Consider the following 144,179-nt stretch of genomic DNA (forward strand, 5'->3'; position numbering starts at 1 on the left):
GCAGCCACGCCTCGATCCCTGAGTCAACAGATGGGGACGTTTGCAAGACAATAACCATCTGCACGAACAGTTCGACGACGTTTGCAGCAGCATGGACTATCAGCTCGGAGACCGTGGCTGCGGTTACCCTCGACGCTGCATCACAGACAGGAGGGCCTGCGATGGTGTACTCAACGACGAACCTGGGTGCACGAATGACAAAACGTCATTTTTTCGGATGAATCCAGGTTCTGTTTACAGCATCATGATGGTCTCATCCTTGTTTGGAGACGTCGCGGTGAACGCACATTGGAAGCGTGTATTCGTCATCTCCATACTGGCGTATCACCCGGCGTGATGATATGGGGTGCCATTGGTTACACGTCTCGGTCACCTATTGTTCGCACTGACGGCACTTTGAACATTGGACGTTACATTTCAGATGTGTTACGACCCGTGGCTCCACCCTTCATTCGATCCCTGTGAAACCCTACATTTCAGGAGGACAATGCACGACCGCATGTTGCAGATCCTGTAGGGGCCTTTCTGGATACAGAAAATGTTCGACTGCTGCCCTGGCCAGTACATTCTCCAGATCTCGCACCAGTTCAAAACGTCTCGTCAATGGTAGCCGAGCAACTGGCTCGTCACAATACTCCAGTCACTACTTTTGTTTTGAACTGTGGCATCGTGTTGAAGCTGCATGGGCAGCTGTATCTGTACACGCCATCCAAGCTCAGTTTGACTCAATGCCCAGGCGTATCAAGGCCGTTATTACGGCCCGAGGTAGTTGTTCTGGGTACTGATTTCTTAGGATCTATGCACCCGAATTGCGTGAAAATGTAATCACATGTGAGTTCTAATATAATATATTTGTCCAATGAATACCCGTTTATCATCTGCATTTCTTCTTGGTGCAGGAATTTTAATGACCAGTAGTGTATTTTTCGTGCTCGGTATAATTCAGTTAACTTTCACATTTAGAGACAACATATTAAAATGAAACAACAAGTTTACTGTTGCCAGAGATTGTTTTTTTACACTGCTCAACAAAAGTATGGAATTGTATCCTCAAATGTAATCTACGATACTAGAGGTCTCATTTAGTTAGGTACTTCATGCATTACCCTATTGGAGCCCATATACTAGACGGTGTTCACTACTGATATGCTTTGTGGCAGTTTACCAGTCTTGTAACATACCGCTGCCGCTTGCAGCATACCGCAAGCAGTCCAGTATCAACAGCAGCTTCATTCACACACTACCCCATTAGAGCCAATATACTGGACGGTGACGTAAGAGGTCTTACACTGCTGTTGAGCAGGGGCAGCTAAACAGGACTCGTATTTGACATGGCAGTTCTTGGTCGTCGATTCGGTTAGTGGGCTCTACTGATGACATTCTCACTTCTAATGCTCCAGGAGAAATAAAAACAACCGCGTTTTTAAAACCGGACTAAAAAGTATAAAATAATTCCTTCTAGTCTCGTACATATTCCTAACCACATAGAGAAAGTTCTGAAAATTTCTGCTTGTGAATTTTTAATAGCTACGACAATAGTTGTAAGATTTATAGCGAAAGATGTGGAGCGCACGCAATGGATAAATGATGCATGAATGGTTCAACTGCTATCATCTGTTGCACGTGCCCAATTTTTTCGTTATTCTCTCTCTCTCTCACTCTCTGATCCCATCCTACGCAAAGGTGTAGTGGTATCACGTGTTAAGCTCCTTGACGGCTTGCCTCCATAAAGCTCTCTCTTGGGTATGGCGACATGCTTACTGCAAGCCCATCCACATCAGGCACTAAATCTAATCTACCTACCGCAATGGTGCTCGTCCTTTAGGTCTTCAACCGTCGAATTTTCCCTACATCATAGTTATTTCCGTTGCCCCTTACTTTTTTCATTATGAGTTTTCCTAATATTGTCACACCTATTAAAAAATTTTCAAGTACGAGTCTTCAGGGCTATCCTTTATGCCGTTATTATTCTGTATGGGAGGAGGAGAAATTGTGTTTTGGTTTTTAGTCGAGTTTAGAAACGTGTTATATTAAAAATTATTTCTATTTCAATATTTATTTTCCACTTTTTAGTCTTGTGTAAGTGAAATTTCTCAAGGATTTTGAACATTTTGATGAGGTTTTATTTTTTATTTAAATAATTATTTCTGTATGTACTAGCTTTTTACGCCCAGCTCCACCTGTGTACGTGTATGTCATACATACTGTCCACATATGCTCCTCCATCTCTCTCTGTCAGTCTCCTCTTCCCCTCTCTGCGAGCTGTGCCCACCCACTCACATACTGCCTAGGAAGCACTCCTATACTACCCACACAGCATTCTGGTCCTGCAGGACAGCCAGGATGTCAGGCGTTACCAACATTTTTCGCCTTCACCCCGACCTTGCCAGACATGCCAAGAGAAAAGCGAGGTAATATTGCATGTTCATCCAGTTCCAAACTGGCTCTTTTGGAAGTTTGAAATCAATTGTGAAGTTGTAACCAACGGACAGATAAACAAGTAAGTGACCTAATAAAAACGTGTTGAAATATAATGGGCTGATTAACCATTACTCCGCACCTGAAAATATCTGAGTTAAGTGACAAAGAGGAAACGGTCCGTATACGAGTGTACACTGTAGCTCAACTTGCCTGCAATGACCCAGTCGAGGTAGTCGCAGCGCATGAGGTCATCGTGGCTGATCTCCCCACTCGCCGCAGACCTGCACTCGTCGAGCTCCTTGTGCAGGCGCGCCTGGACGTCAGGGTGGAGGGCCAGCAGGTACGTCGTGAAGCACAGCAGGTTTGTGGTCGAGTCGAAGCCGGCCAGCAGGAAGAACATCACCTGTGCTGCCATCTCGGTGTCGGTGAGTGCTGTTTGTGGACAGAGGCGTGGGACGTAATTTTTCTTGCAAGCTCAGAGGTTCAGAAAATGGTTCAAATGGCTCTGAGCACTATGGGACTTAACTTCTGAGGTCATCAGTCCCCTAGAACTTAGAACTACTGAAACCTAACTAACTTAAGGACATCACACACATCCATGCCCGAGGCAGGATTCGAATCTGCGACCGTCACGTCAAAGGTTCATATAGTTGTAAACAATGCTATTCAGAGCACTTGTAATGGCTAATAAACAGCAGTACAAACGACAATACTCACGTAACTAAAATTCGAAGGCGAAAACGTAAACAGAATCTCGAAAAGTAGCGATCAAGGCAATGTGTTAGTAGTAAAATTGACTGAACAACCCATGCCGCTTACTGTATAAAACCTCTCTTTTTCCTAGCGTTTAACCCGTCGTATTGACCCGCTGTCTTTTCCATTCCACAGATTAATATTATGCCTTTTTTTATTGCCAATGTAGTAAGTTAACCTAAGGAAAGGAACTCATGTGTGCCACCTGTCTGTAAATTTTGTGAAGTTTTTCTGTGCTTGAAGCTTTGGTCCTGTACAGCTTTGATGCATGTGATGGTGGCGATTTCAACTGTTTTTTAAACGGCACCTATCTTAAGGGGGCTTAATGTGATGAAAAGTTGATTAAGGTACAAGCTCTCATGTAAAAAGTTCTTAATGCTGTTTTTATTTTCATTTTAATTTAAAACAGTAATTACTTTAAAAGCGTGCCTCGTAATTTCCACGAAGTGTCATTGAAGCCTGAATCGCATGTAATGCCTACACCAGTGATTCGACTTACATCACACTCAAGTAGAATCACCAGGTTATCGAATCACGTTACTCCTTTGTTTACCGTCAGATACACACATTTCGGTCGTGGAAGAGCACAGGAAGGTAGTTCTTACTCCACACTGATTCTTTACAGACAGTACGTGATATCTGTACCACGTGTTGTTGAAATCTGCCCAGTAGTTTAGGAGCAGATGTGGATCATACATACACGCAGACATTTTGATTAAATAAATGCTACACGGTGCCCCAAGCTATGCTAAGGGTGCCTGCAGAAACACTATGAAAATTCGTCTACTGGTTTTGGAAAAGCGTGTTCAAACAGACACAACAGTTTTAAAGATTTATTATTAGTATATATTTGAGACATTTTATGTATTGAAAAGTTGAAGTAAAATCTCATAAGTTGCATAACTGACGCCATGAATGGAGAATACCGTCAGGATCACTATATCTTTTATTAATGATGACCGGTTTCGATCTGACCAACAGACCATCTTCAGATCTAAGATGCGAAAAATATTAACAAAGGCCTGCCTGATAATAGTGCCGGGAAACAGTGGCACCTAGGATGCGCTACATATCACAGCAGGTTGATTGACGAGCGATGCTTTGTAACAACAGTGTGTGTATGCATGTCTCACGCCGCAGGATGTGCAGACCAGCTTCCATATATTGCCAGCTGAGTTGATAAACAAGTCCATGACATCGGAACGAGGAATGACAACAGGTTTTGTATGCTCAGGCACATCAGGCCTTGTACATCTAATGTATCATTTTTTTACCATGTGTCTGTGTATAAAAACTGTGAAGCGAGAGTGGGAAGCAAAGGCATTACTCAGAGCAGTAGCGGAAAATGGTTAAATATTATCTCTGAGAGAGCATGATCTCTGTAAGTACTGATTAAGACTAAGATTGTTACAGCTTCTTGTGTTTTGGGCTGAGCGATGATGAAAAACAAATGATTGGATGGGCTATTGATTAAATAAAGGATATGTCCATCACCACTGCGTTAGTACTAAAGTATTATTCTCATCAAAGAAAAATGAATGGGTTTTCGTCGAAGAACATTTATTAGGCGAGAGACTCATCTAAAAACATTATTTCTATTCATTATTAATACCTGTATGAAACTGAACTAGGAAATATACGAGACGACGGAATTAGTTTGTATGTGATGAGAATATTACATTAAATTTCACATACACACTTACAGCTAAACATTTACAATAAAATACGAAACATTTTATACATTTTCTGGAGAACACCATGGACCATATTAATGTAAACGTTACAGGAAAATTCTTATTTTCCTTATGTTTCTTGTCAAGTTCATTTCTTTCGGTAGTGTAAATTTCCAACTCATCAAGCACACCAAAATTCCGCCCATTCTTTGATCTAAGCAATATCTCCACTGTCTTATCGGTAGCAGTGAATTGACAATTATGTAATCATAAATACAAGAAATAGATGTCCAGATGGTGGTTTTCATTCGCTATCACGTCAGTTAGACATAGATGCCCCGATTAAAATCATCTCCGCAGATGAATAGAGTACATCCAAAGAACGTTTGTATTTAATGACTTCATGAGGCTGTGTTCAAACGTTAACGACGAATTAAATGATGTTGCAGTATTACCCGCCAAAGGATAGAAATATACAACAGTATACAATGTTCCATCCGCTCTGCAAGATCACTTGAAGCACAGGACCTTACAAAGAAATGCACAGTGTTAAAATGTAAAAAACAGTGCTATTTCAGAGTGTAACTGCCCGAGAATGCCGCCGGCAGCTGATTACACGTGAGAAAAATGATTCCTTATCTTACAAAGCTGCTTCTAGATACGGTCTCTATAAACACTGGAATGCAAAACTTAAGGACGAAAGTAACAAGTGCATGATGTGTCACTGCCAAGCAACATAGCTCAATGAAAGTTGGGCCATATACAGGAAGAGCTTCTACAGTGTAGTACAGAAGGTAACTGAAAGAAGTCTACAATGAGACGAACAGAAATGACACAGTTATTCAAAGATAATTACACGAAAGCCATTATGATTCATGATCATTCCTTGGACATTACAAAACGCAGGACATGGTTTCTAATAGGGTGCGAGATCATCACAGAGGGCAATGCAAGCTCTGCAACTTGCTCTCGTGTTGGACTTTAGTTTAGTAAGGGTTTCTTGTGGTATGACGTTTCATTCCTCCTATAGCGCTGTTGAAAACTGTTCGATGGTTGTTGGTGCAGGTAGAAGTTATGCAATACGTCTCGCCAACGCATTCATCACGTACCCGATGGTGCTAAGTTGGGAGAGAGGGCAGGCCGGTCCATTGGACAGATATCCTCTCGTTCCAAGAGCTGCTCCACCTGCACAGTTAGATGCTGCCATGCGCTGTCATCCATGAGAAACGCAGTCAGGGCCGAATGTACCCCTGAAAAGTCGGATATGGGGAGGAGTATAGTGTGAGCGGTGCGTGAACCATGCTCAAAGATTTGGAAGTCAGTATGACAACACAACATTACGCCTCTCCACACCATAGCACCTAGTCCACAAAACGATCACGTTCGGCCGTGTTTCTGGGTGGATTACTCGTTCCCACCTCTCAACAGAAGAGGGTGCATCCAGCATTGCCAAACATGATCGTTTTGGTGCTCCAGGTTTTATAGTGTGATGAGACATAACGTTGCATGGGCGTGTTACCTCCAAATCTTTGAACACCGCTCATTCACCGCCAAAGTTATTGCGACGATGACTTCTTCTCCATCTGCGTCTTTCAGCGGTGCGTTGGCCCTGACTTCATTTTTAAGGATAACAACGGGCGACCGGATCGAACTGCGCTTGTGAGAGAGCTGTTTTAGCGAGAGGATATTCGGTGAGTAGACTGGCGTGCCGGATTCCCTGACGGTAAGTTCCATGGGGCACGTGTGCGAGGCATTGGGGAGATGAATGTACTGCAGAACGTCCACATGCGCCAAAGACGATCCAGCTGTTGTCAAACGCGGCGGTGAAGGGATGGAATGCACCAGCACAACAACTCCTTATCAAGTTTGTGGCCAGCGTGGGAGCATGGTGCAGAATGTGCACGGCCGTTCGTGGAAATTACACATCCTGTTGAGAATCATGTCGCCCCTTCATGACACGATCATGAATCCCGGTAACTTCGGTGTAATAACTGTCTTTGAATAGAAGTGTCATTTCTGTTCGTCTCATCGCGTATCTCTTCAGTTACCTTCTGTCTTAAAAGGTATATGAGAAAAGTAATGAGACTGATTATTTATCTAACAAAGTTTTTATTCTTTTTTTCAAAGAATAGTATTATCTCCTTCAAAGTAGTTCTCTCCGGCAGCTACACACCGGCGCAGTCCTTGTTCCTTGTCTTGGTAGCGACGCTGAAAGGATTCAACTGGTCGGTCACATTCTCTCGAATGTTTTCAAGAGTCCCAAAATTACGTCCTTTTGAAAATTTTTCTGGACAAGGAAAAAATCACAACGATTCAGACTGGGTGACTAGGGGTGCTATGGAACAACTAGAATGCCTTTCGAGGCCAAAAGTTCCGTGATGGAACTAGCCGTGCGACATGGGTAGTCGTCTTGATACAGCACCCAGTTGTCTGCAAAGTCCGGTCTCATTCGTTCACCCTTTTCTTGAGCCTTTGAAGGGTGAACACTTAGTTGACAGTTTGTCTTGGAGGAACACATTCTTTACGCACGATACCACTACAGCCAAAAAAGCAAATCAGCATTGTTTTTATCTCTGATTTGCACATTCGAGCTTTATTCGGCTGCGGAGACGTTTCAGTGTGCCACTCGTCTCTTTGCCTCGATGTCTCTGAATCGTGTTCAAAAATCCAGGATCACACGACTGTATCATTCGTGGTCGTCGGCAGTCCTCTCAAGATGATCAATGCTCAGATTTCTTCTATTGTACTTCTACTCAAGAGTGATGTTTTCCGGCACCATTTTGGCACAAAGCTTTCGCATGTGGAATCTTCGGTCAAAAACTGATGTGTGGCAAGAGTGTTTAACAGGTCACCCATCGTTCTTACTGTTAAACATCGATCTAACCTCACAAGAGCACGCACATATTCTACGTCTTTGATACTGAACGTATCCCTGAGTGAGGTTCATTTTCACCGTGTTCTTGGGCATCCAAAAATGATTTGTGCCAGCGGAAAACCAGTTCTCTTGATAAGGAATGTTCCCCAAAGGCCTATTAAAACTTTTCAAAGGTCACACTCTTTGATGCCTCAAGTCTAACACAAAACTTCACTGTATAACGCCGCTCTAAATTCCGCCGTTTTATTTTCGTAACACACAACAAAAATACAACTTCACTAATGGTGCTCTCAAAAATCACGTGGTGGGTGTACAGAACTGAACTCGGGCTGAGTATCTGAAACGGGTGAACACACAAGTCTACATAAGTATCACAGCACTGCCAGATCGCTGACGTTGTTGTCAGTCTCACTACTTTCCTCGCACGTCTTGTACACCGCTGCAGATTTTTTTTTTTTTTTTAAATACATTGTCCAAATTTCATGAGCTATGTTGACAGTAAGAAATCACGCGAAAGTTACATTCGTCCTTAACTTTTGTACACCGGTGTATTTAGGGTCACGTAGTGTACATAGTCATAACACCAAAAATGCACAATGCATGGCACCTGCTACCGATACATAATTTTTTTTAATTGTATGTAAATATTTGTAATTTAAATGCTTTGTTTCAATAAGTAAGGACATTGCTTCACTGTATGTGTACATTTAGGTAGAAGTCTGTTGACGATTCATTATGTTTTACTGTGAAACTTATAAGCTCTGGGGAAAAGCCAAAGGAATTGTTATTTCCATCGACTAGCAACGATAACAGCAGTGTTTGTGCGTTGTAAAATCTTTGGGTAGGGGTTTGTTGCGCAGAGCGCGCGGAGAGAGCGGGAGACGGTTTCCAGCGCTTGTAGTGTGCGGAAGTGTTCGTGTTAACGCTCTCACAGTGGAGAGTACCATTTCGGCGGCATCATGTACGCGCGCCGGCCAGATATCTAGTAGCAGTGGACGGGCGGAAGAGGCTGTATTAATTAGGATTGCCTGTTCGTGTCATTAGCCGTGGCTCCAAAATATGCTGCCTTCTTCAACAACAGCAGCAATTCCAGCAACACAGTTTCGTCGTCGGCTCCGAATTTCGTCGCATGCACAGCACTGAGGTAAGACCGTTCATTGGTAGAAAGTATTAACGGCTAACCCAGCAGCGCAACTGAATGTGATTTGATTGATAAGATTTATTTAAATAATAATCGCCGGCCGGAGTGGTTAAAGGCGCTACAGTCTGGAACCGCACGACCGCTACGGTCGCAGGTTCGAATCCTGCCTCGGGCATGGATGTGTGTGATGTCCTTAGGTTAGTTAGGTTTAAGTAGTTCTAAGTTCTAGGGGACTTATGACCACAGCAGTTGAGTCCCTTAGTGCTCAGAGCCATTTGAACCATTTTTAAATAATAATCAGTTAAACTCAGGGCGATTGTGTCCTCATTGCCCGCAGACATTGATACTAAGCAGGGTCCTTGTTCCTTTTTTTCCCCATAATGTGTTGAGTGTCATAAGAAACAAATTAAATAGTTACAGCGAATGTATTAATGAATAATTTCACTCTTAAGAATTTTAGCCTCAGTCTACTATCAATTACCTATTGTAGAACAGAGATTTCAGTATATGACCAAAGTAAAGCAATTTCATTTTTCAAGTTTGAGAATCAATCACTGTAAAAAATCGACATCTAAACAAATGCACAAATCTAGAGTGCGGAAGTTTTATTTATTTTAGATATAGCTTGGAGGATATGACCGTTTCCTGTAGTATGATTTCTATTATTTGCTTCTGTTCAAGTCAGTAAAAAAGGCTCAGTTGTTGAGACAATAATTTGAAATCCAATTTGCAAAATAGGTAACTTGAAAGTAAAAAGTGTTTTCTTTTTTTCTAAATTTCTTTGATGACGTTACGTTGAGGTCACTGAAAGTCACTGTTCACGTAACGAAGTTCAATACTAACATACAGTTTAATTGCATATTTTCAAATCATTACTGGATTGTTATTTTTAAAATTTAATGACAAACATAACGTAAGAGTGACTTCTCAGTTTTCTTTATTATTACATATTCACTTAAAATTCGTGTCGAAAAAACGTCACAACCTTCAGTTTGTGGGGCGGCTGGTTGAATGAATGTAGTTATAATATTTTGTGTTTGTTATGTAATGTAGATGCAGAAAAGATGCATTTCCCGGCCGATGCACCATTTGTGGGGCGGCGGGTTGAATTAATTGCTGTTACATATGTGTAGAATGTAATGTAACTGCAGGAAAGATGCATTTCCCGGCCGATATGTGGGGCGGCGGGTGGCAATTAATTGTTGTTAAATGTTCCTATTATTTATGCTGTCTTTTGCCGTTCTCAACACTGGCTCTCTAACTACAATATTGGCAACCAGAAAGTGATTAGCAAAACGTGAAGCCTGTAATTAGAATTCCTAGTGCCCACTTCATCTGAGAAATACACTTATAGCTACAGCTTATAGCTCTGAGGAATTAGGAGATTGTCTGGGATTCATAATGAAAAAACGATCCTGTAGAAACGTTCAGTATATTCTGAAAGTCACAGATCAAAAAAAAGAATCCACACAATCCAACTACCAGAGTAGTTCAGAGTCTAATGCGCTGATGCAACTATAACTGTACAAATTAAATCTTTAAGTGAATGCTCGCCATAATTTGATGATAATGTTCATCAAACGCCACACTAAATAATGGTAGAATGTTTGCCCCACGACGGCACATGAAAATACGACATACGCAAACTGAAGATGGATCATTAAAGTCATCCCAGAATTAACCCTTCACTCGAAAATGATTTCAAGGTTACGCGTATCCCGAGTAACTTAATACGGCATCCGAGGCTCTTTATAGCAATGATACCGACGCGACGCAACTCCTGGCACAGGTGGTGTGCTATTCAGCGTCTGGAGAGAACGGGGGCCTTTTTTCCTCGCGCAGCGTTCTTATATATAAAGCCGCGGTGCGGACGGCCTAGGGAACGCCTGATCAAATCGGCTCTCCCAACTAGCCGCTGGCTAGTAATGCACCACTTTAAGTTATTGAATAAATCATCGCTTCTTTTGCTGATGGCCGATGAAGCTCTCAATTTAAATGTGCATTCAGCACACAGGTAAGTAATCGTAATAAAAGTCTGACGTGGCTAAGTCAAATATTTTGGGCGAGAGAATTAATTTAATTACACTACACGCAGTAGACGAGCTCTGAACTTGCCCTTTGGAGATACGCTATCGCTATAGTTTTATAGTTATTCAATTGAAACTTCTCACATCTTTATGATTATAGCGGATCTCCATTCTACATAAATTTAAACATCCTAGCCTTATTTAATCGCCTACCTAATCTATCTTGCTTCCTTAATTTTTAAGACAAAAACCAGAAAATCATGAATTTCCACTAAAATTTTAATTTGTGAGATCCAAAGTACTGTTTCTATTAAATTATTATGAAAAAGGAATCTATATATAAATTTTTAAGTCTCTAGCTCTTTTCTGTTGCGCCAATGATTTTTACAGAAAAACGCCCAAATTTCGAAAATGGTTAAAGTTATCGAACTGATATTCAACACATATTGATTTAGTATTACTCCTGACATGGTACAACCGTTTCAGGTTATTTACTTGATTTTTAAAGTATTGCGCAACACTTATAACGTCAGAGCTAGTTACAGCGGACTAGGCTGGCACACAATGGAAAGACTGTTGAGAATTTTATAAGGCGTGAGTAGGCTGCTTCCCTACAAGTTGCAACGTCAATGTTTAATAATACTTTTCTTTCCCATCATCTTGTACAGGATTTTGGATGTAAATAGCCCTAGTGGGCTGGCGACGGTTAATTATTTCCTTTTCGTTCATTAGTGCAACTTTTGGATTCATGATCAGTGGTACCCCTTCTTTGGGCAGTGTTGTTAGTGAGCGAATGCACAAAATAACTTTCATTTTTTCAAATTATAACCTTAGCGGGTTAACTACTTTTAAGTTTTAGTATATTTTTCCATCAGACGGGTCTGTTGTACACTTTCCTCCTACTTATCGGTATTATTTCTTCGGTACAGATAGTCTTATCTATTTAGTAAAAATCCATTAGGCATATACGCGACCCATGGTCACATTTTATATCGCAAACAGGATAGGCCGATTAGCAAGAGGGAGGTTAGATGTCCACTTTAGTGACGTGCGACAGTGCAGCCACCTGCTGTTGCGGCAGAGTGCTCACCTGTTCCGTCCTCGTGGCGGGCCTCTATCAGCAGCTGCAGCACGTCCAGACGGCTGGAGCTGGAGGACCGCCGCCGCGCCTCCACCGCGTCCCGCACCAGGCGCAGCAGGAAGTCACGGCTGGACGCACGGACGAAGGGGATCCCCAGCGCCTGCAGCACACCACACGGCATCCCGCCTTACAACTGTGGAAAAGTCAGTGTGGCGATACGGGCAGGGGAACACGTGTACATATTTACATGACTGCGTGGCACCTGATCTCACGGTCATGCCTAAAAGAACAGACACCAAGCATTTGTACGAGGTGCATTCAAGTTCTAAGGCCTCCGATTTTTTTTCACCAGACTGGAAAGAGATAGAAACATGCGCATTGTTTTAAAATGAGGCCGCGTTCGTTGTCAATACGTCCCAGAGATGGCAGCACCGTATGGCAGATGGAATTTTACCGCCAGTGGCGAGAATGAGAACTGTTTTAAATACTTAAAATGGCGACGTTTTCCTTACTCGAACAGCGTGCAATCATTCGTTTTCTGAATTTGCGTGGTGTGAAACCAATTGAAATTCATCGACAGTTGAAGGAGACATGTGGTGATGGAGTTATGGATGTGTCGAAAGTGCGTTCGTGGGTGCGACAGTTTAGTGAAGGCAGAACATCGTGTAACAACAAACCGAAACAACATCGGGCTCGCACAAGCCAGTCTGACGACATGATCGAGAAAGTGGAGAGAATTGTTTTTGGGGATCGCCGAATGACTGTTGAACAGATCGCCTCCAGAGTTGGCATTTCTGTGGGTTCTGTGCACACAATCCTGCATGACGACCTGAAAATGCGAAAAGTGTCATCCAGGTGGGTGCCACGAATGCTGACGGACGACCACACGGCTGCCCGTGTGGCATGTTGCCAAGCAATGTTGACGCACAATGACAGCATAAATGAGACTTTCTTTTCGTCGGTTGTGACAATGGATGAGACGTGGATGCCATTTTGCAATCCAGAAACAAAGCGCCAGTCTGCTCAATGGAAGCACACACATTCACCGCCACCAAAAAAATTTCGGGTAACCGCCAGTGCTGAAAAAATGATGGTGTCCATGTTCTGGGACAGCGAGGGCGTAATCCTTACCCATTGCGTTCCAAAGGGCAGTAGGGTAACAGGTGCATCCTACGAAAATGTTTTGAAGAACAAATTCCTTCCCGCACTGCAACAAAAACGTCCGGGAAGGGCTGCGCGTATGCTGTTTCACCAAGACAACGCACCCGCACATCGAGCTAACGTTACGTAACAGTTTCTTCGTGATAAAAACTTTGAAGTGATTCCTCATGCTCCCTACTCACCTGACCTGGCCACTAGTGACTTTTGGCTTTTTCCAACAGTGAAAGACACTCTCCGTGGCCGCACATTCACCAGCTGCTATTGCCTCAGCGATTTTCCAGTGCTCAAAACACACTCCTAAAGAAGCCTTCGCCGCTGCCATGGAATCATGACGTCAGCGTTGTGAAAAATGTGTACGTCTGCAGGGCGATTACGTCGAGAAGTAACGCCAGTTTCATCGATTTCGGGTGAGTAGTTAACTAGAAAAAAAATCGGAGGCCTTAGAACTTGAATGCACCTCGTATAATTCATTCGTCTCGGTGGGTAATGAATCTGCAACCTTCAATGCGTATGCTCATGTTCGTTTGACATCCTGGGGGGCTCTAAAAATCGGCCAGCGACGAGGACATGGACGGGGACTGCGTATAGGTGGAGCTAGGTGGGAATGTGAGTCAGCTAGGGACCGTGCCGAGACTGTCCACACATTTGCGACAAACACTGTGTCCGGGTAGCGCAGTGGTTAAGGCCAAAATATAAATAAATCAAAGTAATAAACTGATGAAAAATATTTATAAGCTAATAAATATGTAAATGATAGTTATAGTGTGTAAGAAAAAAAATTTAAGTTCTTTGCATATCGATGGTGACAGTGAAGTATCTGCACCAAGCTCTTTGTTGGCGGAAGAGCCCGCGCATTGATACACAGGCAGTGCGGCGGGCAGCGCACAGCATTGTCGACAGAACACTCTAGAGTCAGCCTTTGTGCAGTGAAGTTGTGCGTAGAGACAGAGCGGTGTGCCTGTTCGCCACCAGCTATACATTACTTGAAGAATACTATATTTAAATAATTGGTAATTATTCATGAATTATTAAAAATCGATGTCATGAAGACATCAAAGGTATTTACGTGCTAACTGCATATTGAATTTAATTGATGAAAGAAGAAAATATAAAAATGCAGTAAATGAAGCAGGCTAAAAGGAATACAAACGTCTACAAAAATGAGATCGACAGGAAGTGCAAAATGGCTAAGCAGGGATAGCTAGAGGACAAATGTAAGGATGTAACGGCTCATCTCGCTAGGGGTAAGATAGATACTGCCTAAAGCAAAATTAAAGAGACCTTTGGAGAAAAGAGAACCCATGAATATCAAGAGCTCAGATGGAAACGCAGTTCTAAGCAAAGAAGGGAAGGCACAAAGGTGTAAGGAGTATACAGAGGGTCTATACAAGGGCGATGTACTTGAGAACAATATTATGGAAATGCAACAGGATGTAGATGGAGATGAAATGGGAGATATGATACTGCGTGAAGAGTTTGACAGAGCACTGAAAGACCTGAGTCGAAACAAGGCCCCGGGAGTGGACAACATTCCATTAGAACTACTAACAGCCTTGGGAGAGCCAGTCCTGACAAAACTCTACCATCTGGTGAGCAAGATGTATGAGACAGGTGAAATACCCTCAGACTTCAAGAAGAATATAATAATTCCAATCCCAAAGAAAGCAGGTGTTGACAGATGTGAAAATTACCGAACTATCAGTTTGGATTCCGTAGAAATGTTGGAACACGTGAGGCGATACTGACCCTACGACTTATCTTACAAAATAGATTAAGGAAAGGCAAACCTACTTTTCTAGCATTTGTAAACTTAGAGAAAGCTTTTGACAATGTTGACTGGAATACTCTCATTCAAATTCTCAATGGGGCTGGGTTAAAATACAGGGAGCGAAAGGCTGCTTACAATTTGTACAGAATCCAGATGGCAGTTATAAGAGTAGAGAGGTATGAAAGTGAAGCAGTGGTTGGGAAGGGAGTGAGACAGGGTTATGTTATTCAATCTGTATATTGAGCAAGCAGTAAAGGAAAAAAAGAAAAAGTCGGAGTAGGTATTAAAATCCATGGAATGGACACTGTCTTGAAAGGAGGATAGAAGATGAACATCAACAAAAGTAAAACCAGGATAATGGAATGTAGTCGAATTAAGTCAGGTGATGCTAAGGAAATTAGATTAGGAAATGAGACAAAGTAGTAAAGGAGTTTTTCTATTTGGGGAGCAAAATAACTGATGTTGGTCGAAGTAGGGAGGGTATAAAATGTAGACTGGCAATGGCAAGGAAAGCGTTTCTGAAGAAGAGAAATTTGTTAACATCGAGTGTAGATTTAAGTGTCAGGAAGTCGTTTCTGAAAGTATTTGTATGGAGAGTAGCCATGTATGGAAGTGAAACATGGACGATAAATAGTTTGGACAAGAAGGGAATAGAAGCTTTCGAAATGTGGTGCTACAAAAGAATGCTGAAGATTAGATGGGTAGATCACATAACTAATGAGGAGAGAAGAGGAGTTTGGGGCACAACTAGAATAGAAGAAGGGATCGTTTGGTAGGACATGTTCTGAGGCATCAAGGGCTCACCAATTTAGTATTGGAGGGCAGCGTGGAGAGTAAAAATCGTAGGCGGAGACCAAGAGATGAATACACTAAGCAGATTCAGAAGGATGTAGGTTGCATTAGGTACTGGGAGATGCAGAAGCTTGCACAAGATAGAGCAGCATGGAGAGCTGCATCAAACCAGTCTCAGGACTGAAGACCACAACAACAACAATTGCATATTGTAAGTTCGTTGTTACATTTCCATTCTGTTTTATGTAGACGATCACCAAACCAAAGTTTTATAATTTGAATCATTATAAAGAGTTAAAAATTTTATTCAATCATTTTCAGAATACATGTGTTTATCTCAGTCAATATCATATTATTTTTCATTGAACCCAGTAAGCACAAGATTTAACTTTTGTTGAGTTTTCTCAATTGTTTGTATTTAATAATGACTTTGAATTTTGCACCAGTAACTTAAATCAAAAAAGCAATGGAATAATAAGTACAGTTTTAGCTCACATATTTGCAATCCTAGCAAATTAATGCCATACCAAATAATTATCAACAATAGATCAGAGTGAATAGATTCAGACATGCAGTCAGATGACATTATCCAGAGGCGACCCAGTAAAATAAAAGGTAAGGAAAATATATATGTGTGTTTTCAAGTTCACTGCAAACACAACCAGTACTGAGGGCCACCACGTAAGCTTGTATGTTCACGTCGAAATAATCTTCTTTTAATCATTCACATTGATATTGCTACCAACAAAGGCACAAGGCGTACAACATTCTGCACGCTGAAGACTATCAGATCAGACACGTTGTCAAAAGCAAGTCCAGGCAGGAAAGCTGCAAAGCACGAAAAGTTCAATTCTCTTTCTTTCTTTCATTAGACGGAAAGTAATTTAAATTATTTTATTCTAGACGGGAAGGTTATCATCTAAACGCATTAAGTTCAATCATTATTTCTTTTATTTATTCGACGGGAAGGTTCACTGGGTTCGAGTTCCGGTCTGGCACACACTTTCATTTGGTGCCACCGATTCCGCACAAATTCCCGATGCAGCTGATAGCATTAGTTCCTTCCCTTCTATTCTCCCCTCTCCCCGTTCAATATACATAATGCATACTTCTGACATTAGGAGCATACCACAAACGGGATTCGTTTACTCGTCGGGTGGTCTGATACATTACCAGGCTTGTCATGGCCTGTATGGTAAGTATGTGGGTAAAATAAAAAGACCGTCAAAGGAAGAGTGTAACCGTGTAACGTTGTAAGTGCCAAATCTCATCTTTTCCAGGAGGATCGAAAAAAAGTATCTCTTTTTGTACATACCTTACTTGTATCTTAAAAAACTGGAAAGGTATTCTAGCACAACAGAATTATGCTGTTCACCTCGTCACTGAGAAAATAATGAGACCAATTAGAAAATAAATAATTTATTTAGAACGTTGTGGACATCATAGGAAGGAACTGATTGCTGCTGAAAGCGAATAAGAAAGTGTTAGCTTCAAGTGTCGCTAATACTGAGACACTACATTTTATTTGTGATAATACAAATCGAACCTTGAAAATTATGACAATATCAAAATTTTCTTATTGGTAATTACGATGGTTTGAAGTGTGCTTTGTGCGAATATATACGTATTTTAGTGCAAATCCTTATTTAAGGGTTCTAGATAGCAGTTTGAATGGCAGCTTGCAGACTGAGACACGCCCACTGTTTCCTCTGTAAATTCTCTTGCTATGATCTTTAAAGTCATAAGTCCAGGAACATTTTTGCCGTCGCTTTGAGCTTTCACCTATTGGATACATTCTTTGTTGCCTTGCACTCCGTTGTTACCTGTGGTAATAACGTAACAAGCGTGTTTTTTATTATGAGGAAAGAAACGCCGAGATCGACCGGCGGAATGCTGTTCAGGCGACTCAGAGTCGTGTTGCGTGACCATTGATTGACATCTAGCAGCTTGACCTCTGCATCTTCACGTGGTCACGGCGCTGCGTGCTACATTCGAAGCTTAATATACCGGGTGATCAAAAAGTCAGTATAAATATGAAAACTTAATAAACCACGGAATAATGTAGATAGATAGGTAAAAATTGACACACATGCTTGGAATGACATGGGGTTTTATTAGAACCAAAATGCAGGATGGCGCTCCACCCCATATTGCTAGACCCGTGAAAGATCTCTTGCGCGCGTCGTTTGGTGACGATTGTGTGCTCAGCCGCCACTTTCGTCATGCTTGGCCTCCCAGGTCCCCAGACCTCAGTCCGTGCGATTACTGGCTTTGGGGTTACCTGAAGTCGCAAGTGTATCGTGATCGACTGTCATCTCTAGGTATGCTGAAAGACAACATCCGACGCCAATGCCTCACCATAACGCCGGACATGCTTTACACTGCTGTTAACAACATTATTCCTCGACTACAGCTATTGTTGAGGAATGATGGTGCACATATTGAGCATTTCCTGAAAAGAACATCATCTTTGCTTTGTCTTACTTTGTTATGCTCGCGGGACTGCTACGGTCGCAGGTTCGAATCCTGCCTCGGGCATGGGTGTGTGTGATGTCCTTAGGTTAGTTAGGTTTAAGTAGTTCTAAGTTCTAGGGGACTTATGACCTAAGATGTTGAGTCCCATAGTGCTCAGAGCCATTTGAACCATTTTTTTTTTGTTATGCTAATTATTGCTATTCTGATCAGATGAAGCGCCATCTGTCGGACATTTTTTGAACTTTTGTAATTTTTTTTTTGTTCTAATAAAACCCAATGTCGTTCCAAGCATGTGTGTCAATTTGTACCTCTCTATCTACATCATTCGGTGATTTATTCAGTTTTCAAATTTATACTGACTTTTTGGGCACCCGGTATATTTCTTCCTCTCTTCGTACCTACTCAGTCTCCGGTGGCGATCGACCAACCATTATTTTACTAGTCAGAGCGGCCTCTCGCTTGCCACCAAAGCGCATGCGGAGTCTGTTGCCTGCGGTGGTCAGACTGCAGAGACGACTTCCACATTACATCTGGAAGTTGCGCTCAGACGGCAGAAGCACAGCGGAACACTTATACATTGAAACAGGGGACCACCAGAAAGACCACCTGACATGGAATGGAAGCTGAGGACATAACAGAGTGACAACAGACTGCGATGAAAGCAGGGATGGAGGAGCAGGAACACGCTCACCCACCTTCAGAACGAAAAGTGTGGGAATTCAAGCAGTAGGAAACCTGCAGCAAACCTTCAAAGAAATGGACCGGAATTGCAGCACGAAGCCTGATTTGGAAGCAGAGCATCTCCACAAGAAGGCTAAACAGAAATACAGGGGAACAAAAGAAATATAGAACGTGGGACAATAATGAGTACGTACCAGTAATGTAGTAAAAATTTAAAAACACTGTAAGTGGAATACAAACTCAATTTCCCGTAACTTTTGTCTTTCTAACTCAATTTCTCTGAAACTATTTATCCCATAGCTATGAAATTCAAATACTCAATTGTATTACTAGATGTGCATGAAGTCACATATTTTTCACTTTATAGCTCCATTATAAAGTTCCCCAGGACTTTTCTTATTTTAAGAATTTGAAACTAAAAAATGCCATTATTAACGTATCTTTGAAAATCACAATTTTAAAAAGATGTTGTTCTTGTGGTCTTCAGTCCTGACACATGTTTTACGCAGCTCTCCAAGCTACTCTATCCTGTGCAAGCTGTTTCATCTCTCAGTACGTACTGCAGCCTACATCCTTCTGAATCTGCTTAGTGTATTCAGCTCTTGGTCTCCCTCTGCGATTTTTACCCTCCACGCTGCCCTCCAGTACTAAATTGGCGATCCCTTGATGCCTCACAACATGTTCTACCAACCGAGCCCTTCTTCTAGTCAAGTTGTGCCACAAACTCCTCCCAAATTCTATTTAATACCTCCCCACTAGGTATGTGATATTCACATCTAATCTTCAGCATTCTTCTGTAGCACTACATTTCGAAAGCTTCTATTCTATTCTTGTCCAAACTATTTATCGTCCACGTTTCACTTCCATACATGGCTACACTCCATACAAATACTTTCAGAAACGACTTCCTGACATTTAAATATATACTCGATGTTAACAAATTTCTCTTTTTCACAAAAGCTTCCATTGCCATTGCCAGTCTACATTTTATATCCTCTCTACTTCGACCATCGTCAGTCACTTTGCTCCCCAAATAGTAAAACTCCTTTACTACCTTAAGTGCCTCATTTTCTTATCTAACTCCCTCAGCATCACCCGACTTAACTCGACCACATTCCATTATACTCGTTTTGCTTTTGTTGATGTTCATTTTATATCCTCCTTTCAAGACACTGTCCATTCCGTTCAACTGCTTTTCCAAGTCCTTTGCTGTCTCTGACAGAATTGCAATGTCATCGGCGAACCTCAAAGTTTTTACTTCTTCTCCATTGATTTTAATACCTACTCCGAATTTTTGTTTTGTTTCCTTTACCGTTTGCTCAATATACTGATTGAATAACATTGGGGAGAGGCTACAACCCTGTCTCACTCCCTTCCCAACCACTGCTTCCCTTTCATGTCCCTCGACTTTTGTAACTGCCTTCTGGTTTCAGTAAAAATTGTAAAATGCTCTTCGCTCACTGTATTTTACTCCTGCCACATTCAGAATTTGAAAGAGAGTATTCCAGTCAACATTGTCAAAAGCTTTCTCTAAGTCTAAAAATGCTAGAAACGTAGGTTTTCCTATTCTTAACCTAGCTTCTAAGATAAGTCGTTGGGTCAGCATTGCCTCACGTGTTCCAATATTTCTACGGAATCCAAACTCATCTTCCCCAATGTCGGCTTCTACCAGTTTTTCCATACGTCTGTAAGCAATCCGCATTCTTCTTTAAGTCTGAAGGTATTTTGCCACTCATACATTTTGCTCACCAGATGGTAGAGTTTTGTCAGGACAGGCTCTCCCAAGGCTGACTGTAGTTCTAATGGAATGTTGTCTCGACTTAGGTCTTTCAGTGCTCTGTCAAACTTTTCAGGCAGTATCATATCTCCCATTTAATCTACATCCTCTTCCATTTCCATAATATTGTCCTCAAGTACATCGCCCTTGTATAGACCCTCTATATACTCCTTCTGTGGTGTCACCGCCAGACACCACACTTGCTAGGTGGTAGCTTTAAATCGGCCGCGGTCCATTAGTACATGTCGGACCCGCGTGTCGCCACTGTGTGATCGCAGACCGAGCGCCACCACAAGGCAGGTCTCGAGAGACGGACTAGCACTCGCCCCAGTTGTACGGACGACGTAGCTAGCGACTATACTGACGAAGCTTCGCTCCTTTGCCGAGCCGATAGTTAGAATAGCCTTCAGCTAAGTCAATGGCTACGACCTAGCAAGGCGACATTAATAACATTGCTTGTATCTAAAGACTCTCACTTGTATCGCCACAATCTCCAGATGTACCAAAAGGATGGATTAAAGTTAAGTATTCCAGAAGCTACGTACTTTTCTTTATAGCATTCATTACGTATCCTGTTTCAGACCTCACGCCATCCTGCTTTCACTTAGCGCGTGCCTTTCGGCTTCCTCTCATTGTGTCTAGGCTGTCTTGTCTAGACACAACAACTTCCACCCTTCTGCTTTCCCTTCTTTGCTTAGAACTGGGTTTCCATCTGAGCTCTTGATATTGATACAAGTGGTTCTCTTTTCTCCAAATGTCACTTTGATTTTCTTGTAGGCAGTATCTATCTTACCCCTAGTGAGATAAGCCTTTACATCCTTACATTTGTCCTCTAGCCATCCCTGCTTAGCAATTTTGCACTTCCTGTCGATCTCATTTTTGAGACGTTTGTATTCCTTTTTGCGTGTTTCGTTTACTGCATTTTTAGCAGGCGAAAAGTAATACAAACGTCTCAAAAATGAGATCGACAGGAAGTGCAAAACGGTTAAGCAGGCATGGCTAGAGGACAAATGTAGAGGCTTATCTCACTAGGGGTAACATAGATACTGCCTACAGGAAAATTAAGAGACCTTTGGAGAAAAGAGAACCACAAAATATTATTTATGGGACTCAACATCTGGGGTCATCAGTCCCCTAGACTTACAAGGGAACCTCCCCATCGCACCCCCCTCAGATTTGGTCATAAGTTGGCATAGTGGATAGGCCTTGAAAAACTGAGCACAGATCAATCGAGAAAACAGGAAGAAGTTGTGTTGAACTATGAAAAAAATAAGCTAAATATACAAATGAGTAGTCCATGTGTAAGATGGGTAACATCATAGCATACCCTGAGCTCAGGAGCGCCGTGGTCCCGTGGTTAGCGTGAGTAGCTGCGGAACGAGAGGTCCTGTGTTCAAGTCTTCCTCCAGTGAAAAGTTTATTTTTTATTTTCAGTTTTTGTGACAAACTCATATGTTTTCATCGCTTTTTTTGGAGCGATCATCACATCCACAAGAAAACCTATATCGGGCAAGGTAGAAGAATCTTTTTACCCATTCGCCAAGTGTACAAGTTAGGTGGGTCGACAACATATTCCTGTCATGTGACGCACATGCCGTCACAAGTGTCGTATAGAATATATCAGACATGTTTTTCTGTGGAGGAATCGGTTGACCTATGACCTAGCGATCAAATGTTTTCGATTCCCATTGGAGAGGCACGTCCTTTAGTCTACTAATAGAACGGTTTTGAGGTGTGGTCGCAAAACTAAACTTGTTACAGTGAACAGAGACTTCAATGAACGAACGGACAGATCATAACTTTGCGAAGATAAAGAAAGTAAACTTTTCACTCGAGGGAAGACTTGAACCAACGACCTCTAGCTCCGCAGCTGCTCACGCTAACCACGGGACCACGGCGCTCCTGAGTTCACACTATCCTTGATGTTGCCTATCCTGCATGTATACTACTCAGTCTGTATATTTTGCTTGTTTTTTTTCATAGTTCCACACAATTTCTTCCTGTTTTCTCGATTGATCTGTGTTCAGTTTTTCAAGGCCTATCCACTGTGCCAACTTATGACCAAATCTGAGGGGGGTGCGATGGGGAGGTTCCCTCGTTAGAAATGCTTAAACCTAACCAACCTAAGGACATCACACACATCCAAAACCGAGGCAGGATTCGAGCCTGCGACCTTAGCAGCAGTGCGGTTCCGGACTGAAGCGCCTAGAACCGCTCGGCTGTCAGCTTCTTAGGGGATGGTATAACTGCAAGGGGAAAAGAAGAACTTGTGTGTTCTGGTGTTGGTACATCCTGAGAAAAGATACATTGAAAACGGCAAATTTAACAGGCCGGAGGTAAAAGGTGTTCTGGCGTAACCACAAGTGCCGGAACTAAGGCGAACAGAAAACCTCAGATCGGCCCCGTCACCACAGACATTTGTGCTACGGTATCAGATTGTTGTGATCCGTATCAAGTGCTTACTTGAACTTTGTGTATAGCAAGAACTTTACTGTTTTCGCGTCGCCTCTCGCTAGCGACGTTAGCTGTAATCAAAGTTAAATATTGTCAATTGCTTTATAGAACTAATAATGTTATTTGTTTGAATTGTTGTATAGCATTCCCAGAACGCTGCATCCCTTGGGCACCCTATTGGCGACGAGTGGGCAACACCCCACAAAAGAGGGATTTTTAATGCTTTTGAGATGGATGAGTATGTGACACTTTGATCAGAGGGCTTTTGGAGATCATATCCATCTGTATTGTCAACAATGGTACGGTTTGGAGTTACATGCAGTGGGTTCATACCTAATCTAGCTCAACAATCATGAGTAAATCTCGTGGAAAAACGACGTTCACGCATGACACTTGTTAGACCTCCAGGCACGAAGACTACGCTTTATCTAATAATGAATGTCTGGAACATTTTCCGATGATGTGGCACTTGGAACAAGTCTAGGGACATGCAGCAGAGTACCGGGAACAAAAAAAGCGCCGAAAAGGTGCTTCATGAAAAAATGACAGCTAGAGCGTTTGACATTTCCACTTTTCAAATAGTCGCTTGTGGCAGTGCGAGCCCTCCAGAGAACACGTTCTCGGACTGGCTCTACGAAAATCCAGCAGGTCACGGTCGCCATGTAATAAGGATACTGGATTATAAAGCAGCACTCTTGAATGAGTAGACCTAGCACATCTTGGATGATATTGCAGTTACTGCACACAGGAAGGCCAGGGAGAACTTCACGAGACACTGAGCCAAACACCGGCAGTTGCTGGTAGATTAAAACTGTGTACCGAACTGAGGAACGAATCTGAAACTGTGCCTTACAAGGGCAAGTGCTGTCCCGAATAAGCTATCCAAACACTACTCATGACCCGCAATCGCAGCCTCACTTCTGCCAGTATCTCCTCTCGAAAGTTCACAGAAGTTGTCCTGCATACCTTCTGAAAAGTGGCTATGTCACTTCTTAGTAATATCCTTTCTTCCAGGACAGTTAGTTACCAAGGATATCTTCCGTGAAGTCTCAAAAGTAGACGAAAGTGACGTGTGACGGTGGGCTTTGAACCGTGCTCAGATAGTTCAATCGGTAGGCCTCGTAGACGGTGGTCCCAGATTCGAGGTCCAGTCCGGCACACAGTTTTAATCTTCCAGGAAGTTTCAAAGCAACGTACATTCAACTGAAGCCTGAAAATTAGTTATGGCAACATCATACTACCTTCCCGGTTAATCAAAATTCCGCGCAGATGGACAGTAGACGACTAAGCTCAGCGACCAGCGAAGGTGACAGCAGTTTTTAACGCAATTCTTCCACATCCACATCTAGTGAAGGCCTGTTGAGGAGGCAGCCATGAGAGCACACGAGTGCCCACGCTCTCTCGCCGCCTGAGTAGTGAGCGCTCGCGGTTAAATTTGGGCCTCAGGAGTCCCCATGCAGCACAGGGGAAGTGCAAATTGTGCGCTGTCTTCCGAGAAGTGAAAATATCTTAAGTCTGGCGTAATTTCAAACGCCAGCGTATATACTTAATGGCACAGTGCTTAAAGTGGAGAGTTGTTGTTGTTGATGAGGTCTTCAGTAAAAAGACTGGTTTGATGCAGCTCTCGATGCTAATCTATTTTGAAGCAGTTCTCCATCCTACTCTATCCTGTGCAAGTCTCTTCATCTGTGGGTGAATACTGGAACCCATATCTCTCTGTACCTGCTTACTGTATTCATCTCTTGATCTCCCTCTAAGATGTTTACTCCTCATCCTTCCCTCCAATACTACATTGGTGAATCCTTGATGTCTCAGAATATGTATACCAATCAGTCCCCTCTTCTAGACAGATTGTGCCACAAATTCCTCTCCTTCCCAGCTCTGTTTAGTACCTCCTCATTACTTACGTGATCTACCCATCAATTATTCAGCATTCTTCTGTAGCACCAAATTTCAAAAGCTTCTATTCTCTTCTTTTCTAAACGCTTTACTGTCCGTGTTTCATTTCCATATATGGCTACACTCCATATAAATACCTTCATAAAAGGTTTCCTAACACTTAAATCTATACTCGATGTTAACAAATTACTCTTCTTCAGAAACGATTTTCTTGCCATTGCCAGTCTTCATTTTATATCCTCTCTATATCGAACATCATATGTTATTTTGCTGCCCAAAGAGCAAAACGCATCTACTATTTTAAGTGTCTCGTTTACTAACCTAGTTCCCTCAGCATCACCTGATTTAATTCGACTTCATTCCATTATACTCGTTTTGATTTTGTTGATGTTCGTCTTATGTCCTCCTTTCAAAGCACTGTCCATTCCGTTCTGCTGCTCTTCCAAGTCCTTTGTAGTCTCTGACAGATTTACAATGGCATCAGCAAATCTCAAAGTTTTTATTTCTTCTCCCTGAACTTTAATTTCTGTTCCAAAAGTCTCTTTTGTTTCCTTTACTATTTGGTCAATATACAGATTGAATAACATTGGGGGTAGGCTACAACCATGTCTCACTCCCTTCTCAAACACTGCTTCCCTTTCGTGCCCCTCGACTCTAGTAACTGCCATCTGGTTTCTGTACAAATTGTAAATAGCCTTTCTCTCCCTGTATTTTACCTCTGCCACCTTTAGAATTTGAAAGAGAGTATTCCATTCAACATTGTAAAAAGCTTTCTCTAAGTCTACAAATCCTATAAACGTAGGTTTGCCTTTCCGTTATCTATCCTCTGTGGAAGTTGTGGGGTCTGTATGGCCTTGTGTGCTCCTACATTTCTCCAGAATCCAAACTGATCTTCCATGAGTTTGGATTCTACCAGTTTTTCCATTCTTCTGTATAGAATTCGTGTTATTATTTTGCAGCCGTGATTTATTAAACAGATAGTTCGGTAATTTTCACACCTGTCGGCACCTTCTTTCTTTGATACTGGAATTATTATATTGTTCTTTAAGTCTGAGGCTCTCTCTTATTTTTCATACATCTTGCAAACAAGAGGAAGAATTTGGTCATGGCTGGCTCTTCTAATGGAATGTTGTCTACTCCTGTGGCCTTGTTTCGACTTAATTCTTTGAGTGCTCTGTCAAATTCTTCACGCAGTATCATATCTCCCACACCATTTTCATCTACGTCCTTTTCTATTTCCATAATATTGCACTCAAGTTCATCTCCCTTGTATAGACCCTCTATATACTCCTTCCATTTTTCTGCTTTCCCTTCTCTGCTGGTGGCGCAGTGACTAGACACTGGACTCGCATTCGGGAGGACGACGGTTCAATCCCGCGTCCGGCCATCCTGATTTAGGTTTTCCGTGATTTCCCTAAATCGCTCCAGGCAAATGCCGGGATGGTTCCTTTCAAAGGGCACGGCCGACTTCCTTCCCCGTCCTTCCCTAATCCGATGAGACCGATGACCTCGCTGTCTGGTCTCCTTCCCCAAACTAACCAACCAACCAACCAACCAACCTTCTCTGCTTAGGACTGGTATTCCATCTGAGCTCTTGATATTCATACAGGTGGTTCTCTTTCTCCAAAGGTCTCTAATTTTTCTGTAGGCGGCATCTATGTTACCGCTAGTGATATGTTCTTGTGCATTCTGACATTTGTCCTCTAGCCATTCCTGCTTAGCCATTTTCCACTTCCTGTTGATCTCATTTTTTAGACGCTTGTATTCCCTTTCGCCTACTTCATTTAGTGCATTTTTATATTGTATCCTTTCATCAATTACATTCAATATCTCTTGTGGTATCCAAGGATTTCTAGTAGCTCTCGCCTTTTTACCTACTTGGTCCTGTGCAGACTTCACTATGTCATCTCTCAAAACTACCCATTCTTCTTCTTCTGTATTCCTTCCCCCGGTTCTTCTCAATCGTTCCCTATGGCTACCCCTGAAACTCTATACAACCTCTGGTACTTTTAGTTCATCCAGGTCCCATCTCCTTAAATTCCATTCTTTTTGCAGTTTCTTCAGTTTTAATCTACCGTGCATAACCAGTAAATTGCGGTCAGAGCCCACATCTGACCTTGGAAATATCTTACAATTTAAAACCTGGATCCGAAATCGGTGTCTAACCTTTATACAACCAATCTCAAACCTCCCGGTGTCTCGAGATCTCTTCCACGTATACAACATTCTTTCATGATTCTTAAACCAAGTGTCAGCTATGATTGAATTATGCTATGTGTAAAATTCTACCATGAGGGTTCCCCTTTTACTCCTTTCCGCCAATCCACATTCAGCTACTACTTTTCCTCCTGTTCCTTTCCCTAGCATCGAATTCCTCTTCGCCATGACTATTAAATTTTCGTCTCCCTTAACTATCTGAATAATTCCTGTTACCTCATTATACATTTCTTCAATCTTTGTCAAATCGACGAAAAGTACTAGTATGGCCGGATTAGGAACATCAAAGCGAAGGTCAGGGACACCCGTATCTGTTTATAACACGACAGTGGAGGATGCCTAGCTACAGTTAGAACTTAGAGACCCGCAGTGTAACGGGCAGTTGCGTCGCAAGTTTCATAATGAAATAAGTATTGTAGACTCGTATAAAAAATTTCTTTAACATAAACTTCCACGACTTCACAAGTTTGCATCTACGATAACATAGATGTTTGGACGTGCGTAAGAGGTGTGTGAGAAAAGTAGTGAAACTGACAACTCTGCGAGCGATCTGCAACGCTACATTGTTCTACTTGAGGAGACAGGCATGTTCACCACTTCCACAAGCTCACTCCGAATTTCAGCTCCATAGAGCCATCATGTCATTTTGGAGAGCGCCATCAATGAAGCTGAGTTTTTGTTGTATGCTACGAAAATGGAACAGTGGAATTTGTGTATACGCAAATATGAACATCGGAAAGTTGAAACAGGCCTACGGGGAACATGCTTATCAAGAACACAAGCTCTTTGCTGGCGCAAATCATTTTTCGAAAGCCGACAACATGTTGAAAATGAACCTCACTCAGGGACATCTTGAAAAACCAACGAAACGTGAGGTCTGACTGAAGTTTAATAATGAGAATGATGGGTGGCCTGTTAACGTACATCAAGTCTTGACCATAGCTTTGCAAATGCATTAGGTCTGTGCTGAAATGGTGCCGAAAAATCTCACAACTGAGCAGGACAATCGAAGAAATGAGTGCGTTCATCTTTTTGAGAGGGCTGTCAGAGACAGTAAAGGGCTTGGAAGAGCAGTTGAACGGAATGGACAGTGTCTTGAAAGGAGGATATAAGATGAACATCAACAAAAGCAAAACGAGGATAATGGAATGTAGTCGAATTAAGTCGGGTGATGCTGAGGGAATTAGATTAGGAAATGAAACACTTAAAGTAGTAAAGGAGTTTTGCTATTTGGGGAGCAAAATAACTGATGATGGTTGAAGTAGAGAGGATATAAAATGTAGACTGGCAATGGCAAGGAAATCGTTTCTGAAGAAGAGAAATTTGTTAACATCGAGTATAGGTTTAAGTGTCAGGAAGTCGTTTCTGAAAGTATTTGTATGGAGTGTAGCCATGTATGGAAGTGAAACATGGACGATAAATAGTTTGGACAAGAAGAGAATAGAGGCTTTCGAAATGTGGTGCTACAGAAGGATGCTGAAGATTAGATGGGTAGATCACATAACTAATGAGGAGGTATTGAACAGAACAGGAGAGAAGAGGAGTTTGTGGCACAATTTGACAAGAAGAAGGGACCGGTTGGTAGGACATGTTCTGAGGCATCAAGGGATCACAAATTTAGCATTGGAGGGCAGCGTGGAGGGTAAAAATCGTAGAGGGAGACCAAGAGAGGAATACACTAAGCAGATTCAGAAGGATGTAGGCTGCAGTAAGTACTGGGAGATGAAGAAGCTTGCACAAGATAGAGTAGCATGGAGAGCTGCATCAAACCAGTCTCAGGGCTGAAGACCACAACAACAAACAACAAACATCACAGATGGGTGATGAATCCTGGCTTTTTGAATACAATCCTGAGACAAAGCAGTAAAGTGAGTAGTAGCACACTAAGAAGTCTCCTCAACTAAAATCAACTCGAATGAACAAATCAAAGATCAAAACAATGCTTATTTGTTTTTTGGACAGTAGGGTTACCGTGCATAAATAATTGGTTCCTCCAGGACAAACTGTCAACTAAATGTTTTACAAACATGTTCTTGAAAGACTGTAGAAAACGGTGATCAAGTGAGACCGGACATTGCAGATAAGTGGATACTGCATCATGATAATGCCGCATTTCACACGGCCACTCCCAACACAGAATGTTTGACCTTAAAAGGCACACCTGTTGCTCAAAGCCCCCCCCCCCCCCCCCAATTCACCTGATGTGTGTCGTTGGGAATTTGTTTGTTCTCCCTGAATCAAAAAACATCTTAAAATGCTATCGTTCTGTGATTCTGAAGAACATTCAAAAGAATGTGACCAACATGTTGAAGGTCATACCAGTCGAAGCCTTCCAGCGCAGCTACAATGATTGAGAACAACGACTGCGCTCGTGTATAGTTCCCGAATGCAACTACTTTGTATCGGACAATATTGTCGTTCGCAAAAAAATATTTTTGCAAGCAATGTTTTTCCGCAGTCAAGAGACTGAAGCACACCCACAGAAACTCTCTGACAGACTTCAGTTTAAAAGCTTATCTCCGAATTAACATTGCTCAGAAAGTGGTATTGGAGAGAGATGCTTCAGTCGAAAGCAAAATACGAGGGTAAGTCAATTATTATCCGCAGAGTCGTTATAAAATTTTCTTGTAATCAAATAGGAAGCGTACAAGAACATAATATTTCGACGTAGTCTCCTCGCGTTGCAACGCACTTGGTCCATCGTTGTACAAGCTTCCTGATGCCATCACAAAAGAAGGTTCTCGGTTGAACTGCGAGCCAGGAATGCATCGCTTCTTTCACTGCTTCGTCCGAAGCAAATCGGCGGCCCCTTAATGCCTGTTTGATTGGACCAAACAAGTGATAGTCAGAAAGGGCAAGATCGGGACTATACGTAGGATGATTCAGTACTTCAAATTTGAGTTTCTGGATCGTTTCAGCAGTGTGAGCAGCAGTTTGCGGACGGGCATTGTCGTGCAACAGCACGACACCTTTTGACAGCAATCCTCAGCGTTTGCTTTGAACTCCAGGCTTCAGCCTAGCAGTGAGCAGCTCGCTGTGACGTAGCCTGTTTATTGTTGTGCCCCTTTCCCCGTAATATTCCAGTACTGGACCTTGTGCGCCTCAAAAAACAGTAAGCATCAGTTTTCCTGCGAACGGTTGGGTCTTGAACTTTTTCTTGCCCGGCGAATTTGGATGTTTCCATTCCATACTCCGCCGTTTACTCTCCAGCTCGCAATGATGGATCCATGTTTCGTCACCAGTAATGATCCTGTCTAAGAGCCAAATGTTTTTTGCAGAAGTCCAAGCGCGTTTGTTTATGCAACTGTGTGAGGTGTTTTGGGACCCATCTGGCACAAACTTTATGAAACCCAAGTCTGTTGTGGATGATTTCGTAGGCAGAACTGTGATTAATTTGCAGATGATGTGCCACTTCGTCATTAATTAATCGCCTGTCTAAGAGAATCATTTCACGTGAACGCTCAATGGTTTGTTCATTTGTGGCGGTAAACGGTCGTCCGCCCTCCTTCATCGTGCGTAACACTTGTGCGACCATTTCGAAATGTTTCAATCCATTCGTAGACACTCCATTGTGGCAAAACACTGTTCCCGTGCTGTACCGAAAGTCTTCGATGAATTTCGGCCCCTGATACGCCTTCCGACCACAAAAAACGGATCACTGAACGTTGCTCTTCTTTGGCGCAAACAGACAGCGGAGCAGCCATGATTAACAGAGGGCAGCGATAACGAAACTAACCTAGCAGCTTGAAAATTGCAAAGATATAACAACAAATAAACAAAGCATGCGTCATCAACGTAAAACGCCAGTACTACCAAGAGAAATAAAAACATAACTAAATTGCAGATAATAATTGAATTACCCTTGTATTTATCGACATGCAGAGTTTCTATGTGTAAGGTGTGAATACAGTAATTACGAAATATACGCTGATGTCAATACGAACTTCGTCCGAAAACGACATTCGTCATAAGGCTGTGTCAGTCGTAACAAATACCACCCTTTTCACTCAGCTGCGCCATGTTCTTCGCCTCAACAGTTAAAAGAAATGTATGTTTCATTTCATTGTCATTTTTCGTCTACGCAATAGTTTTAGAAAATAAATTTTCCACTAAAAACATTAATGAGCCACCTTTAAGCGGTAAATCTCCGTAGAATTCTCAGCGGCCGTAGAATAGACTCGTTGACAACAGTTTCTCATGCCGAGCTGTCTCTTTCCAATTCCCCCTCCCCTCCCTTCCACTCCCCTTCTCTTTCCATTACTCGCTGTCAGTCGGCCTTTGCTTAAAACTGTGACATGAGTGCGAGGCAGCTGAAAGCACACAAATGACTACTAAAGCATGTACAGAGATAAATGGGGAAAGTAGTTGTCGTACTCCTTTCTTCTGTGTTGACTGCATCACAAAGCTGATACTGAAATCTCCACTCAGTATTACATCGGTATTTTTCCTGTCAGTAGAAGATAACAAAGCCTTAAAGTTTGCTCGGAAGGATCCTGAAGTTGCAAGTGGAGAACCTCTAAATCACGATCACTAAAAATTCGATTCTAGTAAATTCGAACATTGCTGAAAAGCATTCTGTCATTTGTTCACCGATGGACTTTGAAACATCAGAATAACAAGGCAGATAAATGTGAGATCTAGGTGATGCGATGAGCTTGACAGCTCATGCATCCAAGCTGCGGCACACTATAAAAACTGTGGCTCTGTTGGCTAAAGATTAGACAGCCTTACGAAATACACAGACAGCACAGAGGAAGTTCTGTCGTTTGCTTCATATCAGAAGCAAGAAATATGAAAACTGAAGATATCATTGCATTTATTGACCTAGACAAAGCTTTCGACAGTATAGAATGGTGCAAGACGTTCGAAATCCTCGGGAAAATAGGTATACGCTACAGGGAAAGACGGCTAGTATAGAGTATAACAAGAAATGAGAGGGAATAAGAATGGGAGACCAAAGGAGAAACGTTCTGATTAAAAGGAGCGGAAACAAAGATGTAGCCGTTTCTTCCACTGTTCAACCTGCACAACGAATAAACAGTGAACGGAATAAAAGAAAAGTTCAGATGTAGTATTGAAGTTCGATATTAACCCATTACTGGCCAAAACTCTATCGGATCATTTTTTGCAAACTTTTATACGTAAATACGTTACATTGAGTGATTAATTGAATAAAAAGTTTTTTTGAAAATTTTCAGTTTATTAGAACAAAAACTACAGATCGTCCCATTTTTGGGACATTGGCCAAATGCGCTATCCAAATTCACAACCTTATTCTCCATGCAGCCGTTTCTTCCACTGTTCAACCTGCACAACGAATAAACAGTGAACGGAATAAAAGAAAAGTTCAGATGTAGTATTGAAGTTCGATATTAACCCATTACTGGCCAAAACTCTATCGGATCATTTTTTGCAAACTTTTATACGTAAATACGTTACATTGAGTGATTAATTGAATAAAAAGTTGTTTTGAAAATTTTCAGTTTATTAGAACAAAAACTACAGATCGTCCCATTTTTGGGACATTGGCCAAATGCGCTATCCAAATTCACAATGCATAATATTGTAAGAAACAACACAAACAATAAATAAAGAATGTTTTAATATTATTGAATGTCTATTCAGTATGAAATGAAGCAAAATACTTGTCGTGTACACCAACATTGCACCTATCACAAATTTTTGTTGTTTTTTCTTGCAGTAAGCACATCGCTTCTGTGTTTTACTCTCTTCTGTGTTTTACTTGACACAATGAAATGATTTCCTGGATCTAGTCGTACATCTGTGCTCACCCGTCCTCCCATCAATTTGCTTCCTTGTGGTTCTCTGCGTTATGGTACTGATCCTGTTTTCTTTGATAGATAAAACATCACTATTCTCTGTCGGACATCCAAAAGTGAGAGCTTCTCTCTAAAGTACCGGCTACATCTTGCACAACGGACTCATTGTTCAATAAATTTTTGTCAATGTCTTCTTCATCTGTTATTACATCTGCATTGGGTGGAATAATCGCCAATTCTACGTCATCATCTTCATCGTCACTCTCTTGATGGTTCGCTAGTTCTGCTAGAATTTCTTCAAGTGTAAGTCCACGCGGCATGTTTTTATCCTGTTGGAATCTTAAAATTCGAATAGAACATGAAAGAAAGCAGATATAAAGAACGTAAAAAGCAATTCGTCTCTGTATAATACGTGTATACAAGAATAGGGGACATCAACAATAAATGATAGTGTAACATGGCATTGTCCCATTATTGGGACGCATAAAATATATCGATATTGCACTTACTTGAAAAAATCTGAAATACACTTAATCTTACATGGACATCCAAATGTTCATAACAAACACGCCCAGACAACTAAATCACAGCTCATTGTCGTCCATACTGTGCTGCCAAGTGCGAGAACAAAAAATCGACAAGTTTATAATTTTCCTGACGTGAAGTACGTAGAAAAAAGTTATTTATTTTACATTTACAGGCATTATAGAAGTTAGTTGAACTTACAGGTGCAACAATAAAGGCTAAAAGCTCCATTGCTTACATAGAAATAAGTAAAATATACGCGTCCCAAAAAAGGACAATGGCCAATAATGGGTTAAAGGATATCTGTGTTATGATTCGCTAATGACATTGCTACATTGTGTGAAAGTGAGGAAACATTACAGCATCTGTTGAAAGAACAACATACAGAACACAGAATATGGGTTGACAGCAAACCAGAGAAAGACGAAAGTACTGAGGACAGTCAGACATGAGAAGAACGACAATCGTCAATTGTGGATCCATATCATGGATAAGACACGTGCAACTGTCTGAGACATCGTCAATTTTGTATCTTTTCCTTCATTTATAGAAACCAAAATACTGTAGACCTTACTAAAGTTGATTGCTACAGTACTCTTTTTACTCAGAGACGCTATAGAAAATTCATAGTCACCAAGGAAGAATACCTAGTGACGGCAGCTATGCGTTATACAATACAACAACTCACTTTGACGTATGAATGTGAATTAGAGTGCAGTGATAATCCATTGCGGTTATCTGTTAATAACAATGAGCAAATTCGACGTTCAGACGCAAGGTGTAGGAACAGTTACTTATCCTCTGCGCAACACAATTTCACGATCATAATCATTACAAGCTGATATAAAACAGTTCGGGACAATTACCTTCATGAGCGACGGAAACAGCACGTGTCCGATGATAACAAGAGCTCTTATCCCGGAGAAGTCTGTGATGTCCTTCCCTCGGCGGTAGAATTCGTTGTTGCGGTCTGCAAATGAGTTGCAGTCGTGTCCGAAGGCAGTGGAAGCTATGACGTCACTGCTGTATCTGTTCATCAGGTCTTCTATCTCCATGGGCACAGGACCATCGGTAAGCTTGCCTGGAAAAACCGAGCGATTAAGGCAAGGAAAATTTTTGGGAAGGTTAGTTACATTTTAATACTTAGTTTAGTTCAACGAGAAACTTCCATTTGTTTGTTAAGTGCTGTTGAAACAGCCTTTATGCATCTGTTTATATTTTTATTAGCTATTCACAAACCCAACCGCATAACATATTAATGAGCTTCATTCCCAGATAAATAAGTTCTAGGCTTTTCAAAATGTTTACTACCTATATTAAATAGGACAGAACGCGATTTTATTAACACATTTGATAAGGCACGATACCTGGAAGATAATAATCAGAATTACGCATCGTATTCAACCAAAAATCTCTCTCTCTCTCTTTTGTGGAATTCCTGCAGCTTTCGCCACATCCCACATATCTGTTGTTATCGGTTTCTGTGATCCCATTCTTTCTCCTCTACTTCTTGTATTTCTCTTTTTCTCATGGCCTCCTTTATGTCATCTAGCAGGCAACCTTCGATCTTCCTCTTCTCCTTCGTCCGTGACGGTGGTACATCAAGATCTTCTTTCGCCATCTGTCATTCACAATGTATGTCCATAACAGGCAAGCTATTCTACCTAGTAATTGTATTTCTTACGTGGTCTAGCCGAGATATTCTACGCGATCTACTGAACTAATCCATTTCTACAACTCTGTTTGCTCTTCATTTTTTTTTTTTTCCAGTAAGCTCCCGGCAGTCGCATCCATAGGTCATTACAGGCTCTACAGTATCTCTATAGAGCGTCTGATTTACTTTACAAATCGTCTTACAAGACCATAACAGCGGGTTTGGCTTCTCATTTGCTGCTTTCCCGTGGGCTATTCGTTGTTGTATTTCCCAACTACACTCCTGGAAATGGAAAAAAGAACACACTGACACCGGTGTGTCAGACCCACCATACTTGCTCCGGACACTGCGAGAGGGCTGTACAAGCAATGATCACACGCACGGCACAGCGGACACACCAGGAACCGCGGTGTTGGCCGTCGAATGGCGCTAGCTGCGCAGCATTTGTGCGCCGCCGCCGTCAGTGTCAGCCAGTTTGCCGTGGCATACGGAGCTCCATCGCAGTCTTTAACACTGGTAGCATGCCGCGACAGCGTGGACGTGAACCGTATGTGCAGTTGACGGACTTTGAGCGAGGGCGTATAGTGGGCATGCGGGAGGCCGGGTGGACGTACCGCCGAATTGCTCAACACGTGGGGCGTGAGGTCTCCACAGTACATCGATGTTGTCACCAGTGGTCGGCGGAAGGTGCACGTGCCCGTCGACCTGGGACCGGACCGCAGCGACGCACGGATGCACGCCAAGACCGTAGGATCCTACGCAGTGCCGTAGGGGACCGCACCGCCACTTCCCAGCAAATTAGGACACTGTTGCTCCTGGGGTATCGGCGAGGACCATTCGCAACCGTCTCCATGAAGCTGGGCTACGGTCCCGCACACCGTTAGGCCGTCTTCCGCTCACGCCCCAACATCGTGCAGCCCGCCTCCAGTGGTGTCGCGACAGGCGTGAATGGAGGGACGAATGAATACGTGTCGTCTTCAGCGATGAGAGTCGCTTCTGCTTTGGTGCCAATGATGGTCGTATGCGTGTTTGGCGCCGTGCAGGTGAGCGCCACAATCAGGACTGCATACGACCGAGGCACACAGGGCCAACACCCGGCATCATGGTGTGGGGAGCGATCTTGTACACTGGCCGTACACCACTGGTGATCGTCGAGGGGACACTGAATAGTGCACGGTACATCCAAACCGTCATCGAACCCATCGTTCTACCATTCCTAGACCGGCAAGGGAACTTGCTGTTCCAACAGGACAATGCACGTCCGCATGTATCCCGTGCCACCCAACGTGCTCTAGAAGGTGTAAGTCAACTACCCTGGCCAGCAAGATCTCCGGATCTGTCCCCCATTGAGCATGTTTGGGACTGGATGAAGCGTCGTCTCACGCGGTCTGCACGTCCAGCACGAACGCTGGTCCAACTGAGGCGCCAGGTGGAAATGGCATGGCAAGCCGTTCCACAGGACTACATCCAGCATCTCTACGATCGTCTCCATGGGAGAATAGGAGCCTGCATTGCTGCGAAAGGTGGATATACACTGTACTAGTGCCGACATTGTGCATGCTCTGTTGCCTGTGTCCATGTGCCTGTGGTTCTGTCAGTGTGATCATGTGATGTATCTGACCCCAGGAATGTGTCAATAAAGTTTCCCCTTCCTGGGACAATGAATTCACGGTGTTCTTATTTCAATTTCCAGGAGTGTATTTGTTCCGTCTTCCGATAGGATGCTACACAAATATTACAATGTTTTAATTGCCTTGATGTGTTGACCACCTACTTTTATATTTCCTACATTTTACCCAGTGCATATTCCTTCTTTTGAAAATTTACTTTCAGTCCCCACTTATAATATTCTCCTAATAATCTTCTTATCATAAAACAGATATGATCTTCACTGGCCACAAGTACCTGATCATCTGCGAAAAACAAGATGTACAGACATTAAGCCTTTGTTATCTGAATGCCCATTCCTGCACGTTTCCTACTCCACAGGTCTAAGGCTTTCTGGCTGTATATTTTAAACAATGTGTGAGATAAGCAGTACTCTTGTTTTAATTCTGTTGTGATTCTGGGAGGCTGTGACAAAATTTTATTTGTCACTGTTATGAACTATTCTGCAAACTTATATAGGATGCATATACTTCTAACATGTCTTCTCAAGTACACATTCCCCCCCCCTCCCCCCCTCCCCCTCCCCCCCGAGAATAGGAAACTATGTTCAGTTTCCAGGGAAAGGAGTTGCAAATACAGTATCTTTGATAATAACCAGTACGCTTAGTTGGTGTTCAGCGTATCATATCAATTACTAACGAAATTTTCTTTATCTCCCAACAATCTATTTAGGTAAGTGAAATAGTTATTCAATGGAGCTCAAATGAAAGTTTGAATTGTTGTGAAACAAATACTCAGGGTCAAATTATGTCGAATAGATTTGTAACATTCGTGAAACAAATTAGATTACTTCAGAATGAATCCAGAGTGTTTAACTTCTGATCTGAAGTGGTTTGCAATGTGAGCCATATTTATTTGTGTTGTGGATTGGCAAGAGGGCCATCCCACTAATGTAAGAGGAAGCCGAAAGGCACGCATTTTAGCTCACGCAGGCTGGCGTGAGATCTGGAACAGGACAAGGAAGTCAGATTAGAAAAAAAGGATGTAGCTGGTGGAACACTTAACTTTAATCCATTAATGCTGACCGAGCGAGGTGGCGCAGTGGTTAGACACTGGACTCGCATTCGGGAGGACGACGGTTCAATCCCGCGTCCGGCCATCCTGATTTAGGTGTTCCGTGATTTCCCTAAATCACTCCAGGCAAATGCCGGGATGGTTCCTCTGAAAGGGCACGGCCGACTTCCTTCCCCATCCTTCCCTAATCCGATGAGATCGATGACCACGCTGTCTGGTCTCCTTCCCCAAAACAACCAACCAACCAACCATTAATGTTGAACGTAGCTCTTGTCTGTACATTCTTTACAATATCAATAGCAACTGATAATGGCGCCTTGCTAGGTCGTAGCAAATGACGTAGCTGAAGGCTATGCTAACTATCGTCTCGGCAAATGAGAACGTGTTTTGTCAGTGAACCATTGCTAGCAAAGTCGGCTGTACGACTGGGGCGAGTGCTAGGAAGTCTCTCTAGACCTGCCGTGTGGCGGCGCTCGGTCTGCAATCACTGACAGTGGCGACACGCGGGTCCGACGTATACTAACGGACCGCGGCCGATTTAAAGGCTACCACCTAGCAAGTGTGGTGTCTGGCGGTGACACCACAATTTGTAGGTAGGTATCTTGCATTTTGTGGCCGTGATGGTCTGGTGGTTAGGTCTCGGTTTCAATCCCGGATAGTGTCGGAGATTTTTCCTCGTTTCAGTCCCTCCAAGACGGCTTTAGGTTCACCCAGCCTGCTGTCAAAAGAGTACCGAATATTTTCTGTGGACAAAAGGCGGACAGGGTGATGGACCCCCCACGCTCGCCCTCCTACCGCTGGGTCGAAGAACGGCTGTTTCTCTCGTCAGTCAGGCCAACTGCCCGGCCACGGACTTGCGCCACAATCTTCTACCCTTTATCACATGTATTGCACATATCTTTCTTCTTATCATCTGGTCAAACTAGTAAAATCCTACTTGGATCAGACTGTAGTCAGCCACTTCATAGAGATTGAGACATACTTCTAAACGCCAGGCGTAGATAATAAACGAAGTTGTCTGCATAATAGGCGGACCTGATATTCTGTTGGCAGAGAATATTGTCCAACTAGCTCGAGCGCTTCGCACATGTAATGTTATTTTACTGTATGTAGTAGCAACAAACTTAAAGTGCGCACAAGAAGTAAGTACCAATGAAATGAAATGAAGAGAGTTTGGAAGCGAATAAATGGACCTACTTAAGCGACTTGCACTTGGAATCGATGATATGAAGGTTAAAATGTCTGGGAGGAGCATCACGCATGGTGATCCGTTGTGGGAATTTCTCTTTTCCAAGAAAACAAATCGTATGTGTACATAGTTTTGCAATCATTTGTGAATTGACTGGGGTCCAAAAGACCAGCTGTTGAGAAATACAGGTATACATTCAGATACAAAGGTGTACAGGAGTGAGGGGGGGGGGGGGTCATAGCGTGAAGGTGGGGGGGGGGGGATAGCAGCAACATGAGGAAAAAAGTTTTATAGTAAAAAGGCATGGATCAGCGACGGTATCGTGCAGACGTGACACGTAGATTAACAACAATGAGCGTATCGGTAATCAACATAGTGTTTACAAATACGGACAAGGACAAAAGTGGTGTAGTTGTACAAGATCTTTGACTCTCGGACCATTTCTGCCAATTAATGAAATAAAATCAAGTATGAAAAAAATTTCTTTAATTACCGGATTACAGTAGACTTTTATCAGAAATAAAATTACAAGATTTTTCAGGAGAACTAGTATACCAAATTTGGGATAAAATACGAGGGTTGGAACTTTAATAGAGGCAACTATTTGTTTACAGCTCGTACAAAATAGATACGTGTTTTACTGACCTTCAAAGTAGTCACCAGCATTGTGTGAAAAAAAAGATTATATATATTCACTATTAACTTGCTTAAGTTGTGCATATTTACCTCCTGAAGAAGACGTTTTTATTAACGTTTAAACCATGGTAAAGCGTGTGTGTGTGTGTGTGTGTGTGTGTGTGTGTATGTATGTGTGTGTGTGTGTGTGTGTTCTTGGGACCTATGGGCGCCCAACAGCGAGGTTATCAGCGCCCCAACACACGTTAAAGGAACGAATGTGGATACAATTACTAAATTGTTATCACATACGCTAAGACAACGGGGAAAGAATAAAAGATGCTATACAGTCATTGTAGTTATAGGAGAGCATCTTGAATGTTCTGGACGACTTTATCGCATGGGTACAAGCGTTTTAGCGAGTGAAGGGCACTCAGAGAATCGGAACGGACAATAAATTCAGCACTAGAAGAACGTCTCATCTGCTCCAGTGCCTGCAAGAGCGCATATAACTCTGCGTCGAAGATTGTACAGTCTTGAGGCAGTAGGATCTTGAGGACACGATCCCAGAAAACAACAGAGCAACTAGCAGAGCCTCCCTGATTAGACCCATCTGTAAAGACAGCTACATATTTGTGGTGCTCGTATAAAATGTCAGAAAATAGCTCATTAAACACAGAAGCAGGAGTGCAATCTCTCCTGTATAGCACTAAGTCTGAACTGACTGGGCCTCTGCAACATTCAGGGTGGCAGGCGGTCAAAACAGTGGATTTGAAGCTGGAACTACTCCATTCCAAGTGACTCCAGCTGACAACGGTGTTTATAGGACCAGCTCCATCCTCAGTCTTTCTGCTGCGACTGGTGAACATCACTTACAGCTCGACGGTAACTCCTCATGGTAAGTCAAACACTGAATTCACCCGCACCGCACATCATACCGTTGCTTGAACATTTAACTATTTTTCGACATAATCACCATTTCTGTCGATGGATTTTTGTAGACGCTGTGACAGTTTTTGTATGCCCATGTCATACTAGCTCGCCGCCATGCTGTTCAGAAAGTTCTGAACCTCTTCTTTCACCTCGTCGTCGGAGCTGAATTGCTGGGACCACAATTAATGCTGACAGGTACTGTGAGACCCTGAAAAAACTCAAATGGGCATTTCAGAACCAGAGAAGAGGAGCCTCTACAAGCTGGAGCAAGTTCCCTTCATACTAGTCGCCTGGGGTGCCAACGGTGTTAACAACCAGCGAGGGGGAACAACACAATAGATACGAGGGTAATCCCAAAAGTAAGGCCTCCTATTTTTTTAATAAGTACATACACTAAACCATGTGAGTACATTTACCAGTCAGCAATGCACATCAAAAATAACACCGAAACTTAGTGCACTAACAGCGCTGTCTATGATCACAGAACAGAATCTAGACTGATCAAGAAAGAATAAACAAAAAAACTCAAAAAAGCATTTTATAACAAGGAATAAAACTGTACAATAAACTGTCCAAGACAACTGAGATTAGTAAACCAAACTTAATTAAAAAGCACTACGTCTTCAGGCCACGAGTGGCCTACCGAATCCATCCGACCGCCGTGTCATCCCCAGTGGAGGATGCGGATAGGAGGGGCGTGGGGTCAGCACACCGCTCTACCGGTCGTTACGATGGTATTCTTGACCGAAGCCGCTACTTTTCGGTCGAGTAGCTCCTCAATTAACATCAAGAGGCTGAGTGCATCCCGAAAAATGTCAACAGCGCATGGCGGCCTGGATGGTCACCCATCCAAGTGCCGACCACGCACGACAGCGCTTAACTTCGGTGGTCTCACGGGAACCTATGTATCCACTGCGCCAAGGCCGTTGCCCTTATTTAAAAACGCTGGTAAGAAGTTCCTGTTCAGCAATAAATTCTATACAGTGAAGGATTAATTGGGTAATACAGACTATAGGTTTAGTGAAGAATTTAATTCAAGAAGATGATAATAATAATAATAATAGTACATCGTCTCACATAAAACTTTCATGCTATGTTTTTTCTTTCTTTTCGGGAAATCTTTATTTCAAAAGCTGCAATGTATAACATCTTAACCTTTTTCTGGGCTCAACATCTCATTTATTATAGAAGTATGTTGACCTAATTTTTCAGGCTAGCAAATGATATGGATATTAAACATCGTCGCTACGATCCTGATGCCACCCGATAGTGTGTCTAGTGTTACATTATGAAACAGTGTATGTGGGGAGTGGGAGTGAAAAATGAACGAATAGTGCAGTGCTAGCCTTTTACGTTAGTAAATAACTTATTTTCAAAGCAATATCGTACATCGTACATGTGTGTGTGTGTGTGTGTGTGTGTGTGTGTGTGTGTGTGTGTGCGCTATCATGGATGATGAAGCAATTCCCGGTGAATAGCCAGTGCTACCTACAACTCAGTCACGGAAGCTATCTACAGTGATGGTGGACACTTGTAACAAAATGCGCTTTCTCTGCGCTATTCCTCCCCTAGCGCACTTAATAAAGGCAAGGCCTCCAGTCCAGATTGTATACCAGTCAGGTTCCTCTCAGAGTATGCTGATAAAATAGCTCCATATTTAGCAATTATATACAACCGCTCGCTCACAGAAAGATCCGTACTCAAATACCGGAAAAGTGCTCAAGTCACACCACTACCCAAAAAGGGAAGTAGGAGTAATTCGCTGAATTACAGACCTATATCAGTAACGTTGATTTGCACTAGGGATTTGGAACATATCCTGTATTCGAACAGTACGAAGTACCTCGAAGAAAACGATTTATTGACATACAGTCAGCACGGATTCAGAAAACATCGTTCTTGTGAAACACTGCTAGCTCTTTATACTCATGAAGTAATAAATGCTATCGACGGGGGATGTCAAATTCCATATTTTTAGATTTCCAGAAGGGTTTCGACACCGTTCCTCACAAGCGTCTTCTAACCAAACTGCGTGCCTACGGAGAATCGCATCAGTTGTGCGACTGGGTCCGTGATTTCCTGTCAGAAAGGTGACAGTTTGTAGTGATAGACGGGAAGTTATCGAGTAAAACAGAAGTACTATCCGGCGTTCCCAAGGAAGTGTTATAGGCCCTCTATTGTTTCTGATCTATATTAACGACATAGGAGACAATCTGAGTAGCCGTCTTAGATTGTTTGCAGATGATGCTGTCATTTACTGTCTTTGTAAGTCATCAGATGATCAAAACGACTTGCAAAATGATTTAGGTAAGATATCTGTATGGTGTGAAAAATGGCAATTGACCCTGAATAAAGAAAATTGTGACGTTATTCACATGAGTACTCAAAGAAATCAGCTGAATTTTGATTACATGATAAGTGACACAAATGTGAGGGCTGTAAATTCAACTAAGTACTTAGGGATTACAATTACAAATAACCTAAATTGGAACGATCACATAGATAATATTGTGGGTAGAGCAAACCAAAGACTGCGATTCATTGGCAGAACACTTAGAAGGTGCAACAGGTCTACCAAAGAGACTGCTTACGCTACGCTTGTCCACCATACTCTGGAGTATTGTTGTGCGGTGTGGGATCCGCGTCAAGTGGGACTGAGGGAAGACATCGAAAAATTACAAAGAAGGGCAGATCGTCTTGTATTATCGCGAAGTAGGGGAGATAGTGTCACAGACATGATAACTGAATTGGAGTGGCAATCATTAAAACAAAGGCGTTTTTCGTTGCGACGGGATCTTCTCATGAAACTTCAATCACCAGTTTTCTCAAAAATTGTTCAAATGGCTCTGAGCACCATGGGACTTAACATCTGAGGTCATCAGTCCCCTAGAACTTAGAACTACTTAAACCTAACTAACCTAAAGACATCACACACATCCATGCCCGAGGCAGGATTCAAACCTGCGACCGTAGCGGTCGCGCGGTTCCAGACTGAAGCGCCTAGAACCGCTCGGCCACCCCGGCGGGCCCAGTTTTCTCCTCCGATTGCAAAACCATTCTGTTGGCACCCACCTACATCGGGAGAAATGAACATCACGATAAAATAAGAGAAATCAGGGCTCGCAAAGAAAAATTTAAGTGCTCGTTTTTACCACGTGCCGTTCGAGAGTAGAACGATAGAGAGACAGCATGAAGGTGGTTCACTGAAATTGAACCCTCTGCCAGACACTTTATTGTGGATAGCAGAGTAATCACGTGGATGTAGATTTGCTTCACACAAACCATGCGGCCCCATTTGAAATCCACCTAGTTAAAATGTGTACATGTACTTACTGTTCATAAATCACTTGACCGCTGGACTCCTTGCTGCTGAAGCGGCGGACATTGCAATACTTGAGGCTGTTAACACTTTGTGTCTGAGCGCTCTAATAACAACAACAATCATAATTCTTTGTACGTCACCGTAGTGTTGTGCTGCCAATTAGTTGGTATATCTTTCAGAGTCACTAATGAAGCAATTTATGGTCTATTGCATTAACTATCTACAACTTGCAGAAGACATTTTCATAAGATATCTATCGTTTGTTACACATGTTTTAGTTTTACTTTCATATACGTAAGTTCAAAGTACGTGAATAATCGGTGGTCTATGTCAAGCGCCTGTGACCACCACCGCATGTTGTCATGCGTTAATGGCAGTAATGGAGGAAAAAAGTTGTTATTGATAACTTATATAAACAGTATTAAAGTCTTACAAAATTGTGATTGTTGTAATAATGTATGAAAAGTAATTGAGTTTCATGATTAAAACACAATCAGACCCTTTTTTGTTTTTACCGCTTACAAAATCTCATTTTACCCCTCAGGGGCTAATTAACCCTATGCTGGGAACCGCTGTGCTACAGGCTAAGGCGGAAAGAGAGACGTGAGGGGCTAAAGACATTGCCGCGCGGGCCAGAGGCTGTGGCACGAAGACAGGTGCGATGTTTCTGGCATGATGTGCTGCACCGTACCGAGAAGGTGGCGAGATGGGTCTCCGCCAAGGGTGCAGGCATAGGGGGTCGCAAAAACTGACCTAGAAGAAGATCAAGATAGGAAGACGGCTTAACAATCAACGGGGGGAGATAAGCGAGTTCTTCTACTACCTCTCGTGCTCTAGTCTTCTCCTTACGCACAAAAAACTTTCCCTCTGGTCGACTGTAAATTCATACAGTTGTTTCAGAGTCATTTCGTCGACGTAGCAGCATGAAGAAACAACTACAACTGTCGTTAACATGTTTTATGTGGCAACAGTGGCCGCTGTCCACACAGATATCATCTACAAAGCTTGCTCTTTTTCAACAATGGAACTGGTGCTACGCTGCTACAATGGCAAGTCAAAACATTCTGACTACCTGTTTAATAGCTAGATCGTTCGTCTCTGGAACGAAATACGTCACTGATTCTACGTATCAGGGATCCGACAGTATGTTGGTAGGTTTTTGGAAGTATGTGGCATTAGATGTTTACGCACAGGTCATGTAATTCGCGTAAATAACGGGCCGCTAATTAGCGTACGCGGTGATGGCGCCCGATGGCGACCCTGAAGGGTTCCACAGGTTTTACATCAGGCAAATTTGGTCGCTGAGGTATCAACGTGAGCTCACTATAATGCTCCTCAAAGCACTGTAGCACGGTTCTGGCTGAGAGACGCGTGAGGGATGACATCGCTGTCGGGGAAGACATCAAGCATGAACGGCTGCTAGTGGTTCGCAGCTGTCATCGTGTCCTCGATTACTACCGCAGGTCGCATGTAAGCACAGGAGAATGTCTCCGGCAGCTCTCTGCACCCACCAGTCTGGGCCCGTGGCGCGCTGCACGTTTCGTGTCGCCGTTCACCTCGATGACGGCGCTTGTGGAGGCGATCATAGACTTAGTGTAGTAAAAATGTGATTCACCCGAAGAGCCAATATGTTTCCATTGACCGACGGTCGAATCCCGACGGTCCTCAGCCCATCGCAATCGTAATTGACGATGTCGCTGGGTTAACATGTGAATACGTAAGTCTGCTCTGCAGTGGAGGTCCATCTCCAACAACGTACGATGAACGGTGTGCTCTGAAACACTTGTGCGTGCACCAGTATCATGCCCTTTCGGTAGAGCTGCCACAGATCACCATCTGTCCTACATTACCGAGCAGACAAGCCTCCGAACCCCCCGTTCCGTGAAGAGTCGTGGGCGTCCAACCATTTACCGCCTAGTGGTAGTTTCACTGTCCTACCTCTTTATGTGGATGCTCACGGCAGTAGCACGTGAACATTCGACCAGTTTCACCGTTTTCGAGATGCTCGTTCACAGGCTCTGCGTAATAATGATCTGTGCTTTGTCAAAGTCACTTATCTCAGTGGAATCCCCCATTTGCAGCCCGTATTTTCGCTAGGGTGATCCCCCGTCCGTGTGTACTCCGCTGACATACTTTTGTTACCTTGTTACGTGCCCGCAACGCCACCATGTGGCATCCAACGTCGCGGTGGGCAGTGGTCATAATGTTTTGGCTGATCATTGTATATAGTACATTCTCAAAGGTCAACGAGCGAGAGCTGAAGCAAATATGCTGTTTGGCCGAAGGCATCCGATTTTTGCCGATTTCTGCCGAATGAGGACTGTAGGAAGAGGTGATGGTGAATGAAGCAAACAAAAAAGGTGGAGGGGACAAGTAATTTGATTGCCTCTCCAAAAAGTACTTTAGCTGCTCAAGTTTCGGATGGTACTGTCTGCTGCATAAAAAAAAGAATTCAACAATCAGCCTTTTGAGACAGATCAATAAAATTCCAGAAGTTGCATCGTGCTTATAGACAGCTATACTCTGTTCACCTACGTTGAAGCCACGTAGAAGCGCACGTATGCTCCGCCATTGGTCATCGATGGCATTGTTGAAGCGTCTGGGGTAAGTCCAGTAGAAGTGGGCCTTACTTACACTACTGGTCATTAAAATTGCTGCACCAAAAAGAAATGCAGATAATAAACGGCTATTCATTGGACAAATATATTATACTAGAACTGACATGTGATTACATTTTCACGCAATTTCGGCGCATAGATCCTGAAAAATCAGTACCCAGAACAACCACCTCTGGTCGTAATAACGGCCTTGAAACGCCTGGGCATTGAGTCAAACAGAGCTTGGATGGAGTGTACAGGTACAGCTGCCCATGCAGCTTCAACACGATACCACAGTTCATCAAGAGTAGTGAGTCGTGTCATGTGACGAGCCAGTTGCTCGGCCACTATTGACCAGCCGTTTTCAGTTGGTGAGAGATCTGGAGAATGTGCTGGCCAGGGCAGTGGTTGTACATCTTCTGTTTCCACAAAGGCCCGTACAGGACCTGCACATGCGGTCCTGCGTTATTCTTCTGAAATGTAGCGTTTCGCAGTGATCGAATGAAGGGTAGGAGCCGGGTCGTAACACATCTGAAATGTAACGTCCACTGTTCAAAGAGCCGTCAATGAGAACAAGAGGTGGCCGTGACGTGTCACCATTGGCACCCCATACCACCACGCCGGGTGAAACGCCAGTATGGCGATGACGAATACACGCTTCCAATGTGCGTTCACCGCGATGTCGCCAAACACGGATGCGACCATCATGATGCTGTAAACAGAACCTGGATTCGTCCGAAAAAATGACGTTTTGCCATTCGTGCACCCAGGTTCGTCGTTGTGTAAACCATCGCCGTCGCTCCTGTCTGTCATGCAGCGTCAAGGGTAACTGCAGCCATGATCTCCAAGCTGATAACCCATGCTGCTGCAAACGTCGTCCAACTGTTCGTGCAGATGGTCGTTGTCTTGCAAACGTCCTCACCTGTTGACTCAGGGATCGAGACGTGGCTGCACAATGCGTTACAGCCAAGCGTATAAGATGCCTGTCATCTCGACTGCTAGTGATACGAGGCCGTTGGGATCTAGCACGGCGTTCTGTATACCCTCCTGAACCCACCGATTCCATATTGTGCTAACAGTCATTGGATCTCGACTAACGCGAGCAGCAATTTCGCGATACGATAAACTGCACTCGCGATACGCTACAATCCGACCTTTATCAAAGTCGGAAACGTGATGGTACGCATTTCTCCTCCTTACACGAGGCATCACAACAACGTTTCACCAGGCACGCCGGTCAACTGCTGTTTGTGTACGAGAAACTTTCCTCATGTCAGTACGTTGTAGGTGTCGCCACCGGCGCCAACCTTGTGTGAATGCTCTGAAAAGCTAATCATTTGCATATCACAGCATCTTCTTGCTGTCGGTTAAATTTCGCGTCTGTAGCATGTCATCTTCGTGGTGTAGCAATTTTAGTGGCCAGTAGTGTACGTGTTAAGTATTTTGTTGTGATTCTAGCAAGAACTCTAAAACAGGTCAAGTCATTGAAAATATTATGATTCTTTGCTTACAATTGTGCTAAACATCCAACCCGTGTAGTTCTTGTATAAAATCCTGCTGGACAGTCGGTATCGCTGTGTTTCATTTTTATTAATCCTACTTACAAAACTGAAATTTGTTAATTACGTGTATAGTAGGTAGTTTTTGGGCGGGGGAAGGTTGGCGGGGAGAAGGGGAGGCGTTAGATTTGGCAGTTCTGCCAGAGGTGCAGGGTGACCTCGGGACGGTTCTGATGAGGTGGCTGGATGGGGTTAGGTGTCGCGGGAGAACAGTTGGTGTACGCCATCGTTTGACTGCTCTATGGGAAATTTGTCGCTGGAATCACTCACTGCTACCAGGAATCTATGAATAAGAGCATGAGCTAATTTAACAGGATATTTCAACATGAAAAAAATCTGTGGCGAAACCATTTGCCAGATTCAGAATAATGAAAAATTTCTAAGGAACCGTAATTTTCCCAAAAAATAACTTGCAAAGCCATTTCCTGATTAATTTGTGAGCATTGTTAAGATATTTGGTAAGGAGCTATGTTAAAACCATGAGGGTTGGAAAAAACCCATCGTGGTTCAACAACAAATTTAGGAAACTACTGCGAAAGCAAAGAGAGCTTCACTGCAAGTGTAAACGCAGCCAAAACCGCTCAGACAAACAGAAGCTAAACGATGTCAAAGCTAGCGTAAGGAGGGCTATGCGTGAAGCGTTCAGTGAATTCTAAAGTAAAATTCTATGTACCGCCTTGACAGAAAATCCTAGTAAGTTCTGGTCTTACGTTAAATCAGTAAGTGGCTCGAAACAGCATATCCAGACACTACGGGATGATGATGGCACTGAAACAGAGGATGACTCGCGTAAAGCTGAAATACTAAACACCTTTTTCCAAAGCTGTTTCACAGAGGAAGACCGCACTGTAGTTCCTTCTCTAAATCCTCGCACAAACGAAAAAATGGCTGACATCGACATAAGTGTCCAAGGAATAGAAAAGCAACTGAAATCACTCAACAGAGGGAAGTCCACTGGACCTGACGGGATCCCAATTCGATTCTACACAGAGTACGCGAAAGAACGTGCCCCCCTTCTAACAGCCGTGTACCGCAAGTCTCTAGAGGAACGGAAGGTTCCAAATGATTGGTAAAGAGCACAGGTAGTCCCAGTCTTCAAGAAGGGTCGTCGAGCAGATGGGCAAAACTATAGACCTATATCTCTGACGTCGATCTGTTGTAGAATTTTAGAACATGTTTTTTGCTCGCGTATCAATTCATTTCTGGAAACCCAGAATCTACTGTGTAGGAATCAACATTAATTCCGGAAACAGCGATTGTGTGAGACGCAACTCACTTTATTTGTTCATGAGACCCAGAAAATATTAGATACAGGCTCCCAGGTAGATGCTATTTTTCTTGACTTCCGGAAGGCGTTCGATACAGTTCCGCACTGTCGCCTGATAAACAAAGTAAGAGCCTACGGAATATCGGACCAGCTGTGTGGCTGGATTGAAGAGTTTTTAGCAAACAGAACACAGCATGTTGTTCTCAATGGAGAGACGTCTACAGACGTTGAAGTAACCTCTCGCCTGCCACAGGGGAGTGTTATGGGACCATTGCTTTTCACAATATATATAAATGACCTAGTAGATAGTTCCATACGGCTTTTCGCGGATGATGCTGTAGTTTACAGAGAAGTTGCAGCATTAGAAAATTGCAGCGAAATGCAGGAAGATCTGCAGCGGATAGGCACTTGGTGCAGGGAGTGGCAACTGACCCTTAACATATACAAATGTAACGTATTGCGAATATATAGAAAGAAGGATCCCTTATTATATGATTATATCATAGCAGAACAAACACTGGTAGCAGTTACTTCTGTAAAATATCTGGGAGTATGCGTATGGAACGATTTGAAGTGGAATGATCATATAAAATTGATTGTTGGTAAGGCGGGTACCAGGTTGAGATTCATTGGGAGAGTCCTTAGAAAATGTAGTCCACCAACAAAGGAGGTGGCTTACAAAACACTCGTTCGACCTATACTTGAGTATTGTTCATCAGTGTGGGATCCGTACCAGGTCGGGTTGACGGAGGAGATAGAGAAGATCCAAAGAAGAGCGGCGCGTTTCGTCACAGGGTTATTTGGTAACCGTGATAGCGTTACGGAGATGTTTAGTGAACTCAAGTGGCAGACTCTGCAAGAGAGGCACTCTGCATCGCGGTGTAGCTTGCTATCCAGGTTTCGAGAGGGTGCGTTTCTGGATGAGGTATAGAATGTGTTGCTTCCCCCTACTTAATACCTCCCGAGGAGATCACGAATGTAAAATTAGAGAGATTCGAGCGCGCACGGAGGCTTTCCGGCAGTCGTTCTTCCCGCGAACCGTACGCGACTGGAACAGGAAAGGGACGTAATGACAGTGGCGCGTAAAGTGCCCTCCCCCACACACCGTTGGGTGACTTGCGGAATATAATTGTAGATGTAGATGTTAACGCACAAAAACTCTGAACCGCCACCACCGAAATTGTTGTGTCTAGACAAGACAGCCTAGATACAATGAGAGGAAGCCGAAACGCACGCGCTTAAACTCACGCAGGCTGGCGTGAGGTCTGAAACAGGACACGTAATGAATGCTATAAAGAAAAGTACGTAGCTTCTGGAATACTTAACTTTAATCCATAATTGTATAACATCGCTCTTGATGATACATGCGTCATATACTAAATATCAATTGAATACGGCGCCTTGCTGGGTCGTAGCAAATGACGTAGCTGAAGGCTATGCTAATTATCGTCTCGGCAATTGAGATCGTTATTGCCAGTGAACCATTCCTATGAACGTCGGCTGTACAACTGGGGCGAGTGCCAGGACGTCTCTCTAGACCTGCCGTGTTGTGGCGCTCGGTCTGCAATTACTGACAGTGGCGACACGGGGGTCCGACGTATACTAATGTACCGCGGCCGATTTAAAGGCTACCACCTAGCAAATGTGGTGTCTGGCGGTGACACCACAGAAATATGATTGAGCTGATGAATACGAAACTTAATAAATGGCTAGAAAAGTTTTCATTTTTTTAACAGGTTGTTGGAAGTACTTTTATGGAATTACAATTGTTGCTCTGTCTTACTTGTTTTGATGATGCTGTCTATGTGGTCCACCATGTTGCGAGAAACTTGCGCCATGAGTCCCATCATGTCTTTTATTCGACCAGATGTGAACGCTGGGCTTAGAGTTGCTCTCATGCGGCGCCAACTTTCACCTGAAAAGTAAAAACAAAAAGTTGTTTTTATCTACAATTCGTGCCCTGTCTCAACCAAGTTACTGAGTACGGAAGGCAAAGGTGTATCATGCCATAGACGTTCATGTTCCATGTTTTAATCGGTCATTCGTATTAAGTATAGGCACTTTGTGGGACCTTCACGAACATACTCCTCATTTCTGCTGCGTGGAAAATATTGGTGGAGGATGGATGGGTGGCAGGGGAAGAATGGGCGGCCAGGAGGGGAGGGGGGGGGGGGGGGAGTGGAACGCTGAGGACGGATACTGCAGACACAAAACAGGTACATGGCAGCGTGTCATTACCACGTGATGCTCGGAAATAAGCACAAATAACATTACTCGGCAATAATTGGGAACATCACAGTTTTCCCAATGATGTTCCCCCGGTAATTCATTATACAGACGTTAGACAAAAATATGGAAACACCTCGAGGAATGCATGTTTAAAAGGTGCGCTGTTGTATTTACCACGAATGGCACTTGTGTAACGCCCCCAGCACGTTACAGGTATCACTCGTAGTGTAGTTGCGAGTAGGTTATGTTGGATATAAGCGAATTCGAACGTGCAAAATATTGTTGGTGCACGTAAGGTGAATGCTTCCGTAATCAAGGGAGACGATGTGTTTGGTGTTTCAGGAGGCGCAGTATCGAAGATTTATACCGTATAAAGAGAAAGAGGAAAAGCATCATCCACTAAGTCACAACAGCGTGTGTAGCGTGGTCGTGATAGGCGGTCATGAAGAGGATTTTGAATAAAAATAAGAGGACGACTTCTGCAAAGTCACTGCAGAACTGAATGTCAGAAGAGTGAAGCATGGCGGGGGTTCGGTCGTGATTAGGGCAGCCACATCGTGGTATTCCAAGTGTCCCATGTTTACGCTGCGAGGTCGGATTCCTGCGAACGATTATGCAGCCATTTCGGCTGACCAGATCCATCCCTTGGTACGCTGTTTGTTCCTCAATGGTGATGCTGTGTTCCAAGGCGATAGACCTCCTGTTAACGCGGTTTGCATCGTCCAGCACTAGTTTTGTGCGTATGAGCCACCACAATCACCAGCCCTCAATATTATTAAACCTTTGTGGTCTACAGTGGAGAGAATGGTATGTGATCGCTTCCCACCTCAACGATGATTAGTGAAAGGCATACAGAATATGTATTTATCCATTCCGAGATGACTGGAAGCTGTTCTGTTTTGAATGCCAACGGTTTTCCTACACCGTATAAGCCATGGTAATGTGTTATGTTTGTGGTGTTTCCGTACTTTTGCGGTCCCCCTGTACTTACGGGTGATACCATTTTAAATCGAGATATGAGAAGAAAGGTTAAGGTTGTCGTCCAATTTTAAGCTTCGATATTAGCGGACTTAGAAGAACAGGCATCTCGCAAACGGTGGGCGTAACGAGTATCTCTGAAAATTATGGCCCTAACTGGGGAGAAGTTGCACAACGTTCTACCTTTAAAAGCAGGTCCACTGACATCCACAAAGACTGTTTGCTTTAACCAATACTAGAGGGTGAAGGGTGGAGAGGCCAGAAAAATACCAGCATGTAATAATACCATATAAATGAATGACACGTGGAAGTAAGTTGAAGTAATTTGGAATGTGCACGGCCGCCAACTCCCAGATGTTCCAGCTTATCCGTGTCAACGAAACTAACCTTCCTTTCCCGCCATGAACTGATGTCTTCCGTCAACCTCTTCATCTCAGAGTAGCCCTTGTACCATACGCCTTCAATTACTTGCTGGATTTATAAATTTTTTTATCCTCTGCAGCTTCCTCTAGTAGCAATGGAACTATTCCCTTGTGCCTTTACCCATTTCCTATCATCCTGTCCTCCTTCTTGTTAGTTTTTCCCATATGTCCGTTTCTCCGCCGATTCTATGGAGAACACCTTCATTCCTTACATTATCAGTTCATTTTACTTTCAAAAAATGATTCAGATGGCTCTGAGCACTATGGGACTTAACATCTCAGGTCATCAGTCCCCTAGAACTTAGAACTACTTAAACCTAACTAACCTAAGGACATCACACACACCCACGCCCGAGGCAGGATTCGAACCTGCGACCGTAGCGGTCGCGCGGTTCCAGACTCAAGCGCCTAGAGCCGCTCGGCCACCAGCGGCCGGCTTTACTTTCAAGTTCTTCTGTAGTATTGTAAGTAGGCTGTTTATGTTTTCTTATTGGCAACGTTACGTAGCGCTCTGTATGAAAATCACTGGCTGTGCTGTGTGCAGTCTGTGGCTTGTTTGCATTGTTGTCTGCCAGTGTAGTGTTGGGCAGCGGCAGCTGGATGTGAACAGCGCGTAGCGTTGCGCAGTTGGAGGTGAGCCGCCAGCAGTGGTGGATGTGGGGAGAGAAATGGCGGAGTTTTGATATTTGTAAGACTGGATGTCATGATCTGTTATGTATATTATGATTTTTCAACACTATTAAGGTAAATACATTGTTTGTTCTCTACGAAAATCTTTCATTTGCTAACTATGCCTATCAGTAGTTAGTGCCTTCCGTAGTTTGAATCTTTTATTTTGCTGGCAGTAGTGGCTCTCGCTGTATTGCAGTAGTTCGAGTAACGAAGATCTTTGGTGAAGTAAGTGATTTGTGAGAGGTATAGGTTAATGTTAGTCAGGGCCATTCTTTTGTAGGGATTTTTGAAAGTCAGATTGCGTTGCGCTAAAAATATTGTGTGTCAGGATAAGCACAGTCTTGCATAATTTTTTCAAAAGGGGACGTTTCAGTATCACATCTTAGACACTTCGATTTCGTCTTTACCGGTTTTCCCTTAGTCGTTGATATACTACCATACAAAGCACAACGTGCATTCTCAAAAGTTCCTTCCTCGAATTAACGAGTCTGATTGATACTTGTAGACTTCTTTTGGCCAGCATTGCCTTCTTCGCTTGTGCTAGTCAACCGAAATCAGATTCTGGATTGTAAGACGTACCCAGGAGCAGATATAGACGCATATCGGAGTTTACTGGTGATCAGGAGTTGGCTGAAGTTTAGTTTAAGAGATTAGTTAGGAAGAATCAATAAGTGAGGAGGTGGGATAAAGAAGTACTAAGAAATGACGAGATACGCTTGCAGTTCTCTAAGGCTATAGATACAGCAATAAGGAATAGCACAGTAGGCAGTACCGTTGAAGAGGAATGGACATCTCCAAAAAGGGCAGTTACAGAAGTTTGAAAGGAAAACACAGGTACAAGGAAGGAGGAGGAAACCGTGGGTAACAGAAGAAATACTTTAGTTGATCGATGAAAGAAAGAAAGATGAACTAAAATGTTTAGGGAAATTCAGGAACACAGAATTACAAGTCGCTCAGGAATGAAACAAATAGAAAGTGCAGGAAAGGTAAGACGAAATGGCTGCACGAAAAATGTGAAGAAATCGAAAATGAAATGACTGTCGGAAGGACTGGCTCAGCACACAGGAAAGTCAAAACAACCTTTGGTGAAGTTAAAAGTAAGGATGGTAACATAAAGAGCGCAACGGGAATTTCGCTGTTAAATGCAGAAGAGAGAAAGAATAGGGGGAAGGAGTACATTGAAGGTCTCTATGAGCGGGGAGATTTGTCCGATGTGATAGAAGAAGAAACAGGAATCGATTTAGAAGAGATAGGGGATCCAGTCTTAGAATCAGAATCTAAGACAGCTTTGGAGGACTTACGATCACATAAGGCAGAAGCGGTAGAGAACATTCCATCAGAATTTCCAAAGTCATTGGGGAAGTGGTAACAAAACGGCTATTCACGTTGGTGTGTAGAATATATGAGTCTGGTGACATACCATGTGACCTTCAGAAAAATATTGTTCACGATACTCCCAAGACTGCAATGGCTGACAAGAGCGAGAATTATCGCATAATCTGCTTAGCAGTTCATGCATCCAAGTTGCTGACAAGAAGAATGGAAAAGAAAATTGAGGATGTGTTAGATGACGAGACCAGTTCGGTTTTAGGAAAGGTAAAGGCACCAGAGACTCAATTCTGATGTTTCGGTTGATAACAGAAGTAAAATTAAAAAAAATTGAGATACGTTCGTAGGATATGTCGACCTGGAAAAAGCGTTCGACAATGTAAAATGGTATAAGATGCTCGAAATTCTGAGAAAAATAGGGGTAAGCTATAGGGAGAGACGGGTAATATAGAATATGTACAAGAGCCAAGAGGGATTAAAAAGAATGGCCGACCAAGAACGAAGTGCTCGGATTAAAAAAGGTGTAAGACAGGGAGGTAGTGTTTCGCCCCTACTGTTCAACCTGTACATCGAAAAACAATGATGGAAATAAAAGAAAGTTTCAGGAGTGGAATGAAAATTCAAGGTGAAAGAATATCAATGATACGATTCGCTGACGACATTGCTACCCTGAGTGAAAGTGAAGAAGAATTATATGATCTGCTGAATGGAATGAACAGTTTAATGAGTAGAGGATATGGACTGAGAGTAAAGAAAGACGAAAGTAATGAGAAGTAGCAGAAATGGGAACAGAGAGAAAATTAACATCAGGATTGATGGTGACGAAGTAGATGAAGTTAAGGAATACTGCTTCCTAGGTAGCAAAATAACCAATGACGGATGGAGCAAGGAGGATATTAAGACCAGACTAGCATTGGCAAATAGGACATTTCTGGGCAAGAGAAATCTGCTACTATCCTACATACACCTTAATTTGAAGAAGAAATTTCTGTGAATGTACGTTTGGAGTACAGCATTGCATGGTAGTGAAACATGGACTGTGGGAAAATCGAAACAGAAGAGAATCGAAGCATTTGAGATGTGGTGCTACAGACGAATGCTGACAATAAGGTCGACTGATAAGGTAAGGAATGAGCAGGTTTTGCGCAGAATCGGAGGGGAAGGAATATGTGGAAAAGATTGACAAGGAGAGGGGACAGGATGATAGAACATCTGTTAAGCTATTAGGGAAGTTTCATATCAGCGCACACTCCGCTACAGAGTGAAAATCTCATTCTGGAAACATCCCCCAGGCTGTGGCTAAGCCATGTCTCCGCAGTATCCTTTCTTTCAGGAGTGATAGTTCTGCAAGGTTCGCAGAAGAGCTTCTGTAAAGTTTGGAAGGTAGGAGACGAGATACTGGCAGAAGTAAAGCTGTGAGTACCGGGCCTGAGTCGTGCTTCGGTAGCTCAGATGGTAGAGCACTTGCCCGCGAAAGGCAAGGGTCCCGAGTTCGAGTCTCGGTCGGGCGCACAGTTTTAATCTGCCAGGAAGTTTCATATCAGCGCACACTCCGCTGCAGAGTGAAAATCTCATTCTGGAAACATCCCCTAGGCTGTGGCTAAGCCATGTTTCCGCAGTATCCTTTCTTTCAGGAGTGCTAGTTCTGCAAGGTTCGCAGAAGAGCTTCGCAGAAGGTAGGAGACGAGATACTGGCAGAAGTAAAGCTGTGAGTACCGGGCGTGAGTCGTGCTTCGGTAGCTCAGATGGTAGAGGACTTGTCCGCGAAAGGCAAAGGTCCCGAGTTCGAGTCTCGGTCGGGCACACAGTTTTAATCTGCCAGGAAGTTTCATCCAGCAAATAGTTGAGGACGTAGGTTGCAAGTGCTACTATGAGGTGAAGAGGTTAGCACAGGAGGAATTCTCGGCGTGCCGTATCAAACCAGTCAGAAGACTGATGACTCAAAAAAAAGTTAAGCTCTTATGTCGTGCTTGCTTCACCTAGTTTGTTGTTTTGCTTCGAAGGAAATAGAATTCCTTGACTTCGTGGTTGGCAATTTTGATTTTAAGTTCATCGCCAATCGCATTTCTGCTGATTCTCACTATTTTCGTCTTTATTCTATTTACTCTCAGTCCATAGTGTGGTGTTACCGCCAGACACCACACTTGCTAGGTGGTAGATTAAATCGGCCGCGGTCCATTTAGTACATGTCGGACCCGCGTGTCGCCACTGTGGAATCGCAGACCTAGCGCCACCACAAGGCAGGTCTCGTGATACGAACAAGCACTCGCCCCAGTTGTACGGACGACCTAGCTAGCGACTAGATGTACGAAGCCTTTCTCTCTCATTAGCCGAGAGACAGAATAGCCTTCAGCTAAGTTAATGGCTACGAACTAGCAAGGCGCCATTAGCCTTACAGTGATTGTAATTAAAGTCTCCTGTGTATAGTCAAGAGCGATGTACCACAATGATTGATTAAAGATAAGTATTAATCCAGCTACGTACTTTTCTTCATAGCATTAATTACGTAGCCTGTTCCAGACTTGACGCCCGTCGGTGTGTGTGCACGCGTGCCTTTCCTTCGGCTACCTCCAGTGGCGTAACAGTCTTGTTACGTCACTACAGATTGGCGACGAGTCTACAAAGGATCTTGTTTTACTTTGCCCTAATTTATTTGTGTCATGGCTTCGCCACATTCTCCAGATTTACTGTCCGAATTTTATCGCTTGCAGAATCAGCAGACGCAGGCGTTATTGGATGCTCTTGGACAACTCGTCCAGGGTCAACGTGCCATTCAAACCGATGCGGCCGCCGCCGCTTCACCGGTACCGCAGCCACAACTCGCAGTTGCACCGCCTTTTAGGCACTACGACCCGGCGCACGAGTCGTGGACCGAGTGGTCCCGACAGTTCGCCTTCCATCTCGCCGCCTACAGAATTCAAGGTAATGAGCGGCAGCCGTTTTTGCTTTCTTGTGTCGGTGTGTCCACATACCGTGTGATAGTGAAATTGTTTCCCCGACGCGACGTAGCAACTCTGTCCTACGAGGAAATTTTGTCTGCTTTAGATGCCTATTTCAAAGAAACAGTTAATGTGGTTGCAAAACGGTATACGTTTTTTCGTACAAAACGTACGGCCGGTCAAACTAATAGGGAGTGGGTAGCAACATTGCAAGGCCTTACTAGGGAGTGTTCTTTTGACTGTGACTGTGGTCTTTCTTATTCAGATACAATGGTACGTGATGCAATTGCACAGAACGTTTCTGATGTTCGCATACAGGAGCAAATATTGGAACTAGTTAATCCCTCCCTTCAACAAGTGATCGACATATTAGATAGACAAGACACACTTGACTGTGCTCAGGAATCTTTTGAAACTTCGCCAGCAGTGTGTAACATTAACCGGCCCGCCGGGCGAGCTGCGCGGCCCGGTCAACTGCCCTCGCGCAAACAAACGCAGCTGCCGCCGCGCTCTAAGCCACGTGTGCCGCGCCAGCCCACCAATGCAGTGAAATCGTGCCCGCGGTGTGCTACTAGACATTCGCGTGAACATTGCCCGTCACGCCAAGCTATTTGCTTTTTCTGCAATAGGAAAGGACATGTTCAAAGTGTTTGCCAGAAAAAGCTCCGATCAGACAATCACAATCATTCCAGGCCCTTTGCTTCGCGCCGGAATCGAACCAAGGACACTCAGGATCGTGGACCTTCGCCCATGGACATTCATGTAGTTAATTCCGATTCGTCCAGTGCCACTTTCTCTAACAGTGACTGTGTTCGTCCCACAAAAACTGTGCGTCGACGTCGCCGGAAATCACGTCAATTAGCAAGTGATTCTGTACAAGTGTCTGTTCAAATTGCACAAAGCAGTCGCTCTTGTCGTCAGCAGGACAAACTTTTTGTGGACTTAGACTTTGAAGGCAAAGTGATACCATTCCAGCTCAATACCGGAGCTGCAGTTTCATTGCTCAATCACGACACGTACAAACAACTGGGCGCACCTCCGTTGCGTGCCGCAAATGTTCAGTTAAAAAGTTATTCCGGACAGACAATTCCTGTGTTAGGACAGTGCACTCTTCTTGCAACATACAAGGGACAAACAAAACTTGTGTCATTTTACGTTCTTCGTTCTTCTACTGCAGTGAACTTGTTTGGTTTAGATTTATTTCAGTTGTTTAACATGTCTATTGTAAATCAAATCCTATCAGTCAATCAGACTGTGCCTTCAGACAGTTTCTCGCTTATGTGACGAATTTGCAGACATTTTTGCACCGGGCTTAGGTTGCGCTAAAAACTATGAAGCACATTTGGGACTGAAGGTCAACGCGCAACCGAAATTTTTCAGAGCGCGCAATGTTCCCCACGCATTGCGTGATGAGGTCGCAAGAACGTTACACGATCTCGAATCACAGGGTGTAATTGAACGTGTGCAAGCTTCTCTCTGGGCCTCACCCTTAGTAATTTTGCCAAAACCTTCCGGCAAATTGAGACTTTGCGTGGACTTCAAGGCCACAGTGAATCCACAACTAGTGACTGCTACTTTTCCTTTGCCCCGCCCGGAAGATCTTTTTGCTAAACTGTGCCCGGGAAAATATTTTTCGAAGTTGGATCTAGCCGATGCGTTGTCCCGTTTGCCGGTTGCTGAGGATAAAGCATTCGATTCTTCCGAACTTGCTTGCCTGTTCATTGATTCGGAAACCGATGAAGTGGTCGAATCGTTTCCGATTGATTTTCGTCGTGTAGCTACAGCCACCGCTGCTGACCGTGTCCTTGCTACTCTTTTGCGTTTTGTTGCTACGCAATGGCCTTTGTCAAAGTCTCGGATCGAGGATCCGTTGGTTCGCCGATTTTTTGCTCACAAGGAGAGACTTTTTGTTCGACGTGGTGTTTTGTTGTTGCGTTCTGATAATGATCAGTCCAGAGTCGTGGTCCCACGTTCGTTACAGTCCTGTCTTACGGCTTCTTCACCAAGGACATTGGGGTATAGTGCGAACGAAACAACTTGCTCGTCAGCACTGTACTTGGTTCGGAATCGATGCTGCGATTATGAATATGTGTTCTTCTTGCATGGCGTGTGCCGAACAACACTCTGCACCGCCGCGGAAAGTCTTTGCATGGCCAAAAGCCACTTCCCCTTGGCAACGCTTGCACATTGATTTTGCTGGTCCATTCTGGAATGCTCGATGGTTGGTTCTGGTCGACGCCTTCAGTAATTTTCCTTTTGTTGTCCGGATGTCTTCCACGACGTCCTCCGCCACCATCCAAGCGTTGTCTGCTATCTTTTGTATTGAAGGTCTTCCGCAGACTATTGTTTCCGACAATGGCCCACAATTCATGTCCGCAGAATTTCAGTCATTCTGCCAGGCCAATGGTATTCAACATCTGACATCCGCGCCGTTTTCGCCTCAGTCAAACGGTGCCGCTGAACGATTGGTCCGGACTTTCAAGTCACAGATGTTGAAATTGAAAGAGTCGCATTCTCGGGAGGACGCATTGTTGCTCTTTTTGTCTTCGTATCGCTCTCAGCCCCGAGATGGTCGCTCGCCGGCTGAGTTGCTCCATGGTCGTCCTCATCGCACCTTGATGTCTTTGCTGCATCCGCCGCATCAGGTTCCTTTGCAGCGGCAGACTCCTGCTTTTGCTCCGGGCGACGTTGTATTTTATCGCAACTATCGAGGTTCACGGCGTTGGCTCGCAGGGCGCATTCTTCGCTGCCTCGGCCGCGCGATGTATTTGGTTTTGGGGGCCTCTGGTGAGGTGCGTCGGCATCTCAATCAGCTGCGCCTCTGTCGTCGCACGGGTTCTGCCGCTCCCCGTCTGCTTTCAGCGACGGTGCCGTCCGGCCAGCGCCCTGGGGACCCATCTACTGGCTCGCCTCATCCCCAGGTGTTACCGACGATGCCTTCCATTTTGCCCCATGGCAACGCGCCGCCGCAGCAGCCGCCGCCGCCGCCGCCGCCGCCGCCGCCTGTTCTCCCGCCGGCGCCGCCCGCATTCGACGCTTCGCTGCAGCCGCCAAGCGCCTCCCAGGGTCACGCGCCGCCGATCGTTTCCCGTGACCAGCTGTCCTCCGCCATGGAACTCCCGCCCGCTCCGGACCACATGACGTCATCGCGCGTCGGCTACCCCGACGCAATGGAGGTCGACCCTTCGGCCCCTCCTGTTTCTTTACGGGCGCATACACCGCATGTTGACGTGCACCCTGGACTAGGTTTTCAGGCGTTTCCTAGCTCCCCTCGGACCGAATGGCCGGGTGCGGGTGGCACAGCCTCGCCTGTTGTTAGGCTCCCCACCTCATCGCATACGTCAACATGGGGTCCTCCCCACGGCGGGCGGAAGCCTTATCTCACGACCGTTCGCCGATTTGCGGGGGAGGAATGTGGTGTCACCGCCAGACACCACACTTGCTAGGTGGTAGATTAAATCGGCCGCGGTCCATTTAGTACATGTCGGACCCGCGTGTCGCCACTGTGTAATCGCAGACCTAGCGCCACCACAAGGCAGGTCTCGTGATACGAACAAGCACTCGCCCCAGTTGTACGGACGACCTAGCTAGCGACTAGATGTACGAAGCCTTTCTCTCTCATTAGCCGAGAGACAGAATAGCCTTCAGCTAAGTTAATGGCTACGAACTAGCGAGGCGCCATTAGCCTTACAGTGATTGTAATTAAAGTCTCCTGTGTATAGTCAAGAGCGATGTACCACAATGATTGATTAAAGATAAGTATTAATCCAGCTACGTACTTTTCTTCATAGCATTAATTACGTAGCCTGTTCCAGTACTTCACGCACGTCTGCGTTAGTCTAGCGTGCATTTTCAGCCATCTCGATCTACAAGGTGTTGGCCCAGCTGCCGACACATCACATAGTCATTAGACAGTTCGTTCCATTGAACAGGTCCCTAATTCCTCTTCACTTTCAGCGAGGACAGCAAAGTCATATGCGGACTTTAACATTCATATATTTTCACCTTCAGCTTTAACTGCATTCTTGAACTTTTCGATGTTGAGACTGAACGGTACAGGCGAAAGACTACATCCCGTTTTAATTCCATTCTTGTTCTTGTCTCTTTCTTTTGGCATACACTGTGTTGTCTGTCTTTTCTTACGGTTCCCTTTTCTTCTCAGCACTTCTAATGTCTAATTGTCGGACGATTTTCTAGGTCGACAGGACCTATGAACGCTTTTTGATTTTCTTAAGTCTCGTTTCCATTACCAAGCGGAACGCCAGAACTGCCTGTCTGATGTCTTTACCTGTCCTAAAAGAAAACTGTCACTTGAGAGATCTTCGGTTTTCGTTTCCAGTGTTTTGTATATTATTGTTTGTAAACGTGGATGCATGAGCTGTTAAGCTAACTGTGCGATAGTTGTCACAATTACCTGTCCGTGCTCTATTCGGGCCCTATTCTTTCCAAAATTCTGGTGGTACGTATGCAATCTCATATATTCTACACAACAACCTAAATAATCATTTGGTCTATTGATTTTAGAAATTTCGAAAGGATCTGATTGCTCTTTTAAAGTCTGATCTGTGAATTAGTAGTCTGGAACTTGGGTCCTCCACATGGCAGTCATCTACGCTGACCGCTCAGCTATGGAGGCGTATACTAGCATAATACGCAAAGTTTACAATGCCACATAAAGAATACTCTTCCACAGACCAGTTGACTTGCGTTTTTGCAGAACCATCTGTGAGTGCCTTCGCTTTTAACCTTATTCTTTTTATGTCATAGTTTTCGTTAGTAATAACAACGTTACGGTTTTGAGTTCAGGTGAGCAAGGTGGCAGCACCTCGGAGGAACATGAGGCTGCCGGCGAGTAGCGGGTCGCCGCTGACGGCGTGGTGGTCGCAGAAGTCGGCGAACGCCCGCACGGTGACGTGTCGTACCAGCTCGGTGTCCCTGAGCAGCAGCACGGCGGTGCAGGGCCCGGCGAACACGCCGGCGCACGGCAGTCCTCGTGTGTTCTCGTACAGGCGGCGCAGCAGCTCGTGCGCCGAGGCGGCGCCCGTCACCAGCGGCCAGAGGTGCCCCAGCGGGAAGTCGCCCCCGGCCGCCGCCAGCACGCCCCAGCGGCGCAGCGCCAGCCGCCGCCGCACCAGGCACCACAGGTAGCCCACCAGCGCCGCCGACACCACCACCAGCCCGACCACCATCTCCAGGGCGCTCACCTGCAACGTACAGCAGGTAAAAACACTCCGCGTTACCAGGAACTGAAATAAGAACTTGTAAGGGATCCGTGATCCCACAAACATAGATGCTAGTAGCCGACATTCAGGTCGATAGCAGACAGGAGTCGATTGTCGAGCGCTGCAGGAGGCAGTGAGACGAGTGTCGAGTGCGAAGTGGTACTGGAGAGACGGGCAAGAATGGTGGACGAGTGAGTAGTAAACGGTAAATTCATCGGTGTATGACAGATGAGCGCGTCCCCCTAATCGTCGTGGGGTGGACCCTCATAGATACCGATTCGCGAGTGATACGAAACCAAAAGTGACAAGTGCCGAATTACGTGTTTCGCGTCAACCGCGTCGGCCAGCAACAACCATGGATTGCAGTGAGGATTGTTGTGAATGTTAACCATCATCATTGCGTGTGACGAAGTACCTAAAATCAACGACTAATAAAAGACATAACCGTAATTAAATGTGTAAGGCGAAGGTAGCAACTGCCTCAGAATTTGTGTGTTAGTAGAAAATATACGGTTTGTACATCGCAACCTTTGTGGTCCTTAATAATAGACTAACTTTCGATCGTTCCACTATTCAATCTCAGAACAGCCTCACTCGGTTGAAACACCCCCGAAACCAGCAGAAAAACCGATAGCCTTTCTTCCATTAAGCACACGGTCATATAATCATAACAATTAACTGTTTGGCGGCTTCGATAAATTACTCAAAATCCAGTAAAGCAATTTAAACGGGGGTGTTCCAAACGTTACAACCACGTTCGGCTGGCGTTCGGGTCACGTGAGTTCTATCGCTCGTTCTGTGGTGCGATCTCTGTCTCAACCGCCAAATTTGATAGCTTTCTTACGGATTCGATTGCAGATAAATACAATTAGGTGACAAAAACCATGGGATGCCGATATCAAATAGCCTATAAGAATTACAGCGGAAACTTACGTAAGAATGCATTAGTTCCAGTCGAGTTCGCGAGGCCGATGAGCGAGGACGATGCGCGCTCGGCCGGGGCAGCCGCCTCGGACGCGCCGGAGTCGGCCGCTGGTCGGTCGGTTGGGCCTGGCCCGCCGGACGCCCCAGCGGCTGCTCCACACAGGACGGATCCCAGGTTGACGACCCAGGCTACGGCACCGGTTCATGACAGGATAGAACGACGATCGACAGGCGCTATTCGACCGCAGAAGACTACACACCACACGACGAAACCGTATTCGGACGTCGGTCATACGTCACACCACGACGGACGCAGCAATGAAGACGACCGTCAGCACTACGTCAGATATACAATCGCACCAAAAAGTATTGGCACACGTGCGTATTTATCGTTGCTGGTTACAAACGCCGCACTTTCCGGTACACAGTACATGTACGTGCTACCTCACATACCAGACATTACAATTCTGCCCATAGTGCCTACCATTAACAAAGAAATGCAGTGTTATGGGCAAACACGTATCTCCTCTGCACACAAAAAGTATTGGCACAGAGCATGGCATCTCGGTATATTGCTGGGTTTTCAGGTACCGGAACGCCATCTGCTGACACATTAGACACTGCGTGTTGTTGACGGCCCGGTCGCCAGTATGTTGCTGTAGTGCGCGATAGTGGTCAGCATGGGGCCGAAGAAGAAGGAACATTCAGTGGCGTTGCGTGAGAGAGTGGTATTGCTCCATTCACAAGGGAGAAGCTATCGACAAATCGGAGCAGAGGTGTCTGTGAGCTACACCACGGTAAGAGCCATCATTCAGAAATATAAAGAGACTGGAACAACAGTGAATAAGTGTCGTCCTGGACGTCCAAAAGTGCTTACAACCCGAGAGCGTCGCCATATCATCGCACTTGCTCGGAAGGAACCTGCTACAAGTGCAGCAACTATTGCTGAGATTGTTCAGACAACGTCCGACAAGACGGTTAGTGTTCAGACTATACGAAATGTGTTGAATGAGGCTGACATGCATGGACGTTCTCCCAGGAAGAAGCCATACATTTCGGAAATTAACCGGCAGAAACGCCTGCAGTTTGCCAAGGACTACATCAGCAAGCCGATGGAGTTTTGGAACACTGTGATATTTAGCGACGAATCGAAGTTCAATGTGTTCGGATTTGATGCAAGAAAGAAAATTTGGCGCAAGCCGAATACGCACCTCGACATCAAACACATGCATCCCACAGTCAAACACGGTGGGGGCGGTATCATGGTCTGGGGCTGTATGGCGGCTTCCGGCGTTGGAAATCTAGCTGTAATTCACGGCACAATGGATCATATGAGATACATTGACGTGTTGCGAGGTAATTTACACGCTAGTGCACAGAAATTGGGCCTTACTGGGGTGTTTCAGTTCCAGCAAGACAACGACCCAAAACATACCGCCATGAAAACCCGGGAGTGGTTACTGTACAATGCCCCCAGAAGGGTTCTAACACCACCTCAGAGCCCTGATTTGAACCCCATTGAGAACCTGTGGGCTCATCTTGACACACAAGTCAGAAAAAGGCGTCCGTCCGGTAAAAACGACTTGGAGAAAGTGCTCCTGGAGGAATGGTCGAAAATTACCCCTGATATCACCCGGAATTTAATACAAAGCATTCCTAGGCGTTTACGTGCTGTTATAGATGCTAAAGGGATGCACACTAGCTATTAGATGGTGAACATCAATGAAGAAAACGAACACACTGTCCGATTCATATGCGTGTGCCAATACTTTTTTGGGTGCAGAAGAGCGATGTTTTTTTTCATGACACTGTATGTTACTTTAAGGACAGGTGATTTTGACATATTTGTAAACTATGTAATGTAAGGTGTCACATGTATGGGTTCTGTTCTGAAATATATGTTTCGTTTAACCTACAACCACTAAAATGTAACTGTGCCAATACTTTTTGGTGCGATTGTATCTCGGGAGGAGGACAAAGAAACGCTAAAGGACATACAACGTCTGATCCGCTATCCACGGGAAACGCAAGAGCAGGATAACGACACCTGCCTGGCATCGCCAGCTATGGACTAAGACGTCGAATCACAGCACTCCCACCAAACGGTCGACGACGCGGAGATCGCAGTGGCCTTTCCAGGAGAAAACGACGACTCCCCACACTCAGAGGGGGACTTTACGCTCGTACACAACAAACGGCGCGGAAGCAACGCAACAGCCAAGGACTTAGCCAACCCGGCTAAGAGACGAACAGAGACCATCCCCACAACGAACTGACTCGCCCCACTGACACATCAAGCTGCGCCTCCAGCACACACCAACAAGCCACAGCGACAAACTTCTAGTGCCGCAGAAGCCGTAGACAGAGACAAGAATGTGCTTCGCAAAGTGCCCCAAGTCACTATTTATTACACGAAGGATTACGTTCACCTCAATGAAACGCTCAACGGTCTTCTAGATGGGAACCTTAAAGCTACATACCAAAAGAACCGCACCAAATACCAGTTTGAGTCCTTTGAAGACCAAAGACGTGCAGTAACATTCGCAGGACAGACGTAGAATTTGTCTCCGAAACACATCTCCGCCAGTCAACCGACCTTCATTCGAGGAACATGCACATCTACCGGACGGACAGACGGGACCAACTGGGTGAAAGGACCGCAGTTCTCGTCAAAAAATGCATTCGTCAGCACCAAGAACATTTACCTCAACTCCAGACTTTACAGGCCATGGCAGTAACAGTCCACACGACGCTTGGAAACATCACCTGTGTTGCAGCATACCTTAGCTGGGACGGAATTGACGTCCGTGCTGGTCCCACACAGATTCTTTCGGGTACACACCTGGGGATCCTGCTGGCCACAGGAGAACCTCATCACCACACACACAGCTTATCGACACATGTACCATGTGTGGGCGATCTTGTCCTGTTAAACATCAGAACCACGATTCTACATGTTAGAGGTAACACAATGACGCAGGATGTCCTTGGTGTACCGTTGCGCCGCCAGAGCTCCATCAGTTACTACTAGATGTGAACCGATCTGGCTTACCTCACCAGGAGTAACACTGCTGTCTCTCTCCAAAACACCGGAAGAATGGGACCGCTCCTCGTATCGCCGTCACACTCGTCAAGGATAGTCATCTGGGATAGTCATTCATCGCGGCGCCATTCGTCATCAGACCACACTTTCTGGTCACGACACCAGTCCAGATGGAGCCGTTTGTGTTGTACTGTTAACGACGGGCTACGCATTCGGGTGTAGATCTCTATTCCAGCTGGCGCTAGTCTCCGACCACTGGTGGCGGATGACAAAGAATATTACAGGGAAATTGGAAATTTCTGGTAAGGTCTTGATGGGACCAAACTACTGAGGTCGTCGGTCCCTAACCTTACACACTTCTTAATCTAACTTAAACTAACTTACGCTAAAGACAACGCACACACCCACGCCCGAGGAAGGACTCGTACCTCCGACGGGGGTAGCCGCGCGAACCCTGACAAAACACCTTAGACCGCCCTGCTACCCAGCGCGGCAATATTACAGGGATTCACTGCTTGTTCTCGGGCAGCAGGCGCAGATGTGAAAGCTCTACGAAGTATTGACTTCAGGAAGGCATTTGACAACGTCCCGTACTGCATTCAGTGGAGAAAAAAAAATCTGCTTATCCAGCATCGGATCAGCTATGCGACTGAATTCAAGATTTTCTTGTAGATAGAACTCAACACACCACTCTTAACGAAACAAATTCGACTGATGTGAAGGTAATTTCTGGAATACCACAAGGAAGTGTGATAGGACGGTTACTGTTTGCTATACAGGGTGGTCCATTGATAGTGATCGGGCCAAATATCTCACGAAATAAGCATCAAACGAAAAGACTACAAAGAACGAAACTCGTATAGCTTGAAAGGGGAGACCAGATGGTGCTATGGTTGGCCCCCTAGATGGCACTGCCATAGGTCAAACGAACCTTTAAATAGGAACCCCCATTTTTTGTTACGTATTCGTGTAGTACGTAAAGCAATATGAATGTTTTAGTTGGACCACTTTTTTCGTTTTGTGATAGATGGCGCTGTAATGGTCACAAAAGCATAGACCTAAGTACATGGTGTCACGTAACATTCCGCCAATGCGGACGGTATTTGCTTCGTGATACATTACCCGTGTTAAAATGGACCGTTTACTAATTGCGGAAAAGGTCGATATCGTGTTGATGTATGGCTATGGTGATCAAAATCCCCAACGGGCGTGTGCTATGTATGCTGCTCGGTATCCCGGACGAAATCATCCAAGTGTCCGGACCGTTCGCCAGATAGTTACGTTATTTAAGGAAACAGGAAGTGTTCAGCCACATGCGAAACGTCAACCACGACCTCCAACAAATGATGATGCCCAAGTAGGTGTTTTAGCTGCTGTCGCGGCTAATTCGCACATCAGTAGCAGACAAATTGCGCGAGAATCGGGAATCTCAAAAACGCCGGTGTTGAGAATGCTACATCAACATCGGTTGCACTCGTACCATATTTCTATGCACCAGGAATTGGATGGCGACGACTTTGAACGTCGTGTACAGTTCTGCCACTGGGCACTAGAAAAATTACGGGACGATGACAGATTTTTTGCACGCGCTCTGTTTAGCGACGAAGCGTTACTCACCAACAGCGGTAACGTAAACCTGCATAATATGCACTATTGGACAACGGAAAATCCACAATGGCTGCGACAAATGCAACATCAGCAATCTTGGCGAGTTAATGTATGGTGCGGTATTATGGAAGGAAGGATAATTGGCCCCCATTTCATCGATGGCAATCTAAATGGTGCAATGTATGCTGATTTCCTACGTAATGTTCTACCGGTGTTACTACAAGATGTTTCACTGCATGACAGAATGGCGATGTACTTCCAACATGACGGATGTCCAGCACATAGCACGCGTGCGGTTGAAGCGGTATTGAATTGCACATTTTATGACAGATGGATTGGTCCTCGAAGCACCGTAGCATGGCTCGCACGTTCACCGGATCTGACGTCCCCGGATTTCTTTCTGTGGGAAAAGTTGAAGGATATTTGCTATCGTGATCGACCGACAACGCCTGACAACATGCGTCCGCGCATTGTCAATGCATGTGCGAACATTACGAAAGGCGAACTACTCGCTGTTCAGAGGAATGTCGTTACAGGTATTGCCAAATGCATTGATGTTGACGGACATCATTTTGAGCATTTATTGCATTAATGTGGTATTTACAAGTAATCACACTGTAACAGCATGCGTTCTTAGAAATAATAAGTGCACAAAGGTACTTGTATCACATTGGGACAACCGGAATAAAATGTTCAAACGTACTTACGTTACGTATTTTAATTTAGAAAACCTACCTGTTACCAACTGCTCGTTTAAAATTGTGAGCCATATGTCTGTGACTATTACAGCGCCATCTATCACAAAGCGAAAAATGTGGCCCAATTAAAACATTCATATTTCTTTACGTGCTACATGAATATGGAATAAAAATGGGGGTACCTATTTTTTTTAAAAAAAAACGCAGTTGATATCGGTTTGACCTGTGGCAGCGCCATCTAGCGGGCCAACCATAGCGCCATCTGGTTTCCCCCTTCAAGCTAGACAAGTTTCGTTCTTTGTAGTTTTTTCGTCTGGCGCTTATTTCGTGAGATATTTGGCCCGGTCACGATCAATGGACCACCCTGTAGAAATGATGTAGTGGAAAGCGTCGGATGCTCTTTAAGGCTGTTCGCAGATGATGCGGTTGTCTACAACAAAGCAGCAAAGACAGAAGACAGCAACTATTTACAGAATGACCTTCAGAGAACTGATGAATGGTGGAGGCTCTGGCAGTTGAGCCTGAATGTAAATAAATGTAACACTTTGTACATAAATAGGGAAAGAAGTCTTGGTCAGCTGCACTATTGATGAAAAACCACTGGGAGCAGTATCTACCGTAAAATATCCTGAGTTACTTTAAGTGGAATGAGCACATAAAACAAATAGTGGGAAAAGCAGATGCCATACTCAGATTCATAGCAAGAATCTTAAAAAGATGTGGCTCATCCACGAAGGAGGTGGCTTATAAGGCGCTCGTTCGATAGATTCTTGAGCATCGTTCATGTATCTGGGATCCCTACCTGGTAGAACTGATAGAAGACGTGGAGAAGATCCAACGAAGAGCGGCGCGTTTCGTCACGGGGTCGTTTAGCCGGGGGGAGAGCGTTACGGAGATGCTCAACAAACTTCATTGGCAGACGTTACAAGAAAGGCGTTGAGCATCACGGAGAGATTTACTATGGAAATTTGGTGAGAGCACTTTCCGGGGAAACTCGGACAACATATTGCATCACCCCCCCCCCCTCCCTCCACCCCCCCCCCCCCACATACGTCTCGCGTAATGGCCAGGAGGAGAAAATTCGAGAAATTAGTGCCAATACTGAGACTTTCCGACAGTCATTCTTTTCACGCGCTATTTACGAGTGGATTAGAGCTGGAGGGCTAAGTTAGTGGTACAAAAAGTACCCTCCGCTGCACACCGTTACGTGGCTTGCGGAGTTTAATGTAAATGATTGAAACACTATGACTGTCAACCGTGGTCGACCAGAACCATGACTACGAATATTCCAGTCTACACGTTCCCCTGCAGTCCAACATCGGGCCACAGTCACGTCCGAGTGCTCCACAAACCTAGATACCACACGATTTGACTACCCGGCTACATGGAGACGCTAAATAGACCCCTTTCCGACTGTCAGGTGCTGATAACATTTTCTCATAAGGGTACATGGTCTCTCCATGCCCAAAGTTGTCACTCAACGCCTGACGCTCTTCACGTCCTTTACAGACCCTACCCGACTTGATAACAATACAAGCACGGGCTACACTAATGCACTGTGGTGGACATTCTGCCTATCGCAGAGAGTTGCAACCCTAATCACCCACACACACACCGATGGTGTGTACGTGTACGAGGTTACATTGACATCCGACTATTGTTATCTGCTCCAAACAGAGGACGTGCTTTGTTGGTGCCGCAAAATTTTCGCAATTCTGACAGAGATAAAATGACGCAGCAGTGTTCATATTCGGCACGCCGTTGTAGAAGCTGTCATAGAATCAAGTAAGTAAAAATCCATGTAATTCGCAAGCCTTTACGTACAAAATGCGACTCCCCAATTTTCTTTTGTGTGAGATTTTGTGTGCAATATTTGTGTGCCAGTTCTAAATTCTAAACTGTAATACTTTACTGCTCGCCTCGCTGTTGCATCAACTTTCACTGTGTCAATACTTGTTTCTATACTGATATACTGCGAAATTTCGAATATTTGCGAGTGTCACCATAAATTCATTGTACACTCGTGCTCATAAATTAAGGATAATCCTGATACATGGTGAATCATCGCTCTGGTGGGCGGTTTGCGGGTTTAAATCACCTCGGAGTATGACCATGCTGTACATTTGACCTGTAAGTGTGCAGACGTTTTCTGACGTGCCAATCACCTCGGAGTATGACCATGCTGTACATTTGACCTGTAAGTGTGCAGACGTTTTCTGACGTGCCAATGGTGACTGTGTGTTGAAAATGGCTCAAAGAACACATATTGATGACGTTGTGAGCGGTAGAATACTAGGGCGACTGGAGGCTCGTCAAACACAGCAGGTCGTAGCGTGGGCCCTCAGTGTGCCACAAAGTGTGATCTCAAGATTATGGCAACGATTCCAGCAGACAGGAAACGTGTCCAGGCGCTACAGTACTGGACGTCCACAGTGTACAACACCACAAGAACACCGATGTATCACCATCAGTGCCCGCAGAAGGCCACGGAGTACTGCAGGTAGCCTTGCTCGGGACCTTAACGCAGCCACTGCAACAGTTGTCTCTACACACAGTACAGACGACTGAACAGACATGGTTTATTCACCCGGAGACCTGCAAGGTGCATTCCACTGCCCCTGGTCACAGGAGAGCCCGTAAAGCCTGGTGTCAAGAATACAGTACATGGTCATTGGAACAGTGGTCCCAGGTTATGTTCACGGTCCAGGTATGGTCTGAACAGTGATTCTCGCCGGGTTTTCATTTGGCGTGAACCAGGAACCGGATACCGACTGCTTAATGTCCTTAAAAGGGACCCGTATGGAGGTCGTGTTTTGATGGTGTGGGGTGGGATTATGGTTGGTGTACCTACAACCCTGCATGTCTTTGACAGAGGAACTGTAACAGATCAGGTGTATCGGAACGTCATTTTGCACCAGTATGTCCGCCTTTTGAGGGGTGTAGTGGGTCCCACCTTCCTCCTGATGGATGATAACGCACGGCCCCACCGAGCTGCCATCGTGGAGGAGTACCTTGAAACAGAAGATGTCAGGCGAATGGAGTGGCCTACCTGTTCTCCACACCTAAACCCCATCGACACATCTGGGATGCTCTCGGTCGACGTATCGCTGTACGTCTTCAAACCCCTAGGACAGCCACTGGTGCAAGAACGGGAGGCCTATACCCCAGCAGCTGCTCGACCACCCGATCCAGAGTATGCCAACCCGTTGTGCGGCCTGTGTACGTGTACACGGTGATCATATCCCATATTGACATCGGGGTACATGCGCAGGAAACAGTGGCGTTTTGTAGCACATGTGTTTCAGCACGATTTTCTCAACTTATGAGCCATAACGTGGACCTACAGATCAGTGTCGTGTGTGTTTCCTATGTGCCTTCGCTACTATCGCCAGTTTTGTGTAGTGCCACGTAGTGTGGCACCATATTCTGCAGTTATCCTTGATTTATGAGCGTAAGTGTAGTATCGTCAGTTGTCGGCCTGACCTTAAATTGTGCTCGCTTTGAAATTTTTGACAACAGTAGGCCCATCCACACTCAAAAATAATCGTTCCCTAATGCCTTTATACAATTAAATGAGAAACAGATTTGTTTTTGAGAATTTTCGTACGTTCACGAAAACATGTTTTCGAAAATTTTCGTAAGTTATGTATGTTGTGCGTAACTTATTTCGTAACAAATCAACATTACTATCAAAGAATAATGCATTCAGAATTTCTATATATATATAATATATATATATATATATATATATATATATATATATATATATATATATAGGGTGTTACAAAAAGGTACGGCCAAACTTTCAGGAAAGATTCCTCACACACAAAGAAAGAAAATATGTTATGTAGACACGTGTCCGGAAACGCTTACTTTCCATGTTAGAGCTCATTTTATTACTTCTATTCAAATCACATTAATCATGGAATGGAAACACACAGCAACAGAACGTACCAGCGTGACTTCAAACACTTTGTTACAGGAAATGTTCAAAATGTCCTCTGTTAGTGAGGATACATGCATCCACCCTCCGTCGCATGGAATCCCTGATGCGCTGATGCAGCCCTGGAGAATGGCGTATTGTATCACAGCCGTCCACAATACGAGCACGAAGAGTCTCTACATTTGGTACCGGCGTTGCGTAGACAAGAGCTTTCAAAGGCCCCCATAAATGAAAGTTAAGAGGGTTGAGGTCAGGAGAGCGTGGAGGCCATGGAATTGGTCCGCCTCTACCAATCCATCGGTCACCGAATCTGTTGTTGAGAAGCGTACGAACACTTCGACTGAAATGTGCAGCAGCTCCATCGTGCATGATCCACATGTTGTGTCGTACTTGTAAAGGCACATGTTCTAGCAGCACAGGCAGAGTATCCCGTATGAAATCATGATAACGTGCTCCATTGAGCGTAGGTGGAAGAACAAACTAAAATGAGCTCTGACATGGAAATTAAGCGTTTGCGGACACATGTCCACATAACATCTTTTCTTTATTTGTGTGTGAGGAATGTTTCCTGAAAGTTTGGCCGTACCTTTTTGTAACACCCTGTATCTATATATATATATATATATCAATGCGAATAAAGGTGCACGTTTTTAGAATTTTCGAAAGTTACGTGCTGGAGCATTGTCCTGCAAAATGATGGTGAGGTCCTGGAGAAAGTGTCATCACTTCACTCTTTAAGCTGGTCGTAGGTTGTCTTCAAAAAATGGACAGCATAAAGACAGAAGTTGTGGGGCGACGGATAAAAGTTTGTAAAAATATATTTTACTGTATAAATGATTGCATGTTGAATCAGTTTCTAGCTTTTAGAATGTTGTTAATGCTGTCTTTTGCCGTTCTCAACACTGGCTCTCTATTTACTTTCGTGGCACCCAGAAAGTGATTTAATAAAACTTGGAGCCAGTAAATAGATATCCTAGTGCCCACTTTACCTGAGAATGTTATTATAGCTGCAGCTTATAGCTCTGAGGAATTAGGAGATTGTCCGGGATTTCTAATCAAAAACGGTTTTCCAAAATAGTTGAGTATATTCTGAAATTCACTGATAAAAACCACAAGTATCCCTACAACCTAACTAACAGAGCAGTTCAGAGTCTAATGCGCTGATGCAACTATAAATGTCCGAATTAAATGTTAAAAAGAATGCTCGCCAAAATTTGATGAAAATATTTCATCAAACGCCACGCTAAATATTTGGTAGAATGACTGTCCCGCGACGGCACGTGAAAATACGACAATACGCAAACTGAAGCTAGATAATGAAAATCATCCCAGAATTAACACTTCACATGAAATGTTTTCATGGTTCCGCGTATCTCTAGTAACTTAATACGGCACCCGAGACTGTTTGTAGCAGATACACTGATGCGACGCGACTACCGACACAGATGGCATGTCATTCAGCGTCTGGAGAGAACTGGGGCCTTCCTTCCTCGCGCAGTGTTCTTATATATAAAGCCGCGGTGCGGACGGATGAGGGAACGCCCGATCAAATCCGCTCTCCCGACTAGCCGCTGGGCTAGTAACGCACCACTTCAAGTTACATAATAATTTATAGCTTCTTTGGCTGATGGCCGAAGAATCTCTTAATTTAAACGTGCATTCAGCATGCAGGTAAGTATTGATAATAAAATTTTGACGTGGCTAAGTTAAATACTTTGAGCGAGAGAATTAATTAAATTATACTGCACGCAGCAGATACGCTCTGAACTGTCCCTTTTGAGATCCGCTATCGCTATAATTTAATAGGTATTAAAAAGAAACTTTACACATCTTCATAATCATAGCGGACCTCCAACCTATTTAAATCTAAACATCCTAGCCTTATTTACTAACCTACTTAATCTATCTTGCTTCCTTCAGTTTTGAGACGAAAACCAGAAAATCATGAATTTCCACTAAAGTCTTAATTTGTGAAATCCAAAGTACTGTTATTATTAAATCATTATGAAAGATCAATCTAAATATAAATTTTGAAGTCTCTAGCTCTTTTCTGTTGCGCCAATGATTTTTCCAGAAAAACGTCCAAATTTCGAAAATGGCTGAAGTTATCGAACTGATATTTAACACACATTAATTTAGTATTATTTCTGACATGGTAGAAAAGTTTTAGTTCATTTGCTTGATTTTTAAGGTATTGCACAACATTTATGACGTCAGAGCTAGTTACAGCAGACTGGCTGGCACATAATGGAAACTGATGTGAATTTACTACAGCGTGAGTAGGCTGCTTCCCTACATCACCCTCTACTTAAATTTTTTTTTATGAATGTTAATGAATGAAAAAAAAATTTAATTACAAAAAGGGAAGCAAGAGTACAGTTTAACTTCCTATGAAACATCAAAATTGAAATATAAACCTGTATAAACATTAAAGAAAACTGATTACCTACATTAATTATTTAAATTGTAGGCATGTTCACTGCCTTTTAAACAATGTCATTACTCAAAATTTTAAGCAAAGTCATGAAATATTTTGGCATACATATTGCCTTAGACAAACAAACACATAAAAATTGAAAAATTATGAAAATCTTAGATCCATTAAATACATTTTTACATACACAAATTCAAAGAAAATAACATGATACATAAACAGATGAATATCTCTCAGCAGTCTTTTCTAAACCTGAAAGAAAAGTTCACAAATAATTTTTACACACGTGGTTGTAGCTGCTTTGGCTGGCGTCCTACACTTCCATTCACAAGGGTAGAGGAGGGGAAGTTGCTATGGTGTGCGTCCTACAGGTTCACTCTAAATTACATGGGGGAAAGGGGAGGGGTCACTGTGAGTTGTGTCCAAGTCACTCCACGCTTTCACGCAGCTACCAGGCTGCCATTATCTGGTTTGTCCTGTAGAACAAACAAAAAGAGTGCCTCAGACTCTGTTCACTTATTATCTAAGGGTGGGTCACAATGAAATGGGTATGTATACATTTTATCCTTCAATATTTTGCTGGAACAAAGTTAACAGAACCTTTTTAATTTTACTCTCACGGTTACTTAACTGTCATAAAATCGGTAAACAAATGGCTCAAAACGCCGTTAGTCACGTACTGTAGAAAATTTATGCTCCTAAGGCATACAATCATAAATCATATTTAATCTGAATTTCTTATTTCTGGGCCGGAACACTGAACCAATGCTCGGTACATTCCTGACAAATCTGCATCTTATTTACTTAACTGACTCATCTTTGATTACTTTATTCTTAGAGATAGTATGAGTATGATTAGTGGTTGTTTTCTCAGCTTCTTTGTACATGTGAGTAACTTTTGGTAATAGTACAGTTGTGAGTGTTCAAAACACACTACGTTAGTTGACTACAAAATCCACTTATTGGTCCACTGCTGTTGTCAGTTCCACATCTGCAATTAGGTACTTACTTACTTAGAAGTGTATTTATGCTGAGCTAAAATAATGTTTTACGCCTGTCAGTATGTTATTTATTCATTTTGCTAGTGTATGTACTTATTTAATACTCACTCTATTAATATTTAAAGCATAGGAAAGCACATTTATTTCATATTCATAGTGTATTGCAGCTGATTAGTTTGCTCACGTGGCAATCCATTTCCACTCAATCGGACGCTGAAACCACAGGTAGTCTCTCTCGGACCTACCACTAAAGTACATCAAGTAATTATGGACGAGCGTAATGCTAAATTCCTTAAACCTATAGGACACCATGAGCTGCTCTGTCTCATCTAACATAAGGGTACCTATGGTCGCATTCACGCCTCCAACTCATAACCTCAATACGTGTAGGTGTATCCTGTCACACACTACACTAAAATAATGGCCAGCTCCAACCTCATAAATACTTCAGGGACGTGTCCTTCACGTCTCAACCACAAACACTGCTCAATTCCATTACACTGCCTTTCCTTGCTATACCAGGTGAATTTATCCTTACAACTTATCTGCATATTTTTCATAACACTAAGCAATCTCTTTTATTATTAATTAGTTAGCTCTAATGCATACACTAGGTTTCACTACCGCTTCAGATCCTGCTTGTACATGAATTCATATATCTTTTTAAATTACTGTTGGTGGACCATTTCCAATAAAACAACACTCTGTACTTACTATTTTACCAGGGTACTATACATACTTGTTACTTAAATACATTTGTATCTTAATTACGTCATACTTCTCTATTGTTTGTCACTATTAGGTTTGTTACATTAGGTATTTTTCTTCACTAATCGGTAGATAGAATGGTTACATAACTCATGGCTTGATAGCCATGACAGAAAATTTTCACGTCTGGAAAGAAGAGATCGAAATTTTTGAGGACAGGAAAGAGGAAGAATGAGTGAGACCTGAAAGGGAAAGAAGATCTCACACAGCTGGGACTGCACAGCTGCCACACTGTGTAGAGGTTAAGGAACAACCTCCTCCATACAGCATTCATTAGCTTAATGCTGTATTGATAATTATACTGGAAAATTTAGTATTTGGAAAGAAAATGTCGAAATTTTTGAGGATAGGAAAGATGAAGAATGAGTGAGACCTGAAAAGGGAAAGAAGATCTCACACAGCTGGGACTGCACAGCTGCCACACTGTGTAGAGGTTACAGAACAACCTCCTCCCTACAGCATTCATTTGTTTAATGCTGTAAAGAAGAGTTAGAAATTTTTGAGGACAGGAAAGATGAAGAGTGAGTGAGACCTGAAAAGGAAAGAAGATCTCACACAGCTGGGACTGCACAGCTGCCACACTGTGTAGAGGTTACAGTACAACCTCCTCCCTACAGCATTCATTAGCTTAATGCTGTAAAGAAGAGTTAGAAATTTTAGGTGGATAGAAAAGATGAAGAATGAGTGAGACCTGAAAGGGAAAGAAGATCTCACACAGCTGGGACTGCACAGCTGCCACACTGTGTAGAGGTTACAGAACAAACTCCTCCCTACAGCATTCATTCATAACCTTTGACCACGCCACGTCGATCTGAAAATACTTTATGATGCCTTTTTAGAACCTGTCTCAGTTCTTCCTTTTGATTGGCTGAAATCCTATCGATTTCCTGCAATTTAGTTTCTATTTTGTCTAAAATAATTGCTTCTTCTTCTTCTTCTTCTGTGTTCAACTTATTGTTATTAAGATTAACATCCTCGTCCCAATACCTCCTGTTTTTCAGAACTCGTATATGCAGCTCCCAAGTTTCATGATCAGTTACTACATGTTTATCACTAAAAGGTACTATAATTACTCCGGTTATTGGCAAGACCATTTTTAACTGGCTTCTTTCAAAGTCAACAACACTCTGATATTTTGACAAGAAATCTATGCCAATTAAAACCTCAATACTGAGATTATTTACAATTAAACATGGATGATCAATTAAATTACCACTTATGTTAAACGGTAGTAAAGCTTCTTGCTTTACCGTTTTTGACACCTTGCCAGTAGCACCAATTATTCTTAGTCCTGATACTCTCATTACTGTAAGCTTGTCTTTACCAGGTAACGCATCAAAGAAGGACTGAGATATTGCACTCACCTCACTTCCACTGTCTAAGAGACAACGTACATCGATACCCAACATATTCACTATTATTATAGGGTGGCTTATTCTAGGTTGTACAGGTGGTTCCTCACATTCATCTAGTAGTTCCTTTTGGATTTGTCTCCAACTAAAGTGATCAACATCTGTCTTCATTACATTTAGGTCACAGTGTGTAAGGGTTTCCTGAATTACATTTTCAGCTGCCTTTTCCAGTCGGTCTATTAATTTTAAATCGAAACACCGCACGACTTCATTACATTTAGTTTGCTGAACATGACCCAAATTACTGTAGTCTGAGCGATTCTGCGCCTCCAGACCGGGCATAACATTAGTTACAGCTAAACCACTTTCACCATTATCGTCGGTTTCCTTCTCAAGTGACAACTGGTCACAGCTACTGGGTTCATCGACCCCAAACTGCCTACCCTCTACATTCCCACTTATCTCCTGTTCTAAATCTATTAGTACATTATCAACATCCTGCACAGGCACTTTAGATAAGAGCACATCATCCTCATCGTAAATATAAGCATGAATTTCTTCTGCTTCTTCACCTGACAATTCAGTATTTTGTAGCTCATCCCTACTGTTACACTGCTGCGCCTTCTCTTTCTCTTCCCACTTAGAAAGCGTCTCTAACACGGTATCTATCAAATACTGTGAGTGATCTAATATTTCTGTTGTATCCTTAGATGCTACCGACACTTCATCCATCTGTTCAGTTTGAGTATTCTGATCTGTCTTACCATTTCCCTTAACTACTGGCTTAGGAAAAGTAACCGCCTGGTGAGCGCCAGTGTCCTCATAGACGGGAACTAGTTTTCCTGCCTAGGTCTACTACTGTTTCCTTTATTTTCATTATAGTTAGCTGGCATAGCCTTACTTTCCGTACTGTTGTTTACATGCATATTTCTGTTTGGAACAAAATTATTATCCCTTGGACGCCATTGTTGGTTCTGATAATTATTTCCCCAATTCCTACCTCTCTTAGGATGGCGAACACCTACTGTTCTGATGTTTACATCGCCATTTTGCTCGTTCCTAAAATTACTACCATTATTATTAGCATTTCTATTATTACGTGCTTGCTCCTCATTGGCAGCAACACGTTCTACACGTTCCAAATACTCAATGAAACGATCCAGATTGTCTCTAGGGGCTGATATAATTCTAGTTTGCCAGTACCATGGCATTTTAGCTTCCAGACCTAGTATAATCATTTCTGGTTTTAGCTTTTCCGCCAAATGTGACAAACGTGAAATCCATGACCTAGCAAACTCTTTAATAGATTCCTTGCCTGCATTGAAGCGTTTTCCACTCCAAAATTCTCTCAACACTTCATTTTGCTTATTGCTAGACCAATACTCATTAATAAAAGCTGTTTTAAATTCCGCTAATGTTTTACATTTCAACATAACATCAGCTGACCAACGCATGGCGTCACCTGCTAAATGGCTTCTAATAAATGAGATTTTCTCTCGCTCAGACCAAGTTGGTGGAATCACATCTTCAAAATCGTTCCAGAAATCTAGCGGATGGATATTTTTATCTGGATCGAACCGCAAGAACTGCCGACACCCGATAAAAGCGGCGTTTGCAGCTACAACTTGTTGTACATTACCATTACCAGAAGTTACTGAAGCTACTTTACTCTCAATGTTAGCAATGTTAGTACTTATATTTTCTACTTTCATTTCAACATTATCTACTCTTTGTACAATATGAGTAGTGTCAGTTTTGATTGCTTCTACTTCTGCTTGACATATGTTTACTTTTATATTAACATCTTTAAATCTATCTGAGCACAGTTCAGACTCCGCCTCGATCTTTTCTGTTAACTTGTGCTCCAGCTTCGCATCTTCCATTTGGAAGTCTTTGCGAACCTCAGCAACTTCGGATTTAACTGTTTTATACATTTCAGAAAACTGTTGAGCAACCTTTTTCTTAATATCCTCATGATTGCAATCAATTTTACAATTCAAACTGTCTAGATCCTCTTTCAACTTATTGCAACCAGCCTTGAAGGTATCGTCCATTACCTCCAATCGTTTATTAAAATTTGTTTGGCTGGCCAAAATTTCAGACTTTAATTCAGCGTTCATTCTAGCATTACTGGCTGACATTACAGCATTATTGGATTCTAATTTATTGTTCATTTCCTCAAACCGCATATTAAAATTTGTTTGACTGGCAGCTATTGCTTGTAATATAACATTTAGATCAACAGCCCCAGCATCTTTGGGTTGCTCACGAGCTGGCTTTTTATCACACTCAGGTGACGAAAAACTAGCTCCAATACCAGAATCATCAAAACTACATGAAACTTCTGATTGATTAGTCATATCTAACTGCTCCTTCTTAATCTCTACCATCTCTGATGACTGTTTCATTTTTAATTCATCAGAGAAACTATCATCCAATAAATTTACAATTTCTACTTTCCGCTTTACTACAGGGGTCTCTATTATTGAATCATTGCCCCTTCGCACACTACTGTCAGGAGACAATACTTCATATTTCACTTTAACATTACTACTTTCAAGCATATTTACACTCGAACCGTTGTCTGGATTTACAGTTCCCTCAACAGACATAGGTTCTGATATAAGTTTAACCTCAGTTTCTTTTGGCGGTTCCATCGCCGACAGTCTTTTAGTGCAGGTTAGTAAAATTTTTAACAGCTTTTCACTTAACTTAGTTCCTTCTGCACGACGTATGGCGTTGCCGGCGCGGCGTACCAGGATTCCTGATGCGACGTGGCCCGTTGAACTGCAGACGGCTCTCCGACGGCTGTTGTGTGTTTGCGTGGCCCGCAATTGCAGGCTCTGCGCCGGCTGCTTCAGTGGACGACTGCGGTGCGGCGAGACTGGCTTCTCGCGATGCCGGCAGCACCGCTAGACTCAGTGCCAGCTCCGTCAATCCAGATGCGTTGTTAATCCAATTGCGTCGTCCACATGCACACGTAACACATTCACTGTTCTATACTCAGTTGCGCTTCGCATTTCACTCGCGAATCCGAATAGTTAAAAATCACTTTCACTTAGTTGATTTCCCGGCCGATGCACCATATGTGGGGCGGCGGATAAAAGTTTGTAAAAATATATTTTACTGTATAAATGATTGCATGTTGAATCAGTTTCTAGCTTTTAGAATGTTGTTAATGCTGTCTTTTGCCGTTCTCAACACTGGCTCTCTATTTACTTTCGTGGCACCCAGAAAGTGATTTAATAAAACTTGGAGCCAGTAAATAGATATCCTAGTGCCCACTTTACCTGAGAATGTTATTATAGCTGCAGCTTATAGCTCTGAGGAATTAGGAGATTGTCCGGGATTTCTAATCAAAAACGGTTTTCCAAAATAGTTGAGTATATTCTGAAATTCACTGATAAAAACCACAAGTATCCCTACAACCTAACTAACAGAGCAGTTCAGAGTCTAATGCGCTGATGCAACTATAAATGTCCGAATTAAATGTTAAAAAGAATGCTCGCCAAAATTTGATGAAAATATTTCATCAAACGCCACGCTAAATATTTGGTAGAATGACTGTCCCGCGACGGCACGTGAAAATACGACAATACGCAAACTGAAGCTAGATAATGAAAATCATCCCAGAATTAACACTTCACATGAAATGTTTTCATGGTTCCGCGTATCTCTAGTAACTTAATACGGCACCCGAGACTGTTTGTAGCAGATACACTGATGCGACGCGACTACCGACACAGATGGCATGTCATTCAGCGTCTGGAGAGAACTGGGGCCTTCCTTCCTCGCGCAGTGTTCTTATATATAAAGCCGCGGTGCGGACGGATGAGGGAACGCCCGATCAAATCCGCTCTCCCGACTAGCCGCTGGGCTAGTAACGCACCACTTCAAGATACATAATAATTTATAGCTTCTTTGGCTGATGGCCGAAGAATCTCTTAATTTAAACGTGCATTCAGCATGCAGGTAAGTATTGATAATAAAATTTTGACGTGGCTAAGTTAAATACTTTGAGCGAGAGAATTAATTAAATTATACTGCACGCAGCAGATACGCTCTGAACTGTCCCTTTTGAGATCCGCTATCGCTATAATTTAATAGGTATTAAAAAGAAACTTTACACATCTTCATAATCATAGCGGACCTCCAACCTATTTAAATCTAAACATCCTAGCCTTATTTACTAACCTACTTAATCTATCTTGCTTCCTTCAGTTTTGAGACGAAAACCAGAAAATCATGAATTTCCACTAAAGTCTTAATTTGTGAAATCCAAAGTACTGTTATTATTAAATCATTATGAAAGATCAATCTAAATATAAATTTTGAAGTCTCTAGCTCTTTTCTGTTGCGCCAATGATTTTTCCAGAAAAACGTCCAAATTTCGAAAATGGCTGAAGTTATCGAACTGATATTTAACACACATTAATTTAGTATTATTTCTGACATGGTAGAAAAGTTTTAGTTCATTTGCTTGATTTTTAAGGTATTGCGCAACATTTATGACGTCAGAGCTAGTTACAGCAGACTGGCTGGCACATAATGGAAACTGATGTGAATTTACTACAGCGTGAGTAGGCTGCTTCCCTACAAAGTGATGACACTTGCTGCAGGATCTGAACATCATTTTAAAGGACAGTGTGTGGATGTAAGCTGTTACTGATTCGTTTGACTGATGGGGCTGCTAAGTGCTATACCACCTACTGCATTCCCCTGACTTAAGCCCTCGCGAGTTCAACTCGATTTCTAAACTGATGGAAACACTTCACGACATTCGCTTCACAACTGCTGTAAATTCGTCGGACAATAAACCGCGCCGCTCGAACTGTCAACACAACTGGCACTGCTAAGAGTATCCTACGACTTACACGTCGCTGGCAACGTGTTATAACACAATGCTGGTGGCTACTTTGAAGGCCAGTAAAACTTTGAAACACGTATCTATTTTGTACGAGCTGTAAATAAATAGTCACTATTAAAGTTACAACCCTCATGCTTGTTTACTGTCCTGTAAAACATTGCAGCAGTCACAATGCAGCCCCACTGTGAATGCTGTTCTGAAGCAACAGAAGAGTTGAGGTTCGTAAGAGGCTGCAAATCGTCCAAACTACTCTCAAATTATTGGCAGCTGCTGCGAATTGATGTGTTGGGAGAGATTGCAAACGTCGTGTACCAGAGTTACCAAAGATATCTCAAATATTATCCTCTCCTGATCAAACTGTCTCCTCTGCAGGGAGTACAGGATCCGTCACAACCCGTCCACTTGACTGTGAGTGTCGTATCAGTGGTAGACATAGGCGGCCTGTACGGAGTACACAGGGACCAAGGACAAATGAAGGTGTCCCCTTAACCAAGAGGTTCAGGATGCTGTCTTTCAGTGAAAGTGAGACTGAGTCAGTAGTACTCGCTTCGCCAGCTGGCAAACCTGGTTTTTGTGTGTCAGGAGGAGGCGAACGCAAAAGCGTAGTGTCTATTAATCGTCGGCAGTTCAAACGCGAGACGAATAATGGTACCCCATAGGGAAATGGCAGCAGGGCACAGAAAGGAACAACAGTTGCACTGAATATGTGTACCTGGGCGCCTCATTCAGAACGTTGAAGAGGCTGGAACAAACGATGCATGTCGTCTGGGTTTCGAGGTTACTTGTATCATTTCAGTGATTGGCAAAGAAGGTTGAGAAAACAAGCCTTTCACATGGAGTTTCAACGGAGCTCGCAATATGCACCGTTGTTCCCTGAACTGATCATGGCCCCCTGGTTACGAGGTGAGTGGAAGGATTGAACCGCAGAGACTTCGAAGGTTCTGTGACAAGCTAGGCTGCGACTTTCTGGACTTGCGCCGTAGGGCTGGGAACTTGAGGGTCCCCCTAAATCGGTCGGGTGTACACTAGATAGCAGAGGGTGCTGTACGGGGTGCGCATAAGGTCTTTTTTTAGATTAGGCGACTCTCCATCCAGTCCAGATTTCGACAGCTAAAGGAGACCAGGAGGTATTAGTGTACGATCGAAAGGAATGCCCCCCCACAGGCGACAGTATTAAAATCGTTGTAATTAACTGTTGAAGAACTCGCAACAAAGTCCCAAAGTTTGAAGCCCTCCTGAAAAGCAGTGAAGCTCACATAGTACTAGGTACAGAAAACTTTTTAAAACCTGAATACTAATAGGAACGGCTAAGGGAAATGAAAGTGGTGTATTTATCGCAGTAGATAAGACACTCAAATCGACCGAGGCAGGAACTGAAGCTGGATGTGAGATTGATTGGGAAAGACTCGTATCAGCGGTGGCACAAAATTGCAGGTGGACCCTTCCTGTCGACCACCGGACTCACCTCCTCATGTAACTGAAAAGTCCGGAGAAAACCACAGTTCATTTGCACATAAGTTCCTAAATCATAATGAAATCATCGGTGGAGACTTTAATCATCCAACAGTCATTTGCGAAAATTACACTTTTGTTAGTGGTGACATCACAAAACATCCTGTAAAATATTACTAAATGCCTTTTCCGAAAAAAACATAGAACAGATAGTTCGGAATCCCATTCAAGATGGAAATAAATTACATCTAATGGCAACAAATATACCTGATCTCTCTGAAGATGTCCAGATCGAAACTGGTATCAATGACCGTGTGGATGTTGTGACAACTACGTTTACCGAAGTAGAAAGGGTAACTACAACAAGCAGAAGGATATATATCTTCTGTAAACGGGGATAAAAAGGAGTCATATCTCAATGTGAAACCTGAAATTTTCAGCACAGGGCAGGAGCATGTTGGGGAACTATGGATCAAGTTTAAAAGAACAGTCGTCCAGTAGAACAGCTCATAGAGGGAGGGATCCTCCATGGTACACTACCACTTTAGCTTCTAAAGAAACATAAACTGCTGCATAATAGACGTAAAACACTGCACAGTGATATAGGTAGAGAAATACTAAATGAAACGCGCTAGGCTGTCAAGACAGCAATGCGTGAAGCCTTCAGTGGCAGCCATAGCAGAACACTGTCAAATGATCTTTCACAAAATCCAAAGAAATTCTAGTTGTTTGTAAAAGCTGTCCGTAGCACCAAAGTTAGCGTTCAGCCATTCGTGAATGAGACAGGAACAGAAATTGAGAGTGCCGCACGGAGTGGTCGCGCAGTTTGAGACGCCATGTCACGGACTGCGCGGCCCCTCCCGCCATAGGTTCGAGTTCTCCCTCGGGCTTGGTAGTGTGTGTTGTCCTTAGCATAAGTTAGTTTAAGTAGTGTGTAAGTCTAGGGACCGATGAGCTCAGCAGTTTGGTCTGTTAGTAATTCACACACATTTGAACGTTTTGAAATTGAGAGTAGCAAAACAAAAGCAGAAATGCTAAACTCCGTTTTCAAGTATTCCTTTCCAAAGGAAAACCCGAAAGAGATACCATACTTTAATCCTCGTACCAGTAAAATGATGAGTGAAATAAGTATTAGTAAGTATTAGGGTCAGCTGGGTTATTTAAATTTGTACAAAGTTCCATGATCCGATGGAATCTCTGGCGTATTCTGTAGTGAATTTGCAATGGAGTTAGCCCCTCTGTTAACTGTAATTCATCGTAGACCCCTCGAACAAAACCGTGCCCAGAAGTTGGAAGAAAGCACAGATCACACCTATCTACAGGAAGAGTAGTAAAAGTGATCTACAAAACTACCGTCCACTATCCTTGAGATCGATATGCTGTAGAATATTATAACATATTCTGAGCTCAAACATCATGAGGTATCTTGAGCAGAATGATCTCCATGTCAGTCAGCATGGATTCCGAAAACATCGATTGTCTGAAACCCAACACGTACTTTTCTCACATGACATACTGAAAGCGCTGGATCATGGCGGTCAAGGAGATGTAATATCTCTTGATTTTCGCAAAGCATCTGACTCTGTGTCAAATCTATGTTTATTATCAAAAGAACAATCATATGGAGTATCAGGAGACATTTGTGATTGGATTCAGGATATTTTGGTTAGCAGAACGCAACAAGTTTTCTTGGGTGGAGAATCATCAACAGATGTCGTAGTAATCTAGACTGTGTCCCAGGGGAAGTGTACTGGCATCCTTGCTGTCCATGCTGTATATTAATGATCTTGCGGCAAATGTTACCAGTAACCTCACACTTCTTGCAGATGGTGCAACGATATATAATGAAGTACTGTCTGAGCGAAGTTTCACAAATATTCTGGCAGAAAAAATGGTTCTGAGCACTATGGGACTTAACATCTGTGGTCATCAGTCCCCTAGAACTGAGAACTACTTAAACCTAACTAACCTAAGGACATCACACACATCCATGCCCGAGGCAGGATTCGAACCTGCGACCGTAGCAGTCGCGCGGTTCCGGACTGCGCGCCTAGAACCGCTAGACCATATTCTGTCAGATCTTGATAAGATTTTAAAGTGGTACAATGACTAATAATGTGCTTTAAATGTGCAGAAATATAAAATTGTGCACTTCACAAAACGAAAAATACTTAATATCCTATGACTGCAACATCAATGAGTCACAGTTCGAATGGATTAATTCACGTATCTGATATCTGTATAACATTTTGCAGGGGTATAAAACGGAATGACCACATAGGCTCGGTCGTGACTAACGCAGGATACTCGGGAAATGCAATCAGTCTACGAAGAAAATTGCTCACAAACCACTCGTGCAACCAATTCTAGAATACTGCTCAAGCGTATGGAACCCGTATCTAATAGGACTGACGGGGGATATTGAGCGCATTGAGATAAGAGCAGCGTGAACGGTCACAGGTTTGTTTGATCTGAGAGAGAGTGTCACAGAGACGCTGAAGAAACTTTCTTGAAGGCAGACGTAAAGGATACCGAGAAAGCCCACTTACAAACTTTCAAGAACCAGCTTTGAGTGATGACTCTAGGAATATACTACAACCGCGTACCACGTAGTGATCGGGAGGACAGGATTAGATTAATTGCGAAACACACGGAGGCAGTTACACAATCATTCTGCCTGCGCGCTACACGTTAACGGAACGAAAAAAAAAAAAAAAAACCTATTAACCGGCTCAGTGGGACGTTCTATCTGTTATACACTTCACAATGATTTGCAGAGCGCAAATGCAGATGAAGATGTAGACCATCTCTTCTGGGTGCCTCACTTTCTTTTTGTTGGACACATTAGACGTGATACTATGCTCCTTTGCGACATATCCGATAACACTTTCCTTTCTGTAGAATATGCTCCGTCCAGTTCAACTACGTTCTATTACTCAAATATTCACCTTTCGCATCAGTTATTTTCGAAGAGAATCTTACAATCGGCAATGTGATACAGTGTCGTACGCATTTTGTAAATCTAGGAGGACGCAATCTACCTACTCACTGGTGCCTATTGTTCCCAATGTAGCTAGAATAAAAGGAGTGTTTGGTTTTTCACCAATGGCGTTTCCCATATTTCTGCTCATTCTTTGAGAGAAACTTCTGGTACTTGCTGTCCACAGCAAAAATGAATGTTTTGAAGGCTGCGTCTACAGGCCGTTGACTGCAATCTTTTATGTTTCAACGCGTGACTGCAGTTTCAGCACTTGGGCCTTAACTTTCCTTCACATCTGCTGGTTTCGATCTATAATAACCAACTTCAGGTCTGCAGCAAAATATGGGAAAAACACAAATACAACTAGCAGATTGCCTACAGCTTAAACGATACAATATACCAAGATGAAAAGTATTATTGACATACATGTCCCTTTTAAATATAATGAGGCATACCAGTTTTATAAGAATGTGTCCTAGTATACTGGAGCAATAGTGGCATTGTCAAGTGCTAAACACAAAATCAGCGCCAGCATCTTCAAACAAATATATATGTAATAGTATACTCAAGAGTCATCTTCTCAGCAGCACTACAGTTCAAAAGACATTGCCGTACAGCAACCACAAAATGTTTGTGTTGCAAGTTCGCTAGATGTCGCTAATATAGGCGTACACGTATCTTCAGTGATAATTGCAGGATGTAAAATACAGGGAGATATATTCAGTAAAGTCTGTAGTGGGCTAATAGGTGTAATTTTTTTTCCTTTATTGCATTTCGAGACCGGCTGACGTGCCGTTGCGGGAACGAGACCGATCGTTTCCCATTGCCGGGAACTATAAGTAGAATGCCGCGACCGAAGTGAACTATGAAAGATCATTCCTTAGAATTCGTTCCTCGTTCTTTCCGTTCATGTAGGTGAATCGTTCCTTTTGTCCCGTTAGTTCGCGAACGACCCATCTATAACTCATGTGAAACCCAAGCCACAGCCGAGTGCTCGAAACACAGCCTCAGCAAAGTCAGAAGTGTCCGGTCATACCACAGACATCGAGTTATTCGAGGCTGTTGTCTACATCTACATCTACATTTATACTCCGCAAGCCACCCAACGGTGTGTGGCGGAGGGCACTTTACGTGCCACTGTCATTACCTACCTTTCCTGTTCCAGTCGCTTATGGTACGCGGAAAGAACGATTGCCTCAAAGCCTCCGTGCGCGCTCGAATCTCTCTAATTTTACATTCGTGATCTCCTCGGGAGGTATAAGTAGGGGGAAGCAATATAGTCGATACCTCATCCAGAAACGCACCCTCTCGAAACCTGGACAGCAAGCTACACCGCGATGCAGAGCGCCTCTCTTGCAGAGTCTGCCACTTGAGTTTGCTAAACATCTCCGTAACGCTATCACGCTTACCACATAACCCTGTGACGAAACGCGCCGCTCTTCTTTGGATCTTCTCTATCTCCTCTGTCCACCCGACCTGGTACGGATCCCACACTGATGAGCAATACTCAAGTATAGGTCGAACGAGTGTTTTGTAAGCCACCTCCTTTGTTGATGGACTACATTTTCTAAGGACTCTCCCAATGAATCTCAACCTGGTACCCGCCTTACCAACAATTAATTTTATATGATCATTCCGCTTCAAATCGTTCGGCACGCATATTCCCAGATATTTTACAGAAGTATCTGCAACCAGTGTTTGTTCTGCTATCATATAATCATACAATAAAGGATCCTTCTTTCTATGTATTCGCAATACATTACATTTGCCTATGTTAAGGGTCAGTTGCCACTCCCTGCACCAAGTGCCTATCCGCTGCAGATCTTCCTGCATTTCGCTGCAACTTTCTAATGCTGCAACTTCTCTGTATACCACAGCATCATCCGCGAAAAGCCGCATGGAACTTCCGACACTACCTACTAGAAGGGCTAGGTCAGTGTTTCCCAACCTGGAGGCAAACACACCTAACGAGCAAAATGAAATTTTCTGAGGGGTAAAAACATAACTGTGCAACTACGTTTCGGTCTTTAAAGGCAATAACTATAATCACTATTTCATAAGAGTGTAATAATAATTACCTAAGTTATCAATAATTGCAATTTATTATCAAATACTAATGTTACCATGGAACTCAGTGTGCCGGAGGCTATACCTTGTCAAACGAAATTGCGAATATTATTTTCCTCACATAGTCCACCCACTAAACCCATACTTTGTTCTTTGTACAATGCATCACATACTCAGAAATATATTATTGAAATGCATTTTCAGAGTTGTTCCTAGTTCTGGGAATAGACCAGAAATTGCTTCATTACGCAGTTCGCGATAATAAGTGGATTGACAGTATAAGAGTAACTGCACTGAAGTGTCAAGTCATAGGATAACGATATGCACATATACAGATGGCTGTGGTATCGCGTACACAAGGTACAAAAGGGCAGTGCATTGGCGGAGCTGTCATTTCTACTCAGATGATTCATGTGGAAAGGTTTCCGACGTGATTATAGGCGCACGACGGGAACTAACAGACTTTAAACGTGGAATGGTAGTGCTAGACGCCTGGGTCATTCAGTTTCGGAAATCGTTAGGGAATTCAGTATTCCGATATCCAAAGTGTCGAGAGTGTGCCGAGAATACCAAGTTTCAGGCGTTACCTCTCACCACGGACAGCGCAGTGGGCTACGGCCTTCACTTCATGACCAAAAGTGGAGTCGTTCATGTAGAGTTGTCGGTGCTAACAGACACTGCGTGAAATAACGATAGAAATAATGTGGGACGTACGACGAACATACGTGTTAGGACAGTGCGGCGAAATTTTGCGTTTCCAGGCTGTGGCAGCAGACGGGCGACGCGAGTGCTTTCGACAACAGCTGCAGCGCCTCTCATCGGCTCGTGACCGTAACGGTTGGACCACATACGACTGGTCAGATGGTCACCGGTTTCAGTTGGTGAGAGCTAATGCAGGGTTTGAGTCCGGCACAGAGCCCGCGAAGCCATGGACCCAAGTTGTCAACAAGGCACTGCGTGGTGGTGTGGCCTGTGTTTACGTGGAATGGGCTGGTTCCTCTGCTCCACCTGAACCGACCATTGACTGAAAATAGTTATGTTCGGCTACTTCTAGACCAGTTGCAGCCATTCATGGACTTCATGATCCCAAACAATGGAATTTTTATGGATGATAATGTCACTGGACCGCAGTTGTTCACGACTGGTTTGAAGAACTTTCTGGACAATTCGAGCGAATTATTTGGCCACCCAGATCGCCCGACATGAAGCCCATCGAAAATTTATAGGACAAAATCGAGACGTCAGTTCATGCACAAATTCCTGCACCGGCAACAATTTCGCAATTACGGAAAGCTCAACTCGCAGCGTGGCTCAGTTTTTCTGCGGGGGACTTCCTACTCGTTGGGTCTATACCACGTCGAGTTGCTGCACTAAGGCAAAAGACGGTGCGACACGATATTAGGTGGTGTTCCTCGACTTTTGTCATCTCAGTATGGGGTAGATTCGACTAATGTCTAAAGTAGTGCTGAAGGAAAATGGCATTATGAGTCCCCGCAGTGCTGTCCATAAACCCGTAACAATACAAGGGCGTGGAGATCTCTTCTGAGCAGCACGTTGCAAAGCATCCCAGATATGCTCAGTAGTGTTCATGTCTCGGGAATTTGGTGACCAGCTTAAGTGTTTAAACTCAGAAGAGTGTTCCTGGGGCTACTCTCAAGCAATTCTGGACGTGTGGGGTGTCGCATTTTTCTGCTTTAACTGCCCAAGTCCGTCTGAATGCACAATGGACATGAATGGATGCAGGTGACCAGACAGGATGCTTAAGAACGTGTCACCTGTCAGAGTGGTATGTAGAGGTATCAGGGGTCTCGTTTCACTCCAACTGCACACGCTCCACACCATTACAGAGCTTCCACCAGCTTGAACAGTTCCCTGCTGAGATGGAGGGTCTACGGAACATGAGGTTGTCTCCACACCCGTACACGTCCATCTGCTCCATACAATTTTAAACACATCCGACCAGGCAACATGTTTCGAGTCATCAACAGTCCAATGTTGGTACTGACGGGCACAGACGAGGGGTAAGGCTCTGTGTTGCGTGCAAGAGTGAGCCTTCCGCTCCCAAAGTCCATATAAATTATGTTTCGTTGAATGGTTCAGACGCTCATGATTAATTGTTGGTGGCCCAGAAGGCAATTTATTGAATGGTTGCACTTCTGGCACGTTGAACGATTCTCTTCAGTATGCGTTGAACCCGTTCTTGCCTTTTTTTCCGGCCGGAGCGATGTCGGAAATTTGATGTTTTACCACATTCCTGATAGTCACGGTATACTCGTGAAATGGTCGTACGGGAAAATCCCCACTTCGTCGCTACCTCGGAGATGCAGTGTCCCATCGCTTGTGTGCCGACTATAACACCACGTTCAAAGTCATTTAAATCTCGATGACCTGTCCTTGTAGCAGCAGTAACCGATCTAACAACTCTGACAGACACTTGATGTCTTATATAAGCATTGCCGGACACAGCGCCACAAAAATGGTTCAAATGGCTTTGAGCACTATGCGACTTAACATCTGAAGTCATCAGTCCCCTAGAACTTAGAACTACTTAAACCAAACGAACCTAAGGACATAACACACATCCATGCCCGAGGCAGGATTCGAACCTGCGACCGTAGCAGTCGCGCTGTTCCGGACTGAAGCGCCTAGAATCGCTTGGCCACAGCGGCCGGCGCACCGCCACATTCTGCCTGTTTACGTACCTCTGTAAGACTTCCAATTTCTGCCAGTTCAGAAGTAAGGATTCCTGCAATCAAGTGATTTGAAAACAACAAACGTAGTGCATAAATTTTAATTTGGTTGATTTTAAATGGGTATGCGAGGTGTGGATGAAACAGATGTCAGTAAGGAGAGGAATGATGCAGAGGAATCATGTTTTGCAGCGAGTGTCTACCCTCAGTGTGGATAGATAGCTTCCTTTTCCGTAAAGAAGTTGTTAGTAGCACTTAAGATGCACTGAGAATTGCTTCTGTTTCGTATGAAAAAGGTTATTAGAAATAAGCAGTTCCAACTGTTTCATTGATTGAATAGTTCATGATTTTAAAGCTACAATAACAAAATATCATTTATCTTTCATCGTTTTACAAACTAAAGTGTAGAAAGAAATTGGTTTTTCATCCTAAATTTTATTTGGGCCTTATGCTGACGATGGTGGTTAGGGGGGGAGGGGGGGGGGAGAGGAGAGGCTACTAGTTCATATCTGATTGAACTCAGGGGTAATGGTCTCACGAAGGTTGGTAACCACTGGTCTAGGTGGTGTCGTAGTTTGGTCTTTAAATAAAATTCCCAGGAAACAAGTGTCTCTGTGTTATCACCGCTATGTCATGTTTTTCTCCAGAAACATAATTTTTGAGCTTATAATAAGATCATACAACACATTGACGTCAGCGATTTTTGTCTGTATTTCCGTGGATTCGATTTTTTTATCCTTTTTGTAAACAGGAGTGACCTATGCGCGCTAGAGACCCTGGGTTAATGCAAGCTAGGGCAGGAGCTAGTTCCACAGAGTATCCCGTGCAAAATGTAACTGGAAATATGACAGGGCTTCATGCTTTGTTCGCTTTAAGCAGTGACGGAAAAAGTCGCGACGCCAAGAAATAATCAACTACAACTAATGAAATTTCGGTAAAACATGTCTGGGTAACATGTTTAAGTGATTAACGTTGTATGATCAAAAGTTAATGTAAACGCAAGAAAAGTGATTGCAAATGTGAAATGCTGGTGTATTAATAACCGGTACAACCGCCAGAACGTTGAACGTAGCGTGCAAACGTGCATGCATTACGTAGTACAGGTGTCGGATGTCAGTTTGTGGGATGAAGTTCCATGTCTGTTGCATTTAGTCAGTTAATACAAGGATAGTTCGTGCTGGTTGTGGAAGACGCTGAAGTTGTCGTCTGATGTCCTACACATGCTCGAGTGGTGACGGATCTGGTGATCGAGCAGTCCAAGGCAACATGTCGACACTCAGCAGCGGCGTGTGGGCTAACATTAACCTGTTGGGAAACAACTCCTGGAATGTTGTACACAACAGGTCGGATCTCCAAATAGACGTACAAATTTGCAGTCAGGGTGCGTGGGATAGCCTCAAGAGTGCTCCTGCTGTCAGACGGAATCGCACCTCAGACCATACCTCCAGGTGTAGGCCCATAGTTTGGTTGCATCCGCTCCTCTGCCCTCCCTCTGGTCAACACACGACCATCACTGGCACAGAGGCAGAACCAGCTTTCCTCAGTCAACAAAACAGACGTGCAATCCGTCCTCTGACGACCTGTCGCTTGATACCACTGGAGTCGCAAACGGCGGTGGTTTGGAGTCAATGGAACGCACATTAGATGGTGCCTGGCTCGGAGCGCTCTTGAAGTAACCGATTTGTAACAGTTCGTTGTGACCCGGTGGTGCCAACTACTGCTCGAATTGCTGCTACAGACGCAACACGATGCACCACAGCCGTACGTCAAAAACGACGGTCTTCCCTCTCGGTAGTGCCACGTGCTCGTCCGCAGCCAGGTCTTCTTGCGGCCGTCCGTTGACCACCGTTGGCACCAAACACGCACAGTGGCTACATTCTTGCCAAGTATTAGTGCAGTATCACGGGAGGAACTTCCAGCATCTCATAGCCCCATTACGCGACCTCGTTCGCATAGTGGTTGATAATGGTGTAATGAAACGTCCCCTTTGAAAAATTATGAATGACTGTGCTGGTAAACTTCTACGTTATTTGATTTTCAAACAGCTGAGCAAAAGTCAACGTACTCAGACACTTTTCTCTTTACTTATTCTGATCATCGCTAAACTGACACACAATATTTTAGCGCAACGCAATCTGACTTTCAATAATCCCTACAAAAGAATGGCCCTGACTAACAATAACCTATACCTTTCATGAATCACTTACCTCACAAAAATCTTCGTTACTCGAACTACTGCAATACAGCGAGCGCCAATACGGCCAGCTAAATAAAAGATTCTAACTACTGTAGGCACCAACTACTGATAGGCATAGTTAGCAAATGAAAGATTTTGATAGAGAACAAACAATGTATTTACCTTCATAGCGTTCAGAAGTCATTATATATATATATATATATATATATATATATATATATATATATATATATATATTTGTGACATCCAATTAAACAAATTTCCTTTTTCTGACGGACACACGTCCAGATCGTCCGCTCTCAAAACTCTGGCATCTCTCCCCCTACATCCACCACTGCTGGCGGCTCACTTCCACCTGCCCAACGCTACGCGCTGTTCACATCCAACTGCCCAACACTGCACTAGCGAATATTCCAACAATGAGTCCAACCAGCCACAGACTGCACACAGCACAGTCAGTGATTTTCATACAGAGCACTACGTGGCGATACCAACATAAAAACCTAAACAGCCTACTTACAGTGCTTTCGTCGTCTTAATGGCTTCACTAATAACTACTCACTGCGCCCAACTTCGAAGGTAACTAACGCTCAGGACTGTTACAGCACGTACTTAAAGCAAACGTGATTTTCATCCTCATAGAGGCACTACTACTAGCGCCACTGTTAAGCTAATAGCGTGAAATTTTAATGGATGCCATCTTTCTGATGTAGAAACATTTCGACCACTTTTCGTTCATCTCGCACAACTCCTTCTTGATGCTGCGATTTTTCTTCCGTCAGTGTATCACCAGATCCGTCTGCTTAATGCAAAATGGTGACAACAAAAGAATCAGCCGGTATTAGTTACAAAATTTCGGGAATTGCACAGCCGTAAACATTCAGATGCGGAACCTACTGCGAAAAATCAACTGCAGTCAGTTCCCAGCAACCAAGTCTGTTACTATGTTAGATCAGAGAAAATGTACTATTAAAAGTGTAAATCAATGTCTGGACGAGAACCAAAGAAAACTATGGCCACTACCACATGCAGTCCCATTTATTATTCCAACGCTAAACTCCATCAAACTCTGATGGAGGTGCATGGTTCGAAGATAAAGAAGTTGAAAACCAAAACGCCCGCTCCTAATCTTAAACGCAGCGAATGAACTGTGCAGACACCACGTAATTCTCATGGAAAACTAAGCCTCGTTGCCATCAGATGAAGAGAGATCAGCTGGCAGATCTGCCACCACCGGAGAATTCCGACTCAAAGAAATATTTGATGTAACAAAACGTCCGAGGTTACTTCCAAATGTAATCAAACTGTCTGAGAACGTACTACTAGTTTCAATAAAGCAGCGTCTCAGGACAGAAGCTGTCTTCTCCAAACTACGTTTCGAATTTTAGTCACTGCAGTCAGCCTCCGAGCATCTAATGAGAGTGGTCTAAGCCGCCACAGTAACCTTCAGCTCAGTCGGTTACTGTGGACGTCTGCAGCCAAAGCTCTCGACACTGCCCTACAAACAAGGCTTACCAGGAGTGATATCATCGCGTACCAAAAACTCTCTTGTCTGGCAGGATGTTTGCGGTCAAGGTTGAGACTCAGCAGTCTACAAAACGACTGGTACGGACAGGGGTCACCCATGGGTACGCGGTGCAACCTGTGTTACATAAAGCGCACACTGCTGACGCAGACGAGGTGCTACATAGCCACACTTAGACACAGACTGCTTTTACTGCCTGTAGTGTGTGCCGTCCCAAAGACTATTATGTCGTGAAGACATCCAAAACAAAACAAAACTTGGAACGAGAAGTGAATTTTGCGACGGAATAAATGCACGCGAACCGTATGTGCTTCACCGATTGCATAGGCGGCGTGAAATATCCATGTTTTATAGTAAATATTAAATTTAATCTTTGTATCAAGGAGTAAACTATTTATGTAATAACTTCTTTGAGATTAATAAAGGAGAAGAATGCTTCTAGATTGTTATTCTCTTTCTCTTTCTTCGATTGTTTCTGGTGTTAAGAAGCAGACATCTTGTAGCACAAAAGTAATGTAAGCATTTACGCTGTTAACTTTGTTGATATCGCACGTTAAAGTTTATATTTGAGTTATTTCGATGTACAGTGAGCCCTCTGTCATGTTCCTTGCATTAGTTCAATTTTTCTTAACACGTTTACAGCTCCGTAATTTTAGCAGCCGCTGACTCAACGGACGCCATTACGCTTCGACCTAAAAAGCGAAATCATAGCGGAAGCGAAGAGACCGCCCGCTTTAACATTTAACAAACATTTTTTCACGGCGGAAAGCAACATTAGTTTCAAGATTTTACTTTTCAGCTTACGCCGAGAGCCAGGATTCGACTGCCACAGCCTGAATATGATGGTAAAAGGAGTATTCTTTCGACTGTTGTGTGACACCACAATAACTTCATTATTTGAGTCCATACTCTTTAAAGTACGAATACGCCGAGGCTAATATTATAATACTCTTATATTTTCATTCTCACGTAATATTCTTGAATGTAAATCATTTAACAGTTTTTGCATATTGGACCACACAATTAAATTTACGCGTGGTTTTACAGACACCGAATAAATAAATAAATATACTCCCCAAGAACAGCCACTTCAAGTGCTACTTGAGCCAGACAAAGTCTCGTCGAAAAAAGTGTCTACTGACCATAAAATTCAAGTAAGCGTGTAGGCGCCTACGGAAACGCTCCCACTTACGAACGGTCGCGTGTTTGCAGTTTCGAAGTCGACAGGTTAAATAAATATTTTATTGACGAGATAAATTTGGAGAGCATCTTAACCCATTAAGTACCAGTGTCCTATTTTGAGGACAGAGCACATTTTTATTTATAAATACACAATAAATTATTAATTTGCATCTATTATTATTCCACGTCATTTGTTGATGCTTTTTATAACAAATGTATACTTCCTTTATACCACTATCTGGTGCTGTTGATATTACTCTATACTCATCTGATCAGAACTCCTTGTCTTCTTTCCATTTCACTTCACTGACTCCTAGATTGACCCTTGCATTTCCCTTTTCAGATTTTCTAGCTTCACAGCCACGTTCAAGCTTCCGACATTCCACGCCCACACTCGTAGAACGTTATCCTTTCATTGGTTATTCAATCTTTTTCTTATGGTCACTTGACCCTGGGCAGTCCACTCCCGTATATCCGAATGGGGGACTATTCCTGAATTTTTTGCCAATGGAGAGATCATCATGACACTTTCTCAACTGCAGGTCACGTGTCCTGTGGATACTCGTTATGTGTCTTTAATACAGTGGTTTCGATTGCCTTCTGCATCCTCATGTCGTTGGTCATTGCTGATTCTTCCGCCTTTAGGGGCAATTTCCCACCCCTAGGACAAGAGAATGCCCTGAACCTCTGTTCGCTCCTTCGCCCCCTTTCACAAGGCCATTGGCAGAATGAGGGTGACTTCTTATGCCGGAAGTCTTCGGCCGCCAGTGCTGACTATTAATCAGAATTTAAGCGGTGACTGGTTTCGATTGCCAACCGAAGACGCTACACTACGCTACGGGTGCAACCTACCGGGAACAAACTCAACAGTCCGTCTCTGAACCGCTTTGACGTCTTCCTTTAAAGGAACCTGGTGGGGGCCCTAGGCACTCGAACAGTAGTCAAGAATAGGACGCACTAGCGTTCTATGTGAGGTCTCCTTTACAGAGGAACCACACTCTCTCAAAATTCTCCCAACAGACCTAAGTCGACCATTCGCCTTCTCTACTACAGTCTTTACAAGCTGATTCCATTTCACACTGCTTTTCTACGTTACGCCTAGATATTTAATCGACGTGGCTGTCTCGAGCAGCGCATTGCTAATAATGTATACGAACATTATGAGTTTGTTTTTCCCACTCATCTGTATTAGCTTACATTTTTCTACATACAGAGCTAGTTGCCATTCATCACAGCAACTAGATATTTTATGTAGGTTCGGGTTCGATTCCCGACCGGGTCTGAGGTTTTTTCCGCTCAGGCGGTGGGTGCTGTGTTGCTTTCACGTTCGTATCGTCATAATCTATATTCCATTATTGAGATGGCTCTGTGACTACGTCCCGAAAGCCAATAAATTTAAAAAATGAAAAAGGAAGAAGGAAGCAGTATACTCGTGTTTTATGCGTGTGTGTGTTTATGTACGCGCGCGCCTTTGGAACGAGAAATTGTTATTAATTGTGCTGTTTGTTTCTGGTTTATGAGCTGCCTCTTAACGGCTGTCAGCAAGGCGAGCGGTTTCACAGAAGGTGCTTAATGAACAAAACCAACTAGAAAAACGGCGACAGATGCCGTATCAAAAATCTTGGAATACACTGCTTATTAATGCCTCTTTGCGAGTATCTTTTGGAAGTCCTCTTTCGTTCCGTCTTCGCTTGATCGGGCAGATCTTGTTAGCGTCCTTGTCGAAAAAAATGGAGCGAGGGTTTCACTATTATTCTCGCTCTACTCGTGGCTGGTTGTGGGCCCATGTGGAGTTTGAAAATCACTTTTTGACTTTGTCATAAAGCATAAACAGGCATTAAACGCCTAATGATTTAAACAGGTGGTAGTTTTGCACAAGCTTGAACTTCGAATGCCATCGCGAAATGTTTTTTCCGCACCTGCGTTCTAACCTAGCGTCTACAGTCATTTCTAAGTAATGATACCCATTAAATATAGAATTTTACAACATTAGGGACATTTGCACATGTTTGAACTTCACACTATCACAAGATGTAACCTTTCGTTACTGATCGAGATTCGAACACAGTAGTTACTGGCATTGCTGACTGACAGATATCACATTGGCCCCTAAACTAGAAATTACACGACGAAAAATGTTGTTTTGCCACATGATTTCTATCCAGCATCTACAGTTCTTGTTGACTCAGCACACACAGGGGTTAAATATAATTTTGTTTACAAATTACAATATGTGCACGATTTCAAACTTGAAATGACGAAACGTAATGTTTTGTGCATAACGGGGACTAGAACCCACCAACTAATCGCGTTGTTACCTAAGCACAATCAGGTGTCAGATATCGAATTTTTCTCTTCAGAAGAGAGCTGTCTGAACCTGGAATGACGAGACGAAAAATTTTATGTATGCCCAGGATTCAAACTCCACACGTATCGCCTTTGTCGACTACACACGACGGGTCGTTAACTATCGAATTATTTTTCAGCAGCATGTAGGAGTGAGAGTATTTGACATTGAAATGTCATTTATTTGTGATCTGCAGACAAAACCAGCGCCTGTCATCTTTTTGGGTTACAGACGAAGAGACAACAAAAAATTCTTTCTTAACAGTCGTTAACTGTGTACATGTTAGAACTTGAAACTACGTGATGGAAATGTGTGTGTCAGATTTGGATTTCAGCCGAGATACGTTCGTTTCGCAGATACGTTGAGGAGTTCGCAATCTTTGTGACGACAGCAAAATGATGGAACTGTATTGTCTCAGGAGACAAATAACATGAAAGGTAAGATTCCAGCCAGGCACCAAACTTATCAACATCGCGTTAAAAATCGTGCAAAAGGGAAAATTCAAGTCAGCTGCCATAATTAAATCAACACCTCATGTTCATATAAAATAAGAAATAAATGCTCTTCGATCGTATGCGACGACTGGTTCATAAAGTAAAACAGAATTTCTCGTTTAAGCCACACTTGCTGACGACATGGTTTCTGAACTGCCTGACAAAAAATGGGAAGCGGCCAGAAGACGTTGTCGAATGTCAATGCAACTTCGTACAAGCTCTCACCGTCGGCAGACAGTATGTAAATGACTAAAAGTTCCAATACTGTGTGACTGGTAGAACGGCCACCAGAGTGCATTAGTGTTGTTCGTATTTAGTGTGATGACCAGACCTGGGAGGGGTATTTAAGGGTCGTGAACAGCATCAGATATTGAATGATCATTATGAAGGACGCGGAGATGCCGCGTACTCGTACGAGACAGCGTTATCAGTACATGAGAAAATTTGAAAGGGGTGCCATTGTCGGTCTCCATTTGGCCGGCTGGTCGAATCTTGCAACACAGAAGAGCCAAAGAAACTGGTACACCTGTCTAATATCGTGTAGGGCCCCGCGAGTAAGCAGAAGTGCCGGAAGAAGGCGTGGCATGGACTCGACTGATGTGTGAAGTAGTGGTGGAGGGAACTGACTCCATGAATCAATCAGGGGTGTCCATAAACCTGTAAGTGTACGAGGGGGTGGAGATCACTTCTTAACAGCACGTTGCAAGGCATCAGAGATATGCTCATACTTGATTCGCATGAAATGTTGAGTGCTATTGACAAGGGAGTTTAGATCGATTCCGCGTTTCTGCGTTTCCGCAAGGCTTTTGACACTGTACTCCATAAGCGGCTTGTAGTGAAACTGCGTGCTTATGGAATATCGTCTCAGTTACGCGACTGGATTTGTGACTTCCTGTCAGAGAGGTCACAGTTCGTAGTAATTGACAGAAAGTCATCTAGTAAAACAGAAGTGATTTCTGGCGTTCCCCAAGGTAGTGTTATAGGCCCTTTGGTGTTCCTTATCTATATAAACGATTTGAGAGATAATCTGAGCAGCCGTCTTGGGTTGTTTGCAGATGGCGCTCTCTTTTATCGACTAATAAGGTAATCGGAAGATCAAAACAAATTGCAAAACGATTTAGAAAAGATATCTGAATGGTGCGAAAATTAGCAACTGATCCTAAATAATGAAAAGTGCTAAAAGGAATTCGTTGAACTTCGGTTACACGATAAATTAGTCAAATCTAAAGGCTGTAAGTTCAACTAAATACCAAGGAATTACAATTACGAAGAACTTAATGTGGAAGGAACACATAGAAAGTGTTGAGGGGAAGGCTAACCAAAGACGGCGTTTTATTGGCACGACACTTAGAAAACGTGACTGACCTACTAAGCAGACTGTCTACACTACGCTTGTCCGTCCTCTTTTAGAATGCGGCTGCGCGGAGTGGGATCCTTACCAGATAGGACTGACGGAGTACATCGACAAAGTTCAAAGAAGGGCAGCACGTTTAGTATCATCGCGAAATATGGGAGAGAGTGTCACTGAAATGATACAGGATTTGGACTGGACAACATTAAAAGATAAGCGTTTTTCGTTGCGACGGAATCTTCTCACAAAATTCCAATTCCAACTTTCTCCTCCGAATGCGAAAATATTTTGTTGACACCGACCTACATAGGCACAAACGATCACCAAGATAAAATAAGGGAAATTAGAGCTCGTACGGAAAGATATTGGTGTTCGTTCTTTCCGCGCGATATACGAGATTGGAATAATAGAGAATTGTGAAGGTGGTTTGATGAAACCTCTGCCAGTCACTTAAATGTGATTTGCAGAGTATCCATGTAGATGTAGATGTAGATGTAGACATGTCTGGGGAGTCTGGTGGCTAGCGGAATTGTTTAAACTCAGAAAAGTGTTCCTGGAGCTACTCTGTAGCTCTTCTCGACGTAATTCTGGACTTGTGAGGTGTTGCATTGTCCTGCTGGAATTGCCCAAGTCTGTCGGAATGCACAAGGTGCATGAATGGATGCAGGTGACCAGACAGGATGCTTACATACATGTCACCTGTCAGAGTCGTATCTAGAAGTGTCAGGGGTCCCATATCACTCCAACTTTACACGCCCCACACCATTAAAGAGCCTCCATCAGCTTGAAAAGTCCCCTGCTCATATGCAGGGTCCATGGATTCATGAGGTTTTCTCCATATCTGTACACGTCCATCCACTCGATACAATTTGAAACGAGACTGGTCCGACCAGGCAACATGTTTCCAGCCATCAGCAATCCAGTGTCGATGTACACGGGTCCCGAGTTCGAGTCTCGGTGCGGCACACAGTTTTAATCTGCCAGGAAGTTTCATAACAGCGCACACTCCTCTGCAGAGTGAAAATCTCATTCTGCAATATTTGCAGTTTCGGTGATACGCAGTATCATACAGAATTAACCGACAAAACCGTTTTATATTTGCTTGTTAACTGCTAATCGGCTACGGATGCTTTCCAAGTGTAGCACTGAAAACTACTTGCAAAATAAATGTGGTGAAATAAGCTTGCTCTCTATTAACCAGTTAATATTCAACATGCTGTCAGTTTCACATTTCTGCTTCTGAGACGGAAATGATGGTCATCTGTTGTCAGAAGGACGTAAAGACGCTTCTTGCTGCCGTAGCTCATATGATCATTACTCGTATTGTTGTGGAGCTGTTATAGGAATGAATATTTTTTTCAACAGATTTCTTAGCTAGAGTAATGCCACTGCGAAGTAAGGAGCTATCCGATAATTCAAGTATTATCATTATTATCATTATTTTCGTACTTCGTTAGGAGTACGCGATGTACTTAGGGGTCGGCAGCTACCATCCTTTGTGCCCTTGTTTCTTTAATTTTCTTCCTATGGGCTTCCCTTCTCTTCAAGCCATGTAACTTCAGCCTTATTCCTTGGTTTCTCCTCTTGGTCAACTTGCCATTTGTGAATTCTGGATCAGAAGATCCACGGTTTCTTACATCTTCTGGAGTAATTCTTGCCGATTTCAAATCAGTTTTGATCTCGTCAACCCATTTCATTGTACCCATTTTGGTTTTGCTCCTATAAATGATCATCACGATAAAATAAGAGAAATCAGGGCTCGCCCAGTAAAATTTAAGTGCTCCCCCTTTTTCCCGCGCGCCGTTCGAGAGTGGAACGGTAGAGAGACAGCTGGAAGGTGGTTCATTGAACCCTCTGCCAAGCACTTTATTGTGAATAACAGAGTAATCACGTAGATGTAGACGTATTGTAATAAAAGATCGACGTTTAGTTTTGTAAGTCCGTTTGGATCATTCTTTTAATTTGTCCATAAGATCTTAACCTGCGTTTCCTAATGTCGCTATGTATATTTGTGTATTATTTGATTTCAAGATCGCTTCTGATTCCGAATTTTTTCTCTGCAGGTTTTGAGTACAGAATTATTCTTAAGATTTGGCGTTCCTTTTTTTTCTACGTTTCCAATGTAATTCTTCCTGTTCAAAACAGGTGTTTCTGATCAATAGAGGCGTGCAGTGTCTTAATTTTGTGTGCTTGGAGATACATTTCTTGTTGTATATATTTTAGGAAAGTAGATATGTAGTTTCCACCTTTAGGCATCTAATTTCGTTTGCTTTTATTTCGATACCATTTTTCTGAGTGGTTTCACCGAGATGCGAAACTCGTTTAGTTTTACATTATTTCGTCTCCTTGAATTTTGGTGCTTCTTTGTTCCAGATCATATCCTCTGTCTAATTTGTATTATTGTTGTTATTATAAAAAACTATTTTCTTTCTTCAACTTCTGCTACGGGTGTGCTAAAAAAAACATTTAGAACCTTTTGGTAATTTCTAGATGCAATTGCCACAAAATGGGTGATTATTCTGTGATTATCCTCTCTAAACACTACTTTGAAGTTAATATCAGATCTTGATAATAGTCGGCTGACTTCATGAAACTAAATCCTCGATTAAGGCGTTACTTTACAACAGAATTGCACGGAATTGATTCATGTACTTGCTCTCAGTAATAACACTTTGAAAAAGTTAAAACTGTCAGTAAACTCCAAGTAAAATGGCAAACATTTTAATATTTCCTGTTAAATGTTATGGTCATTCGTACCAAATAACTTGTTCACAATGTTCAGTGTCATATATTTCAAGTAATATAAGAAGGAGAATATTGCAAAAATTCTGGCTCTCTACGTGCTTCACTATCTAAAACCCGGAGGAGAAATGCAGTCACCACTGTCATAACAAATGGAGAAAGATCTGCGCCCCTCGAATTACTGAAAATGTTGAACCATTTTTGTGGGTTTAGTTTCCATTTCCACGACGTAGAAAAATATCACGCAGACAGAAACTTCACAGCCGACTCAGCAACCTAGTCGACAGTCAAAAATGCTAATGCTGTGGAGTACCTATCTCAGTATATGATTTAGCAAAGAATGCAGAGCTCATCCTCTTTAGAAAATGCGTAAGTTACTTACTGGACGCTATAATTACACTATAATGATGATATTCTTGTGCAAGAAATGTTTGCGGATGGCAGAATTTAAAAGCATTGTGGCTTCCAGCTCCATATGGTTCTGGTTGCAGAGGACACCTGTATTCAGCGTGGTATCTCGATTTAAGTGGAGCTCACTGTTCTTCACTTGATGTTGGCAGACATGAAAAACATCTTTTCGTGAGTGTCAAAATGTTTGCATCCTGTTAATTTATTTTTTGATTGAGATTGTTGTAATTATAGAATTTTTCACTGATGATGATTGAGCCGTGGCCAGCTCGCATTGGTGCCTTGTACTTTGGCATTTGTCACAATTGAGTGGCATCATATTTCTCCCTGAGTTACTGCCATAACAAGTTACTGACTTGCCTCCCTCAGTGGCAACAGCGCTTACGATACTAATACTTCTGTACCATCTTTGGTGTGACCGCTATATTTCCATGTGTGGTGTGTGAGGCAGTCGGTCGGTTGGGACAGAGCAGCGAGGAAGTCTCCGCAGCGTGATGTCAGGCCGGGGCCGCTAGCGACGTGCGCGCAGCAATCGGATTGTGAGGCGCTAGCTGCGAGAGCTACAAATTTCGTCGCCCACCGAACCTGGACACTGAAGTTGAGTGATCAGTGAACCTGTTATGAAGCCTCAACTGCTGTGACACCTGTTCGTTCATTGCTGGTTGTTGCTTTCTGGGCCGTTCCTGCAAGCAGCAACATATGGTGCGTTGGAGTCGGCGAAATTTTGCAGCTGTCTTCCTGTATGATGTTTAACTATTGAATTGGTTGATACTTACTAGTGAAGTGCATCAGCGGTACCTTCTGCCTTGTGGCCGTTAATGTTCCAGTTATCTGACCTGGTCGTTAATGTAGTTTTCCGGCAGTGTGTTTTTCCTCGTCATGTTGATGGTGTCCGGCACGGTGTGCAGTTCGACAGCCTTTGCTGTTTTTCATTTTTTTAAGTGGTTATTGTGTCTTGACTGTATCTAGATGCCAATTTTCAAGACGTAGTGCTGCTGGTATCTTCGTCCTCGATGATTTTTCTGTTGTCGTGCTGTTGGTCAGGTGGAAGGGAATTGATTAGGTTGTTGGTTGGTCCTTCAGCTGTCCCTGGGTCGGGTTGTCATCCGATTATTTAGTATTATGCTTGGCTGCCTGTCTCACCTAAACTTAGATTCACCTCCTGAGGCCGATCCTTGGAGCACTGTTCTGTTGTTTTAGATTATGATTTTCTTTTAGTCTAAAGTACTGTGCGAGACCTATTAATTTAGTTTGTTTTAATATTAAGATAAGGCCTTCAGCTGTCTTAAATTAAAACTTTGAAGATTCTTGCTTAAACTAATTTTTTGTTTTAAAAAAAGAGGGTTTTGCCCATTGGAAATCCTTATTATTATCCAGGCCTTCAGCCTTAAGTAGTTCTGTGCTTAGTATGTGGCCTTCAGCCCAAACTTTACGTGAAATATTTTATGATAAGGCCTTCTGCCGTCTTAAATTAACATTTGAAAAGTCACTTGTTTTTGAAACATTATAAAATTTGCTTCTCTATTTGAAATCCTTGTTATCCAGGCCTTAAGCCCTCAGTTCTTCTATCCCTCAGTTCTTCTATCTCCAGTGTGTGGCCTTCAGCCGAGTTTTTATGTAAAATTTTGTAACAAAGCTTTCAGCCATGTGTATTCCTTAAGGAAATTTTAATAACTTGTGTTTGGGCCTTAAGCCGTATTGTTTTTGACTGCTCCTAAGGGAATGTGTGATTAAGTATTTTAGGAAAATAAAGTTTGTATGTTTTGTGCAACTGACAGCAACTGATTTTGGCCCCTTTCCACAACTATAACCCGATCCGCTCTGTCCTGCGAAACCAGATTTCAATGATGATGAAAGTATTGAGGAACAATGTTCGTTATAGTCAAGTAGAACTTTGTAGTTTATCTTAATCTGGTTATTAAGCTAGGGAATAATAGCATAAGAAGGCTGCTTCAGATTTCTCTGCTGAATTTCGTCCAACACGCTCACTGGTGGATTGAAAAAGAAACGGATGGGACGCAAAAAGAACTTAATTTACGGAGGTTCTCACGCGACAACTTTTTCCATAACACATCTTTTAAGCACACATAAACTAAAGTCTTCGCTCATATTTTTCGAAATTAATACATTTCCTTTCAAGAATTAAATCCAAGAATTAAATCTTCTTTCTTCACAAGAAAGAAAATAAAGATTTTCTCATTTATAGTATCTATTAAAAAAGGAAACAGCAGTTCAAAGTTTTAAAGACGAAAAATAAAGTCAAGGGGGCGGGGAGAGGGGGGAGGGGGAATAAAACTACGCAACACGAAGGAATTATCCGAATGGGACGGAAATCAGGAGATTTGACGTACATGTACAGACAAACAAATGATTACAATTTCAGAAAAAAATTGATGATTTATTCAATAGAGATTCAAACGGAGCAAGTCAATAACGCATTGGTCCAATTATGCAATCAATTATTCGGCTTGCCACTGACTGTCAGAGGGAATATTGTGCCACATTCTGTCCAATTGGCGCTATAGATCGTCAAAATCTCGAGATGGTTGGAGGGCCCTGCCCACAATGTTCAGTTGGGGAGAGATCCGGCGACCTTGCTGGCCAAACTAGGGATTGGCGAGTACCAATAGAAGCAGTAGAAACAATCGTCGCGAGCGAGCGGTCATTATCTTGCTGAAATATGAGACCAGGGCAACAAAACGGGGCCTACTATGTCGCTGACGTATCGCTGTGCTGTAAGCGTGTTGCGGATGCCAACCAAAGGGGTCATGCTGTGGAAGGAAATGGTATACGAGACCATCACTCCTGGATGTCAGGTATCCCAACGCTTTTCGAGGCTCAGTTCGAAGCGTGACTCATCACTGAAGACAGTACTGCACTCCAGTCAATGATATTCCAGGCCAAATACGTATCTTCTCTGTTGAATAAGTGCTCATAGCTCTTAAGGTATGCATTTTAGAGCACCTGTTTACTCGACATTTTTTCCTTGTTTTGCTCCATAGTAGCGCATCTGGAAGTTGCTTACCCTAACAAACTTATCAGCAACAGTGCCCGTACTTGTATTCCAGTGTGAAGTATCATAGCGATTTACGCTTATAAACTTTCGACTCTGTCGTTTCCGGACCAGCATTCATTACCTCACAGTGATTCATTTACCCTTTTCCATCATCTCTGAAAGTTTGTAACATCATCACGGAATTACCCTCAATAACGATAGCCTTGTACCCACACACATTTTTGTAAAAGTATACCAGTTTCTGTGGATATATCTTCAGCTGTCGCATTCCATTTCATTTTTCGGACTTCTGGGCGTAAAACCATTTTCTGGAAATATTAGCAGTTGCCTTTCCATAGGGGGGTAGAACTGCGTTGACGTGTTCCGCCGATATATCCTCTGTACCACCTAAAAATTTAATCACGTGTTGTTCCTACTACTGTGTACACACAAACACTAAGATTTTGTTACTTTCTTGCTTACTGCCGGTCCAATTTTGATGACCAGTAGAGTATACTGTTTTACGTAAAACAGGTAGCGTTTATAGCCAGTTCGTCTGCGTCTACATGCATACAGATGTTAGTATCGCTAATTGAAAATCGGAAACCAGTAATCGGCGCAAAAGGAAGAACTAAAGATTCGTGAAAATTTGGTGACGAGTGTGTCGTACAAAACTGTGGGAAAAAAGCGTCAGGAAGCTCGAAATGTACAAGCAACGAATTCAGCAGGCTCCAAGGCTAGAAACCAAAAACTGGTGTGTCGGGAAGATTGAGTAAACAGTGGTAATAAGTATAATAATAAGTGGGAGGCATGGGTTAGTAGAGAATAGAAGCTGAGAGTAACGGCGAAATTGCGGGTGCCAGTACACGAAATTCCAACACACGGCTAGACGGCTTATACAACGCATTTATCCCTGCTTGTCTCGCTCCGAGAGCTTGAGAACGGGTAGTTACGCAAAATATTCCCAGCGGTCTCGACAATTACGTCTGCGAAGTATAGCCCGGAAGACTCAGCAGGGAACGTGGTAGATTACGGCGATGGTGACAACGGATCGGGTGTAACAGAAATGAAACAATCGTATGTCTCAAATGCCCCATACGTTCGCGCTTCATTATTTTCTGGCCTTGTTAGTGACAGCTCTAATTTTTGACAGAATCCATAAGTAAATAACTACAGCTACATGAAATAGTAATTTTCTACTCGAAAATAGAACGATAGAATTTCTGAATTTATGAGAGTTTTCATAGTTTTGTTGGCAATGCAAAGGAAGAATCGGTGTGGTGTGCACCCAGAATCTTCTGACTGCTTAAGCGTATTCTTTCCTAAGCTGGCTGTCTCTTTAATGATCCATTTCGACAGTTCTGACATTTTCAGCCAGGCAGTCGCCACATGCTAGAGTACGGTCGAAGATCTCACTCTAAATAACGGGTACTATTTGGAGGCATGCCACATGTTTCGAACAACAAGACAATCCACTATAACAATTTTTACTTATTTATTTAATTTTATTTATTTTTGTTATTAGTCTTCTTATTGGGTTAATGCCACTTTTTACCCTATGCTAACCTCTTCAGGCTAGTATCTTCAGTTGTTTGTAGGACATATTCCAATTTCTGCCGTCTCCTAGAGTTATTCCCTGATGTCTTTAAACATGTACACGCAACCTGTTCCTTCTTCTACTCAGTTCCTTTCATACGTTCCTTTCCTCACCGATTTGTCGGATTGTCCTCAACTCTTATTCCCTTACTTAATTATCGTTATCGTCCTGAAACACCACATCTTAAACGCTGCAGTTATCTTCATTTCCAGTTTTCCCATAGCCCAGAATCCACTTTCATACAATGCTGTCTCCAATCGTGCATTCCTGAAATGTATTCCTTATACTGAGGCTGGTGTTTGACACTACTCATAGATTTATTTTGGTCAAAAATGCTCTCTTTGCCTATACTAGCCACTTTTTATGTCCATCTGTTTCGTCCGTCTTGTGTTATTTTGCTTACAAAATAGTAAAATTCCTTCACTTCGTCTACTTCGCGGTCCGCCGTTTTCATGTTAGATTCCTCGCTAATCTCATGTCTGCTGACCTTCATTACTTTCTTCTTCCTTCCGTTTAATCTTCATCCATAATCTGGTGTCACTAGATTGTCCCATTCCACAGGTCTTGTAATTCTTCCTCAATTTTGAAGAGGATATCAGTCATCAGTGAATCTTATCATTCATATTCTTTAACTCTGAATTTTAATCTCACTCTTACGTCTTTATTTTATTTCCGCTTTCGCTTTTTTGTTATACTGACTGAACAATAAGAGATGATGCTGCAACGCTGCGTTACGCCCTTGTAAATATGAACACTTTTCTCTTGATCTTCCAGTCTTATTGTTTCCTCTTGATTCTTGCACATATTGTTGATTATTTGTTTTCCTCTATGAATTACTATTTTTCTCAGAATCCCAAACATCTTGCACCATTTTATATTGTTCAATGCTTTTTCCACATCGACAAATGCTATAACCGTGCCTTGATTTTTCTTAAGTCTTTTTTCCAGTATCAACTATAATATCGCAGCTGCGTCCCTTGTATCTTGACATTTACGAAAGACAAACTGATGGTAATGTAAGACATCCTCAATTTTCTTTCCAGTTTTTTTGCATATTATTCTTGTCAGCAACTTGGGTGCAGGAACTGGTAAAATGTTTGTCCGCATTTATCTGCCATTGCTATATTCAACACAGTGGGCATAACGTTCTTTTGAAAGTCGCATGATTGTCTTGAGTCTTATAAATTGTACACAGTAACTTGAATGATCGTGTATTGCCATTATCTATGTCTTCTGTCTCGGATGACTGTGGGTGTTTCAAAGCTCTGTCACACTCTGATAACAGATCCCCGATGTCTCACAATTCGACTCGCATTATACTTCTATCACATCAGCAGACAATGTCTTCAGTGTTCACTTTCCACCCTTTCGCTCTCTCCTCTACCTCTAACAAACAATTTCCTTTCGCAGTCTTAATGTTGGCACATTTGATTTTAATTTCACCTGAAGTTATTTTGACTTTTGCTGAATGTATCTTTCCGAGGAACTTTTATTTTGCAAATTATTCACGTTTTTCCTGCAACCATTTGGCTTTACATTCCACCTACTTCGTAACACAGTGCCTTGCTGACAATTTGAGTCCAGGGCTTCGTGAGCTCTGCGCCACGTTCCAATACTACCCTCAGCTCTTACCAACTGAAATGGGGACTCATCTGACTATGCCAGTTTTCCAGTCGCCTGGGGTCCAACCGATATGGTCACGAGCCCATGAGAGTCTCTGCAGGCGATGTCGTGCTGTTAGCAAAGGCTGTCGCTTCGGTCGTGTGACTAGAGACTGCCCAGTCTCTAGTCACACGACGAGGCCCATACAACGGGCTTAAAGTGAATTTGCTATAGCTTGTTTAATAGAAGTGACAAAACCTTATGGTTATGCATTAAGTATTATAAAGTTGGCTTAGGACATGGCCTGTTTTAGGTAAACATTTAAATAATATTTTATGATCTGAAGAAAATGTTATTACTAACGTCGAAACCTAGGTAAACGATAAAGTTAACCTGCAACTGTAGGCTGCATATTCTTATATGAACAATATCAGTTGCTGTCACTGCATAAAAATGTTAAAAATTGTCACATGTATTTTGTTATCGTTATTCACAACTTTGACTGAATTTTGCAAATGTAACCCTGCGCAACTACCATGTTCCATGTACGCTCTAAGACAGAAAAACGGCGCACTACAAGGAACTATCCGAATGGGTCGGAAATCGGTAGATGTGGAGCACGTGTACAGACAAACAAACGAACACAATTTCAGAAAAATTGGACGTTATATTGAAAAGAAAGAGCTTCCCGGGCTGAGCAAGGCAATAACCCGTTGGTTCAAATGGTTCAAACGGCTCTGAGCACTATGGGACTTAACATCCGAAGGTCATCAGTCCCCTATAACTTAGAACTACTTGCACCTAACTAACGTAAGGACATCACACACATCCATGCCTCACGCAGGATTCGAACCTGCGACCGTAGCAGCAGCGCGGTTCCGGACTGAAGCGCCTAGAGCCGCTCGGCCACAGCGGCCGGCCTCGTTAATAGATTACGGCAGTAGACGACCGAAGCGACAGCCTTTGCTACAGCACGACATCGCCTGCAGAGACTCTCGTGGGCTCGTGACCATATCGGTTGGACCCCAGGCGACTGGAAAACTGGCCTGGTCAGATGAGTCCCCATTTCAGTTGGTAAGAGCTGAGGGTAGTATTGGAACGTGGCGCAGAGCTCACGAAGTCCTGGACTCAAATTGTCAGCAAGGCACTGTGCAAGCTGGTGGTGGCTCCATAATGATTTAGGCTGCGTCCTCGGGCCAACTGAATCGATCAATGACCATTGGCAGCAATTCATGGACTTGATGTTTCCCAACAACGATGGAATTTCTATGAAAGACAATGCGCCATGTCACTGGTCCATGGCTGCTCACGATTTGTTTGTAGAACGGGGGTCAGTTGGAGCGAATGATTTGGCCACCAATATCGCCCGACGTAAATCTCATAGAACATTTGTGGGACATAATCGAGAGTTAAAAAAATCCTGTACCGGCAACACCTGGCGATTATGGACAGCTATAGAGGCACCATGGCTCAATGTTTCTACAAGAGACTTCCAACGACTTGTTGAGTCCATGCTGCCCTACACCAGGTAGGATGATGTCCGACACGACATTGGAAGGTATCCCATGACTTCTGTCACTTCACTGTATACTTCTGCCCTTTGTGAGCAACATTCAAAGTATGCGAAATGTTGACATAATCTTCCGTCCGCTCCTGGTAGCTGAGTGGTCAGCGTGACAGAATGTCAATCCTAAGGGCCCGGGTTCGGTTCCCGGCTGGGTCGGAAATTTTCTCCGCTCGGAGACTGGGTGTTGTGTTGTCCTAATCATTATCGTTTCATCCCCATCGACGCGCAAGTCGCCGAAGAGGCGTCAAATCGAAAGACTTGCACCCGGCGAACGGTCTACCCGTCGGCAGGCCCTAGTCACACGACATTTACATTTACCTTATCTTCCAAGGACGCGATTCTAGCTACAGGTCTTCTTTCTCAACTGTGACGACTATTTAGGACGAATTTCACTAATGAATGAAACTTTGAAGAAAACTCTGTCGATTGTGTTGCGCAGTTAGTCTAAGAGTAAGAAATAAAACAGATTAGAGAAACATTTAACGTACATTTGATTGTTTCTCGTAATCATATTCAGCAAGCAGATCTGCAGCGGATAGGCACTTGGTGCAGGGAGTGGCAACTGACCCTTAACATAGACAAATGTAATGTATTGCGAATACATAGAAAGAAGGATCCTTTATTGTATGATTATATGATAGTGGAACAAACACTGGTAGCAGTTACTTCTGTGAAATATCTGGGAGTATGCGTGCGGTACGATTTGAAGTGGAATGATCATATAAAATTAATTGTTGGTAAGGCGGGTGCCAGGTTGAGATTCAATGGGAGAGTCCTTAGAAAATGTAGTCCATCAACAAAGGAGGTGGCTTACAAAACACTCGTTCGACCTATACTTGAGTATTGCTCGTCAGTGTGGGATACGTACCAGGTCGGGTTGACGGAGGAGATAGAGAAGATCGAAAGAAGAGCGGCGCGTTTCGCCACAGGGTTATTTGGTAAGCGTGATAGCGTTACGGAGATGTTTAGCAAACTCAAGTGGCAGACTCTGCAAGAGAGGCGCTCTGCATCGCGGCGTAGCTTGCTGTCCAGGTTTCGAGATGGTGTGTTTCTGGATGAGGTATCGAATATATTGCTTCCCACTACTTATACCTCCCGATTAGATCACGAATGTAAAATTAGAGGGATTCGAGCGCGCACGGAGGCCTTCCGACAGTCGTTCTTCCCGCGAACCATACGCGACTGGAACAGAAAAGGGAGGTAATGACGGTGGCACGTGAAGTCCCCTCCACCACACACCGTTTAGTGGCTTGCGGAGTATAAATGTAGATTCAGATGTACAGGGCTATTAGAAATGATTGAAGCGATTTCATAAATTCACTGTAGCTCCATTCATTGACATATGGTCACGAAACACTACAGATACGTAGAAAAACTCATAAAGTTTTGTTCGGCTGAAGCCGCACTTCAGGTTTCTGCCGCCAGAGCGCTCGAGAGCGCAGTGAGACAAAATGGCGACAGGAGCCGAGAAAGCGTATGTCGTGCTTGAAATGCACTCACATCAGTCAGTCATAACAGTGCAACGATCCACCAACTGCTAACTCCATTCGGCGATGGTATGCGCAGTTTAAAGCTTCTGGATGCCTCTGTAAGGGGAAATCAACGGGTCGGCCTGCAGCGAGCGAAGAAACGGTTGAACGCGTGCGGGCAAGTTTCACGCGTAGCCCGCGGAAGTCGACGAATAAAGCAAGCAGGGAGCTAAACGTACCACAGCCGACGGTTTGGAAAATCTTACGGAAAAGGCTAAAGCAGAAGCCTTACCGTTTACAATTGCTACAAGCCCTGACACCCGATGACAAAGTCAAACGCTTTGAATTTTCGGCGCGGTTGCAACAGCTCATGGAAGAGGATGCGTTCAGTGCGAAACTTGTTTTCAGTGATGAAGCAACATTTTTTCTTAATGGTGAAGTGAACAGACACAATGTGCGAATCTTGGCGGTAGAGAATCCTCACGCATTCGAGCTCGCATCAACGATGCTTTCGAACTCATTGATGGGGACATGCTGCGCCGAGTGTGGGAGGAACTTGATTATCGGCTTGATGTCTGCCGAATCACTAAAGGGGCACATATCGAACATTTGCGAATGCCTAAAAAAAACTTTTTGAGTTTTTGTATGTGTGTACAAAGCATTGTGAAAATATCTCAAATAATAAAGTTATTGTAGAGCTGTGAAATCGCTTCAATCATATGTAATAACCCTGTAGAAGCGAGGCACATCAGATGTTTCTCTAATCTACTTTGTTTCTTAGTTTTAGACAAATCATGTCACAAAACATTTGGCAGATTTTTAAATTTTTTTCAAGTTTTATTCAAGAAACACGAAATATATTTATATATGGATCGTTATTCCGACATTACGAAAAGCGTATAGATCAAGACAAACCAGAGTAGTTTCAATTTATGCTGTAATTTGATATTTCTATAATTTTCTCGGCATGAATCAAATAATTCCGCTATTTCTACACCATTGTAACTCTTAATGCACAAAACAGCTGGGCCTTGAAGATATGAACTTTTTAATGTTTCATTTGCATACCTAACAGCGACTGTTCGAGAAATATTTCAGTTTTCCCTCCAGTCACAAAGTTTTTCTTAATTACGCTTTCCACTCTTTCCCTCAAGTCACTGATTTTTCTTAATTACGCTTTCCACTTTGACGCAGTTTTCTTTTTTGGAAAATTAGACGTCACACAAGCCAATTTGATTTCTCCGTTTCCCACTCTTTGCTTGGCTTTGAAAATGCGGGTAAAACATTTCCCCTCATATCATTAATTGTGTTTTTCTTCATTACCCCGATTTCTTTAAGTAGTTACATTACTTACATACCTCCTTGCTAAGCTACACTTCTCGCTTGTCTATTTGATACTCCATTTGTCCATTTCCCACTCTTTGGTTACGAAAATTCAGACAAATATTATCTCTCAAACCACTAATCAAATATTTCTTGACTACGCCTTTTTATTTTATTTTATTTTGCAAAACTACATGTCAAGTGAGGGCTCTGCAAGATGGCCACTGGTTAACACCACATATTAGTCTAAAATACTTTCTTTAGGAACTGATACATAGCTTAAATGTATTTAAAAACCAAAAGCTGTTGTATATTTTTCGTAGGAAAGCGATCTTCTCCAGGTCACGGATCAATAGAACATCTCGTTAAAGGACGGTTCCTTCTTCCTTACCGTCATATACTTGACCGTTCTTTGTTGCAGCATGTGTCACACACACACACATGTGCTTCTATTTGTTTGTATGTGTTTGAGCAAAATGCAGAATTCACCACTCTATGACAGCAGTCAGCCTGCTGTCTGCCAAAACGTATCCTATCATAAAGACGTTGGCCAGATTGTGTGCCGAACACCCATAACGAAGTGTCGAGTTTTGCTCTTCGTGACTGACGAAGAAGGTATAGGAGTCCAGACGCACATGTAATTGACACATACCGCAACTAAAAGCAGTTATTTATTCGACGAGAAGGAACCTCCCCTTAACTTCACGGAGAATTAATCCGTGGTTTGAAGATTATCACGTGACCTAAGCTGGTATTTTCTGCATAAATAAACGTCAGAGCAGCTTCTGGGGGTTCTAGGATATCGTTCTTCAAAAATATATTAACGACGTCACATTTTGTAGAGCGACAGCTTTCTTGCCAATAGATACGCGACTATGTTTCGAAATGCGAAATTCATTATGGAATAAGAAAGACGGACTGCCAGAGTAGAAGACACACTTACCGGCAACCAGACGACACGACCCGCCGCACTTCTACAAAGTCCGCGGAGCGCACGGCGTGTGTTGTACAGTACGTGCGACTGCCCCCTCCACAGCACGGCGCGTATTTACGTAAGCCGCTCGCCAGCGACACGCACGGCCAATATGAAACGGCTGTGCCGCGACTGTTCCTAGCTGCGCATGCACACTGACCAGCAATAAACGCACTTTGCGCTACGGCCGCGAACTTGTCTGACAAAGGCGTTTTTCTTTTTTTTTGTCTTTCATCCTTGTCCCTGCTGTCAGCCTTCATACTTATAACGTTTTATAGCCACAATTGTGCCTCATACGTAGGCATGGGCTGGTTCAAGGGCGCCCGTACTCGGAAGCAAAGGGGCCGGGGGAGGTGGCTCGGCCCCTGTCCAGCTCTCAGGCAAAGTAAAAAATATAATTTTATCAGTGTATTTCTTTGAATAAAATAATATAAAAGTCGGCATTGCACAGACTTTTGGTAGGGTCGGAACTGGAACAGTTTAATGTCATTAAGTGCATGATTCAAATAGAGCATCGTGCTTCACAGGCATTCGTCAATCTACATCTACATATATACTTTGCAAACCGCCGTGAGTAGCAAGGCAGACGATACGCCCCATTGTATCAGGCATTCAAACAATCATTCTGTCCTCACTCCAAGTATGTAGAGCGGGAAGAATGATTGTTTGAATCACTTTACTCATGCAGTGATTATTCTAATCTTTTCCTTCCGATCCCTATGGAAGCGATATGTACGTTGTAGTATATTCCTAGAATAAATGTTCAAAGCCGGTTTTTTAAACTTTGTTAATAGACGTTTTCGGGATAACTTACAGCTATCTTCAAGAGTCTTCCAGTTCAGTTCCTTCAGTATCTCTCCGACATTCTCCCACGGGTTAAACTAATCTGTGACCATTCATGCTGCCCATCCCTGTATCCGTTAGTCGTATCCGGTCATAGCCTGACCAGGTTGCAACAGCTCATGGTACAACACACCGACCAAGAAGGATGTTGTAACTCACTTCAGACTCGTTGTCTCTGAATCGTCGAATCCAATCTCTGCGCATTGTTTCCGACAGAGGACGTTCTCCATACACTTCCACTAGCAGGAAATGACTTTTCCGAGGACGATTTTCCCGTAAATACTGTTTTGTAGGTACAGAAACCTGCACGTTTAAGACACTAAATACGTATGATCCTTTCACTCTGCCGGCCGCGGTGGTCTAGCGGTTCTGGCGCTGCAGTCCGGAACCGCGGGACAGCTACGGTCGGAGGTTCGAATCCTGCCTCGGGCATGGGTGTGTGTGCTGTCCTTAGGTTAGTTAGGTTTAAGTAGTTCTAAGTTCTAGGGGACTTATGACCTAAGATGTTGAGTCCCATAGTGCTCAGAGCCATTTTTTTGAACCTTTCACTCTGCTCGAAAGCTACACAAACACCTGAAAGCCTAATGTCTCTATGACATTAGAATTATATTAATACCGTCAGCTGCTCACGGGGGTTGATATATATCAACGGGGACAGGTGGAAATGTGTCCCCCGACCGGGACTCGAACCCGGAATCTCCTGCTTACATGGCAGACGCTCTGTCCATCTGAGCCACCGAGGGCACAGAGGATAGTGCGACTGCAGGGGCTACCTCGCGCTCGCCTCCCGCGAGACTCACATTCTCACCTTCTATATGCACACACTACGTGAGTAGTGTCCCACCCCAACACACTCATTACTCGTGGAAGACTTCTTTCCTAGTCCGGTAAGAGTTCGGAGAATATGTGTGCACGTGCACAGAAGAAGGAGGTCATGGCCGGTATTGCCAGAACTATATATTTATACGGATATGGAGTCTGTTCTCTCGGACACGTCCGAAAGAACAGACACCATGTCCGTATAAATATAATGTTTCTATTGTTAAATAGGTCTTGCTCCACTACACTGTACTACGTCACCAATGACAATTAATTCAAGCCCACAATATTCTTATTCACTGCCACAGAAATGTAGCCTATTACATAGATAAATACACTGAACAGCCAAAGAAACTGGTATACTTGCCTAATATCGTGTAAGGCCTCCGCAAACTCGCAGAAGTGCCGCAACACGACGTGGCATGGACTCGAATAATGTGTGAAGTTAGTGCTGGAGGGAACTGACAACATGAATCCTGCAGGGCTGCCCATAAATCCGTAAGAGTACGAGGCAGTGAGAGATGTCTTCTGAACAGCACGTTGCAAGACATCCTATACATCCTAAATAATCCAGAATGAGATTTTTTTTTCACTCTGCAGCGGAGTGTGCGCTGATATGAAACTTCCTGGCAGATTAAAACTGTGTGCCCGACCGAGACTCGAACTCGGGACCTTTGCCTTTCGCGGGCAAGTGCTCTACCACCGAGCTACCGAAGCACGACTCACGCCCGGTACTCACAGCTTTACTTCTGCCAGTACCTCGTCTCCTACCTTCCAAACTTTACAGAAGCTCTCCTGCGAACCTAGCAGAACTAGCACTCCTGAAAGAAAGGATATTACAGAGACATGGCTTAGCCACAGCCTGGGGGATGTTTCCAGAATGAGATTTTTTTTTCACTCTGCAGCGGAGTGTGCGCTGATTTGAAACTTCCTGGCAGATTAAAACTGTGTGCCCGACCGAGACTCGAACTCGGGACCTTTGCCTTTCGCGGGCAAGTGCTCTACCACCGAGCTACCGAAGCACGACTCACGCCCGGTACTCACAGCTTTACTTCTGCCAGTACCTCGTCTCCTACCTTCCAAACTTTACAGAAGCTCTCCTGCGAACCTAGCAGAACTAGCACTCCTGAAAGAAAGGATATTGCAGAGACATGGCTTAGCCACAGCCGGGGGGATGTTTCCAGAATGAGATTTTTTTTCACTCTGCAGCGGAGTGTGCGCTGATATGAAACTTCCTGGCAGATTAAAACTGTGTGCCTGACCGGGACTCGAACTCGGGACCTTTGCCTTTCGCGGGCAAGTGCTCTACCACTGAGCTACCGAAGCACGACTCACGCCCGGTACTCACAGCTTTAAGTCTGCCAGTACCTCGTCTCCTACCTTCCAAACTTTACAGAAGCTCTCCTGCGAACCTAGCAGAACTAGCACTCCTGAAAGAAAGGATATTGCAGAGACATGGCTTAGCCACAGCCTGGGGGATGTTTCCAGAATGAGATTTTTTTTTCTCTCTGCAGCGGAGTGTGCGCTGATATGAAACTTCCTGGCAGATTAAAACTGTGTGCAGGACCGAGACTCGAACTCGGGACCTTTGCCTTTCACGGGCATGTGCTCTACCACCGAGCTACCGAAGCACGACTCACGCCCGGTACTCACAGCTTTACTTCTGCCAGTACCTCGTCTCCTACCTTCCAAACTTTACAGAAGCTCTCCTGCGAACCTAGCAGAACTAGCACTCCTGAAAGAAAGGATATTGCAGAGACATGGCTTAGCCACAGCCTGGGGGATGTTTCCAGAATGAGATTTTTTTTTCACTCTGCAGCGGAGTGTGCGCTGATATGAAACTTCCTGGCAGATTAAAACTGTGTGCCCGACCGAGACTCAAACTCGGGACCTTTGCCTTTCGCGGGCAAGTGCTCTACCACTGAGCTACCGAAGCACGACTCACGCCCGGTACTCACAGCTTTACTTCTGCCAGTACTTCGTCTCCTACCTTCCAAACTTTACAGAAGCTCTCCTGCGAACCTAGCAGAACTAGCACTCCTGAAAGAAAGGATATTGCTGAGACATGGCTTAGCCACAGCCTGGGGGATGTTTCCAGAATGAGATTTTTTTTTCACTCTGCAGCAGTGTGTGCGCTGATATGAAACTTCCTGGCAGATTAAAACTGTGTGCCCGACCGAGACTCGAACTCGGGACCTTTGCCTTTCGCGGGCAAGTGCTCTACCACCGAGCTACCGAAGTACGACTCACGCCTGGTACTCACAGCTTTACTTCTGCCAGTACCTCGTGTCCGACCTTCCAAACTTTACAGAAGCTCTCCTGCGAACCTAGCAGAACTAGCACTCCTGAAAGAAAGGATATTGCAGAGACATGGCTTAGCCACAGCCTGGGGGATGTTTCCAGAATGAGATTTTTTTTTCACTCTGCAGCGGAGTGTGCGCTGATATGAAACTTCCTGGCAGATTGAAACTGTGTGCCCGACTGAGACTCGAACTCGGGACCTTTGCCTTTCACGGGCAAGTGCTCTACCACCGAGCTACCGAAGCACGACTCACGCCCGGTACTCACAGCTTTACTTCTGCCAGTACCTCGTCTCCTACCTTCCAAACTTTACAGAAGCTCTCCTGTGAACCTAGCAGAACTAGCACTCCTGAAAGAAAGGATATTGCAGAGACATGGCTTAGCCACAGCCTGGGGGATGTTTCCAGAATGAGATTTTTCTTTCACTCTGCAGCAGTGTGTGCGCAGATATGAAACTCACTGGCACATTAAAACTGTGTGCCCGACCGAGACTCGAACTCGGGACCTTTGCCTTTCGCGGGCAAGTGCTCTACCACCGAGCTACCGAAGCACGACTCACGCCCGGTACTCACAGCTTTACTTCTGCCAGTACCTCGTCTCCTACCTTCCAAACTTTACAGAAGCTCTCCTGCGAACCTAGCAGAACTAGCACTCCTGAAAGAAAGGATATTACAGAGACATGGCTTAGCCACAGCCTGGGGGATGTTTCCAGAATGAGATTTTTTTTTCACTCTGCAGCGGAGTGTGCGCTGATTTGAAACTTCCTGGCAGATTAAAACCGTGTGCCCGACCGAGACTCGAACTCGGGACCTTTGCATTTCGCGGGCAAGTGCTCTACCACCGAGCTACCGAAGCACGACTCACGCCCGGTACTCACAGCTTTACTTCTGCCAGTACCTCGTCTCCTACCTTCCAAACTCTACAGAAGCTCTCCTGCGAACCTAGCAGAACTAGCATTCCTGAAAGAAAGGATTTGCAGAGTCATGGCTTAGCCACAGCCGGGGGGATGTTTCCAGAATGAGATTTTTTTTCTCTCTGCAGCGGAGTGTGCGCTGATATGAAACTTCCTGGCAGATTAAAACTGTGTGCCCGACCGAGACTCGAACTCGGGACCTTTGCCTTTCACGGGCAAGTGCTCTACCACCGAGCTACCGAAGCACGACTCACGCCCGGTACTCACAGCTTTACTTCTGCCAGTACCTCGTCTCCTACCTTCCAAACTCTACAGAAGCTCTCCTGCGAACCTAGCAGAACTAGCACTCCTGAAAGAAAGGATATTGCAGAGTCATGGCTTAACCACAGCCGGGGGGATGTTTCCAGAATGAGATTTTTTTTTCTCTCTGCAGCGGAGTGTGCGCTGATATGAAACTTCCTGGCAGATTAAAACTGTGTGCCTGACCGGGACTCGAACTCGGGACCTTTGCCTTTCGCGGGCAAGTGCTCTACCACTGAGCTACCGAAGCACGACTCACGCCCGGTACTCACAGCTTTAAGTCTGCCAGTACCTCGTCTCCTACCTTCCAAACTTTACAGAAGCTCTCCTGCGAACCTAGCAGAACTAGCACTCCTGAAAGAAAGGATATTGCAGAGACATGGCTTAGCCACAGCCTGGGGGATGTTTCCAGAATGAGATTTTTTTTTCTCTCTGCAGCGGAGTGTGCGCTGATATGAAACTTCCTGGCAGATTAAAACTGTGTGCCCGACCGAGACTCGAACTCGGGACCTTTGCCTTTCACGGGCAAGTGCTCTACCACCGAGCTACCGAAGCACGACTCACGCCCGGTACTCACAGCTTTACTTCTGCCAGTACCTCGTCTCCTACCTTCCAAACTTTACAGAAGCTCTCCTGCGAACCTAGCAGAACTAGCACTCCTGAAAGAAAGGATATTGCAGAGACATGGCTTAGCCACAGCCTGGCGGATGTTTCCAGAATGAGATTTTTTTTCCACTCTGCAGCGGAGTGTGCGCTGATATGAAACTTCCTGGCAGATTAAAACTGTGTGCCCGACCGAGACTCGAACTCGGGACCTTTGCCTTTCGCGGGCAAGTGCTCTAGCACTGAGCTACCGAAGCACGACTCACACCCGGTACTCACAGCTTTACTTCTGCCAGTACTTCGTCTCCTACCTTCCAAACTTTACAGAAGCTCTCCTGCGAACCTAGCAGAACTAGCACTCCTGAAAGAAAGGATATTGCTGACACATGGCTTAGCCACAGCCTGGGGGATGTTTCCAGAATGAGATTTTTTTTCACTCTGCAGCAGTGTGTGCGCTGATATGAAACTTCCTGGCAGATTAAAACTGTGTGCCCGACCGAGACTCGAACTCGGGACCTTTGCCTTTCGCGGGCAAGTGCTCTACCACCGAGCTACCGAAGTACGACTCACGCCTGGTACTCACAGCTTTACTTCTGCCAGTACCTCGTGTCCGACCTTCCAAACTTTACAGAAGCTCTCCTGCGAACCTAGCAGAACTAGCACTCCTGAAAGAAAGGATATTGCAGAGACATGGCTTAGCCACAGCCTGGGGGATGTTTCCAGAATGAGATTTTTTTTTCACTCTGCAGCGGAGTGTGCGCAGATATGAAACTTCCTGGCAGATTAAAACTGTGTTCCCGACCGAGACTCGAACCCGGGACCTTTGCCTTTCGCGGGCAAGTGCTCTACCACCGAGCTACCAAAGCACGACTCACACCCGGTACTCACAGCTTTACTTCTGCCAGTACCTCGTCTCCTACCTTCCAAACTTTACAGAAGCTCTCCTGCGAACCTAGCAGAACTAGCACTCCTGAAAGAAAGGATATTGCAGAGACATGGCTTAGCCACAGCCTGGGGGATGTTTCCAGAATGAGATTTTTTTTTCACTCTGCAGTGGAGTGTGCGCTGATATGAAACTTCCTGGCAGATTAAAACTGTGTGCCCAACCGAGACTCGAACTCGGGACCTTTGCCTTTCGCGGGCAAGTGCTCTACCACCGAGCTACTGAAGCACGACTCACGCCTGGTACTCACAGCTTTACTTCTGCCAGTACCTCGTCTCCTACCTTCCAAAGTTTACAGAAGCTCTCCTGCGAACCTAGCAGAACTAGCACTCCTGAAAGAAAGGATATTGCAGAGACATGGCTTAGCCACAGCTTGGGGGATGTTTCAAGAATGAGATTTTTTTTCACTCTGCAGCGGAGTGTGCGCTGATATGAAACTTCCTGGCAGATTAAAACTGTGTGCCCGACTGAGATAAAACTGTGTGCCCGACCGAGACTCGAACTCATAACCTTTACCATTTGCGGGAAGTGCTCTACCACCGAGCTACCAAAGCACGACTCACACCCGGTACTCACAGCTTTACTTCTGCCAGTACCTCGTCTCCTACCTTCCAAACTTTACAGAAGCTCTCCTGCGAACCTAGCAGAACTAGCACTCCTGAAAGAAAAGATATTGCAGAGACATGGCTTAGCCACAGCCTGGGGGATGTTTCCAGAATGAGATTTTTTTTTCACTCTGCAGCGGAGTGTGCGCTGATATGAAACTTCCTGGCGGATTAAAACTGTGTGCCCGACCGAGACTCGAACTCGGGACCTTTGCCTTTCGCGGGCAAGTGCTCTACCACCGAGCTACCGAAGTACGACTCACGCCTGGTACTCACAGCTTTACTTCTGCCAGTTCCTCGTCTCCTACCTTCCAAACTTTACAGAAGCTCTCCTGCGAACCTAGCAGAACTAGCACTCCTGAAAGAAAGGATATTGCAGAGACATGGCTTAGCCACAGCCTGGGGGATGTTTCCAGAATGAGATTTTTTTTTCACTCTGCAGCGGAGTGTGCGCTGATATGAAACTTCCTGGCAGATTGAAACTGTGTGCCCGACTGAGACTCGAACTCGGGTCCTTTACCTTTCGCGGGCAAGTGCTCTACCACCGAGCTACCAAAGCACGACTCACGCCCGGTACTCACAGCTTTACTTCTGCCAGTACCTCGTCTCCTACCTTCCAAACTGTACAGATGCTCTCCTGCGAACCTAGCAGAACTAGCACTCCTGAAAGAAAGGATATTGCAGAGACATGGCTTAGCCACAGCCTGGGGGATGTTTCCAGAATGAGATTTTTTTTTCACTCTGCAGCGGAGTGTGCGCAGATATGAAACTTCCTGGCAGATTAAAACTGTGTGCCCGACCGAGACTCGAACTCGGGACCTTTGCTTTTCGCGGGCAAGTGCTCTACCACCGAGCTAAAAAAGCACGACTCACACCCGGCACTCACAGCTTTACTTCTGCCAGTACCTCGTCTCCTACCTTCCAAACTTTACAGAAGCTCTCCTGCGAACCTAGCAGAACTAGCACTCCTGAAAGAAAGGATATTGCAGAGACATGGCTTAGCCACAGCTTGGGGGATGTTTCAAGAATGAGATTTTTTTTCACTCTGCAGCGGAGTGTGCGCTGATATGAAACTTCCTGGCAGATTAAAACTGTGTGCCCGACTGAGATAAAACTGTGTGCCCGACCGAGACTCGAACTCATAACCTTTACCATTTGCGGGAAGTGCTCTACCACCGAGCTACCAAAGCACGACTCACACCCGGTACTCACAGCTTTACTTCTGCCAGTACCTCGTCTCCTACCTTCCAAACTTTACAGAAGCTCTCCTGCGAACCTAGCAGAACTAGCACTCCTGAAAGAAAAGATATTGCAGAGACATGGCTTAGCCACAGCCTGGGGGATGTTTCCAGAATGAGATTTTTTTTTCACTCTGCAGCGGAGTGTGCGCTGATATGAAACTTCCTGGCAGATTAAAACTGTGTGCCCGACCGAGACTCGAACTCGGGACCTTTGCCTTTCGCGGGCATGTGCTCTACCACCGAGCTACCGAAGCACGACTCACGCCCAGTACTCACAGCTTTACTTCTGCCAGTACCTCGTCTCCTACCTTCCAAACTTTACAGAAGCTCTCCTGCGAACCTAGGAGAACTAGCACTCCTGAAAGAAAGGATATTGCAGAGACATGGCTTAGCCACAGCCTGGGGGATGATTCCAGAATGAGATTTTTTTTTCACTCTGCAGCGGAGTGTGCGCTGATATGAAACTTCCTGGCGGATTAAAACTGTGTGCCCGACCGAGACTCGAACTCGGGACCTTTGCCTTTCGCGGGCAAGTGCTCTACCACCGAGCTACCGAAGTACGACTCACGCCTGGTACTCACAGCTTTACTTCTGCCAGTTCCTCGTCTCCTACCTTCCAAACTTTACAGAAGCTCTCCTGCGAACCTAGCAGAACTAGCACTCCTGAAAGAAAGGATATTGCAGAGACATGGCTTAGCCACAGCCTGGGGGATGTTTCCAGAATGAGATTTTTTTTTCACTCTGCAGCGGAGTGTGCGCTGATATGAAACTTCCTGGCAGATTGAAACTGTGTGCCCGACTGAGACTCGAACTCGGGTCCTTTACCTTTCGCGGGCAAGTGCTCTACCACCGAGCTACCAAAGCACGACTCACGCCCGGTACTCACAGCTTTACTTCTGCCAGTACCTCGTCTCCTACCTTCCAAACTGTACAGATGCTCTCCTGCGAACCTAGCAGAACTAGCACTCCTGAAAGAAAGGATATTGCAGAGACATGGCTTAGCCACAGCCTGGGGGATGTTTCCAGAATGAGATTTTTTTTTCACTCTGCAGCGGAGTGTGCGCAGATATGAAACTTCCTGGCAGATTAAAACTGTGTGCCCGACCGAGACTCGAACTCGGGACCTTTGCTTTTCGCGGGCAAGTGCTCTACCACCGAGCTACCAAAGCACGACTCACACCCGGCACTCACAGCTTTACTTCTGCCAGTACCTCGTCTCCTACCTTCCAAACTTTACAGAAGCTCTCCTGCGAACCTAGCAGAACTAGCACTCCTGAAAGAAAGGATATTGCAGAGACATGGCTTAGCCACAGCCTGGGGGATGTTTCAAGAATGAGATTTTTTTTCACTTTGCAGCGGAGTGTGCGCTGATATGAAACTTCCTGGGAGATTAAAACTGTGTGCCCGACTGAGATAAAACTGTGTGCCCGACCGAGACTCGAACTCATAACCTTTACCTTTTGCGGGCAAGTGCTCTACCACCGAGCTACCAAAGCATGACTCACACCCGGTACTCACAGCTTTACTTCTGCCAGTACCTCGTCTCCTACCTTCCAAACTTTACAGAAGCTCTCCTGCGAACCTAGCAGAACTAGCACTCCTGAAAGAAAGGATATTGCAGAGACATGGCTTAGCCACAGCCTGGGGGATGTTTCCAGAATGAGATTTTTTTTTCACTCTACAGCGGAATGTGCGCTGATATGAAACTTCCTGGCAGATTAAAACTGTGTGCCCGACCGAGACTCGAACTCGAGACCTTTGCCTTTCGCGGGCAAGTGCTCTACCACCGAGCTACCGAAGCACGACTCACGCCCAGTGCTCACAGCTTTACTTCTGCCAGTACCTCGTCTCCTACCTTCCAAACTTTACAGAAGCTCTCCTGCGAACCTAGGAGAACTAGCACTCCTGAAAGAAAGGATATTGCAGAGACATGGCTTAGCCACAGCCTTGTGGATGATTCCAGAATGAGATTTTTTTTTCACTCTGCAGCAGAGTGTGCACTGATATGAAACTTCCTGGCAGATTAAAACTGTGTGCCCGACCGAGACTCGAACTCGGGACCTTTGCCTTTCGCGGGCAAGTGCTCTACCACCGAGCTACCGAAGCACGACTCACGCCCAGTACTCACAGCTTTACTTCTGCCAGTATCTCGTCTCCTACCTTCCAAACTTTACAGAAGCTCTCCTGCGAACCTAGCAGAACTAGCACTCCTGAAAGAAAGGATATTGCAGAGACATGGCTTAGCCACAGCCTGGGGGATGTTTCCAGAATGAGATTTTTTTTTCACTCTGCAGCGGAGTGTGCGCTGATATGAAACTTCCTGACAGATTAAAACTGTGTGCCTGACCGAGACTCGAACTCGGGACCTTTGCCTTTCCGCGGGCAAGTGCTCTACCACCGAGCTACCGAAGCACGACTCACGCCCGATACTCACAGCTTTACTTCTGCCAGTACCTCGTCTCCTACCTTCCAAACTTTACAGAAGCTCTCCTGTGAACCTAGCAGAACTAGCACTCCTGAAAGAAAGGATATTGCAGAGACATGGCTTAGCCACAGCCTAGGGGATGTTTCCAGAATGAGATTTTTTTTCACTCTGCAGCGGAGGGTGCGCTGACATGAAACTTCCTGGCAGATTAAAACTGTGTGCCTGACCGAGACTCGAACTCGGGACCTTTGCATTTCGCGGGCAAGTGCTCTACCACCGAGCTACCGAAGCACAACTCACGCCTGGTACTCACAGCTTTACTTCTGCCAGTACCTCGTCTCCTACCTTCCAAACTTTACAGAAGCTCTCCTGCGAACCTAGCAGAACTAGCACTCCTGAAAGAAAGGATATTGCAGAGACATGGCTTAGCCACAGCCTGGGGGATGTTTCCAGAATGAGATTTTTTTTTCACTCTGCAGCGGAGGGTGCGCTGATATGAAACTTCCTGGCAGATTAAAACTGTGTGCCCGACCGAGACTCGAACTCGGGACCTTTGCCTTTCGCGGGCAAGTGCTCTACCACCGAGCTACCGAAGCACGACTCACGCCCGGTACTCACAGCTTTACTTCTGCCAGTACCTCGTCTCCTACCTTCCAAACTTTACAGAAGCTCTCCTGCGAACCTAGGAGAACTAGCACTCCTGAAAGAAAGGATATCGCAGAGACATGGCTTAGCCACAGCCTGGGGGATGTTTCCAGAATGAGATTGTTTTTTCACTCTGCAGCGGAGTGTGCGCTGATATGAAACTTCCTGGCAGATTAAAACTGTGTGCCCGACCAAGACTCGAACTCGGGACCTTTGCCTTTCGCGGGCAAGTGCTCTACCACTGAGCTACCGAAGCACGACTCACGCCCGGTACTCACAGCTTTACTTCTGCCAGTACCTCGTCTCCTACCTTCCAAACTTTACAGAAGCTCTCCTGCGAACCTAGCAGAACTAGCACTCCTGAAAGAAAGGATATTGCAGAGACATGGCTTAGCCACAGCCTGGGGGATGTTTCCAGAATGAGATTTTTTTTCACTCTGCAGCGGAGTGTGCGCTGATATGAAACTTCCTGGCAGATTAAAACTGTGTGCCCGACCGAGACTCGAACTCGGGACCTTTGCATTTCGCGGGCAAGTGCTCTACCACCGAGCTACCGAAGCACAACTCATGCCTGGTACTCACAGCTTTACTTCTGCCAGTACCTCGTCTCCTACCTTCCAAACTTTACAGAAGCTCTCCTGCGAACCTAGCAAAACTAGCACTCATGAAAGAAAGGATATTGCAGAGACATGGCTTAGCCACAGCCTGGGGGATGTTTCCAGAATGAGATTTTTTTTTCACTCTGCAGGGGAGGGTGCGCTGATATGAAACTTCCTGGCAGATTAAAACTGTGTGCCCGACCGAGACTCTAACTCGGGACCTTTGCCTTTCGCGGGCAAGTGCTCTACCGTCTGAGCTATCGAAGCACGACTCACGCCCAGTACTCACAGCTTTACTTCTGCCAGTACCTCGTCTCCTACCTTCCAAACTTTACAGAAGCTCTCCTGCGAACCTAGCAGAACAAGCACTCCTGAAAGAAAGGATATTGCAGAGACATGGCTTAGCCACAACCTGGGGGATGATTGCAGAATGAGATTTTTTTTTCACTCTGCAGCGGAGTGTGCGCTGATATGAAACTTCCTGGCAGATTAAAACTGTGTGCCCGACCGAGACTCGATCTTGGGACATTTGCCTTTCGCGGGCAAGTGCTCTACCACCGAGCTACCAAAGCACGACTCACGCCCGGTACTCACAGCTTTTCTTCTGCCAGTACCTCGTGTCCTACCTTCCAAACTTTACAGAAGCTCTCCTGCGAACCTAGCAGAACTAGCACTCCTTAAAGAAAGGATATTGCAGAGACATGGCTTAGCCACAGCCTGGGGGATGTTTCCAGAATGAGATTTGTTTTTCACTCTGCAGCGGAGTGTGCGCTGATATGAAACTTCCTGGCAGATTAAAACTGTGTGCCCGACCGAGACTCGAACTCGGGACCTTTGCATTTCGCGGGCAAGTGCTCTACCACCGAGCTACCGAAGCACGACTCACGCCCGGTACTCACAGCTTTACTTCTGCCAGTACCTTGTCTCCTACCTTCCAAACTTTACAGAAGCTCTCCTGCGAACCTAGCAGAACTAGCACTCCTGAAAGAAAGGATATTGCAGAGACATGGCTTAGCCACAGCCTAGGGGATGTTTCCAGAATGAGATTTTTTTTCACTATGCAGCGGAGTGTGCGCAGATATGAAACTTCCTGGCAGATTAAAACTGTGTGCCTGACCGAGACTCGAACTCGGGACCTTTGCATTTCGCAGGCAAGTGCTCTACCACCGAGCTACCGAAGCACAACTCACGCCTGGTACTCACAGCTTTACTTCTGGCAGTACCTCGTCTCCTACCTTCCAAACTTTACAGAAGCTCTCCTGCGAACCTAGCAGAACTAGCACTCCTGAAAGAAAGGATATTGCAGAGACATGGCTTAGCCACAGCCTGGGGGATGTTTCCAGAATGAGATTTTTTTTTCACTCTGCAGCGGAGTGTGCGCTGATATGAAACTTCCTGGCAGATTAAAACTGTGTGCCCGACCGAGACTCGAACTCGGGACCTTTGCATTTCGCAGGCAAGTGCTCTACCACCGAGCTACCGAAGCACGACTCACGCCTGGTACTCACAGCTTTACTTCTGGCAGTACCTCGTCTCCTACCTTCCAAACTTTACAGAAGCTCTCCTGCGAACCTAGCAGAACTAGCACTCCTGAAAGAAAGGATATTGCAGAGACATGGCTTAGCCACAGCCTGGGGGATGTTTCCAGAATGAGATTTTGTTTTCACTCTGCAGCGGAGTGTGCGCTGATATGAAACTTCCTGGCAGATTAAAACTGTGTGCCCGACCGAGACTCGAACTCGGGACCTTTGCCTTTCGTGGGCAAGTGCTCTACCACCGAGCTACCGAAGCACGACTCACGCCCGGTACTCACAGCTTTACTTCTGCCAGTACCTCGTCTCCTACCTTCCAAACTTTACAGAAGCTCTCCTGCGAACCTAGCAGAACTAGCACTCCTGAAAGAAAAGATATTGCAGAGACATGGCTTAGCCACAGCCTGGGGGATGTTTCCAGAATGAGATTGTTTTTTCACTCTGCAGTGGAGTGTGCGCTGAAATGAAACTTCCTGGCAGATTAAAACTGTGTGCCCGACCGAGACTCGAACTCGGGACCTTTGCCTTTCGCGGGCAAGTGCTCTACCACCGAGCTACCGAAGCACGACTCACGCCTGGTACTCACAGCTTTACTTCTGCCAGTACCTCGTCTCCTACCTTCCAAACTTTACAGAAGCTCTCCTGCGAACCTAGCAGAACTAGCACTCCTGAAAGAAAGGATATTGCAGAGACATGGCTTAGCCACAGCCTGGGGGATGTTTCCAGAATGAGATTGTTTTTTCACTCTGCAGCGGAGTGTGCACTGATATGAAACTTCCTGGCAGATTAAAACTGTGTGCCCGACCGAGACTCGAACTCGGGACCTTTGCCTTTCGCGGGCAAGTGCTCTACCACCGAGCTACCGAAGCACGACTCACGCCTGGTACTCACAGCTTTACTTCTGCCAGTACCTCGTCTCCTACCTTCCAAACTTTACAGAAGCTCTCCTGCGAACCTAGCAGAACTAGCACTCCTGAAAGAAAGGATATTGCAGAGACATGGCTTAGCCACAGCCTGGGGGATGTTTCCAGAATGAGATTGTTTTTTCACTCTGCAGCGGAGTGTGCGCTGATATGAAACTTCCTGGCAGATTAAAACTGTGTGCCCGACCGAGACTCGAACTCGGGACCTTTGCCTTTCGCGGGCAAGTGCTCTACCACCGAGCTACCGAAGCACGACTCACGCCCAGTACTCACAGCTTTACTTCAGCCAGTACCTCGTCTCCTACCTTCCAAACTTTACAGAAGCTCTCCTGCGAACCTAGCAGAACTAGCACTCCTGAAAGAAAGGATATTGCAGAGACATGGCTTAGCCACAGCCTGTGGGATGTTTCCAGAATGAGATTGTTTTTTCACTCTGCAGCGGAGTGTGCGCTGATATGAAACTTCCTGGCAGATTAAAACTGTGTGCCCGACCGAGACTCGAACTCGGGACCTTTGCCTTTCGCGGGCAAGTGCTCTACCACCGAGCTACCGAAGCACGACTCACGCCTGGTACTCACAGCTTTACTTCTGCCAGTACCTCGTCTCCTACCTTCCAAACTTTACAGAAGCTCTCCTGCGAACCTAGCAGAACTAGCACTCCTGAAAGAAAGGATATTGCAGAGACATGGCTTAGCCACAGCCTGGGGGATGTTTCCAGAATGAGATTGTTTTTTCACTCTGCAGCGGAGTGTGCGCTGATATGAAACTTCCTGGCAGATTAAAACTGTGTGCCCGACCGAGACTCGAACTCGGGACCTTTGCCTTTCGCGGGCAAGTGCTCTACCACCGAGCTACCGAAGCACGACTCACGCCCAGTACTCACAGCTTTACTTCAGCCAGTACCTCGTCTCCTACCTTCCAAACTTTACAGAAGCTCTCCTGCGAACCTAGCAGAACAAGCACTCCTGAAAGAAAGGATATTGCAGAGACATGGCTTAGCCACAACCTGGGGGATGATTGCAGAATGAGATTTTTTTTTCACTCTCCAGCGGAGTGTGCGCTGATATGAAACTTCCTGGCAGATTAAAACTGTGTGCCCGACCGAGACTCGAACTTGGGACCTTTGCCTTTCGCGGGCAAGTGCTCTACCACCGAGCTACCAAAGCACGACTCACGCCCGGTACTCACAGCTTTACTTCTGCCAGTACCTCGTGTCCTACCTTCCAAACTTTACAGAAGCTCTCCTGCGAACCTAGCAGAACTAGCACTCCTTAAAGAAAGGATATTGCAGAGACATGGCTTAGCCACAGCCTGGGGGATGTTTCCAGAATGAGATTTGTTTTTCACTCTGCAGCGGAGTGTGCGCTGATATGAAACTTCCTGGCAGATTAAAACTGTGTGCCCGACCGAGACTCGAACTCGGGACCTTTGCCTTTCGCGGGCAAGTGCTCTACCACCGAGCTACCGAAGCACGACTCACGCCCGGTACTCACAGCTTTACTTCTGCCAGTACCTCGTCTCCTACCTTCCAAACTTTACAGAAGCTCTCCTGTGAACCTAGCAGAACTAGCACTCCTGAAAGAGAGGATATTGCAGAGACATGGCTTAGCCACAGCCTGGGGGATGTTTCCAGAATGAGATTTTGTTTTCACTCTGCAGCGGAGTGTGCGCTGATATGAAACTTCCTGACAGATTAAAACTGTGTGCCCGACCGAGACTCGAACTCGGGACCTTTGCCTTTCGCGGGCAAGTGCTCTACCACCGAGCTACCGAAGCACGACTCACGCCCGGTACTCACAGCTTTACTTCTGCCAGTACCTCGTCTCCTACCTTCCAAACTTTACAGAAGCTCTCCTGAGAACGTAGCAGAACTAGCACTCCTGAAAGAAAGGATATTGCAGAGACATGGCTTAGCCACAGCCTGGGGGATGTTTCCAGAATGAGATTTTTTTTCACTCTGCAGCGGAGTGTGCGCTGATATGAAACTTCCTGGCAGATTAAAACTGTGTGCCCGACCGAGACTCGAACTCGGGACCTTTGCCTTTCGCGGGCAAGTGCTCTACCACCGAGCTACCGAAGCACGACTCACGCCTGGTACTCACAGCTTTACTTCTGCCAGTACCTCGTCTCCTACCTTCCAAACTTTACAGAAGCTCTCCTGCGAACCTAGCAGAACTAGCACTCCTGAAAGAAGGGATATTGCAGAGACATGGCTTAGCCACAGCCTGTGGGATGTTTCCAGAATGAGATTTTTTTTTACACTCTACAGCGGAGGGTGCGCTGATATGAAACTTCCTGGCAGATTAAAACTGTGTGCCCGACCGAGACTCGAACTCGGGACCTTTGCCTTTCGCGGGCAAGTGCTCTACCACCGAGCTACCGAAGCACGACTCACGCCCGGTACTCACAGCTTTACTTCTGCCAGTACCTCGTCTCCTACCTTCCAAACTTTACAGAAGCTCTCCTGCGAACCTAGCAGAACTAGCACTCCTGAAAGAAAGGATATTGCAGAGACATGGCTTAGCCACAGCCTGGGGGATGTTTCCAGAATGAGATTTTGTTTTCACTCTGCAGCGGAGTGTGCGCTGATATGAAACTTCCTGGCAGATTAAAACTGTGTGCCCGACCGAGACTCGAACTCGGGACCTTTGCTTTTCGCGGGCAAGTGCTCTACCACCGAGCTACCGAAGCACGACTCACGCCCGGTACTCACAGCTTTACTTCTGCCAGTGCCTCGTCTCCTACCTTCCAAACTTTACAGAAGCTCTCCTGCGAACCTAGCAGAACTAGCACTCCTGAAAGAAAGGATATTGCAGAGACATGGCTTAGCCACAGCCTGGGGGATGTTTCCAGAATGAGATTTTTTTTCACTCTGCAGCGGAGTGTGCGCTGATATGAAACTTCCTGGCAGATTAAAACTGTGTGCCCGACCGAGACTCGAACTCGGTACCTTTGCCTTTCGCGGGCAAGTGCTCTACCACCGAGCTACCGAAGCACGACTCACGCCTGGTACTCACAGCTTTACTTCTGCCAGTACCTCGTCTCCTACCTTCCAAACTTTACAGAAGCTCTCCTGCGAACCCAGCAGAACTAGCACTCCTGAAAGAAAGGATATTGCAGAGACATGGCTTAGCCACAGCCTGGGGGATGTTTCCAGAATGAGATTGTTTTTTCACTCTGCAGCGGAGTGTGCGCTGATATGAAACTTCCTGGCAGATTAAAACTGTGTGCCCGACCGAGACTCGAACTCGGGACATTTGCCTTTCGCGGGCAAGTGCTCTACCACCGAGCTACCGAAGCACGACTCACGCCCAGTACTCACAGCTTTACTTCTGCCAGTACCTCGTCTCCTACCTTCCAAACTTTACAGAAGCTCTCCTGCGAACCTAGCAGAACAAGCACTCCTGAAAGAAAGGATATTGCAGAGACATGGCTTAGCCACAGCCTGGGGGATGATTGCAGAATGAGATTTTTTTTCACTCTGCAGTGGAGTGTGCGCTGATATGAAACTTCCTGGCAGATTAAAACTGTGTGCCCGACCGAGACTCGAACTCGGGACCTTTGCCTTTCGCGGGCAAGTGCTCTACCACCGAGCTACCGAAGCACGACTCACGCCCGGTACTCACAGCTTTACTTCTGCCAGTACCTTGTCTCCTACCTTCCTAACTTTACAGAAGCTCTCCTGCGAACCTAGCAGAACTAGCACTCCTGAAAGAAAGGATATTGCAGAGACATGGCTTAGCCACAGCCTAGGGGATGTTTCCAGATTGAGATTTTTTTTCACTATGCAGCGAAGGGTGCGCAGATATGAAACTTCCTGGCAGATTAAAACTGTGTGCCTGACCGAGACTCGAACTCGGGACCTTTGCATTTCGCGGGCAAGTGCTCTACCACCGAGCTACCGAAGCACAACTCACGCCTGGTACTCACAGCTTTACTTCTGCCAGTACCTCGTCTCCTACCTTCCAAACTTTACAGAAGCTCTCCTGCGAACCTAGCAGAACTAGCACTCTTGAAAGAAAGGATATTGCAGAGACATGGCTTAGCCACAGCCTGGGGGATGTTTCCAGAATGAGATTTTTTTTTCACTCTGCAGCGGAGGGTGCGCTGATATGAAACTTCCTGGCAGATTAAAACTGTGTGCCCGACCGAGACTCGAACTCGGGACCTTTGCCTTTCGCGGGCAAGTGCTCTACCACCGAGCTACCGAAGCACGACTCACGCCCGGTACTCACAGCTTTACTTCTGCCAGTACCTCGTCTCCTACCTTCCTAACTTTACAGAAGCTCTCCTGCGAACCTAGGAGAACTAGCACTCCTGAAAGAAAGGATATTGCAGAGACATGGCTTAGCCACAGCCTGGGGGATGTTTCCAGAATGAGATTTTTTTTTCACTCTGCAGCGGAGGGTGCGCTGATATGAAACTTCCTGGCAGATTAAAACTGTGTGCCCGACCGAGACTCGAACTCGGGACCTTTGCCTTTCGCGGGCAAGTGCTCTACCACTGAGCTACCGAAGCACGACTCACGCCCGGTACTCACAGCTTTACTTCTGCCAGTACCTCGTCTCCTACCGTCCAAACTTTACAGAAGCTCTCCTGCGAACCTAGCAGAACTAGCACTCCTGAAAGAAAGGATATTGCAGAGACATGGCTTAGCCACAGCCTGGGGGATGTTTCCAGAATGAGATTTTTTTTTCACTCTGCAGCAGAGTGTGCGCTGATATGAAACTTCCTGGCAGATTAAAACTGTGTGCCCGACCGAGACTCGAACTCGGGACCTTTGCCTTTCGCGGGCAAGTGCTCTACCACCGAGCTACCGAAGCACGACTCACGTCCGGTACTCACAGCTTTACTTCTGCCAGTACCTCGTCTCCTACCTTCCAAACTTTACAGAAGCTCTCCTGCGAACCTAGCAGAACTAGCACTCCTGAAAGAAAGGATATTGCAGAGACATGGCTTAGCCACAGCCTGGGGGATGTTTCCAGAATGAGATTTTTTTTTCACTCTGCAGCGGAGTGTGCGCTGATATGAAACTTCCTGGCAGATTAAAACTGTGTGCCCGACCGAGACTCGAACTCGGGACCTTTGCCTTTCGCGGGCAAGTGCTCTACCACCGAGCTACCGAAGCACGACTCACGCCTGGTACTCTCAGCTTTACTTCTGCCAGTACCTCGTCTCCTACCTTCCAAACTTTACAGAAGCTCTCCTGCGAACCTTGCAGAACTAGCACTCCTGAAAGAAAGGATATTGCGGAGACATGGCTTAGCCACAGCCTGGGGGATGTTTCCAGAATGAGATTTTCACTCTGCAGCGGAGTGTGCGCTGATATGAAACTTCCTGGCAGATTAAAACTGTGTGCCCGACCGAGACTCGAACTCGGAACCTTTGCCTTTCGCGGGCAAGTGCTCTACCACCGAGCTACCGAAGCACGACTCACGCCCGGTACTCACAGCTTTACTTCTGCCAGTACCTCGTCTCCTACCTTCCAAACTTTACAGAAGCTCTCCTGCGAACCTAGCAGAACTAGCACTCCTGAAAGAAAAGATATTGCAGAGACATGGCTTAGCCACAGCCTGGGGGATGTTTCCAGAATGAGATTTGTTTTTCACTCTGCGGCGGAGTGTGCGCTGATATGTAACTTCCTGGCAGATTAAAACTGTGTGCCCGACCGAGACTCGAACTCGGGACCTTTGCCTTTGGCGGGCAAGTGCTCTACCACCGAGCTACCGAAGCACGACTCACGCCCAGTACTCACAGCTTTACTTCTGCCAGTACCTCGTCTCCTACCTTCCAAACTTTACAGAAGCTCTCCTGCGAACCTAGCAGAACTAGCACTCCTGAAAGAAAGGATATTGCAGAGACATGGCTTAGCCACAGCCTGTGGGATGTTTCCAGAATGAGATTTGTTTTTCACTCTGCAGCGGAGTGTGCGCTGATATGAAACTTCCTGGCAGATTTAAACTGTGTGCCCGACCGAGACTCGAACTCGGGACCTTTGCCTTTCGCGGGCAAGTGCTCTACCACCGAGCTACCGAAGCACGACTCACGCCCGGTACTCACAGCTTTACTTCTGGCAGTACCTCGTCTCCTACCTTCCAAACTTTACTGAAGCTCTCCTGCGAACCTAGCAGAACTAGCACTCCTGAAAGAAAGGATATTGCTTCGCCACAGCCTGGGGGATGTTTCCAGAATGAGATTTTTTTTTCACTCTGCAGCGGAGTGTGCGCTGATATGAAACTACCTGGCAGATTAAAACTGTGTGCCCGACCGAGACTCGAACTCGGGACCTTTGCCTTTCGCGGGCAAGTGCTCTACCACCGAGCTACCGAAGCACGATAGGTTCTGCTAGGTTCGCAGGAGAGCTTCTGTAAAGTTTGGAAGGTAGGAGACGAGGTACTGGCTGGCAGAAGTAAAGCTGTGAGTACCGGGCGTGAGTCGTGCTTCGGTAGATCGGTGGTAGAGCACTTGCCCGCGAAAGGCAAAGGTCCCGAGTTCGAGTCTCGGTCGGGCACACAGTTTTAATCTGCCAGGAAGTTTCATATCAGCGCACACTCCGCTGCAGAGTGAAAAAAAAATCTCATTCTGGAAACATCCCCCAGGCTGTGGCCAAGCCATGTCTCTGCAATATCATTTCTTTCAGGAGTGCTAGTTCTGCTAGGTTCGCAGGAGAGCTTCTGTAAAGTTTGGAAGGTAGGAGACGAGGTACTAGCAGAAGTAAAGCTGTGAGTACCGGGCGTGAGTCGTGCTTCTGTAGCTCGGTGGTAGAGCACTTACCCGCGAAAGGCAAAGATCCCGAGTTCGAGTCTCGGTCGGGCACACAGTTTTAATCTGCCAGGAAGTTTCATCATAAATAATGTTCATGACTGGGGAGTGTGGTGGCCAGCGGAAGTGTTTAAAATCACTAGAGTGTTCCTGGAGCAACTCTATAGCAATTCTGGACGTGTGGGATGTCGCATTGTCCTTCTGGAATTGACCGAGTCCGTCGGAATACACAATGGACATGAATGGATGCAAGTGATCAGACAGGATGTCAGAGTCGTATCTAGAAGTATCAGCACATGCCCCACCCCATTACAGAGCCTTCACCAGCTTGAACTGTCCCCTGCTGACATGCGGCGTCCACGGATACATGAGGTTGTCTCCACACCCATACACGTCTATCTGCTCGATTCAATATGAAACGAGGCCGTTCCGACCAGGCAACATGTTTCGAGTCATCAACAATCCAGTGTCGGTGTCGACGGGACCAAGCGAGGCGTAAAGCTTTGTGTCATGCATTCACCAAGAGTACACGAGTGGGCCTTCGGCTCCGAAAACCCATATCGATGATGGCCGGCCGCGGTGGCCGCGCGGTTCTGGCGCTGCAGTACGGAACCGCGAGACTGCTACGGTCGCAGGTTCGAATCCTGCCTCGGGCATGGGTGTGTGTGATGTCCTTAGTTTAGTTAGGTTTAAGTAGTTCTAAGTTCTAGGGGACTTATGACCTAAGATGTTGAGTCCCATAGTGCTCAGAGCCATTTGAACCATATCGATGATGTTTCGTTGAATGGTTCGCACGCTGACTCATGACGATGGCCCAACACTGAAATGTGCAGCAATCTGCGGAAGGCTTGTACTTCTGTCACGTTGAGCGATTCTCTTCAGTCGTCGGTCTCGTTCTTGCAGGATGTTTTTGCGGCCGCAGTGATGTCGCAGATTTGATGTTTTACCGGATTCCCGATATTCACGAAACACTCGTGAAGTGTTCGTACTGGAAAATCCCAACTTCTATCGCTATCTCGGAGATGCTGTGTCCCATCGCCATATAGGCGCTGCCGACCGCAGGGCCGTATTCCCCCTGTTTACATATATCTCTGTATTTGAATACACATGCCTATACCAGTTTCTTTGGCGCTTCAGGGTACAGGGTGAAAAGTATTTAAACTGACAAACTCTAGGAGTTTGTAGGGGACATAAAAGCAAATATTTTTTCCTATGAGGATTATTTAAACCGGTGGAGGCCGTATTACGCTCTTAAGTTGTTAGAGCCCATATTACGATCTTCAGTTGTTAGAGGACGTATTACGTACTTCAGTTGTAGGCAACTGCTGTCCACCAGTGTAGTAGTGCATTGTCTCTGTTTACTAATGGAGCGATACACCTGGAGTGAGTGCACTGATATGGTTGCACACCACAACGGACGAACTGCACAGCGGGTTTGTCAACAACAATATCCTAATCGCCGTATCCCGCATCATACGACCTTTGCTGCTGTGCACCAACGTCTGCGTTAGACCGGATTATTCAGGAGATTACCTGGACAGGGACGCCGTCGCACGGTAAGAACGCTGCAATTTCAGGAAGCTGTCTTGCAGCATGTGGAGCGGGATACTTCAATCAGCACTCGTGCAATTGCACGTAACGTGCGGACGAATCGGACGAATGTAAGAACAGTCCTTCGAGAGCAATTGTTACGTCCATTTCACTTACAGCGTGTCCACAACTTGGAACCAGTTGGTTATCCAACCAGAACACAGTTTTCCCAATGGTACCTGGAACAGTGTGACATGCATCCTACATTTCCATCCTCTGTGTTGTTTACCGATGAAGCAACGTTCGGGCTTGATGGAGTCTTCAACATGCACAATTCGCATGTTCGGAGTGAGGATAACCCACACGCCACAATTACTAGCGCTCATCAAGTGCGGTTCTTCGTTAACGTGTGGGACGGTGTCGTTGGGGACCGTTTAATTGGGCCGTATCTGCTACCTAGGCCATTAAATGGCAGACACTATTACAATTTTCTCGCCAGAGCATTGCCAGAATTCCTGGAAGACGTCCCGCTCTCTACGAGACAACGCATGTGGTTCCAACATAACGGGGCGCCGGCACATTTCAGTCGTCGTGTGCGTCGATTCCTGGACCGACGGTTCCCAGAAATGTGGATTGGCAGAGGTGGTCCTGCACCGTGGCCTACTCGATCCCCAGATATGTCCCCTCTGGACTTTTTTGTGTGGGGAGAGATGCGCAACCTTGTTTACGCAACTCCTGTTGCATCAGAAGAGGATCTGGTTGCCCGGATAGTAGCAGCAGCAGGAACAATTCAGGATACTGCTGACTGAATTGAATTGGGTTGTGTTAATGTGTTGTCTCTTGGTCATAAAAAAATGGAAAAGTGTTTGTTGGTTTAATTAATTTACCGCCAGAGAAATCTTCCTTTACCGTTTTAAATACTCCTCATAGGAAAAAATGACATTAGGGAAAAATATTTGTTTTGATGTCCCCTACAACCTCCCAGAGTTTGTCGGTTTAAATACTTTTCCCCCTGTATAATAGTCTTTAGTCTTTATATACTGATCACCTTATAACTGCAACATCAGGAACGATAGAAAATGTATGGGGAAATTATAAAGTCCATCAAACATTTCAAAAAACGAGCACAAGTAAATGCCCAAGAGTAACGTAACAAATGATACATTACGTAAACCATAAAAGATTTTTTTTACAATGTTTATAATTCTTTCAAATGGTTCAAATGGCTCTGAGCACTATGGGACTTAACTACTGTGGTCATCAGTCCCCTATAACTTAGAACTACTTAAACCTAACTAACCTAAGGACATCACACACATCCATGCCCGAGGCAGGATTCGAACCTGCGACCGTAGTAGTCGTGCGGTTCCGGACTGCGCGCCTAGAACCGCTAGACCACCGCGGCCGGCTATAATTCTTTGTGTCTACCCTTCGTCACACGGTACACATCTAGTTGGTAGTTCTCCTGCCCATACCAGTCCGAGTGTATCAGGAGTGACGGTGATAACAGCTGCTGCAATGCTGTGTCACACGTATTCGAGTTCAAAGGTAGAGGTGGAACCCCACAAGAAACATCACAAGGCGTCAAATCCAGCGATCGCTGTTGCCATTCGAATAGCGCCACGTTTGGGGGCCAAAACACAGCCTACCAAGCAACGTGGTAACACCTCATTCAGATAAACTCATACGCAATTGCAGAAATGTGAAAGGGTCCTCTCTTGTTGAGAGAAGGAATCCTAGCTACTAGCTTCAGTTTGTCTCACGAGCCACAAATGCAGCCTGTCAAAGTAAGTGATAGTATCGACAGATTTATCAGCGAAGAAGAAACGTCCATAGACTTGTACAACGTCACTTAGCTGTTGTACACTGGTACGAAAATCCGTTAGCACACTCACTACCGACCGACAAAGAGCAAATTGTAGCACACAAAATGCTTTCTCTACCTGCTTCTCCGCCATTTCAGCAACTGTTATCAGTGCATCGTATATTGGGGGTTTTCCTAACTAACTTTCCGGCACCACGTTCAAAAAAGAACATTGACACCTCGTATTTCACGTATTGCATCATTCTTTACGTTACGCTTAGCCATTTAGCTATATAAATGTTTTTAAAATGTTTCATGGGCTTTAATTACCACGCACAGGGTAGTAGGAAGAATATGTACAGGATGCGGCGCTTAAATCCGGAGAAATTTCAGTTTGACTTTTCTGTCATATTGTAGTTCCACCGGATGTCACGATTGGTGTTCTTGAAAGCCATAGGCATCTAGTAAACGGTCAGAACCTCAAAATGGCCGAGATGTTACGGAAAAGTGCGGACTACAACCGAAGAGCCGCTATTATCGAAAGTATTCTCGCTGGGCCTTCACCCACTGAAATAGTTCGATACTTTGGGTTCCCAAGATCAACTGTTTACGATACTGTGGCCAAGTATATGCTTCAGAGAAGCCTGGTGAAGGTTCCGCTAACCCGGCGAAGAAATATCATTCCAGAAAACGCGTGTCACGAACTGTAGCAGACATTGAAAAGGCTCAGGTGCTGATTTCGGAAGACTAGGGGCAAGCGCAGAGGAAACTGGCGTCAGTATTGAATATCAGCGGGATAACAATGCATCGGATGGCAGAGGAGGACATCATATGAGCCATTGCGTCCAAAACTGGCTCTCGGATAACGCTGACATATTCTGGTCAAAGGAGTTCTGGTCACCGAATAGCCCGGATTTGAACTCCTTCGACTACTATATTTGGAGCGTAGTCGAAAGAGCTACCAATAAGACGATGCATCCGAATGTCGCATCTCTATGCACAGCTATTGAAGCAGCATTCGCGATTAAAGAGTGCGTGCAATCGCTTCAGGACAAGACTGGAGGCATTGCGGCTGAAGGGGGATTACGTCGATTAACGTCACTCTTGAAAGATACCACATCTTATATGTGAAACGAATTTCATTTCCATTTGTATTTTGTTTTAATAAATTTGCCTTTTTTTTTTTTTTTTTTTAAAAAAAAAGGCGTTTGTTCGGATTTCACGCTGCTTCAAACGTACTGCCAAGGTTCATCAATTGTAATGGCTGGCCAGTGGTGGCGTATTGGTCTCTCGCTAACCAAGGACTCATATTGTGACTCTTATCAATGACGTCACCAATCAATAAATAAAATCAATCAGTTAATCAACAAAATAAAATTAAAAAAAAACAACTAGCACAATTGTGCTTTATTCTTCTCCCCGTCCTCTCCAACCAGTCACAGTGAAGTATTAAAATCGTACATAATAATGGCAGGAAGTTACATTATTTCTGGAAGATAGTAGTCTTCCTATGGTGTAATATTAAAATGAGGCATAAAAGTGGTGTCAAATTACACTATATACATTCACATATATATCTGTAACATAATGTTATAATGAAGTGGAACAATTGTGACAAGCTACATTATTTATGTGTAACTGTGTATACACACATACCTCTGGCATAGTATTAAAATGCCTTCAAAGATATGCCTTATATATATAAAACAGTGTACTGAACTGCGTACACACCCACACACACACACACAGACACACACACACACACACACACACACACACACACACTATGCGACACGGCGTCTCTGTAAATACTGTGCTGTCTCCTAATTTAAAATACAATATTTCCTATCGCTGTCCTTTCACTTGCACTCGACCATTAAATTTCCTCTCACATCTGTCACATCATTATAATACAGTACGGTATAATAAAAAAAACTAATATATATAGTCAAACCTCCGTGTAACGATTACCAATACAACGATAAACCCGGGTACAGCGATAATTTTATATGGTCCCGGCTGATTTTCTGTATGTACTATGTTAATTACCCCTCATTACAACGATGAAGTCAATTTAGCAACACCCTGTTATAACGAAGACAAAATTCCGAGGAATTTACTATTTCCCACTTCTAAGAAGCTCACTATAGCGCTAAGTACTGTTACGCTTTGCACTTCGCTAAGATTTGGACAATGGCTCGACATGGGAAACAAATAAGGTTGGAGACAAAAATGGAGGTTTTCAAAGACATTGATGAAACAAGTAGTCGTGGCGAGGAAGTATGGACCTGCACAATCAACGTTAGCTACATTCCTGAAACAATGAAAATAAATTGAAGAAAGTTTTGTAGGTGACAGATTTAACCTTTCAAGAAAAAGAATGTGGACAGTCCTACACTGCGGTGGTTTAGTGAGATGCGTGTGCAGAATGTACCAATTAATGGTCGGTTGTTTTATGTCAAAAAGCCTTAGGTTTCGCTAAGTTGCTTGGCGATTCAAATTTTAAGGCAAATAGCGGTTGATTGCGAATTCCCCTTCTCTAATGGAGCTAATAGGGGAGTCGGAAACTTTTCAGCAAGTAGCATCTTCAGTCCCCAGAGTTTCAGCGCAGCAATTGATTGCGTTAGAGAAGATAAAGAAAATATTCACAATAGAATCTTTAAGAAAAAAGGAACAAAGGAAA

The 144,179-nt window shown here is 44.4% G+C and overlaps 1 protein-coding gene and 1 non-coding gene across 2 annotated transcripts; both read right to left on the reverse strand.

Annotated features, from left to right (window-relative positions):
• Positions 1 to 2,575: 2,575 nt before the first annotated feature.
• Positions 2,576 to 63,076, reverse strand: LOC124778000 (cytochrome P450 9e2-like). The gene is made up of 6 exons (XM_047253573.1): positions 63,020 to 63,076; positions 62,713 to 62,908; positions 51,102 to 51,233; positions 34,367 to 34,581; positions 11,981 to 12,131; positions 2,576 to 2,853 (listed from the first exon to the last, which is right to left on the reverse strand). Exons 1-6 carry the CDS (start codon positions 63,074 to 63,076, stop codon positions 2,576 to 2,578), a joined length of 1,029 nt encoding a protein of 342 aa, XP_047109529.1.
• Positions 63,077 to 118,220: 55,144 nt separating this feature from the next.
• Positions 118,221 to 118,294, reverse strand: Trnat-ugu. The gene has a single exon. It is a non-coding gene; the product is annotated as a tRNA-Thr (tRNA).
• Positions 118,295 to 144,179: the final 25,885 nt, after the last annotated feature.

The sequence above is a fragment of the Schistocerca piceifrons genome, chromosome 2 (genome assembly GCF_021461385.2).
Source record: "Schistocerca piceifrons isolate TAMUIC-IGC-003096 chromosome 2, iqSchPice1.1, whole genome shotgun sequence".
In the NCBI taxonomy this organism is placed as follows: domain Eukaryota; kingdom Metazoa; phylum Arthropoda; class Insecta; order Orthoptera; family Acrididae; genus Schistocerca; species Schistocerca piceifrons.

Coding starts and splice junctions, on each gene's coding strand:
- LOC124778000 (XM_047253573.1), bottom strand. CDS start 63,076: ATGGTGGTCGGGCTGGTGGTGGTGTCGGCGGCGCTGGTGGGCTACCTG. Junction 62,909..63,019: donor TGGGCTACCTGTGGTGCCTG/GTGCGGCGGCGG, acceptor TCGGCGCACGAG/CTGCTGCGCCGCCTGTACGA. Junction 2,854..11,980: donor CCGCCACGAGGACGGAACAG/GTGAGCACTCTG, acceptor GTCCACAAACAG/CACTCACCGACACCGAGATG.